We start from the raw sequence: 121896 nt of genomic DNA on the forward strand, positions 1-121896 counted from the left end.
CTGTTGGCAGTCACGTCTAATTAAGGTCCATTGTTAACACTGAAGGAGGTATGAAGGAGCTATAGCTGTGTGTTTACATCTGGTTTCACTTGTTAACAAACCGTTTCAAAGCGTGACACAGCAAAAAAGCTAATTCTGGCTTTTAATGGGTCTGACTACAAGACTGAAATAACAGCATGTTTTCCTTGTCTTTCCACTCTGCCAACAACGTCAATGCACAGACATGAGATGACTATTGATTTCTCACGTCACTCTCTGAACCATTTAACATAGCACATTAAAAAAACAGCAATAAAATTAATTGAAATGAAATTAAGAATAATAAAAATCCATGACATTTCAAAAAGTAGTTTGACTTAACAGTTCCAACTTAAGGTCCAACCAAAATTCACCACTATGTCAGTTTAAGCTAAACACAGTGTGTGCATACTGTCAAATAAATGAAAAAATACTCTATAACTGAAAAGCTCTGTCTAAGAGATCACTGTGTAATACAGCCAAACACACACACACACAAAAAAAAAACTCCAGCGGTTTTAAAGGAGGCAGAGATTGAAGTGTCTGTTTTTTCATCGGCCCAAAACCCCATTCCGCTTTTCCTCAACTCTGCCTATACTTGATTAAACGCCTCAAGCAATCTTTAGGGTAAAAACTTACTACAGCCAGAGGATATCCGAATGCAATTAAGCGAAAAAACTGTTTTCATCTCGAAGCGGCGCCTGTTTCCCCAAACATGTGAACCAGCTCAGAAGTGAAAGCTGAAAGCACGGAGCAGCAGACTACGGCACCGGAGCTTTGCCACGCTGTGGCTCACAGGAGGGATATGACCTCATGGAGGTGCGCGTGGGCGTTTGACAGCTGATATTAAAATACTGCTTCCACTTCTTATTATCCACTGATAATAAGACTTTGAATTATAGCTGAGCAAATGGAAGAAAGGAGGCCACTGTCTTTGTTTCCACGGCTGCGTGCACACATGTAAATCCATGCATGCATGTGGGTGTAGAAAGAATGCCCAGGTCTACACTATAGAAGCTTTCCACTGTGCCTCTGTGAACTGCTAATGCTTATGTTGAAAACTTGAATAATTCAAAAAGCCTGCTTCGTGTATGAAACACACTGTTCCATTTTCATTTTGCGCTTCCTGGCATGGACGAAACCCAAGATTTCCAGGTTTATTCCAGTTATGGATGATCAGGAATAGAAGGTGAGAGACAAGAAGACGAGGCACACTTCTTCTTTGCGGAGAGGTCCGAGCTTTTGCGTGGACGGGTCAAATTTTACATTCATCGCCATGAAGAAGTTGAGAGGCTGTGTAATAGGAAACGTTCACACATTGTGGATTTGGCAATTATTGTGATGAGAGAAATGTTGGCATGGAGAAGACTGAACTTTTTCAAATGGAGTGGGAGAATCAAGGTTGCTCAGCTGCCTTGGCTAATGGATGAGGATCCTGAAGAAGCTCTTTTTCAAAAGGTGGAGTGTGGCTTTATAGTGGAGAGAAAACAGCCCCCACCGCCTTCCCACCCCACAAACACACACAGCCTCTCGCACACAGCCTCGCACACAAACACACACGGCCATGAGCAAGGAGGACTGCACTGCATGAACACACACACCATATATCTCTAGAGGTAAGACAGAAATCCAAAGACCTGACAAGACAAGTCAAAGGGATCCGACGCCTTGAGGCAGCGGAGAGGAGAGGACGAGGAGAGGGAGCAGAGGATGAAGGATGAAGGGAGGGGAAATATTCATCGGGGATTGAAAGAGTGACACCGGACGAGATGAAAAGAGAAGGAGAGGCGGAAATCGGCGGAGGAAGAGGAGGCGGTGTGGGAGGAGAGATGCGCAATAACGAGAGGGGAGAGAAAGCGAGCGGAGAGTTGGAGCTATGAGGAATGAACAAGTGTGGGAGGAGTGGGAAAGGCACGAGCACAAAGTGTAAAAAAAGAGAGAGGAAAGAGCGGGAGTGGAGCTGCATTCGGAGGTACTGAGAGAGACTGAGGACAGGGCTCGGGAGCAGAAAGAGAGATGTGTTCTGTGTGCGCCCCGGATGAGAGCGAAACAGACAAGGAGATAAACTGTCAAGAGAAGCCAGTGAATCCAGAGCGACAGAGGAGGGAGCATGTATGCATTTAGATGTTAGTAGTGCATGTGCGGAAAGCCCGAGCGAGGCTAAAATATCTGGCGAGAGATGTCTGAAAGAGGGGGGAGAGAGGCAAAGAGGGACAAAGTGAGCGAGAGAGATGGTGGCGGTGATTCGTTGATGCTATCTGGGCGCGGGGAGATGTGTGTGACACAATCTCAAATTGGAAATCGCTGTTTCAATCTCGCCTCACTCCGTGGCTACCCGCTCCACTGATAACAAGAGCAGCCTAATTCTATTAAAAATATCCCGTGAGTGCAGTGGTGGCTGAGACGAAGACGGCGTGAGAGGAAGAGGAGACGGGGGGGGAGGAGGGTGAGTTGCAGACAAGAGGCCAAACGAGGGGAGGGGAGAAGGCTCACTGATTGGCGAAGCAAACCCGAAAGACAACAGTGAGCCTTAAAGCGTTTGCGAGCAGAGAAACTTTCGCCTGTCTTCCACCGTATCTCTTTAGCCCATCTGCCCATCATCTCTCTCAACCTCTCCATCTCAGCAAATAAGCCCCCTCCATCTATCTAACTACCCATCTGTCTATTTATCACTCTATCCATCTGCCAGCTCTTATCACTCCCCACAGGTGACTGTTCTCATTTAGGACGGCTCTCTCTGCCCCGCTCGTTCATTTTTTGACTCTTCAGATCCATTTGCTCGACTCGTTCTCCTGCGCCAAGTTAGCCAACCTCGTGATGGAAAGTCTGTCTGACAGCCGGCTGCTCTTTCATCTCGCTCTTCAAACTCCTCGGCCAACTGGAGCGCTCTGAGAAGTACTTTGTTTCCCAGGTTCGACTAAAGATAGAATTAAGTGGCCGGCTAATCACTAATCAGCCTGCGGATCAATCTGAATTCACAGGGGGCTGCGAGGGAATAGGTCGTGTTTAACTTGTCCTCAGCCAAGTAAGACTTTCAAAAGTCTTTGCCTCTGTTACAGTCGGCCGGCAGAGACCAAAGATTGTCAGCGAGACAAAGGATTTGATGGAGATGAGAAAAAACTAGACTCAGAGGGCCAGCCAAAGAGCACTCCGGGACAGTATCATCTTGCTTTGGCCGACTCAAAACATCATCACGACTCAAAACACCATCATTTTTGCTATTATTTCTTAGGCTGTGGGGACAAAGCAGAAATGAAAGCAAGAGAGAGAGTGAGAGAGAGAGAGAGGGAGGGAGAGGAAGTGTCAAGAGGCGAGTGTGTACATGCGGCCGGCCTATAATAAAAAAGTAAACAGCTATGATTCCAGCAGCCAGGCAATAAAATGTCAGGCTAATGAATTAATCAGACAGTCATTAGTTTCTATCTGCTGAGGTCCGAGCCACTTTTTTTCCCCTTCTCTCTGCCTTCACAGACAGAGAACGGAGCACGCAGGGAGTGAATGCTCATTCAGCTGTGAAAGAGACTGAGTGTGTGTGTGTGTGTGTGTGTGTGTGTGTGTGTGTGTGTCTGCATGCCTTGATGCTAAACTAGGGATTGCTGGCGTGCATGTGTGGGTGCGTGCATGCACCCATTACGCTTTGTAGCTTCTGTTGATGATCGCTTGTCATACCGATAAAGTCAGTCTGAAGGCCTAAATGTGAAATGGGGGTGGGGTGGTGGGGGGGGTTAGGGATCCGGGGTGAAGAGAGCACAAAGTCAAGGAGGAGGAGGCAGGGGGAGGGGGCAGACAGAGAGAGGGAAAGAATTAGGTGGACAGTTGGGAGACAGTCAAAGCTGAGAGATAAGAAACTTGGATTAGCGAAGAGAGAGCCGGAGAGTGAGAGATGAAGAGGTTGAGATATGGAGAAGGGCAGTTGTGTAATCTTGGGCTTTAAAATGAGTTGGCTACTCCTGTGGTCAGAGGAGGAGCTCTAAATTGAGATTATAACGGAGGGATTGCGGGAGGAGTAGACAGCGATACGGAGACACTAATAATGACAAAGATAAAGGGGCCCACGAGCCGAGGATCAAGACGATAGCTGTTTATGAATGTACACGCCGGCTGATACTTAATCCCCCCTCAAATATCAGCTCATATAGCTCAAGCGGAACAAACACAAGACACAAACTCACAGAAAATCTGCGTTTGTCAGATAAAAGTCCTCTCTGCAGCTGCCTTTGTGCGAAATCAGCCTCAGAGTTGTAACCTGTAATACTTACCTCAGTAAACAACGCACACTACACAGCCGGTTTCAATGATGTATGCAAATTGAATAGAATTGAGGAAAATGGGCTACAGATCCCAAAATAGCAAAACAAATAAGACAGAATAATGAATCTAAATTGTTATGGGTCCACAGCCACAGAGACGATTATTTAAACAAGAGAGCAGCCACTTAACACAGAGCATTCGAGGTCTGACCAATAATGGTTGTTTTAGCCGGAGCTCTCACAATCAATCAATAGACTAATAACCATGGATATGGAGTTGAGTGAAGCCATTTAAGTGAGTTCATTCAGGTAATGTTAGCAAGAGAGAGGCTAGCCACCTTTTAAAAGTGACGCGCATCAAACTTTTAAATATGATCTTTGAGGGTGCTCTCACACCTCCACCTGTTCAGTCAGCTCAGGCGAGTTCATTTAGGCTGGTGTGAAGGCTGTCAGTGACAATATGCTGGGGGATGAGGAACCAGGCTATGGTCAGTTTCACACCTGCAGTTCACCTTATTTGGTTCAAACTAAGGAAAAGAATTATACATTGTTTAGTTTTAGTTTTGGTCCGTTTCATGTTCGTGCTGACTTTTTACAGCGTAAGAGGCAACTAACAGTAAAAACTGAGCTTCTGTATGAGATAACAGGATAATAGCTACTGTGTGGTCACAATGCTTCACTCACTTTTTATTAGGAACTGCTAAAATACACTTTCCTCCGTCTGACTGACCAGGGAAAATACCTGCAGTCACGTCATTCCCACCCGTACGTGTCTACGTGTCCCTCTGGGAGATCGATATATTAACCACCATCGCCATCTACAAATGGATTTAACAGCAGTTTAGCTTTTGAATTTCATTTCACTCAGGCTGGTGTCAAAGCTGTCAATCAAAATCTGGTGCAAACTTACCAACTGGTCCAACACTTCCTGGAAAGGAGGCTTTCCGTGCCGGCTGGTGTTTGTGGCGTGAAAGCAAAGCAGGCAGACCGCAGGATTCGATGACAGCAGATACGTGATTTCAACATGAATTCAAAGGCTCCGTCCCTCTTCTTTAGAACGTGAGTGGATTGTCGCGACCCCACAGCAGCTTTGCCACCTGAAATTTCACAGCACGAGGCCTCTATTTCATTCTGTCCTGTTCTGCATGATCTTTAACGCATGGTCAAGTGGCCATCCTGACTGAAAATGCTCATGTGCACCGATTTCTTTACACCCTCTCTTACAGGTTTAGATGCACAAAAGAAGCAGCACTTGTGTCAAGGAGTTGACACCGTTGCTCTGCTCTTAGCAGCGAGGATTCTGCTGAGATTTCTCTTAATAAACACACATCAACATTAAATCTTACTGAAATAGCACATACTGTAAGGAGGAGGTTGGGATGGTGGAGGGCGCTTGCTTAGAGTATCAGCAGAGTAATGGTGGGAAGTGTTGGGTTGTAATTGCAGTGGTGTACACCTGGATGAATGTGATTGGACGGTGCTGGCCAAAAAGCTGATGAAAGAGCCGGTGATTGTCAAGCAGCTGATTCAAATCATCTAATGCAAGCGGGACTTCAGTGCTCTGCCTGAACGGATGAATGTTAAGAGCTCTGAGGAAGTGTTGAGCGTGAGGTGGTCTTTCACCAGCCTGAGCTCACAATCTAAACTAACAACAGAAAGCCAGGATTTAGTTCACGCTCACAACGCGTTTCCTCTTCCTGATGGATGGCCAGACCGGAGGCCAGTAAAGGACGGATGATTGGCATTTGTCATGGATTTGATCTATCTCGTCATCTCCACACCTGTCCACCCTGTCTGTGTGGTACAAAGAAAAAACTGATCAATACATCTGATCGATGGCTTCAAAGATTTAGCCTAAGCTCCGTTCCATTCTCAACAGGCTGTCATTCAACGCCGGCTGCCCAGACGCATCTTATTCCAACAGGAGACAGCTATTCACTTTCTGGCTTTCAACTGTCTGCGGAAAGTAAAGCACTCCCTGTCGTCCGTTCTGAAGGATTCTGACAAGAGGCAATGGTGTGTTTGCAGGGGGGGTGGGGGCGGGGGGTGAGCGCCAAGCATCGCAGCTCTGGATCGAGAGGGAAGAAAAGGCGGGGGGGTGGAGGTGGCACTGTGGAGAGGCCTGCCTGTGAAAACAGACACTTGCAGAGACTGCGCTCAGGAAATCATCAAACAGCAGTTGGTTAAGGGTCCCTCTTGTTCCACAGCAGTAAAGGGACCCTGATGATGTGACACCAGGCTGAGCTGATGAATGTGACTTTTGGCTCTGGTTATAGATAGTCCCATTTTGTTCGACACGGGCCGCCTTTCTTCCACTGGCAGCGAGCTGAATGGAGGCCTGGCATTTGAAAGGAAGCCGAGAGATTTGCTGGCGGATTAATCCTTTCATTAGGGAAAGTGAGAAGTTAATTGCGGCAACAGCTGCATCTCTCATGTTTACACGACTGACGGTTTAAACGCCGTCCCTTTAAACGGAAAAAAGCAATTATCAATAAATGCAGGGCAATCTTGCCATGATGAATTGAGCTCAAATTAGGCTTTCTTCTTCTCTGCACCGCACATTCGGGGCGCAAACAGCAGTGTTGGCTGGCAGCACGTGGTCCTTTCCAGAGCTGAATTGTCACACAACAAAGATAAAACACTTGACTTTCCGCGATGAAGAGTTCCCAGGGAGAATGATCAAAGGTGAGCCGGAGTCGTGATTTCTTGCTGATGAGGAAAGAGAGGAGGCGAGGAGAGAGCGCAGGGAGGCAGGGAAGAAGGGTGAAAAGGGCTCTAACTCACTTGTGCAAGCTGAGGGGGAAGAGGAGTCGGGTGTGTTGATACACTGCGGAACAACAACTTCAACAGAAGAAGAGCCTGCCAGAGAACTAGAAGTCAAATTATGCTGGCAATTGAGAAACTGAGACAGTGTGCGCGTCTGCATTCCAAAGTTTTACTTAAAAAATGAGGGTCGAGAGCGAGGAGCCCAAAACACAGAGAAAATTCAAAGGGAGTCAAGTCGGGGCTGTGGAGGAAGTGGGGCAAGCATGGAGGTTGAGAGATTGTGAGGGCGGAAGGCATAAAGAAACTGAATGACTGAAAACAAGGGCAGCGGGGAGTCCGACAGCGAGAGGGGAAGGATGGAGGACAAATGGGAGCAGCGCAGTGGTAGAGAGAGGAGAAAGAGGAACTGAGGCGCCGAGGAAGGCAGGGTAACATTCACCGTTAGAGCCGATCAATTTCCCGTCCCCTCAATAATAGATGTGACGAGCACGGTGGGCTGTTATCTGTCAGGCTTGACTGACCGAAATACAATCCCCACTGGGGCCGGGCCCACACACACAAGCGCACACCTAGACGCACACACACACGGTCAGAAAAGAAGGAAAGTCTGGTTTCAACACACACATTCTGGAAGCGTAACTCATGAGCTAACCTTGAAGCACATGGTTGCAAAAGAAAGAGAGAAAGGGAATTTAACTCAAAATGGAAATCGTTTGCGTTCCCAGAGGCCTTCGATGTCATCTCCATGGTCACACACTAACGCACCGATGTCACCGATGCTCTCATTCATCAACTGAAACTCTTGTCCGTTTCAAAAGCGAAGATAAAAAGCAGGTCCCATCGCCGCTCCTCTCCTCACGTCCTCATGTCCTTTTCATCTCTCGCCCTCCATCTTTCACGGACCCAATGTCATATCACCCACAAGGCACATGTCCGCGCCACACCAGCGCTGGCGCTTTCAACAATGTGAGAGGGCGCTGGTATCAACTCACACACACACACACACACACACACACACACACACTAGCGTCAGGTTACCTAACGCGCGAGAGACAAGCAGACAGTGGAAGGCAGGCATGTGGAAGAAGCCGTGACAGAGCACAACAGGAACAGGCTCTCACTCAGCCCATATCTGTCAGGACCCCCTCGCGTCGCTTTACCCAGATGTGTCACACCAGAACACACACACACACACACACACGCTCCCCACACATTTGCTTTATCTCCAGCTGTTCCCGCTGCAAGTGCTGTATGTGGAGGATGGGGGAGGCACTTCAGGCTCGTGACTGCGTGATCGGAGGAGTATCTGTTCATGCGCACTCTTTTGTCTTTGCTGACATTTGCCATATTGCGTGTGTCACAGCGTATCTGCACAGCTGCATGCAAAGAGAGGGTGACAAAAGTAGAACAGTGGAATATGTTACGTGTGTGGTGTTGGGACAACACAGGAACGAATCAACAATTGAAAACATGTCAGTCGGACGCATGCAAGACACATCAGGCACAGCGAAGAAGAGGAAGAGCGGGCTCGATGCATGCGCTGCATGGAATCCAATATTAGCAGGGACAATTGTCGTCATGTAGGTGGTCAGAGACGTTTCTACTGGCCGGCCGAGAACAAAAAAATTCAATTTGGGAAAGTGTTCAGACATAAATGGCAATAAAATTGATGAGCCAATATGTGGGAGTCAGCTGAACGTCAGCAGTGTAGTCATCTTCACAGTCTGTGATCATGGATGACAAACACTTGGACAGAAGGCAGGGTGGATGCTGCCACAGTGGAAAGCCTCGCAAGCGCAACCGCTGGCGACAGGTGAGGAAACACCTCGGCCACCAGCACACGATAACATGTAATCAGTATGTTCGGATGCCCCTTTGATTTATTTACTCGTGAATGGGGAGAGATGTCAAGCAGCTGCAGGAACAGCCTTTTTCCTGCTGTGCTGCACCTGAATTTATGCTTGCTGCAGGCTTTTAGAAGGATTCATGGTTCCAAACAGGGGTGAGCTGAGTTCTGCTGAAGAAGACCTGCCTGGTGGGGCTTGTGGTTCAAGAAGTCCAGCTGTGGGAAGTGGGAACTGAACCCGCAATTTTCTGAATATATGTGATTTCTTTAACAATACATATATTGTGTGAAAAAAGGCTTGATTTTGCTGCTCAAAACCAGCTTGAATGTGCCTCCTGAAATGTCACAGAGAATATAATGAATGCCGTCTGGGTAGCCAACGCCAGAAAATGTTTGGCCGTGAAAAGTGAAAATGGCTGTAATGGACTAATTACTCTACCATCAGCTGAGGTAGGGACAACTCACACTAGCTGGAGGCTGGAGGTAGAAATCAGGAGTGTACATCCCTTTTAACTGTTCCCAAATGCAATTTGCATTGTATGACCTTTGCAACAAGATTAAATATATTATTGGTATCCAGTGTGTGGTGATACATAGTCAACCCCTTTCCTGACAGAAATAGATCTGTCAGTGTGTATTAAGCATTACTTCAGCTGATGGTGGCTCTGAGTAATGATGATATTCAGCTGTTTTGCACAGCGTCATTAGCCTCAGCAACCCAGCACATCCATGCAGGTGTTTTCGCTTATTCCGTCTGATCAGATGAGATAGCTGAGGTCGCTAAACTCTGTGTGCTTCCTAAATTCTTCTGTTGCTATTTGTATGAATGTAGCTAAGCTGCTAGCTGGCTAGATAGGAGGAGGATGTCCCCGTTCTTGGTCGGCAGGCACCAGACACATCTGAATCCCTGAACCAGTCTGAACTGCGGGCTGTGATTCAGGCTCAGGAGATGACTGCACCCATTCTGTCCAAAACCAGGAGAGGAACCAGGTCTAAACTGCCAATTAAGCGGAAACACCTGCGCAGGTTTACAGCGGATGAATAGGGCCAATGGTGTAGATGTTCAAGGCCTTCACACAGGGCCTTTTTGCTTCTGTTCATTGATAGGCCAGGCCGTTTAATTTTTGTGTTCACTGCAATGCCATGTTTCCATGTTTCATGTCCTGCATGTGAAAATCATTCAGTCCTAGAGATTAAACCAAAACTTTATTTTTAGGGACTCCGCTGACAGCATCACAGTTCAAACAGAGCATTCGTTATTAGTGGATTAATATCTGTTCCTATCTGTGCTTGTCTGTCTGTTCTCACCCTGTGAAAGGCTGGCATCCTGCCCAGGCTGTTTCCTCCCTTCTGCCCGGTGCATGCTGGGATAGACTCTGGCGAACTTATGACCCTTGACAGGAATAAGTTGGCATGTTAATGAATGGTTGGAGCTATTGTAGTTATACTGTATATTGGTAAATTATCTCATGTTATTTGGAAATGGATCAGTTATGAATCTCCTAATGTAATAGTACATTGATACCTCTTGCAATACAAACATTCTACTTTTTACTTTTACAATTACAAAAATGTTGGAAAATTTAAAATAATTATAGAAAAATAATTAAACATTCAATGACAAGAAGCTCCTTTAAATTTTCAACCCCTCTTTCATGAACCATTTCCTTTTTTCAGTCCGACTACTGTGGCTTTTATTAATAGCCTTGCAGTATATATAAAAATAGCTGGAATCAGTGTACAGATACAACATGCTGGGGGGAAATATTATGATAATAAAAAGTTTCAAGGCATTTCTAGGCCAGGACCAAGAGAGGAAAACTGCTTCCCAAGAATCAAGTGCGACTCCCCAGTGAGCAGCACGCTTGGTGTGTAGCAGCCCTGCACGTACTAAAAAGGGGGGGGGGGAGTCCACTTGAAGGGAGACAAGTGACGTAACTGTGAAGCACAAACAACCTTTCTGACTAACACTGTGCGCAAGGCAACACGGAACAGATTCTCCATCCAACCCATGTGCTGTCAAGCTCAAAACATGATTCCAGCATTGTAGCGCTGTGAAGTCCCTGCCATGTAGGCCAAGCCAAAACAAATGTGATGTCAATGCAATAATGAACGAGCTTTGTGTTTGAGTGCGACCGTGATAATTAGTCTCAAGACGGTATGTTAGTAGAGAGAAGGCTCATAAAATATAGAGGCCATTTGGCGTGCACTCAAGAACAAATCTGTATTCTAAGAGCGTGGGCTGTTACACTAATGTTCTACATAGTTTAAATCTGGCAGAGGCACAGTCAGAAAACTTTGCTTGGAGGAAAGATGCTGACGGTTCCAGGCAGCGGGGTAGAAAAGATTACTGAGTCAGCGCACGTACGTGGATGCTCGCCCTCCCTCAGACGCACATAACACACATGCCGACATGCCACACACACTCCACTCACTGAAGAAAATTCCTCTTTGTTGACTCGATTGCCCGCGTGCCCGAGAGACCGCACGCATCACCATTCAAGGTTCCCGACAAAATTGGGGTCGTCGCTGAACAGCGCGGCAACTCAAGGTCGGGGAGATGATAATGATGTTTATGAAGTCTAAATCCACAAAATAAGATTCCCTCTGTATCTCCCCGAGTGCCTACCTGCCGAGCAAGCCTCCATTGTGGCCAGCAGTGAAAGGTCTGGTTCGCAATTTTAGCTAGAGGCCCCCGTCACATTGTGCGGTGGAGCTGGGGAAGGAGGCTGAGGAGGGCCTAAAAATGAAAGGGCTTATAGTGCACGTACAAGATACACAGTCCTACAGCTTCTTCATGCAGTGCATTATGAGATTATTGTCCCGACCCTCCAACACCAGCAGGGGATGCAGTGACATTTTGACGACACTAATCACCTCGTTCTGAACCTGCTCTGTTTGCTCAGGGAAGCGAGGAAATCTCCAGTGGCTGAGCGCCGGGAAAACACTGCAGCAAAAATAAAAGGCGCAGCAAAGATCTTTGCTGCCCGTTGGGTGGTCCAAATGCTCCTGGTGGGCTCTTTGGTTCAATATGCTAGCTGCTTGCTCAAATTGTTACACGGTGTGTTTTCACAGCTTCTGTTCAAACAACCCCCTCTCCTGCCATGACACCCCATTCCGCGAGACGGCAAATACATCTTGGCCATCTCCTCAGGAGCTGGCAAATAAAAAAGAAACAGAGACTTTGTATTTCTTTGAGCGTTTAAGGCTGTTTTTCCCCCTCTCGTCTTTTCATTTCTGTTGCATTAATTATGCATATAAAATGAGACTTTTTGATTAAAGCGTCAAAAACACAGCAGCGCAGTTTAAGCATGGATTTTTCTGGAAGGGAAACTAGCCAGGCCTAATTGGAGTGTGCTGTAATAGCAATCAAACACCAAAAATCTGTAACAATAAGGCTCGATTGGTGTTGCAAGCTCGCACAGCTGGGCCGCCGAACGCGCACACTGTGGTTGAAATGTACATTTAGTGATCAATGTCGATAGAGGAACGACGATGAATGCACATATTCAGTGGATTATATACAATGCTTTGGAAAAAATGTGTATCAGAGAATGAGAGGGGACTGACCACCGTTACCACAGAAGCACTCTCACACACTCCTCCCTACACACAGGCACAGCCTCGACCCCAAAGTGCTGCTGCTACACACCCAATTACAATTAAATTCTGTGCTTGGTGCTCCTCGGGGCCAGGGTATCGATGATTCATTTTGCGTTTTATCAAAGAAACAGGAGTGCCATTAAAAAGAGATCAGTCAGCCACCAGGCTTGAGGAGTCTGCTTCTAATTGGCCATTCATCAAAAAGCCTTCTCAAGTAGATCGCAGCGCTGAAATATCACGCATGACAACTGAACCGCACTACATTAATTACACCACTGATGAACCTCATGCTCTGCAGCTCGCCCCTTGTGATTCCAGAGAGTCTGGAAAACACACACACACACACCTGGACACATGTTCATATGCAGCAGAAGAGGAGAAGAAGAAGAAAAGGAAGCTCATGGTATTTATCAATGTAATCTGATGTTGAGATAAGCTTGAACAAACATTCCCTCTGCTTCTGTATTTTTAGCTTCAAAAAAAAAAAAACCCTCCCTGAGGTGCTGCCAATTCATGTGCTCAATTTCATCAGTCAACCTTTAAAAAGATGCTTTCAACCGATTCGTTTCGCAGCATGTCCAGCGTGTTTTCGCGGAGACAGAGCACTGGTTTAAAAAAACGTATTGTAGTCACTGTCTCTGGCTTGTCTTTGTTCAACTTAGCAGCCATCAGGACACACACAGATGAAGCGTTTTGAGCTCCGTCTCTCTCCCCTCACCACGTGCAGGGAATTCTCCCTTTCATCCATTTCCTGATGCACTCTAACTAGACAGTTTTCGGTCATGTCCCAGAATTATGCGTGCTAGCTTCCCTCACGCACGCGCGCGCACAGATACGAACAGCTGCACATCCGCTGACAATTCATCCATCTCTGAATCTCTCATTTTCTGGTTTGAGCATTTTGGTGCTTTTTTCCACCCTTCTGAGCTGCTGCATCAGCTGGGGCCGGGTTCATCACTAAGCAGTCGCCCAGAGGCCAAGAAACAGAGAGGCAACCGCTGTTAGTGTGGTTACAGAGCGACTACGGGGTTAAAACGGGCAGAAAAAGAGCCACATGTAGCCTGAGCTCGTTTGCATGTGTGCCTGCACGCGCACGTTTATCTGCGGTGTCTCCTTTAGGCACAGGACTGATGAGGAAGGAATCTTCAAAGTGACGGAGTGAACCCCAGATGGCGTTTGATGTGTGGATAATGATTTAGGTAAGGCTAAGCAACACTTTCTTCACATCCAAGCTCGACAGAAACCTGAAACTGTTGTGTAGACTTGAGTATGAAAACCAGAAATTGAGAGCTTTACGAGGCATGGGAAATGTAGCTCTGAAGTCTTGGATGTGCAGATTGTGCCTAAACCCGCCTGTCAGTGTAGCTGCTTTTCATACATCAAGCAGCAAGAGCCATGTAAGACGGCCACCTTGTGGGAATCAAACTCGTGCCCTTGCAGACTCTTGTGCATGTCCGTCCCTGCACAGGAGCTCTGGGCTACGCACTGCAGCTATCAGTTCATCATTGTCATACAGTAATTCAGTATGTAATGTGCCTCTCAGTCCCTAAGAAGCAGAGGAACAGACACACTGTCTACACGGAGCATGCTAAGCCCAGTCATTGTCCTGTAGGACCGGCTATTTAACACAGGAATAAGCCAATTATCTTCATGGAGTAGGCAAATTTACAATAGGATTTACTCAATTCCTACAGGACTCCTATGTCAGGGGTGGCAGCTTATACTGTAGGTTTCTTTCTATCGTGGCCACACACACACACACACACACACACACACACACACACACACGTCCGCTGCTGATGTGATACACGCAGTCGTGCAGATGCACATTACCACCAGCCCAAGCAAACACCTACACAGTCACTCTTACCTCAGGCACATGCAGCATTTTCCCAGAAATACTGGCAGCCGAGATAAAGATGAGCTACAGCGCAGTGATAAATAACACAAAGAAAATTGGTTACCTCCTGTACAAGCAAATATTTATGTTCAAAAGCAATTGTTCAGAAAAATAGCTAATTTCCTGAGTATGCTAAATTTAATTCCAAAATGCTGGTTACAGTCATTGGCACCTTTTGTTGCAGAGCTTATTAAAGTCTTCCTAAATTGTGTTAAACCATGGTGAAATTATTTAAGTGGCTACAGTTAGTGCTTTCAATTTCACGTGTGCTCATAAATTGAGAAACAGGGACAAGGAAATGAAAAGCCAATGAAAGCTGTCAAATTGAAAACTGTTTTAACGATTTGCACCAACACAAATCACCTCAATGTGAGGTCTGAATAGAGGAAATGTAAAGTAACACTGAATATTATGATTTCTGATTCTATGTGCTAAAGCGCTAAATTGCAGCCTCCTTCATTGTACTGCAGCTAAGTGAGATCTGACCCCCCCTTACAGATTCCACCTTCATTATCCTTGTACATGTACAGTAAGTAATGCAAGCCGGGCTGTGCGATGGATATGCCTGTTCTTTGATCTGTTCTTCACTTGTACACCTTAGTCCTCCCACCACCATGACTCACAGTTTATAGGATGAGCACACTTGTTTCTAGGGCAGACACCCCACACACACACACACACGCGCGCGCACACAAAAATTAGCCAAAATTCAACATTCTTGAAAAGCTTTGCGCTTAGCCTGAGCTATAACGGGAAGGGTTTTATCCGCTGTCCTGATGTAGAGGAGAGAAAGTCAATAAGTCAATCACTGTGTGTTTGAGTGCTGTCTGGTGGAGGCTTAAGGTTTAATTAGTGCATCACAAGCTGTTTTGAAAGACAAACATTGTCTTGACATGAATGGGTTTGAAGCACTACTGGGCCAGTTACTTGGAAAATGCAATCAATTATTCATTGCATAATTCACTTATTGAAAAAGTCATTACAGTGCGTTACTCCAAAGCAAAATCAACTGCGAAACATCCTCACATGAAATCTTCTGTATGTAACACGTGGGGAAACGGGACGTTGCAGTTTAACAGGAAGCAATCTTACTGACCATCACATGCTAATGTTAGCTTAGCCACGGCGACTGTCTAGAAGACATAACATGTCGGTAAGGGGTGTTTGGATGGCCGGGAGGAGCGTGCCTTCTCTTAGGGCCGAGGCTAACTGTGTCCTCACACTTGCCGAGCTAATGCGTCCCACAGCAGCCCGTCCTCTGAACGCAGTGAGAGGAAACTGATATCACCCCTCCATCAAACTCCCTGTGAGGCAGCTAAAAACTAATGGAGCATTACAGGAAGTGACTAATCAAATGACTGAATTTCAAATTGTAATCTCTTATACAACTTATCACTGAAAACATGCATTCAAACATGAAATGCATTACTGTCCAACGCTGGTTCGACATTCACTCCTCGCTGCTGATTATACTTTAGTGGGAATGTTCTTCTTCCTCACACATGCACTTGATGTTTGTGCACCTGACGTGTGCCAGCACTGAAATCCCTCCAGTTGCATTTGACAGAAACACAAAGAAATGCTCTATATTGTTATCCAGAACTCGATTCCTGGCTCAAATCCAACTTTTCGTGAGAAATAACTGGAGAAAAGGTTCATTTTAGCTCGCTGCTCCAATACTTCAGCCAGTGGCAGCAAGTCCGCAACCAACTCACACACATACAAGCAACAGCCGTGTAAGCTTTCTCGTTCTGACAACGTCTGACTCTCTTGCCCTCTTCCTCTCTCATTTCTACACAGTAGGGTATAAATGTAAATACACACACACACACACCGACACACACATTCAGCCCGGAGCAGCCTCCCGTCTTTCTGTATAACAATGTCTCCAGTGGAGTGAGCTGCCGCACTTTTTTCACTGGAGTCCTCCTTCATCCCACCCATCCAAACAGCCATCTACCACTGAGCTGGGAGTTGCCTCCACCAATCCAGCATCCCACTCTGAAATTCAGTCCACTCCGGCAGTAATGCAGACCCCCTGCTGACAGCAGAAAGAGAACGCGCCTCCATACTTTCAATTCCTGTCGAAGGGAGAAAATTGAGGAAAACCAGAATACCACGTGCCCGCGTGTGTGCATGTGCAATTTCTGGACTGCTTGAAGACAATGATTATGTATGACTTTTCTAAGTGGCGGATAAGCGCGTGCATCGTCTTCTGAATGCGTGCATGCATATATGCATCCCCACCTGCCCGCATTACCACGTGCACGAGAGTAAACACCGATGTTGGTCTGGGAACAATCAGACCGTGACAGACTCTGCAGCACCATCCCAGAGGCCTCCACAGAGGAAAAACACTGCACCGCTAGACATAGCCATTTTCTCTAAATGACCGCCCCCCCCTCCCATCACCACCACGGAGAGAATGGCTCTACGTCTCGACACAACTCTGCCCAGGCTGGGGTCAGCCTGTCCGGCTCTAACTTCAGTCTGGAGGCGATGGGGACACGGCACTGCACTGGGAGAGGCTGGGGACGTGGCACTGCACTGGGAGACGCTTGGGAAGTGGCACTGCACTGGGAGAGGCTGGGGACGCGGCACTGCACTGGGAGAGGCTGGGGAAGCGGCACTGCACTGGGAGAGGCTGGGGACGCAGTACTGCATTGGGGGGTAATGGGAAAAAGCATGAAGGGTGTTCAAGCTAAATCCCAGTACTTTTCCTGGGAGATGCCTGTTTGAAACCCTTGGCGAATTCCCCTTCTTAAAAAGTCAGCATCAGCAATCATGTGTCTTCACCTCCTTTGATGCACGATCACCATCAAAGGGCACCGAGGGAAGGTATAGCGCATCATCCCTCACGTCTATCCGGAGTTTAGAGGGAGCATCACGCATGGATGAAAAATTGCTCGTCAGTCACTTGCCTTGAGTAGGTAATTGGAGATGATACAGTCACTGCGGAGTCACAGGCTTTCCAGTCCCCCTTCAAAAGTCTGACACCAGAGGAAAGTTTTATACAGCTCATTTCCTTTTCCCCATGCCTGGAAAGCAAGAAGAGGGGAGTTACAAGCAGGATCTGAGGCGACGTTAGATCCTGGAAGCTCCTTGTTTCCTTCCCCATTTGAAACAATCGGAACGGGAATTCTGCCATTATATTATCTCTGCGCGCGAGGGCCCTAGGGAATGTTCATGTCTTGAGCACTAAGCATTCATTGCCTTGTTCTCCACGAGGATCCCTGGGAGGCCATGTTGTCTGATTCATTTCACTGAATTGTCAGCTAATGAATGGTACGCGTCCGCGGACTGCCACACACTCTGTCGGAAGAGAAAAGCCCCCATGGGTGTACATCTTGGGGGTTCTCCCATTCTCATTAGGAGGGAATCAAAAGGAAATACAGGCTCAATGATCGTTTACCATGCTCCCTGTGTGTGTTTCCCATAGGGCGGGTAGTGTGTGAAGCCATCATTTCTAGCCATAGAAGGGTGATCAGCATGTTTAGGAGCATCTCTAACATCTTCGGGGGGGCGTCATTGATGAAGTTTGATGGAGTCTTTAAAGAAAGACAGCCAATGGAGTGTCTGGGACGTAATTAGTAAGTATTCTGTCTTCCTAGCAAAACTTTACCAGGCACTCCAGGCAGGAGAAGCAACAAGGTTATGTAAGATTGGTGGGGGGGAAATGGTTAAAGAAAATCTTCATTCAAGACGTGAATTCTTCAAATCCCCGGCACATCCTTGAACCCTCTAATTTCTTTCTTGAACACATACACACCTTTCATATATGTCCTTGGTGTTTTTTTTTTTTTTCTGAGTATGATGGTGTTGCTCCATCCTCCCTACTCTCTCCCACCATCTATCCTGAACTCCTTCCTCTACTGTCGCCCATAATACACAGTAATGTCCGCTAACGGGATTTGGTGTGTCCCTCGCTTGTCACAACTACAACACCTCTCTTTCCAGCTCCTATTCTTCAGGCAGCTTTATCGCCAGCATAAGTCACTGACTCAGTGCGACCTGTTTGTTTCCACCACGTCCACCTCCACCCCTCCCTTTCCACTTCCTCCGACTCTCCTCTCATTTTCCAGGCTTTCTTCTAATCTCTCCTCATGTTGTGCCCCACCCCTACCTCTGTCCACCTTTCATCTACTACATCTTTCTCCATCTAACTTCCCCTCCTATCCTCCCTTGATGTCTCCCAACCTCCCCTCTCCCTTTCCTCCCCTCTGCCCTCCTTCACATCTCCCGATCGCTCTTAGGTCCCCATCTGCGTAAATGCAGGAGCTATCTGGTGTAAACAATTACTAACTGAATGCTGACACACCGATTGCTGCGCTCTCTCTCTTAACCACATTAGAAGAGGAGAGAGTGCATGCCCAATCACTAGTCCCCCTCGTCCTATTTTCTCTTCCCTAATAAAAAGAAAAAGAAACTTGCAACACCACAGCTGGTCCACAAAAAAATGCAGAAAAGTGCTCATCTAATCAAAGATACAGCTACGCACAGTGAAAGATACACAGAGATAAACATATGCACGTATCATAACGGACACACACACAAACAAATATAGACTCTTGGTGTTCACACACATTTAAGTGATTGTACCCATAAACCCTGGTGCCACAGTGATGTATAATACATGAGCTGTCCACATGCATAAACATGTCTCACACTGATCAGAGCCATTACAGTCGCTTAAGGCCCATAATGTGTGTGTGTGTGTGTGTGTGTGTGTGTGTGTGTGCGTGCGTGTGTATGTGTGTGTGTGTGGGAGCCATTCATGTTATCACATTGTTTTTTTTATGTATATGTTCATCATAAGAGCACAGATTTTCCACATGAGAATTGACCCAGCTGCGAAGATGACTGTATCAAAAAGCTGGCTGCGCTCTCCACAGCACCAACAAATTATATATAGATATGGCAGACCCACTTTTCTTGCTCTTACAAAAATATAGTACACAGCAGGCTACAATAATCGATATCACCTGAGAAGGCAGGTCATAAATCTAAGCAAATGTATTTCCCAGAAGGGCAATGGTGGCTCTCGCACAAACACAAACATTATTACGTTTGTGCACAGCGTATAAAAGGGGCATTTTGCACAAGCGCATCACCGACAGCCCTGGATGTGAGGCCAAATACTTATAATCACCGACTTATAGGGTCGCGTAATAAATGGACGCAATTAGGCCGGGGTTCTGAAGCGACTCGCAGCCGATCAACCTCATTAGAGACGCGCTGAACTACGGAGAAATTGCGCATACGGACGGCTTGCAGGTAAAATATTTGCCCCGGGGTGTCGGTGCTCGGTGTGTGACCGTCTGTCAGTCGCTGGCCCCCGCCGTCCTTCGGTAACTGCTGCGCGCAGACAGACAGGAGTGCGCACACGCACGCCGTCTGTTAGGACTCGGCTCGCACGCGTAAAAATATTGCGCCGGTCCAATTTGCACCAAAAGTGACAGCCCCGTCTCCTCACCTTGCGGTCGGAAGAAAACACGGACTACAAATCTGGAAGAATCGACTAATGGATCGATAAAGGAATCAATCAGTGTACACAACAGTTGCTGTATGGCGCTGAAATTCCCCACATAAAAGCACATACGAGCGTGCGCGGCGGACAGGTCCTCCGTCTCTTTGACAAGGCTCCCAATTAGGACCAGCCTACATGTTCAATGTCGTCTGTTGTCTAATATTTCTTAATATGTAACAACTGCACTCAAGTCACTAACTCACAGGTCATTTTACAGGAAGGTTTAAGGGATATACTTTTATAAAGGCACCAATCCCGCAAACCCTTCCCGGTCTTGCAAATACGCACGGAGTCCGGTCCGCCGTGAGAATAAACCACCAGCATCTATTTCACTGAAACAATTCGAGGGAGGCTCAAATTGACATTGAAGTATTTTAAGTGCCACGTACCGTGATTTCAGTTTTAAAAATGTGATCTCTGGTGAATGCCAAGCAGCGGTGCCAAAGAGCAGGCGGGCGGCGAGAAAAGCAATTCCCAAACAGCGAGCGAGGGGAATCTGGGTCTGATCTTCAGTCAGCCTGACCGCCGCAAAACAAATCATACACGCTCACAATGACAGGATTATCTGGCTTCAGTCACACGGACTCTGCATTTACCTCTAGATGTCGTACCTCGGTGTCACTGGCTCAAGTTTCTTTGTCCGTCGCCCGTTCTGCCCGTCAGCCGGTCACAAAACTGAGTCCAAGAAGGACAAACGCCGTTATCTCGCCTCTCTCTCTCTCTCTCTCTCTCTCTCTCTCTCTCTCCTCAATAATAACGTGACTCTTGAAAATCTCCCCGCACGTCCTCACTACCTCTAATTTCCCCGCTTTTGTCTCTTTTTCCTCCCTTGATCTCTTCATCCCCGCATCTCTCTCGGAAGTGATTATTATTATGTTGATCGTCACTCACAATCACCACCACCCCCTCAACCACCACCGCCGCCACGATCATCATCATCATCATCATGGCATCCAAAAATCAATACGCATTCTAATTAGCATAATATTCATGTTGCCACATGCATCCTGTGTAGGCTACTGTCTATGTAGTTATTTTCCAATAAAAAGTCAATACGAACACATTTTGACTGCAGTGACTTCATCATGTTAAAAAGTTCAGCACCACTTTCTAATAAGGCAGCCTTTATAAAGGGTTTAAATGTTGAAACTAATGTCTTAATCAACGGTTAACGACAATATACTAATGCTTTATAGAGCAGCTATAAGACATTAATAAGATAAGAAATAATTACTAATACATTTGGAAGTTTTAGGGTGCCATGCTTATTAGAATAATAACACATGGCTTTCTTATCTTCTCAATGGATAATAACTAATATTTCGATTTTTTTAATTATTCATTAACATTAATTAAGGTATTACTTACATCTTATAAACCTTTTATCAGTGGGAAAATGTAACTAAGTGCATTTACTTGAGTACTGTACCGATTTGAGGTCCACTTTATACTTCTACTGCACTGCATTCCATGGGGAGATGTTGTGTTTTTTACTCTACTACACTTTTATGACATCTTTAGTTACTTCACAAATGAAGATGTGTGCATTCAAAACATACAAAGAGCCTATAAAATACAATGTTTTGTTATAATTAAACTACCCAACTGGTTGGCTCCATTTTTAGAATTTTTACAAACCAACTAGTCAATCAATTAATGGAGAAAATAATCAGCAGATTATTTAGTAATGAAGATAATTATTAGTTAATTCCTGTACAGAGCAGTTAAAACTTGTAAAATCCTTCTTTAAAATAACGCATGAGTAATAACAATTGAATAAAATCTAAAGATATTATCAGTCAACGGGGACTTTTTTGTTTATTTTATTCACATATCTTAACTTATTTGTAACAGAGTATTTTTTTTTCCAGCCCACTTTCACGCCAAACACTTAAAATAGACTCACCCATCCACTACAGGATAATGTGCTGTTTTCATGCCTATAAGCAAAGGCAAAATGAGAGGGCCTGTATTTGAAACCCCCTACTATACTACAGTACATACTGATGTGGACAAAATATAGCATGTAGCATGCCCTGTGCAAACCCTGTGCAAAATGTCGTACTGATTTGACAAAAATCTCCAGCATGCACTGGGCCAGTCTATTTCGCCTACTGTGTCCCACAATGCAAAGTGTTGAAACAGTCACAACAATCAGCCAAACAACAAACAAACAACAGGAAGTTTTTTACAATTTCTCTATGATATTTCATCACTACACTCACTTCTGACCATTTCTGAGGCAAGAGATCAACAGTGTAGATTTTTGAGTATTGGCAGTTTTACAAAAATTGAGGATGAATTAAAAAAGTGCTCCAGCGTTTTTGGAGGTGAGAAATTCCGGGGGGGGGGATATAGCTAACCAGCCAGTCACCCTCACAGACCTCAGTTACCCCACAGTCCCACAGACCACCAGGCAGCACAGCAGACATGAGCATCAGTGGCAGAGGCAAGCCAGGCCCACAACTGAAAGATGTTTTTGATTTCCGTACCACTGTTATTCTTGTCATGGAGGAACGGAGGAAATGTTCACAATATGACCAATCCAGAAAGGGCATTAACACGGACAAAAATACCAATCAATAAGTTTCATGAAGAGGCACCAGATTTGAAGCAAAGACAACAAGGATAACAATGCTTCCAAAGCAACAGAAATACTGGAAGGATGAGCTCTGACTCACGTTACATTTGCAATTAAGTAAACAAAACTGCAGTGAATCTGTCAGAAACTTCTACCTATATCTCAGGTAAATGTTCATCTTTCAGATAACCGCGAAAATCCTTATTTAAAGAGCCTAAGGAGTATAACATGTCATCTGTCAAAAACAGACTTGCATGTCCATTGGACGCGTCGAGGACTTAACGCGGACAGAGCGTAGAAGTTACGCAGCCGGTGGAATTTAGGGGTTACAGTATATCATATATATCGTATCATATACTGACATCTTTTTAAAATAAATAGTTATTGTTTTATTTTCTGGTCAACCAAAACTTGTTAATAGCTTATGAATGATCTATAAAGCCAAAAAACCACATGGCATCTTTAACACCCGTTGCTCTATGGGCAAAAATCGTGCTTTTGTTGTAGGCTCATAACTTCATATAAATCTTGTCCATTTTGAATCATTACAGGTCCTTTTCAACAGGGGCACCATCATCATCATAAACACCATCATTATCAACAGTAAGCCATCACCTGATTACCGGGCGATGATAACATTATTATATTCATGTTAATCAGACCATCTTCATCATCGTCGTGGTCCTATTTCAAAAAGCTATTACCTCCGTCCTTATCACTTAAGAGCAAATTATACCTCACCATCTTCACACACATGCGGGGCGCACGCACACACACATTTCATTAGGCTGATCTATCCTCCTCAGTCATTACACGTGCTGTAAGTCCCCTATCTTCAGTCTACAGTGTACTTGTAGATTGACTCCACCAGAAGCCCTTTGAAGAAGGAGGGGGTGGGGGGTAGGAGGTGTATGTGTGACCATTGGAATAGTAAAAGAGAGGGACTGCTCCTTCTCTATTATAGCAACACAGTAGAACAGGGCCAGGCAGACGACAGAGCATGAAAGGACTGATTTATCCACCAAGGAGAGACTTTGTGTGAGTGTGTGTGTGTGTGTGAGGAAGACAGAAAGAAGAGAGGGAGCAGTGTGTACTTGCCTGTTTTGCTCTCTTTATTATTGAACGATAGAGCCGGTGTGCACATTATTAAACTGAACCTATACATCTGTGTGTGTCCATTTGTGCAGGCTTTGAATGCCTCTTCCTCTCTTGCCTGGGCCAGGGAGCTCTCCTGCCTGGATGTGCCGCACTTTGCTGCAGCCCGGAGAGTCGGTTTTGCCATACATGTGTTTGGCAAGCAGAGCGGGTTGGCCAGGCGGGCCAACCAGGCTGGATGCGCTGTACACAGTACCAGAAAATACGCTTTTAGGCTCTCAGGCACTGTGTAAAGAGACAACTTGTGCCACAGCAAGCTTGAGGCCTTATGGTGGTACAAATGCAGCTTTTGTGTCAGGCCAATTCTGTCTTTGCTCCGATGTTTATGATCCATCAACCATGTGTTACTCAGGTTTAAAGGGGTCAATTCACCCATATTAAAACATACTATTTTTCACCCTGACTTCTTGTGGTATCTAGCCATTCAGACTTTTTGCCCAGGTTTTGAGACACCCATGCCTGTAATTTCCACCACCACCCCAACACAATGGAGTGGAATTTAGTTTATAGTGCAAACAACCATGAAAAATGACATTTACAGAATGTAACACTCTTTCTAGAAATAGCACTAGAGTACAACATGCTCTGGATAATCCATAGACCTCACTGTGAACACTGTCCACACACCCCTTTCATTTAGACAAGGGTACACACGGTGAACTCTATAATATCAGCATTGTGTTAATAAGTCACTACATTAAGTGACAACAATTACTTGGTCAGAGTCAGATACCTGGTTGAAAGTTAAATGCTGTCAACATCCCTGAATTATGTAAATGAAAACACTAAAGGGCATTAAAATTCAGCACTTTACACTTTCAGACAGTTTATTTATGTGTCAGTTGAAGGATATGCACACATCACATACACATTATGTCTCACTTGTGATTTAGAGAGGCTACTGGCAAGTAAGTAAGAACTGGCAGGAGATGGTGAATACGAAAATGGATGGGAGAGGCACAGTCAGATGCCTCCATGTTGGCATTCCACCTTCAACATCACAGTTACGTTGCTCCAGGTTGCTCGTTGCAACTGACCAATCATGCTGTTTTGAAGTCAGTGCTTCAGAACAGCATGAAAAGCACATGGGAGAGGCACTTGGTTAACGTTTATAAGGGTCTATTTTTAAAAAAAAAAAAAAGAAAACTGAAAATATTGAGTGAATTATGTCTAAAAATAACAAGTCAGCAGTATAACAATAAGTTCCACATGGGACATGATACCCAGTCTCCAAGGGGAAAGTCCAGTGCTTGACCCAGTCATCCACCAAAACCTGCTCCCTGCGTTGACTTCGTATCTTGGTCAGCTGCGGTGATGGTCCTCGAACAACATTTACTATGATTCTGTAAGAACAGCACGGCGATATCAAATTAACCGATGGGAGAGACAGTACAAACACAGTCATTGGTGGAGCATGTCTCTGCGCCTCTTGGGCGCGATTATCCTCGGTAGAGCTGTCACGCTGGCTCTCGTCGTTTTCCCTCTGTGTGATTCACTGAAATCCATGTGGCATATTTTACAAAAACCATGACTTTGACTGACACGTGGGAAAGCCTCCTCCTGTTTGTTCAGATACCTGCAAACTTTCAACCATTTTGGCAGGTAGTCCGTCCCTCTGATGATCAACTCTTTTCTTCTTCTTCTTCTTCTTCTATTGGCGGGTGCTGTTTGCTACCTGCTTTACCGGAGGGGGATGTAGCAAACACATCAAAATATGCAGTTATGCCCCCAGTCAATCTTACTGCCAGCTTTTTTAAAAAATACATAAAGTAAAAGAGGTTAAAACAAAACTGTACAGGACAATATTTAAAGGAGAGGACCGACAGATCTGGGCAGGTCAATTTGCCCAAACATTCATGATCCCCAGAGGATGAATCCTAATGACTTTAGTGATCCCCTAACTTTTCCTTGAGAGCAATCAGCTTAATATTCAATTGATGGATACACACAAAATTTTGTACAGGCATTCATGTCTCTCAGACGCTATATCCTGGAGACAATATACCCTCCAACTTTACCTCCATCATTAGGACAAAATTTTTGCTGAACAACACTTAGGTTTATGACCAATGCCTGCAAAATTAATGACATTCCCATGACTACCAGATGTACTTTGTGTTTAGAGCTATTAGCAAATGTTAGCATGCATGGTAACGATGGTAAGCATTATACCTGCTAAACATCTGCATGTTGGTATTGTAACTGTGAGCATGTTAGCATGCTGATGTTTGGCTCTAAGCAGCTTATAGAGCTACATACTACGTTATATTTTCTGACGTTGTTCTCTCTTTGAGTTTTCTTCCTCTCTATAGCCATAGAGGCTATCGCTGATCATATGTAATGTCTCATGACCATCAAAAGCACATCCATGAACTGGGAGAGTGTTAATCGCTGTTGGAGTTGCAAAATCTTAGTATCAAAGACAATCATTTAGTGAGCTTTTTTTAACTCAAAAAGCTATCAGAGGAAGCTGGTGCGATGTTAAAATCTCAGTTGTTCTGTTTTTTGTGTCAGTTTGAACACAGCTCAATGCTTAGCTACTTTTCAGCCCCGCAGGGAACTAAAACAACCGTAAAAATCATACAAATCGTCACGTTCACACAAACACACACACATGCACACTTGATTTATTCACCCCCTCCATCCCATGACTCCTTCCAGACGCTTCATTTTTGTGCATGCCAGCGAGTGTGTATGTGCAGCGTATGCGTGTGCAGGCTGACAGCATGTGCCGTGTTTTGAAGGCCACTGTCATGTGAGGGGGAGGGGTCACTCCCCGCAGCAGCTACGGAGCTTTGATCCTGGTATCTTCCAGTCATCTATCAGTATATGAGATCCACAGGGAACAGAGAGACAGGCCGGGCTGGCATATGCACAGCATGTACGGAAAGCCAGTGATGGTATGCAGAGTGACTGGAAAAACAGCCTAGCTATGGATGCATCAGATAGGCGAGCAGGTGGGCAAATAGACAGAAAGCGTGCTCGCTGCAACAGGAGCATGCAGCTTTGCGTCATAGATAGACAGGCACGAGGACAGACAGGCAGAGTGACAGATAGCATGAGGATAACAGACGGCTGGACAGATGCGTGATGGTATTGCAGATCCACGGCGAGACACTGGCCAGGTATAGCGTTTAATAGCACGGCACTCAGACACACACAGACAGCTGCCACACGTTATAGTCCAAGTCGAGGAGACGGACAGATGCCCTTCTCTCAGCTGGAAAGATGCCGCGCCTCTGTGTGCACACACACACACACACAAACACACACTCCGCTCATCCTCCTCCCGTCTCCACCTGTCTGCTCCTCGCTGTCAGGGAGCCAGACAGGAGGTGATGTTTGTTCCCTCAGGCACTGTCATCTTCTCTTTTTCTCCCCTCCTCGCTCATGTTTCCTTCCCTCTCCTTTCCTCTCCTTCTCCCTCCTTTCCTTTAATTTCCATTTCCATGTGGCATTTACCTTTTGAAGTGGCGCCCTCAAAATAATGCCGCGGACAGACAGCACCGAGTGGATTGTGTATTTGTGTGTCTGTTGGTGGCGAGAGTCCAGGTATGAATATGACAAGGGCTTTGTGCCAGAGAGGGTGCATGAGGGATTGTGTGAATGCAAATGGCCGTATATGGATGCATTGTTATTTAGCATTTCTTTCCGCCTCCCCTTTTTCTCTGCCACTCATCCAAACTGGCAAAGATTATTTTAGCAAATTATATCAGCCTTTGAACGGCTGTTGACAATCAGTGAGGGAGAGAAAGATTGAGAAAAGAAGGGGAGAAGGAGGTGTAGGTGAAGACGCCGCTCTGCCACACTAAATCTGGACATCATCGTTCACAGAGGCCCCTTGGAAAATATTCATAGAATAGCATTACAGTGTGTCTCATATCTGCTGGTCACGTTTGCATATAGTAGGATTGTTGAGTCCAAATGGCAAGTGGGTTTTTTTTTGTTTATTTGCATGAAGGCAAACATTCACATGTTTTTATGCTTAGAATATGAGTGACATAATGTCGCACCAGAAATATTTGTCATTCGAACCAGTGAGAGCGATGTTCATCGCCAACATGAAGTGAGAGGCCTCCTGCCTTTGTACATTTCTCTTAAATTGTCAGAAAGGGCTTAAGCTTCAGAGCTTAAATTTGCATTCGTCTAGTGGCACCACAACAAGAAGAAACTGAATACACAACAGTGACATATTATCATCTTATTAAGTTGTTGTGGCTAGCACGTTAGCAAACAGTTGCTTCATTAAATACCAAGAGGACAGAGAGCAATACTAAGCAATACTTCACTCCATTTACAGCTCTGTCTTTTGGTATCCTGATTTGGGTTTAAAGCTGCAGAATGCACCGTGGCTGTATGGCCACCAGCTAGTCGCTGACTCACCTGCAGTTTGGCAGGTAGCGTACAGAGGGTTTATCAGAGCTTTTCCACTGAAAACAGCTGCCTGGTGCGTTCAGACACAGCAGTGATGAGCGCTGTGAGGGAGAACTGAAACAGGTGAGTCGTGGACTTCAGGAACAAAAACAGAAACGGATGCAAAACTGAATCGAAACCAGCCTGACGCTTAAGTAAACTTGAGTCAACTTTGTCTTTATCTGCTCTGATGTAAGCTGTTAATGTTAGCAGTTACTACCCACAGCGGCATCCTGACCAGCCTGACCTGACCTGTGTTACGTCCAAAGGAAATGGATATGTTATTACTTTTCTACATCATTTGCAGGTTTCGTTTGTTCAGGACCGACACATCCACTGTTTGTGAATATGTCTGTGAGCCAAGATGCAATTATATCAGAATTTAGAGTAATGATAGCAGCTCAGTGTTTGTTTTGGGGAATTCACACTCCAGTAACTCCAGCCCGTTAGATAGCATTACTTTTGTCAAACTCATGGCCATGTCTCCATATCCTCCAATCGTCTCTAGTAAAAGTGAAGCACACTGTATGAATCTAATAACAATAAAGCAAAGCCTAAATCTATAGGCACCATATAGGCACCATATTGCTTGTCCAAGTATGTTTTTACATAGAAAGCATCCAAAATATTTAAGGGTTAGAACGAATATAGGATTTTATTATAGCCTACATTGTTTGAACTTTGTCAAAAAGCCAAAATGTAACTTATAATTCCCAGTGATTGTGTTCATGTGTTAGTATGAGAAAGAAGTGCTATTCTGTGACACTGTTACACTGTTTCTCCTCCAGGGAAACAATAAGCTGATCACGTAACTTCAATAGAGCATAGCAGTTGATGAGGGCAGGACCTCTATTTGGATGTATGAAAAACAGGGTGTGTGATTACAGATGTCAAACGAATCTTTCAATTTGTTACAAAAATTTGAAGTCAAACAGAAATAGGTTTGTTGGGAGATTCAGAGAGATTTGGATTCAGTAAGAAGCTTTGATGCTTTATTCGGATTTGATCAAATGCTAGTGTACCCCAACCCTATCATCAGACACTTTGTGTCATCATGTATCAGAAAATCAAAATAGTGATTCATTCATTCTGGCTATTAACTACAGTGTTGAGTGATGTTTGGCTCCCTTTTTTCACAGCATGTGAATCACAGATATCTAACAAATGCCAAGTGCCGTCAGAGTGTTCAGGGTCATCTCAGGAATATTCAAATCCAACATTTATCTTCTAAATGGAAAATGATAGATTCATGAGAGCTAAATCACATGAAAATGAGATTTAATTTGCACATGAAGTTTTCGTATGTAGACTTTCATTTTGTAATTCAATGTAATTTCATTTTGTTCTTTGAATTTCACTATTCTGTTGAATAATTTACCTTCTTACTTAATTATCATGTAACCCTGGAATTAACAACCCCCTGAATACTAACTCTGTACTGTCATATCTTCCCACACTGTACAGAAGTTCATTCCAGGTGTCTCTTCTTGTACATTGCATTTGTATTGTATTATAATTGTGTGGCATTGTATTGTATTTGTATTGTAATACTATTGTACTTGTGTTTAAATTGTAATTCCATTGTAGTTGTATTAGTATTGTATGAATAAAACAATAAACTGCTCAGTCCAGCACTGCATGATGGGAAACGTGGGGCATCGCTCTAGCTTTCAGCAAACTTGGTGCAACAGAGGTGTGTGTGAGCATGTGTGTGTGTGTGTCTCTCTGTCCAGAGACGTGCTCTGACTAGGTTGCAAAATATAGATAAAAATATTCATGCAGTGCCTTTTTATTGTGCATGAACCTCGCATTCACGCTCGTATTGTTAAAAGCATAGACTTGAAGCGTAAAAAAACGCTTCAGGTTGCGCCCATGAGACGCAGCTGAAACTCGGGCCTGCGCGGCGCCGCTGCAGAGATTCAAATGAGAGCATTGCTGTTGCGAGACGTGGAAGTGGGAAAAACACACTTGATAAAGTTTGTCAGCAAAATCAAAAGCCAGTCAAAAGCATTCATAAGGTAAGATAACGTTGCAGAGACCAGGCTGTGCTCAGACTCTTGTACCAGCAGCGCTATTAATATAAACCAGAATATATAACGCTAGTCATAGTCAACAGTAACACATTACTCCACGCAGACAGCAATATTGTAAACTAATGTATTACTTTCAGCTGAAGGTAACTAGTAAGGATAAAAATGGACTAGTAATGTTCCATTTTTCCAGTAACTGGCCCAACGCTGACTGTATTGTATTTGCATCGCACTGTTTTTTACAACCTACACACTCCTACGCAACACTTAAACGCATATTTTTCAACAATAGCCCTACTCATCAGGATGAGCAGGGAAAATGTGTCAATTAAAGAAGACCTTGATGGGATTTATGCTACCTCACATACCACAGTTGAAGGCCCCATAAACCTCAAGTACACAGCATATTTATAAGTAGTCTAGGAATGCTTGCTCAGGACCATTTTGGTGAGATAGCGAACATCTGTTAAGACAAAACTTAAATGGCCCCTTTTTGTCTGAGCTGCAAGAAGCACACATGCAGTTTCAGGTCTTTTTTGCTTCGCACCCACAAATTGCACAAAAGTACCTTTCTTTTATAATGATATCTCAAATAGCAGGCCATTTTTTTTACATATGCATGTCATATTGCGTTAACTTTAATAGACTCATCAAAGAAAAGCACACACACACACTTATCTGAATCAGACCACAGGAAGTCAGCAGTGTCAAAATGAATTATACCTGGCTGTAACATTCTGTTGATGTTAAAGCAGGACAACAATCACTTACTTTGTGAATAAATTACATATTGATCGCTTGATGAATATTAACAGTGTCAGTGAGCATATTAAATTGCAGCGTGCACAGAGAGCAAATATGTCCACGCACCCAGATGCGCGGTGCCCACCAGCTGGATCTCAAATGCGAAATAACAGCACGAGAGTCAAACAGAGGCTGCGAGCAGAAGATGTTGCGAGCATCAGCAGCAGCTCCAGCAGAGCAAAAACACCAGGTACAACAGCCGGACCGCTGGCGAAATCAGCCTAATTTAAGTTGCTACAGCAAGCGTAACATTTTCCAACACCTTGAGGGCTACAGAGAGCTTTCTTCACTCGCCTTGTAAGTTGATTTTATGGCAGGTTAAATACCCTCTTTCATCGATCATGTGTGGAATGAATCTAATCCATCAAAATTCTTCTTTAGACTTAATCTCATGACTTCAGTCTGGCAACAATTTATTGCGTGCGGCCCGGACTGGAATTAAATGAGAAAAAAAAAATGCACATTCGCTCCAGGACTGATGCATCAGAGACCCTGCTGGCTGAGTTCATCTCCTCTCTATTCATTTCTAATTATTGCCTCTGATCAATTTTACATCGAATCAGTTCATGATCACATCAGTTTAGATAAACTATGTTTCAAGCTTGTTCAATTTTCCACCGAAATGAACAGAGGTAATGATTTTTTAATGCAGCGTTAACTAGTGTGAAACAACTGTTGGCATCAAGTGTTCCTCAGTCCTGTTGCTAGGCACATTTAAAGGTGTCATCCAATTGTTAAACCTCTGGTGAGAATAACGAAAGGTGATAATAACTGACAAACTTATATTCAAGCCATCACCTTGTCCAGGCAGAACATGTATACTCAAGGACCTGCTCGTTCTAAAAGAAAGCTTTTCTTACTCCAAGGTTTTTCAATGAGTCAATTCATCCGCTCTTGCTTTTGATCAGATACTTACTTTGCAGTTTCGTAAAGCAGCTTGTTTGACAAGATTGTTAGAAGTAAAAAAAGTCTAATGTTCCGAACATTACCATCACACAAGGCTACACTTCATAAGTAAGATGTGATCGCAGATCGTTGCATGAACTCCAGAAACCTAACTTTTAAACCAGGCATGTCAAACTCATTCCATAAAGGGCCGTGTGGCTGCAGGTTTTTGTTCCAACCAAGGCAGAGCACACCAGGCCAAGCAATCAACATCAAGGGATCACTTAGTTATCAGCTGAAGACTGAGATCAGCTGATTAATTGATAATTGATTCCAGCCAGGTGTGCTCCTCCTTGGTTGGAACAAAAACCTGCAGCCACACGGCCCTTTATGGAATCAGTTTGACATGCCTGTTTTAAACTGACCTTGTGTGTTATCATCTCAGGATTCGTTGCAATGCAATGCAAATATCTGCTGAAGCCTGGCATTGCCTTCACTTCCCTGCTTCTGGGCTCCTTCGAAGGCCACCTGTTCTGCATCTTCCAGCAGCTCCAGGCCAGTGGATGCGCAAAAGTCATGCCAGCGACTGCGGTTTCTGTTTCCTCTCTCCTGGCCAACTCACAACCAGCTCCCGTGGTGAAGAAGGCTTGACAGCCTGGCCTCCAGGACCGCTGCCCAAACAACAGGAGAGGTTCCCTGTCAAATGAGCGTGAGCCTGTGGAGATGCAGCTGCAGACTTCGGGGTCTGGTGAAGCTGAAAGAGTGAAGACGGTCAACTTTAACCTGGCTTTAGTTTATTTAAAGGTGCAGCATGCAACAATACATTTGAGAATTGAATATAGGATAATCTGGGTTGTGAGCAGGAATAAACAAGCTTCCACTACTGCTGCAGCATTTGAAGTGAAAAGCTGCACGATAAAGCTATTGTTGAAGAATTTCCATTTTTAACTGTTTTTGTTTTAAGCTTTAGCCAAGAAAAATGTCCTGCAGATGGAGTTTGCAATGTGTTGAAATAAAGTCTGTCAGTCAACAAATGTAAGTAAGTAAAGTAGACATCAAAAAACCTTTTTATAGGTTTTATTGGGTAACTAGATGTATTGTCCTCTGCAAATCACCAAAAGCAGGCGTAAGCAGCTTCCACAAACCATTAAATCATTTTCATTTTAATTCATTTTAATCTTCATGTTCCATGTAAAACCATACTCTCTGCATTGTTTTGTTTCCTGAACACAACTTTGTATGTTTCACATTTTTATAAAATGCTGGGGCTGTTTGTAATGTGATTGCAGTTCAAGAAACAGACCCAAATTATTTTGATTCATAATCCTAAATTTGCTAATTATGAAGAGTAATGCTGGAAAGGGCTCAAATACGATACTTAGCTTTAAAGACCAGGGTGTGCTTAAAACAAAGCAGTTCATACATTGTCTTTCAACTCCATCTGAGGGCAAAAGCTGTTCCAAATGACCACACTTAAAGGTAGGGGGAAAAATCTGCTGCCAAAGACAGGCTGAGACACCATCATCTTTTCAACGGGAATAAGAGTGTGCACACTTTCGTCGTCTTCTCTCAGAGGCATTCATGGTGTTGCAATCATTTGTACAAAGTGACAAGTATAGCTGTGTAAAAAATGAGAAAGTCTTGAGAGAAAAGATTAGACCCCTGCCTCCTGAGCTTGCTGGTTTCAGACTTTTACAGAAATTGTTGGACTTCTGATTCAGAAAGGTGAGGGGGGGGGGCTTTTCTGAGATGTTGTTCGATGAGCCAACAAACACTTTGCCTGAAGTATGCTGACACTGTAACAGCTATCACGTGGAGAATGGACAAAAGTGGGACATCATTGTAATTTTGTCTCCCAAAGGCTGTCATAAACAGGCCTGGCTCTAGAGAGCAGGGGGCCCTAGGGAGGATTTTCTTTGGGGACCCTCCTTACTTTGCCTGGAGCTGACAACATTAAATATATACATAGCTAGATCGACGTCCAGGGCCGCCCAAGTGACAGTTCTCCTCTCATTTCATTAACTTAGTGTGTTTTTATTTTAGCTCTATATGGGTGCATGCACTCTTTTTGCCTGTCCCTGCACAGTGGACACTAAACTCATTGAGTTTGCCCTGGTCTTTCCACCGGTTTTTGAATTGTTTGCGATTGCATCTGGGCAGAGTAAGCTGAGCACTCTGTGACACAACGGCCCTTCCCAGGGAGAAGCTGCGCTAAAAAGAGACCTAATAAACCAGTCCTCCCCTCGATCGTCACTGGGAATGTGACATCAGCAAGCCAATCTTCTGTGCATCAATGTCAATAAAAATGTGTGGTAAGTTTGACTGTGAAGACAGAAGAATGCAACACAAAAATCAGCTCTTTTACTGCAGAGAGAGCTGCTCTGCGGCACATAGGAGTGGTTGTGGTTGATGGAGTGTTCAGCTGATGACCTCTCAACTTGTTTAACCCAATCTTGAGAGTAACTGAATGATACTTGCATATGCACTGATAATTAGCAACTGTAAGTATGTAATCATTATTGTTAAGCTATACATTTCATTAAAATAGCAGTCACACTACATGAGGTTGGAGGTTGAGGAAATAAAATTTGTTGCAGGCTATTTGGCCTCGGCGGTGGAGAACGCTGTCTCGTATATTTGACATTTCCTTCTTATCTAAAATTTATATCATCAAAACATCTAAAACGTCTTCTGCCATAAAATAGTACTGCGTGACGCTCTGATAAATACATTATAAAGAAAAACAAGGGAAGTGAATACCTTTAGAAAGGCTCTTTCATCCCTAATAAATAAATGAACAGCTCTTCTGAATTTCAAACTGAATTTTGTAGAATTGTCTCACGATGCATTGTTAATGTGAGAAATGCCTGGAAACGTACCCAGTGTCTGAAAGTTTGTGATTTGAATGTGTGTGTGTGTGCGTCATCTTTCATCTTCAAGAGTACAGGCTCAATGTCAAGCTGCCAGCTGATAGAGGGCTTTTGTGCATTTCCCCTTTCTCCTGTGCTCTCCCCGTGTAGAGATCCTGCATCAGTGCGTCCCCGGAGGTAAATGACCACATCGGAATACCAAGACAACAAAGGCTACACCTGCATAAATATCACAAGAGTTATCAGGAAGAACAAAGCTGGAATACATCTGCATAATCACCTGGGAAAAAGCACGCAAGAAGTGACGCGCTCATGAACAACAAACACAACAAGAGCCAAGTGAGTGATAATCACAGTAATGATGATAATAACCAGCCAACCAAGCAGAGAGAAAATAAAGTTTGAACAAATTATATGCTGGTTAATTTTTCCCCCCACCCGGCAGGCGTAGAGAAGTGAGCTGGCAGCGGCTGAGCAGCTAACAATGATAAATTGTCCATACCTGCGATCATATTAACAATAATTATTGCATTAGTGTATTTCATCCAGTGATGAAAGTGGACTCCATGAGCTGAATACAAAGCTGTCCCATTGAAGGTGGGACGTGGAACAGGAGTCGTCGCCGTCCCTCCATGTAGAGTGATTTCCCAACATGTTCGCTCTCTCTTTCATCAGGGGCCGGTATTGTTTCGCCGCTGCTCTGGCTGACACAGTGTAATTTGCAGGTGGAGCCAGGCTTCCTGCCATCCACGATAAATTGGTCTCCATTTTCTGACATCTAGGCTTTTGGAAGTGTGATTTCTTTGATCTTTTCAGCCCTACCAGACATTTTCTGGTTTTCCATTTTACATCATCACCCGCTCTGCCTTCTTCTGTCTCTCTCTCTCTCTCTCTCTCTCTTTCTTCTTGTCCTGTCTGTCTCTCTTTTTGTCTCATCAAACTATCTGCCTCCCCTAGTTTCTCTTCAATCCTGTCACTTATCTTTTCTTTATCGCTTGTCTTACTTATCTCCCGCTTTCGTTTTCTTTTACTTTTCCTTTTTGCTGTGCCGCTGTCATTAACTGTAACACACCATGTCATGCCTTTGGTTGCATCATAACCGCTGCATGGTTTCACACGTGTCATATATGTGTCTATTTTTCCACGAACGAATATGAAAAATAATAAAGCCACCTACTCTATATAATGCCATGTATATACGTATGTGTGTTTAGGTCCTGACAAGCCTTATTTGTGTGTGTGTGTGTGTGTGTGTGTGTGTGTGTGTGTGTACTTGATTCCTTGTAAGAACCAATTTGAGTTTTAGAGCCTGGGAGTGAGGACAATTTTGAAAAGTGAGGACCTTCAAAGGGCTGTGTGAGGGTTAAGCCTTGGTTTTAAGGGTTAGGTTGTGTTGGTTTAGGTTAGGGCAAGGGGCTAGGGAATGAAATATGTCAGTGTGTGTCCTTACAAGGATAGAAAGGTTAGGGTTAGGGGTTAGGGGAGTGGTGTGTGTGCATACAGGGGTATTATTGTAGCAATAGCATTTGCACATGTGTGTGCAGAGTTGTTGAAGTGCATCTCAGTCTGTATGTGTGTACTGATTTGTGAATGTGTACACAGATTATACACCGACCACTACCGCTGAAGCTTAACATGTATCTCATTTGTTCATTCTGTCCATCCGTCCATTTTCCGCCGCTTATCCGGGATCAGTTCTCGGTGGCAACAGTCTAAGCTTGGCACACCAGACGTCCCTCTCCCCGAGACACTTTCCAGGTCCTCCTGCAGCTCTGCGCTTCCTGTGGATGTCTGAGCTCGTTACCCTACCTCTAAGGGTGAGCCTATTTCGATTGCATGTATCCACAATCTCATTCTTTCAGTCACGACCCGAAGCTCGTGCCCTTAGGTGAGGGCTGGAACTCGACCGCTAACCCGAAAGCTTTGCCTTCCCGCTCAGCTTCCACTTCACCACAGCGGTCTGGTACAACACAAACATGACTGCTGACTCTGAACCAATCCGCCTGTCGGTCTCACGCTCCATTTTATCCCCACCTGTGAACAAGACTTAGAGATATTTGAACTCTTTCACTTGGGGCAACGATTCTGTTTAACTGTTTACTCTGTGCACAAACAAAATTACAAAAATGTCATCGTCATGCCGGGCTGTGGCTTTTTATAGCACCCAAAGAGTAATTAATTCATCAAATAAACAACAAAACATCATGTTGACAGCAAAGACACATGCATAATTACTCATTAAATGGGAGCCTTCTCACGTTTACAGGAGTGAGGTGAAGTAATGCCTGTTACATTAGAACAATTCACACTCATTCATTAGGTCCAGGATCCCTCTCAGCCAAAGCGAGGCAGAGCGGTGGTGGCTGCAGCCAGCATATGCAACATGTATATGACGGTGGGCAGACGGTCTGGGCCGCTGCTCTGATGTCTTCAGTCTGTAGGTCGCCATGGCTCTGTGGATGTGGCGGACCCGATGGCCAGATGGGGAGCAGCTATTCTCACTTCTGTTCGTCGGTTCCATTTCACATTACACAAGTCAAAATGCAAATTTCAGCTGCAACTCCCATGAAAAATACATTTCCTGGGGAAGTGATGCAAAGAGTGTTGCTGTCAGAGAGTCTGCCTGAGTGTTATTACACCCTCATCTGGGCTTTGGCCTCTCTGTCCTTCCGCATCCACTCTTTTTCCCATCCTATGGGATGGCGGGCTCAGGCTCGACACAAAAACGCAGAGCTCTGTTTTGTTCTTGTCCTTTTAGTTTTCCCACTACACGTTTTTTGGCCGTCTTCCTTTTTGTTAGGGGTTTTGCTGTGGGATTGCCTGTTTAAATTAAATGCGTAAATCTGCTGAATCTTAGAAAATAAACATAAACCCGAGACAGGAAAGGCATGTAAAGGTGAAGATGTGTTTTTGCCACCTGGACATCAGCGGACACCCCACTGAGAGGACTGAATCTGGAGTGGCTTTTGTGGGGAACTTCTTTCCTGGTTTGACAGTCACATCAACACCTCCGGATGCATCCGCTAACCGTCAGCCTGGCCATGGCAGCTGTGATTTTCACACAAACCTAAACCTGACTCTGAAATAGAAGATTAAAAATGACATGAGATGACACTGAACACTGAGCCTTTCATTCCCAATCATGATGCTATCACCTGTTACCAATCAACCTGTTTACCTGTGGAAGGATCCAAACAGGTGTTTTTGGATCGTTCCTTATCTTTCCCAGTCTTTTGTTGCTCCTGTCACAACTTGTTTACAACGTGTTGCTGCATCAAATTCAGAATAAGCAGATATTTACAAAAATCAATGAAGTTGAAGAGGTCAAACATTGAATATATTGTCTTTGTGCTGTTCGCAGTTGAGTATTTGTCAAAAAAGGATAAACAACTGATCACAGTCTGATTTGTTTGTGTTTTGCACAGCATCCCAACTTACAATATATACAGTATCCAAGCATCTGCTGAACTATTTTTTCTATCTCGTCACTGGTGTGTGACTGCACTTATTGCTTGTGTCAGTGGGTCAGAATTAAAATCACAATTAGTTTTTGCTGGCCAAGTATGTGCACACTTACAAGGAATCTGACTCATTGCTCTCAATACATACACAGGATCTAACAGAGCAGTGTACGAACTAACAAGCAGTACAGCTATTTACACCGTTTTACTGTTGATTTCAGTAATAATGCTGCTAACAGTCTCTTGAACAAGAAGATGGATTAATCTTGGCGAACCAAAAGCTGTGTTGAAGCAAGTCACTTTTAAAAGAAGAGAGAACACAATCTTACTCACAGTACATGGTGTTATAATGTGGGAGGCTTACTATAATGTATGGCTTTGTTTGCCACCGCAATGTCTCAAAAATTCAAGTAAATAGTGCATTTGTTGGGGACTATTTTCAGCCATGTATTAATACACATTTGGTGCTCCAGTGAGTATTTCTGGCAGCAGCACAGAGTGTATGGGATTGGCTCGAAATAAACTACAGTGTGTGTGTGTTCATGGTAATGAAGAAACATGTCACACAGTGACTACATGGTGACTACACAGCCAACAGTTGTTAGTTGGACCAGTGTTTGGACGTAATGTAACTACTCGTTCAATGAGACGTAATGAGTGATGTTTGCAATTTTCAAGAAACATACATGGTGTGTGCATTCATATTTGAAAACAAGCCTTGTGTGTGTGTGTGTGTGTGTGTGTGTGTGTGTGTGTGTGTGTGTGTGTGTGTGTGTGTGTGTTTGTGACACGTGCGAGCATGCCAGAGTAACTTAACTGTCCGCTGGCACCTGAGTCTCAGCTGACCGACCCTGCTGCACACATAAACACTCCCACACAAACACAACACACTCACTCCTACTCCATTTACACATGCACGGATATTTCCCATGAAACTGCTTCCCCACACACACACACACACACACACACACGCATCCCTCCATCTCTCTCTCTCTCTCTCTCTCTCTCTCTCTCTCTCTCCAGCGCACCCTCCCTCTTCTTTTCATCTCCCTCGCTTTTCCTCCATCCACCAGATGGCTGACCCATCTGCTCCCCCTCTTTCCCTCACTCTCCACCTCCGTCTCTGTCTCTCCCCCACCGCTCTGTGCTTCATGTGGTCGAGATCCAAGTTCTGTACACACAGGACCCTCAGTTCCCTGCGCCGCCGCGCGCTCGCAGGGGCGACTCGCTCCCCTCTTGCACTGATTGCGCGTGTTTGCGCGCATCTGTTTGGTTGCCAGTTTCTGTGTGCGTGTGCCCACATTTTGAAGCCATTTCTGACGACGGCTCTTCTTGGGACTCCTTTCTGTTTCCTTGTGTGTGTGTGTGCACGTTTGTGTACACATCTGCTTAGGTAGCCGGATCGGTCTCTGTGCGCGTGTGCAGCACACCCACCATCTGTTAATGTATTTCTGCATTTGGGGGGTGTTTGTGTGATTATACACTAAAACGTGTTTTGCTTGAGAGTAAAGTGTCCATGTGATATTTGTGTCAGCGTTGCTTCATCTCTCAGCAGCCCATCTTTGCTTGGCCATTGCTGAAAGGAATAGTTCAACATTATGGGAAGTGCATTGATCTACTTTCTTGTCTAGAACAAGAAGAGATTAATGATGCCGCTTTATACGAATGAAGCTGCATTCAGCTGATGGTTAGCTTAGCATAAATGTGAAAAAACAAGACTGGATGTGTTCAAAGGTAACAGGTGGAGGTTACTGCTCCCAATAATCATCTGTATAATCACAACGTATTGTTTTTATTCTTGGATAGCTGTTCCCCCTGCTTTCAGTCTTGATGCTGAGCTCCTGATTGTAGCTTCATAATTATTTTGAGAGTGGTATCAATCTTTAATTCACTGCAAGGAAGTAAATAAGACAATTTGACAAAACAAAAAATTCTCCATTATTGAAATTTAGTTTTGTTTTTGTCGCTTTGATGATCCGTTCGCGAACATTGTGCCCATCAAGCTCGTAGCTGAGATGTGGAAGCGCAGCAACGTTGCTTAAAAGAAGACAATCAGACGAGTTCAGCCACGTCCTGAAACAAGCGTACCCAAAATGTTGGCAAAAATCTGTCGTTGCACAGGAAAGCTGTGAGCACAAATACGGTACGGTAGATTGAACCATGAGGTCAGCATGCAAAACTTTGATGGATGTTTGCAACAGACAATTTAGGTAACAATTTCACTGTCCAGCCTGGTTTTCTCTTCCAAAGAAATTTGGCGAACAAGGGGGCTTGTTTAAAACTGGCCTAATCATTTCCCTGCTCTCGTTCCTTGTCCCATCTGTCTTTTAAGCAATGCGGCTGCGTTGCCAGATTCTACAAATAAACTTAGTGAGACACTAGAAATAAACGTAGCGAGTACAACTTTATTATTATCAATTAGAACGACAAAAAAAGTATCCAAGTTGGAATAAACAGGACTTTTTGTTTAAGGCTTCCTCCATCAGAGGAAGGAGTGAGGAGCAGTGTACTGCTGCTTTGATGGCTCTGTGGTAGCTCTACCTGCCTCTACGTGTCTGAGTCACCGCGACCTTGCCTTTACAGATAGCTAATACCCCGCCGAGGCGTTTGACTGACAGGTGGGCACGCGGCAGCCTCATACAAGCGCAGAGATTGACGCGCAAACATGCAGACACACATATCCTAAGCTTGCATGTGAATGGACAGGCACAAACCCATGTAAGCGCACACACACACACACACACACACACACACACACACAAGCCATGAGACAAATTCAGGCGCAGAGGGAGATAAACAGCATAAGCCTGAGGAGGAGAGTGATTGCTTCAGACACATGTGGCAAGAGTCAACTAGGAGAATAACAGGGAGGGAAAAAATGGCAAAGCAGACAGTCTGACAGGCATGCTGGACAATCACACAGATGCACAGATGGGCAGAATGACAGACAGACAGACAAGCAGGCAAGCTGATATTTTGTTATGCAAGGCCCTACTGCCTTACCCTGATATGAATATCTAAGCACAAGTCAGGAAACAGCGCAAAAATGAAACACAAACAGAATTTTGACATTTTCAAAAAACCATGTACACCTACATAACCTTCACCGGCACCAAGCCTGCGTGTTTCAGATGTGGAGACAGTGATATTTGGTTTAGAGATCGAAGAGCTATGTGATCACAGCCTTCTGAGGAAGAGGAGAGGGAATAGAAAGTGCAGTGACGGGACACTTCAAGGATGTTCTGCTTGTTCAAATATTCAATAAAGAACGGGAAAAAATATGAAGTACATGCATAGGATAAGAATCATCCGCTCCCTGTGTACCTTTGCATTCGTGTGGATGGTACACACACTGTGTATTTGTGTGTGCATGTGTGTCTCATTTGGTATTAGGGACGCACCTGGTGGAAGCAGTCTGCGCCTGGACACCTCAGGTGTGTCGAGACAGTGCAGAGGATTGGGGGAGGGAGAGGAACAGGGAGGTCACGGGGGTTGCTACGGGCACCAGGCCAACTGTATTCAAGTGGAAGACCATCAGGAACCCGCGTGCCCCGACGGACAAGATGAAACCACACGGAAAATAGGGAACGCCGGCCTCGATGCCGTCCACTCGTACGCGAGCAGCATGAGCAGATGCTACCCTGCGCAAGCACACACTCATACAACATCCACCAGACGCAAACAAATTAGAGAAACCACCACAGGCGAAGACAAGTGAGCAAAATGCATCCCACATGTTAACAAGCATCATGATGCTCAACAGTGTACCCCGCGGTGGCCACCAACTCTCTCCGCTGCCTTGGCTGGTGCCTGGGGTCTTGGCAGCAGACGGCAGAGGAAAGAGGAAGAGGAGCAGGAGCAGTTGGGTTATGCAGCTTCACATGCCGGTCAGAGCGCCTGCCCTCTCCTGTCATCTGCTGCTTTAACCCTTCACTGATCCCTGTGTGTTTTAACCCCTCGTCGTCTGCGCCTGGCGAGCGCCGCAGATCCTCTCTCCAGAAATTCCCCACAGAGGCCATCAGAAGCAATTAGGCAAGATGAAAGCCTACGCCGGAGCGGGGGCCGCCAGATCACAGGCGGAGAGGAGAGATGATCAAGACTCAGGTGAGAAGCAGTGCAGGAAAACAAATTTAATTTAAGGCTGCAAATTATTGTGATATCATTTGCAGCTTGAGAGGAGGGACAGACAAGGAGAAGAGGAGTGAGCTCGCAGCTTCTTCAAGGGTGTTTTTTTCACCCTGGTTTCCTCTTAGTTCAACAGAGAGCTTGCGTTTATTTACAAGAATAAGAGGGTACAATAACATGCAAAAGGTTAAGATGAAGAAGGAGAGCAAAAAGAAGGCTTTCTATCTGTTTTAACAATGGATAATGGATGCAGTGTTGGAAAAAAATATATTTATGAAAGGAAGAAGTGTACAAAACCAAGTGTGCCACACTCAGAGGTGAGAAAAACACTTTAATGTTTTATGTTGTGGGACCGCGGCACCGCAGCTTACTGTGGAGGAGACACTGTATAAATACACCTGAGCAGTTTTACAAGGTTGTGTTGAAGAACAACAATGCGTGGCAGCAGCAAGACGCAGTAGTAAATATCCACAACAAGCATCAGTACTGGAAGACCCTCCCAAAGCAATAAGAAACCTCACTACTGAATAGTTAGATGAAGGGGATTGTAGTAACAAGCACTATAGGGATTACAGGCAAAGGCGAAGCAAAGACTAGGCTTACTCTGATATGTTTTAACAAGGGAAAAAAGGGAAGAAAATAGAGCCGGCTTGGAAGAAACAGTTGGGACGTGGAGGAAACAGTGTGTAGACACAGAATTTTAACATCTGGTAAAGATCACGCTATCCTCCAAAGGCAAAACCCACAATTAGATACTCTCAGATCAAATTTAATACTGCTAATCAGCCATGTTTAATGTTATTTTGTTGGGAGATGTTGCCAGAGCGAGGGCTTTTGCTTTCACACTCAAAACGCAACGTGCGTCTTTGCTGCACCGCAGTCTGTCGAGGCCACTGTCGGTGGAGTAATTGGCATCTCTGTGTCTTCTATGACGGGTTTTCACCTTTATAACAGTTACATGTCAGTGTAAAATGGTGTGTCTAGACAGGAGCCTGTTCTCTGATACTGAGGGGCCGACAGCCAATGTTTACCTTTGATGTTGCAGAGAGCGGGAGATTTTCTTGCTTCGGACACTTCCTGGCAGAAACAAGAAAAATACACCAGTAGAACAAATAAATAAAGCCAGAGATCAAAGGGCATGGCGAGCAGGCCTTTCTCTCGCAGCGGAGGTTTGGACTCGGCTCAGCGGGAGAAGCACAGGTGAAACTAATCGCATCAACGACGGCTCTGTTCCAGTGAGGCGTCCCGGTAAAGCCGCTGGCGGTGAGGCAGCGTGGACAACATCAGCACCCTGGCACTGGCACACCTGAATGGAATGCAGCTATTATCAATGTTATTAGTTACACCTGAGCTTTTCCCTGCTGCGGCGAGTCAAAATACCTTCAGACCCCTCTCAGAACGGACATGTTGACAGGCACGACAAATAGCATCCATGATAGTACCTTCCAGTCTCAGGCCAATTGTGTGTGTTGGCTCTCTCTCTGGTATACTGGCACAGTTAAATAAAGCTTTTAAACATGTTATTAGTTACACTTGGGCTTTGCCTGTTATGGCCACAGTGGAAAAAGTGTGCATAATTCTAAACATGTTTCAGGGTGGATTTTACCTCAAAGCTGCTGTAATCAATATTTTTACATTAACAGTGGCTCAGCTGTCTGTGTGCATGTGAAAGGGGTCACTTCTGGTGACAATCCAATAAAGAATTACAACTGCAGTGCAGAGTTTGTTTGTTTTTTTGGCATCTTTCAGCTAATAGTTTTGGTTTTATGGGCCACAACTCCACTGTTTTGGTTCACTCTCACCGCTCTCATCAGCACCGTTTCCAGCCACAGGCAGCTGCCCAGTGGAAAGGTCTGACAAACCCACTGTACATTATCTGCCCAGCACCAAATGGCAGACAGAGTTAGCCAGTAGCGGGTGAATATAGCAAAGCAGCCAAAGAGTCTGATATTTCCCTGAGGAGTTAGTGGAGAATAAAACAGACAGCAGAGTAAATATTGGACTTAGCAGGTAGCCAGAAACACGACTCTAAATAAATGTTAATGTTGCTCCGTATCTGCTGGATGTGTAAATAACCGACGTGTTTGCCATATTAAATTAAAAGCTGATATAAGTGTTGTGTTTCAAGCCTGTTTCTGCCGCTGCAGGTTTAAATGCGTGAGCGTCGTGTTGACGGACACGTTCGTCTCACGATGAAATGCGCTCCATTTCCTGGAGGAGCTGCTCACAACTTGAAAAAATGGAAACAAACTGCGGAAGATGCTCAGACAGCTCCAGGAGAATCACAGTGAGCAAACAACAAAACCACTAAAGCTTTGCTTTCTGGTAACTTGAACTGATTGATTGGTTTTCCCCACAAAGTGCAGAAACTGTAGTGCACATGCAGCTAACCACGTCCAAAGACTCACTTAATTAGCACTCCATCAGGTAAGAGCTCATCAGCACGGTCACCTGCTGAGGAGATCTTTTGGAATGAAATCCTGCAGACTCCTGGCTCTCCGTAGCATATGGTTAGCCGCCGCTGGTTCAGTACATATCACTGTGTGGTATCAGTCTGGAATGGGCGTCGTCCTGGCACTCACCCTCATTTCAAAGTCACCTTGGTTTGGAGCGGCACCCGATAAAGAGCTGTTGGACATGACGTGTGACCTGCAGGATGAGTAAAATAAAAGATTGTGCTTAAATTTGCTTCTGAAGGAACGCTTTTCACCGAGCTGTCATACTGTGGAAAACACAGCTGCAGCTAATAAAATGAATTCTGCATACTGCATTTATATCATCAGTGCAGTCTCTGTGCTTACTTGCTGACCCACCTACATGAGACTTACCTGTTGTTCATTTTAGAACATCCAGCTGTGTCATCTTTAAATAACAACGTAGAACTGCTATCATTACAAAATCATCTATGCAAAACATCTCAAGAAGTGTTGCCACAGCCATACTGCAGAAAAGTGGGTGCTGAATTGAGTGATTTTTGGGCTCGAAACACACAATGAAATGTTGCTCTTCTAAAGCAATATGCATGAGACTGTCTTAAGAGGAGATTTTGTCATATCTGCAGCGCTGTTGCGGGGAGATTTTGCTATACAAAGAGCCATTCAAGATTTTGCATGATGTCTTATGGGACAGCTTGTTCTCTCATCTGTTCTCACGCCTGACTTTCAGCCAGCAGTCTAGTCCCCATCCTCTTTCCAACTGTGGGCAAAGTCTTGCGATAAGAATCTTGTTTTCATGAGAAACCCCTCTAGTTATCAAGACTGAGCTTTAATGTTATAACGAGACACTCAAGATAATTAGCACCTTTTTCTCACTGTGGCAGCGCCGCATTGTTTTCTTGCAGTGTAATCCTTAATTTTACGCAGCAAGCATAGAGGGGAGGAGATGCGGCGACCTCACTTCTAACCACTGCTCACTGCTTTTTACAGTGCATTCTGGGGATTTACTCGATTGGACATCGAGTGCACTGGAGCGATTTTGTCTTCAGTGGGCAGTTCACCTTCTGAACTGAACAATGGACCACTTTAATTCTTGTGCGTATTATAGTTTCACTGGGGCTGTTTCTTCGCTAGAAAGTACTTCCAGTGGAAACTGTTCACCATGAGGGCTGCAGAATATTCAGTGTAACCAAGACAGAGTATTTTTTTTATTGCTTTTAGGAGCACAACCAAAATTTTTACGCTTTGTTGTAGCAGGGCGGCAGTATAGAATTCAGCAGGGTACGTCTCAGAACATCGGCAGATGAAGCCAGAACTACTGCATCTGCTTCCATAGATACCGTTAGAATTAAATGGGTTTTTGTGATTTGAGTGGACTGAAGAGGAACTCATATATTCAATTAAATGTTATGCTACCAATATCTACTCCATGTTTTTCCCCTTAACATCTAAACCCTCACTGACCCACCAGTGGGACATTTATAAGAGATTCATGCTGTGCAGCTGAGCACCTCAGAGCTTTATTTTTAATTCTAGCTGAGAGTTTTAAACTATGCCAGACATGTATGAAAAACCGGGGTAATGTGTATAAAATGATGCAAGACATTGTGAATATTTCCGTTTGATGGAATAGTGCAGCCATAACAACATGGGGTCTTGGGGTTTGGATATTTAACTCTGTAAATATCATATACAGCAGATTCAATAAGTTGGAACAAGCCAATACAGAATATATGATACTGTCAGCCAGTGTGGAATAAATTTATTTCTCCAGCCTTTCAGGGGAACTCCACCAAGTTTACACATCAGTGTGTTTCCGTGGAATACCACACATGATAAAAGTTGTATAAGGCCTTCAGAGGCTCCAGAGCAGGCATGTCCAAACTATTCCATAAAGGGCCTTGTAGCTGCAGGTTTTCTTTCCAACCGAGGAGGAGCACACCAGGCTGGACTCATTTAATCAGCTGATCTCAGTCTTCAGCTGATAATTAAGTGACCTCTTGATTGGTTGGAAGAAAACCTGCAGCCACACAGCTCTTTCAGGAATAGTTTGGAAATGCCTGCTCCAGAGGAAGCTGTGTGAAGTCGATAAATTTCCTCAAGTGATGTCACTTGAGTCAGACTAGAAGACTACCACTAAGTTTGAAAATGAAAAAAAAGCGTTGGCAATCAAGTTGCATAGTGAGTAAATGTAGGTGCCAGGAAGAAGAATGTGTAAGTAAAGAAGACAATATATCTGCTGGTTCTGCTGCATCAGTTTTGATCCTTTTTTTAAATTGCCCACCACGAGTCTGACAATACTATTTGACTGCACGCTGAATCAGTGGAGCACTCTTAAAGTGACTTAAGGGGAGCTAAAAGGGGATAAGTGGAGTTGAAAGGGGTGAAGCTCTGCTGTGCTGTTGCAAAGGAGAGGAGGAGGGGTAAACAGCCACCTCACAACATTAAGTTCCATATTGGAATAACATTACATTTCACATGAATGTACAGCCAGATGGGGAAGCATCAGGGGCGAGGAGGGGAGGGAAGAAATGGGACACAGCGTTAGAGTGAGCCTGCACCATTTGCATTTCAGCAAGAAATGCAGTGGAAGTAGCGAGAGTCGCTCGGAGTGGAGGCAAAGTGGAGTCAGCTGCAGTGCAGGTAATTCTGAATGTGTGAAACATGCGCCGTTAGGGATGAATAATAGAAGGTGGCTGTGGTTCAGGTAGCGTGCAGTGCTGGCACTCGCAGGGTAGAGCCTGGATCAAAAGGGAACTCTTATACCTGAGATCTAAAATAGACTGGTTAGGTGGAGGAAACATGAGCGGGTAATGCAAAAAGAATCACACACACCTTATTACTTACTTTTTTTCTCCACTGCAATGTGTCATACCCCTCCTGTCCAGTGAAAACTGTTTAAAAAACCCCTGTCACAAAGCTGAAGACAGGCTGTTTTTCTCTGAGCTCATGAGAAGCTGACTCCTCAGAGATATGCGGTTCTCACAGGACAGCGACGCCACAAACTTTATGATCTTACAGAATATGATGCATTGCTGTAGATTAAACGACCCAACAGGATATAAAGTAGTTCAAATTAGCTCAACCATAAACATCTACAGCAGTAAAGTGGAAGATACACATTAATGCAGCAGTAACATTAATCCAGAAACATCATATATAACAGTGAAACACTGAGAGGGACTATTTCATTGCCCAATGAGGACTTTAACTTTTGATCTATGTACATTCTGCTGATAATACTTACTTTTAATTAAGTAAGGTTTTGAAAGCAGGACTTTCACTTGCAGCGGAGTATTTCTGTGGAATTAGTATTTTACTTAAGGGTCTGAGCACTTCCTCCACCGCTGCTGTCGACACACATACACTCCCCCGCAATGAGTATCTGACTGTTCCTCAATGCATCTCAGTGTTTGCTCTTTCTTCTCACATCTACAACATTGACACCTGGAGCCACCTCGTTACATAAAGCACACATTAGTGCAATATTCTCCCCGTGACCTGTACGATAACACCAGGCGGTCACAAGGCTGAGAAGCAGGTGCCGTCCTATCATTGTGCCCACAGAGAAAGAGCCGAGGCTTCTGTCACTGCTGAGTGCTGCTGCATGAGCCGGCTGCAGAGAAAGGCCTTGGAGAGGCACTGGGGAGAGAGTGCACCATTCAACTGAATCATCAGGGCCATCAATGTAATGAGAGCCGATCGGTCCTGAGCAAAGAAAGGCAAGGAGAGGGAGAAAGGGAAAGAGGCAGTGGGTGTGGGGGGGTACTGGGGAAAGTAGAGGGAGGGAGGACACGGTGGTGAGCGGTGAGGCGGGGAGAAAGAGAAAATGGGAGAGAAGCAGATATAGAATATAGCAGGGGAGGATAAGGAAAAGTTGCTGATAGAGGGATAGACGGTAAACGGACTGCGGGCTGTGGCGGAAAGTGGGGAATGGCGGGAAATGCTTGAGGAGAGACAGTGGCTCAGCAAATAAACATTTATTTTTCCACCACGGTGCTTACATGAAAAGATGACGCTGAATAACACAAAGGAGGCCAACTGCTGGCCACTCAAGACTTTGGCACTCAAACTGTCAAGAAAAAAGGATCGCACAAAAGGGCAGGAGAAGAAAAGGTGACAAGATAGTGAGGGATCAAAAAAAAGAGAGGCGTTTAGTGAAAGAAAACATTTACCTTAATTTTGTGCTGCGACTAGGAACAGTATTGATCAGTGAGGGCGTCTCTAGCTTCAAAACGTTGCTGATAGCAGGTCCCTGCTATTTAATTAAACTCCATTTCCATGATTTAGTCCATTAGCTTCTCATTCTCATAACGCCATCAACTCTGTCATTTCCAGCGCAGTGACAACCTGGGCTATTGTTTGCGATCAGAGAAGCTGAACTTCCAAGAGGTCATTAGTCATTTCTGGCATTCGTCTCGGCTCCGGAAGAGAAAGTCATAAATTATTTCTCTCGCACATGATCCCGGTGCCAAAGCTGTGTGTCAATCATTTCCGAGTCACTCCCGGCCCCCTCGCGTCAGTTCCGTCACGTCCGGCCCGGCGGATCATCTATCAGTGGGCGATCGTCCGTTTGGACGGGTACCCTCTGTTATTACCCTCACGTCTTGGGTCCCCAGCTGAATTACAATTGCAGAGTCAGTGAAGAGCCAGGAAGCTGAAAGGGCTGAGTCCTGGTAACGAGCTCTGGGGTGGGTAATTAATGCCTCCATTTCCCCCGTTGGTATTGTCGGAGGGAGGCGGCATTGATCAGAGCGGGATCAGGCCGGAGGGAGGTGGGCGACAGGCCGAGGGCACCACAGGGGGGTCAAAACAAAATGTGGAACAGAAAAAAGGGATGGATGGATGGAGAGGTGAAAGAGTAGGGGGGCTTCAGGCATGGCAGAGTTGCTCCTCTTGAGATGGGTCTTCCGCTGGGGCTGGCTACTCTGTCAAAAAGCCTGCAGCTCTGACTGACACTTCAAACCAATAAAAAACACACTGTGGTTTTGTACACTTCTATCAGAATGGTAAAGCAGAGGCGTCCAGAGGGGAAATGATGTGGAATCCGAAGCAGCAGCACGTACAGGAGACGCCGCACACGCCACGGTCGTCAATGATTTATACAACATGAGGACCATCTCATTCCATAACTCAAAATTTCAAAAAATAAGATTGCAGAGGCAAAATGTAGCATATCAGCCACCGTGCAAGGTCAGCCCAAAGAAAAACACAACACCCCGTAATGGTGCGTCACCTAAACAAATCTGAGTGCTCACATAACCAGAACTTAAGTGCCACAAAAATAGCAAGAAGTCGGGAAAAAAAGCCGATTGATACTGAGAAACAGCAGAATACGCAATTCACTTTGCTCTGCCCTGAGGGGCTCAGTCACCACGTGTTAAAGGACGCAGCGCAATATATAAAAAAAAAGCCAGGAGCCACATGGGAGTAAGCGGAGTGACCGTGGCAGCCACCATCGCTCTTACTGCCACTTCTTTAGCTGTAGTCTCCCTGACCCTGTCTCTGTTTGCCTGGGAGGCAAGGCCTGGCCCTGCTGACGATAAAACAAACAGACAGGCCCCATTTATACAGTCAGGTGTCATGACAAGGGATAAACAGCCCACTGCTACGGGCCTCTTGAGGCACAGTCGGCACTAATAGCAGGGGCTATCATCATCCTCATCCTCACCATCGCCCTCATGATCATCATCATCAAGAGCAGCAATAGTGGCGTTGGCAGAAGCTTCCAGGTGCCTGCTGGGAAACGGACGAGCACTGACTCAGATTGGCCAGAACTCAAGGGCTGTACTGTTTACTTTGCCGGGCTGTATTCATTCGTGTCACTGAATTAATCGAGTCAAAAAAAAAAGGAAAAAAGAAAATGCAATTGGCAAAAAACATTGCTGGGGAAGAGGGGGTGTGAAGAAAAAAAGAACAGTCTCGAGTAGAGCGAGGCGGCCGTGGCAAGCACGCGGCGGGAATGACAAGAGCGCGGCTGTCATCGCGAGGGATGAAAAACAGCACCTCTCAAACGAGGCGAGGCAGCGGCTGCCTCTTGCGCCAGCGAGGAAGGGGATGCGCAGGGACCACAAACGCAATTATCTTCACGCCAGCTTTGTTGTTTGTCAGAACTGGCACGCATTTAAGGACTTGGGTGTACTGATTATATGACACCCGGAGAGCCTTCGGGGTGGACAAGAGGCAGCCGGCGGGGAGTCATTACCCAAGCCAAATAGACTTCTCATTTGTTTTTCCGTCGGGGTAAAGCATCAGCGGGAATAAACAATGGCTGATAGATACTCAATCACCAAAGGCGTGCACCCTTGCACTGGGTGTTTTTCCTTTTGAAGATCCAATTACAAAGTCCTAGCATCAAATCATGGGAAATAGCGACTCATAAGCGCGGTGCGTGCAAATCCAAAAGAGGTTGTCGGGGCACCCTTAGGACTGCGTTCAGATATGATCTGTCTGGAAATGAAATCACATATGACCACCTGACAGATGGCATAATGTGGGCACAGGGGTTATTTTCTAACAGTGTGAAAATCATGGCGCTGGCACCTCTCAGCATTGCCAGCTGGTCTTTTTCATAGCATTCCGTCTAATTTAGGTGAAAAAAAGGAAAGCTATTTTCTTCATTTTGTCATGCCTCCCCGGAGTGTCACCATCTCGCCCTGAGTGTAAAGCTTTGTGAAAATATTCTGAAAGCCGGCGCTTAATAGCAGCTATTCTGAAAATACCTGTTGACAACCTGCAATCTCTGTGCCAGACATAGACGACTGTCCGCACTGGCGACACACTGCCTACAGTCTGCTGGTCCAGAGCCAAGGTCGCACACATGCAAGGATGGCCGAGTCCGAACACGGTGAAAAGCCACGGGTGAGAAGTGTTTCTTCGCCGCCCGACCAGACGGGCCAAAAGGCCGGACAGAAACATCCACACCTGCAACTACAGGTTTAGAAAGCTGCAGCTTCAAATGAAGTCCTTTCCTCAAACCGACGGAAGAGTTCAGAATGCTTCAAAGGATGAGTTCACGCCAAGAGCACGTCGAGAGGTAAAAAGGTTCGCACGTGTTCCAAACGGCCACACACGGAAGGCAGGGTGAAAAGAGCCGTCACAAGAAAGAGCAAGACTGCCTGAATCACTCAAATGTGGATAACAGCCTCTCCTCAGAGCATTCGTGGTGTTGTACTCACACTTGTATACCGACATACAACAAGACTAACTAATTAGAGAGGTCTGTGCAGCCGTGTCGGCTGCCTGCGAGGCTGCGCCGTGGCACAGCGGTGCTTTGAACTAGCTGCTAACATCACCTAAGACGCTCACAAAGTTCGCACACCTGAACGATTTGCTGCGTGTTGTGTGCGAGCTCATCAGGCGTTGTTTCAGAAAGCTCCAAAAGTTGTTGGATTTGGAAAAGGTGCGTTTGAAGGGGGTTTCACAACCTATTTAACAATCTGACAAGTGCAGCATTGGAAGCATACTGAAGCCTTTAACCAAAGATAGATAAGAAATTAGTAACCTGTGCCTCTCTTCTCATTGTTCCATGATATATTTTTACACTAAGGTGACAGAGCTGTCAGGGCTCCTCGATTATGGAATAAGTTGCCGGCACCAGTACACATTTGAACACACTTTCTCATTCAGTGGTTTTCCTTATTTTCTATATTCTGAATTAACTGACCTTCATGTCTGAAAGAACGACTATTTCTCTTTACTGTGAGGTGAGCGCTTCTTGTCACAATATGAATTACTAGAGTAGTTAAATTTGGCTACTTACTGTATACCAGCACTACCTCTCCTCTCAGACGCATTAAGGAGGCAAGAAACTCCACTGATTAACTTTTGACAAGGCACAGCTGTTAATTGGAAACCAACCCAAGTGACTGCCTCATGAAGCTGGTTCAGACTACGCCAATAGCGTGCAAAGCTGTCACCATGAAACAGCGTCTATTTTGAAGAATCTAACACATATTTTGCTTTGTTTACAACAAAACGCCATGTGTTCTTTCATAGTTTTGATGTCTTCAGTACTAATCTACAATGTAGAAAATAAGGAAAAAAGTACTGTACACACACACACACACACATAAATGTATCTGGATTCAAATTTTTGCTTTTAACTTGGTTTTGTTGTGTCTTTATGTTTTGGTTTGTCTTATTCTGTGCTAAATAAAGAAAGCTGATTATTACTATGTGAAGCTAGGCTCCAGACCTGCAGCAAGCTGAAGAAATGTAGTCTAATGGGAGGGGAGGCATGGTGTCACATTAGACACGCCGTGTCTGCAACCCTATTTTCTCACCTACACCCACTTTCAATTGATTAAATCGTTCATCCATCGTACACAGTAGCTGTTTAGAGGGGATGTGCATGAGTAATGTGTTAGTTGCTTTTAAATAATGTGGTAAAAATGCCCTTCGAAAAAATAACCTGATTTATAGCTTCCTGGTACGATTTTCACCTTGTGCACACGTTCCATTATACTTCGCTCGAATAATATCTCATCAAGCAGTTGTGTACAGAAATTGCAGCCCTTAAAAGCTGGCTATTTTTATCAAGGCAAGGATTACTGCACTACACTTACATGACAATGCAGTATTTGGTATTTAACAGTGCTGGAGGGCCGTGCCTTTAACCACTACTCTGAGGATATAATTTCAAGTCATATTCAGAGAGTCAGTTTGCAAAAAAAAAAACCCTAACCCAGGAGGACGATTAAGGGGTTAAAGGAGTCTTCTCCTAAGTGTTAATGCTTTTAATGACGCATTTGCTCCATTTTAGCATATCCCCAAGGGTACATGCATAGTCACTCTGTCAGTTTCTGCTTCTCTTGATGGTGCAGTTCCCATCACTTAATTTACCAAGAGCAGCATCACAGATGAGTCCTCCTCATTTCCATTTATCGAAATCCCATTTCTATTCCATCTGCTAACTAGTCACCTGTGAAACTAGTTTTTAACCATGATTTGAAAGCGCACTGGCTTCAGATGTCTACCTCATCCCCTTTACTAGTGTTTATTCCCATCGATAAAAACCGCTGGAGGGGCACACACTGCCAGCGCAGGTCGTTACATTGTAAAACACCATGGCAGGGTGGCACACAACATTGCGCATTGAGAAGCTAAGTGTGTCGAGGAGGAATTAAAGAATAAATTTCCCCTTCCAATTAAAAGACGTATTTGTGCAACGTGAGCGGAGGAAGGGAACATTATCAATGAGGGGAAGAAAACACACTGTTACAACTCAGGAGGCACAATTACTGAGGCTTGTGGTATGCAATTAAATCGTGCTATTTAGACAGCGCTACTCCCTGCTAATAAACACTGAACATATAGAGGAGACAAAACAGGCTTCCGATGTACCTCCGAATCCCAACAGCTGGGGGAACAGATGACTAAAAAGTAAACACAAACAGTGGCAAAATGACTACATCAAAGGAAGATGAGGCAACGAGACAATACGTTCACATAAATTCTGAGAAATATAAGTATTCAAGATCTTGAGACCTAAAGGTAAAAATCAGCACTCTTGTAAAATAACAAAAACAATGCTGCTGAAAAAAGAACATCACAGGTTTTATTGAGAAAGATGTAGTTTTCCAGGGTATGATCCAAATGAAATGTATGTAGGGCAAGCACCACACTGCTCCCACACTGTATTAAAGCGTGTTTGAGTCATCGCCCCCCCCTCCCCTCTGCAGCCCCTCAGATCACACTCAGTGCAGGGTGAGTGGAGCTCACTGGCATTGTTAAAAATGTACAATATATAAAGCTTTAAGCTAGCAACAAGTCAAACTGGGTTACAGAAGTAATGTAAGTGGAAATCAATCTGCAGATGATCCTCTTTATTCATATGTCAACCCTACTAACATTTCACAACATCGTAACATTGGATATTAGAACAAACTCCTAAACTTCCCTATTCTCTCTCCACTCCCTTGTCCTCATGACTATGCCTGATCCTTGTACTGCTGGTGCAGCATGAGCACATCCTCCTGGGAGACCCTGGTCCAGCCCTCGCTGTGGACGTGGTACAGGTTGACCTGCCCTCCGCTGTAGGCGTCACGGTATGTGGCCTGGTAGATGGCGCGGCGGCCTAGCTCGCAGGCCTCCTCCACAGACAGGTCGTGGCGCAGGCCGCTGTCCATTACACCGTAGGCGTACATGGAGCCGGAGCCCACGGCAAATAGGTCGCCACACACCCGGTTCCCCTCTGAGTCGACGTAGTACAGCCCTGAGGACAAAGGACAAAAGGCATGTCAAAAGGATGGGAAGGAAGAAACCGTGTAAAAGGAGTAGTGCTGGACACAGAAGCATCCGCCGTTCTCCCGACTCAGGTGTTAAGCTTCGTCAGGGAATCTGAGATGGTGTATATCTAACACTCCCGCTCCCACACAAACAAACACACAAGCTTGTAAGCACACACGCGCCATGTCCTCCAGAGAGAGAATATGAACAGCTGCAACCTCTCCAAGTGAAGTAAGGCTGGCAGATATGAACAGCTGCATCCTCTTCAAGTAAAACGAAGCCGGCCACGGAACCTGCTGACAAGGCACGGGCCACATCGCTGTCTGCCCAGGGGCCCTGCTCTGGGCCTTATTGATCCCTGCAAACACGCCAAAAATTAACTATCGACCCGCAACCCGAGCTGCACAGGTAACGGCACCTCAAACCTCAAGGAGAACCAAAAAAAAACAAAAAAAAAACAACAACATTGCTCTCAGATCCTGTGGACATCAGACGTGAACAGCACATTCATATCCTTACACACATTTGCTTGTACATTTCACCGCCACACATACACACACTTGAATGACACATGGCGGCGCGGGCTCACCCCCATATCGAACCATACGTGGAATCCAACATGCACTACAGACCCACAATGCTCTGATGGACCTGTGAGGGACAGTTTGCTCCACACCACGCTTCGTGGACACATGCGAGACATTTTGTTCTGCACCATGACACACTTGCTAGGCCTGATCCCAGAGTGACGTGGAACGGGTGACTAGCACCAGCCTGTGAGCTCGCCCACAGCAAGCCTGCAGATGGTAAAAAGACAGCCTGCAAAAAGGCATGTTTTTCATCGCGCTTCACAAAGCGAAACCTGTGAAAATGATCCTCACACAGAGAAACGCAGGGACACATGCATATAAAATTGCCTAATATCCACCGCTATCGCTCATCTCCCACATTAAAAAGCACTTCAGAATGCCCCCAGATTGCACATCCTCGCTTGCAGAGTTCCTCAGCTAAACTAGTGACAGTCTATTAGGGATAGAGAGCCACTTGCTTTTCTGAAAAAAAAGGCTTACCAATGCTTTCAACTGACAAATTGCAGCTTCCTCAGCCTGTCGTTAGCTTGCCATGATAATCATCCAGTGCCTGCCTATGCACGGGGGTAATTTGCCATTCTGAGACCTGCCTGTTCCTCTTGAAAACTGTAAGGGACTCGTTAAAAACATAATAGGCAGGGAGAGAGAGTTGTAAAGGCAGCCTCTTGTGTTGAGTACCACAGTTGATGGAGGTGGGTGAGGACTCTTTAGGAGGTCCAAGTATAGAAGCAGAGCAGCACCAAAAAACACTTCCCACATCCATTCCTTTCCAAACACACCTGGGGTCTTTGTAGAGTTCAATGCGATAACGGTTAACGGTCTCTGCACCTCAAACACTGGTGCAGAAAAGCATGAAGGCGGTGACGAGTGCTCAGAAAACAAAAAAAAACAAAAAAAGGGGGAGGAGGGGGTGAAATTCATGAGGCCCACTTAAAGCGGAAGCAGGGGCATGGTGCCTGGATGGTGGAGTATTGCAGTGGTGGTGGCCAAGTGAGGCTCCTTCCACTCCATCGATCAACTGACAGGTGCTTAAGGAGCCTTCTTTAAACAGCAGCCTGTGTAGCTGGCTGGACTGACAGCTTTTAGAGGTAGGTAAGGAGCACAGAGCAATGAATGGGTGGCTAGCATCAAAGGGACCAGCGTCTGTCTGTCATCTGTCCTTCTTACTAGAATTCACCACTGGATCAGGAGTAAAAAGAGAACAGCAGTTGGAACAGTTGGGGGAAAAAAACTATTACATCACTCTCTCGGGAGCGGCTGTAAAACTGACACATGGGTCCTCTCTGACAAGGTCCCATATCGTACACTACTCTACTTTTTGTTACGAGAGCTGCATCCTGTTTAATCACCTATTACCTCATTATTACCCTTGTCCTTGTCGGGAGCAGCAGAAGGTGCTACGCCGAGTGTAGTCGCTTCCTCCGTCAAAAGCAAAGCCAATACAGAGTTATCAAGCTTTAACTATGCACTGATGAAGTGTCATAACATTTAACGTTATTATGTAGAGCCATATTTGTCAAGTTCCTCAACATAGCTTTTATTTGATTTATTGTGCACGCAGCTGAAGACATTCCATCAGGGGAATAAGTGCTCTTGACATGATTGTAGCCGGCTAATGAGCTTCCAACCTAATCGCGATTGATTTAATTTACATGACATTCACCTCTCCATTCAATCACTGGCGTTGTAGGGGCCATGGCAAAGCTCCCACACCTATTGAACTTATACAGGGATCATTATTTCCCCAATTGATTGCTCGGGATTTACCACGTGTCATTTACGTTTGTTGGCATACTGGCGAGCTGTCATTGTTCACACTGCCCTCAATGCTTTCCAGACAATGCCGGCATCGATCTCAGTGGGTGTACAGGCATTATGCATGCGACCCAATTGTCCGGGGCTGAGACCCAACGTCCATCATACCACCGCGCTCTCGCTGGCCCGCAGTCCCAGCCTCATCGATTTCCCATTACTGTGTCACTGTGGCGGCCTCTTTAAGCACACCTTCTGTGATGTACGGCCTCACACTGCGTGCATCCAAAAGCCACAGCTAAAAGTACGAAGAGGGGAAGAGCATGAGAGAGGCTGCAGTACCATCTAGTGGGGAGCATTGGGAACTACAAGTGTGTTTGTACTCTGCATAAACTGCCACTAAACCTCAGGAGCTCACACTTCTGTGCATACAACATCATTACATTTTATGGCTGAAAAGAAAAGCTCTAGGACATCCTGAGACATAACATAATATTTAAGTGTAGAGTCTGTTGTTTAATATCAAGAAAGAATAAGTGCTGACCCTGAGGTTATTAAAGTGGTTAGCTGTTCACCATCAGTGTGTTGAACAGCAAACCACTCCTGTTCAGCCTCAGTGTGGGACATAATGAATGCTATCTGATGATTTGCTCCACTAAAGTCTGCATCAGATCCGTCATCAGTAGCACACTGTGACATGTGATCTGTGTATTCAAATGAGAGGATTATTGTTTTATGGATACATTGCATGAGCTGTAACTCGAAATTGTGCAGGGTGTCATATTTTGGAACGTTAAGTGGGCAACTGATGCGTGCCCACTTAACGTACGTCAATCAGACCTGAATTGCACTGGCTGTAGAAACAGACATAGGGCAGATGTGCATATTATCAGAGAGTTGTTGTATTTACCTGGGCCTCTCTTGTCCCAGCCACACACCATGGTTCCCATGCTGAGTCCCATGCCCTTGTACTGGTACACCATGTTAGCAAGCAGCTTGGAGGCTGCTGCCACCGAGATGCGCTCCTTGTTGCGAAGCTCATAGATGCGGCACTGGCGGGCCAGCAGCCGCTCCCAGAAGCTACAGTCTGCAGCTCCTCCAGCCATGGTACCCAGCAGGTAGGGGTTGATCTCAATCACCTTCTTCACCGTCTGTGAGGCGATGTAGGAGCCCGCTGTGGCCCGAGAGTCTACCGCTACAATAACACCATGCTGGAACTGAGAGAGGCAACAGGAGGGGGACATCAATGAAGCACATTACAGCAGGAGGGAAATACGTGACAACAGAGCAGTCACTGATCAATCAGGTTGTCTACATGTTGAAAGATTCCCTCATAATTCATTTCATGACATTATAAACATATTCGTAAAATATAAATGACATATCTTGGTATACTGTGTCTGCAATGGCACAAATATGACACAGTAAAACCTATACTGGTCCCAACAACACTGACTTCTCTTACACCGTTCATTCCTCAGGTTCAGTGCAGGATCCGAACACTACAGACTGGAACATGATGAACCAGTTTGGAATACAGGCTCTTATTTTTTTTTAAACCACTGCTTCCTACACAATAGAACCACTTAGTATGAATGTAAGAATGTGCAGTTTAATTATCTATTAGGCTGAAATGTGCTGCTGCTCTGCAAAGGTCAGACAGATGCAATATATGGTTCAGCTTTGCCAGAAAGCTGCAGGATAAGAGAGAAGACTTTTGCTCTTCCCTCCAAAACCCTCTACCACTGAACTGACAGTCTCAACATCCTTATAGTGCTTAAGTGAAGACAATGGATTTGGTCAGTCAGACGGAGATGTCTGGTGGGGAGGTTTTCATCAACCAGGGGTTAAGGGATAAGGATACTGTTATTTTGTCTTTTCTTTTTATCAACCAATCCCCTGAAGAGACCAAAACCAACTGCAGGGATGTGTTTGAGTATTTACACTGCTGAGAGGAAAATGGTACAATGGCTGTTTTCACTGGAATGAAAAGATATGTCACCCAAATGCAATAGCATAGCTCTTTTATTTGTTCTTAATAGTTTCTGGACAACAATGAGGCCCTATGGCACAGAGGCAGAAACTATATCACTCTATTACAAAATCCTTTTAGTAGCATGAATTCATTGTTGGTTACGGTTTTATGACAGTTGTTGATAATATAATAACCATCTATTCTTTTTAAACGCATCATTAACAAACACATCTGGACTCACTTTAATCAGCTTTAAAGCTTTACTACGATCTCTGTAAGCAGGGTGCCTTAAATTTTTTAAAAACCACATTCCCTCTTTTAGTGACATTCTTCATTAATGCGTTAAGACCCCTACAACATCCAAGAAGCATTTTAGCAACAGTGTTTTTAATAGTTGTTTTTTTTAAGACTGATACCAATGTTTTCATCTTCTTAAATCTTAAAGTTTGACTATTCCTAGAGAAAACAAACATTTCATAGCTCTCCTTCAGAATTTTATGCCTAGCTCTGAAATAATATCAAGAATATCAGGAATGGAAACTCAACAGTTGGGAACAGCATTTATAGAAAGTAAAATAGTATAACTAAATGAACAAATAATAGATGTTAAAAAAAAAACTGGAATTAAAAATTGGACAGGCTGCTCTCCTTCCTACCATATATGTTGTAAAGAGCCTGCCACGACACTATAGCACTGAATACACTAACTTGCACTAAATGTACTTTTGTTTACTTTTTACCTGTCAGATCCTCTGGTATACAGTTAAATGATCTTTAAATGGCATAAATAGTTTGTTAGGGTTGAAAGAAAAGTGTCCCAAGCAAAACCTGATGAGTAAAATTAACAGTGATGCGTTATAATGTTACATCTCAACTGTGTGCCCAGGAGCTCTTAGCCTCCAAACAGGTGATATGTTTAACTTGAAAAAATTAAGACTTGTGGCTATCTCTTACTCTTATTTAGCAGTTATTCTACAATTCAAAGCACCTGTAGTACTAGAAGCATACAAACTAATATAACATTATGTAAAGTTCCTATTTAATGATTGATCGGCATAAACGTAAACGGACTTAGTTTGTGGTTTCACTAATCAAACCAGACAAACACCCGGCGTGGATGCTGCGCAGATGCTGTTTACAGATCTGGCACCTTGTTCCCCATTCATGTACTGATCAGGTGCAGATGGATCCACAGGACAGAAACTATAACTACAGACATATACGCAGTGAGCACGCCATTGCTGTCAAATCCACACACAGATAACCAGCTTATGTCGACTAAGTTTCTTCTGAAGCCAGAAATGGCGAATAGCATCATCAAAGGCTAACGTTACGTGCAATGATAAAGCGGTTTTTAGCCATGTTAGCACGCTAACGTTTGATGTAACGGTAGCATTATGCTAGCTCTAAAAATTCTGTTTACAGTCTGAATGATTTATCACACGTCTACTTTTGACAACTATAAACACGTATATATTTACATTGTCAGCTAGTTACAGTTAGCTAATCATATACTTACTTTAAATGCTAAGGTGGTGGTTCCATGGAGGAACTCTATTTTCCTCTCGACGCCATCCTCGTCCCCGGCAAACAGCGGGTTTTTAACGGAAAAACTGAGGCCGTCCCCTGGTGTACTGTCAAATCCCAGACCACTCTGTCTGGGTCCACATCCATAGGTAAAAGGTTGACAATTATCAAATGAAAAATCCGCACAATCACTGTTCAACACACTAGCAAGAGCCATCTTTGAAACTGTCTGATGAGCAAGCAACTTCCGCCGTGTAAGGATGCAAAAATTTATTGAGCCATAGTGGCAAAACCACACAGCGCCCCCTGTGTTTGTGGCGGACTGTAAAAATGTCTGCGTGAACTGCGACAACAAACCAAGGCAAGATTTCAAGTCTAAAGCAATTTGAATTTACTTACTTTGATGCTTGTACATGAATTATGAAGTAAAGATTTATTCTAGGTAGCTGACAGAAGTGAAGAAGGTGTCTGACTTTACTATTCGTAACATTTAGTCCTCCTGAACCCTATTCATGTATTTGTTCAGTCTTTTTCTTTCCTCCACTGTCTTCGCCTTCCTCTCCATGTCTCTATAATATTCCTCTTTCAAGTTCTCTCTCTCTCTTTGGCTCCATCCCTGGGCTGTGATGTGGAAGAGGTCCACATTGTTTCCTGAGTAGGCGTCCCTGTGAGTGGCTCTGAACACGGCCTCTCTTGCCAAGGAGATGGCCTCTTCTTTACTCAGGCTCCACCTCAGCCCTCTATCCAGGACTCCATAGGCATAAGGAGAGCCTGAGCCCACAGAGAAGACGTCCCCTTGCAGTTTGGCTCCATCGCTGCACACATAAATCAGCACAGGGCCACTGTTGGGGGATGCAGAATGTGTCATTGCAGTAACATCTTGGCTACTAACAGCAGCTGAGGAGCAATCATCAGTAATAAAGGATGAGTCCTCTGTGCTCTTTGCACAGTCAGTGTTACCCTCTCCCTTATCCCAGCCACACAGTGTAAGAGCCACACACACATCAGTCCCTTTAAAGGGATGCAGCATAAAGGAGAGGAGCTTGGCGGTGCCACGTATTGAAAGGCGACGTCTGTGCCGCAGTTGGTAGAGTCTGATCTCCCTGGCCAGAATTCGCTCCCACAGCATGCAGTCTGCACCGCTGCCAGAAGAGGTGACCACTAAATGGGAGTGAATGGGGGTAATCTTATGAACATCTGGACAAGCAACAAGCCCCCCGGCACTGGCACGTGTGTCTGCAGCTGCGATGACACCACCTTGAAAGACGAAACCCAAGGTTGTTGTTCCATGGGACAGAGGGAAGGGCCTGCGGACTGTCACTGAATGGGTGGCTGAGGAAAAGGGAAACGTAGGTCTGTGGTCGAAAGGGACAGAGTTTGGCAAAGCTGGTATTAAGAAATGCAGTGGGGTCCCACTGTTTCTTGCAGATTTATTTAGCCTCCTCAGTCCAAAGTTGTAATAGTCAGTCATATGAAAAGATGTATCTGCATCTTCGAAATAAGAAGCAGGAAACCACCTGCGATGCACAAGAGTGTCTTCAAAGCCACAAATATCTTCCAAAGCCATAACAGGTTGCAAAGCAGATATTTCTCGATTACTTGATCAGAAGACCGGTGCCTTTCTCCGAGATTGGCAGGCAAAAACTCAAACACAGTTCAAACCAGGGTCCATCTTTAGGAAAACTGGTCAGACAAAGCAATAAGCCTCGTAAATCCCACAATGGTTTGTATTGTTGACTGCTGCCATCGACTCTAATCCTCTCATTGACTTTCTAGTCTGAAACACCCACCTTTTTACCCTTTTATAGTTGTCCCACATATAATGCCTTGAAAAAAACATACTAACACACCCATACGCGTGTGCAAGCATTTGAGTTGACATAAGTGATATTTCATCCTACCTGCTGTGAAAGTAAGATCCAGAGAAGCTTCTTTCTGCAAACCTTACATGTTCTGCTGAGTAGCCGAGTCATCTTGCAAGCTGTGTGCAAGTTTATATATATCTTTCACATCATTTTCACTTTGTTGTTAAAGGAAAGCTACAACAACACTTTCCATAGCTGTGTCTTAAGTATGGCCCAAGGACACACTACAACAACAAAATTTGGAATAGAGGAACTGAAGTATTAATTTATCTGATGAAATACCAATAATAATTATTCTAATTGTTATACACTGCTCAAAAAAATAAAGGGAACACTTAAGCAACACAATGTAACTCCAAATCAGTCACAGTTCTGTGAAATCAAACTGTCCACTTAGGAAGCAACACTGATTGACAATCAATTTCACATGCTTTTGTGCAAAATGAATAGACAACAGGTTGAAATTATAGGCAATTAGCAAAACACCCCCAATAAAGGAGTGGTTCTGCAGGTGGTGACCACAGACCACTTCTCGGTTCCTATGCTTTCTGGCTGATTTTTTGGTCACTTTTGAATGCTGGCGGTGCTTTCACTCTAGTGGTAGCATGAGACGGAGTCTACAACCCACACAAGTGGCTCAGGTAGTGCAGCTCATCCAGGATGGCAAGAAGGTTTGCTGTGTCTGTCAGCGTAGTGTCCAGAGCATAGAGGCGCTACCAGGAGACAGGCCAGTACATCAGGAGATGTGGAGGAGTCCGTAGGAGGGCAACAACCCAGCAGTAGGACCGCTACCTCCGCCTTGGTGCAACAGGAGAAGCACTGCCAGAGCCCTGCAAAATGACCTCCAGCAGGCCACAAATGTGCATGTGTCTGCTCAAAGGGTCAGAAACAGACTCCATGAGGGTGGTATGAGGGCCCGACATCCACAGGTGGGGGTTGTGCTTACAACCCAACACTGTGCAGGATGTTTGGCATTTGCCAGAGAACACCAAGATTGGCAAATTCGCCACTGGCACCCTGTGCTCTTCACAGAGGAAAGCAGGTTCACACTGAGCACATGTGACAGACATGACAGAGTCTGGAGACTCTGTGGAGAACATTCTGCTGTCTGCAACATCCTCCAGCATGACCGGTTTGGCAGTGGGTCAGTAATGGTGTGGGGTGGCATTTCTTTAGGAACAGCCCTCCATGTGCTCGCCAGAGGTAGCCTGACTGCCATTAGGTAACGAGATGAGATCCTCAGACCCCTTGTAAGACCATATGCTGGTGCGGTTGGCCCTGGGTTCCTCCTAATGCAAGACAATGCTAGACCTCATGTGGCTGGAGTGTGTCAGCAGTTCCTGCAAGACAAAGGCACTGATGCTATGGACTGGCCTGCCCGTTCCCCAGACCTGAATCCAATTGAACACATCTGGGACATCATGTCTCGCTCCATCCACCAACGCCACGTTGCACCACAGACTGTTCAGGATTTGGAGGATCCGCTTTAGTCCAGGTCTGGGAGGAGATCCCTCAGGAGACCATCCCCCACCTCATCAGAGCATGCCCAGGCATTGTAGGGAGGTCATACAAGCATGTGGAGGCCCCACACACTACTGAGCCTCATTTTGACTTGTTTGAAGGACATTACATCAAAGTTGGATCAGCCTATAGTGTGCTTTTCCACTTTAATTTTGAATTTGACTCCAATTTCTGTGTGATTTTGTTGTCAGCACATTCAACTATGTAAAGAACAAAGTTTTTAATAAGAATATTTCATTCATTCAGATCGAGGATGTGTTATTTTAGTGTTCCCTTTATTTTTTGAGCAGTGTAATAGACAGTGGGATCGATCTTTATGGCTTTTACCTGATTTTACAACATAAAATATATTTATCTGACAAAACATTTCTCTAGAAAGACGAAAAACGTTGACATGAACGCTTGGACATGTCAACTGTTGAGTTCAACAATCAAGAACTAGGAACTCAGATGCACAGTTATCGCGGTAATTTAGAGACATGCCACCGAAGTACGCGTGAAGCCATTTTGGGTCTGAATCATCCTGCTAGCCAATGAATTTGCACGTCCTTGCAGATCCAAGATGGCGCCGGTTTCCTCGTAAACCAGAGCAAGAAGATTGTCCCATTCAATCGGTTAAAATCATGGCGTCTGCCAGTACAGGGAGCAGGGTGTCCTGCGGAAGAGATTTGAATTGCGTGCCAGAGGTAGCCGACACGTTAGCTGCGGTCGCCAAACTTGGGTGAGAAGAGTGCTGCACTGTGCAATTTCCTTTTTTAGTAGATGTGATCTGACAAGAGGGTCGCGCTGCTCTGCTAGCATGAAGTCGGTGCGTGATGCTTGCTAAGCTAGCCGGTGAATTACCAGCACGTGCGCAATCACAACGATGCTTGACACATTCAGTGTTTATGATACTCGTATTGGCTACTCTCCCTTTTTTCATTAAAAGTGAGAGCTGGCTGGGGAATAGCTAAGTAAATATGACTGTGTTTCACCTCTGCTTGACATTAGAAGTCACGGGAATGTTAAAATGATGTGCTTTCTTTCTCCGGTGTCCAGGTTTGACTTCCTGTGCATGCCCCTGTTCCACTCGAGGTTCAGGAGGGAGTTTGAGTCTGAGCCCGCTAAATCCCGACCCGGTGCCCAGACCCGTTCAGACCTGCTGCTGTGTGGAAGGGGTTAGTGTTTCTGCCCTGTCATGTTTCTGTCCTGTCAGGCGCTAGTAGTTATTAGATTACTTATCTTGCAGTCTACAAATGAGATAATTGTACCCTTGTATGCTGAACTAGGCCTACTGTGACATCATAGATGGATGGATGACTTAGTGTTTGATTATGATGGATCGAGTGTAAACCCATATGTTAAATTACATAGGTTATTATTATATAATATATATATTTAGTCTCTAAGGACTCTACATCTTAAAAATTAAAAAGCCTGAACCAGCAAACGTTTGACATTTTTGCTTGAAAAATGACTGAAACAGTTAGTCAGTTATCAAAATAGTTAGCTATTTATTTTCTTTCGATCAACAAATCAATTAATTGACTTATTACTGCAGCTCTAGTCCCTAAAATAACCTATTTGCACTAATGCAAGGTGTATTATTGGGTACCATCATCAATATTCAGTACATATACAGTGTACAGTATTGTAATACATATTACAGTTGGGTATGGTCTTTATTTTAGGTTCAGTTTCTAAATTGATTCTATTCTTATGAACTTTATTTTTTTTAAACAGCAGTTGAATATATCTGTAAAATGTAGCGCAACATGTCACACTTTGTTAGAGATAGGAGGTAAAGTCAGGACTTATTTGGTGTTTACACAGTCCATCTACCTTAATCTAGGTCTTGACGGGTGTTCAATGTCATTATGACGTAATGACATTAAGAATAAAAGAAAAAAAAAAGGAAAAAAAAGAAGAGCCAAGCTAGAAAACTGAATCATATGATCAAACAATCAATTTTACAGACAAGGTATGAACTATCACAGACAACCAACAAAGAAATCAGATCATGAATGACAACAGCTGTAAGGCATATTTCAAATATCAGTATATAGAAAAGGAACAATTCTTGTTAATTGATTTATTAATTATGTGTGACTTGGCTGCTGTAACACTGGCATTAAGTACTTACTTTTTTCAAACTACGATGCCAGTAAGACGGATGGATGTTATCATTGAGGGCCTTAATGACTGCAGGGATTGACAAGAGATGCCAATAACTATCCACTCTGCTTTGTCTAGATTGGAATACTCTTATTGTCGGGAAGCTCTCGCCATGGATCAATGCAGATTCAGAAATTGAGACAGAACGCAGAAACTCAGAGGCCGTAAGTTCCTCATTTATGACAATTTCTTTGGCATACACTTTCTTTGAGGCCATCGTGGATGTTGTTGCTGGAGATGTTTTTCTGATCTCAAGATTTTTTCCTCTGTTTCTGTCCAGGCTCTGGCACAGGAGCTTAACTTCTCAGCCTACCTGGGTCTGCCTGTCTTCATGATCCCTTTAAAGGGCCCCCATAATGCCAATCTAGCCCGCCTGCTGCTAAATCACATCCATACTGGACACCACACCTCAAATGTAAGACACAGCTTTAACAGACTCCGCATGCACGGACAGCTCAGTTAATCAGCTAACGGCTGCCGTCCTCTGTGTCTGATTTAGTTCTGGATACACGTCCCGCTGATGGCTTCAGAGGACGTGCGGGAAGATCTGATTGAGAATGAACCGAGCGCTGGTATCGATGACACAAGTGTTGATGAGAAGACCTGGAGCTGGTTAGTTTCACACCAGCCCACTTCCATTAATGTGCTGTCTGCATGTTAAAACAGCTATCATTGATTTCCTTTAAAATCGTGGCTCATTTTGTTTACTTGCCTCTGCTCTTTAAGGTGGCACTCATTCAGAACCCTTTGTGATTACAACAAGAGGATCTGTCTTGGTGAGAGAGCACACTGTGAAGCAAGAGCCTGGGGCAAAGTCAGTGCATTAAGAAACAATTATGGTCTTGTCTACTACTGAAAATGTACCTTTTTTTGTGTGTGTATTCCTGAAGCCATTGAAGTTGGAGCAGATATGCCGTCCGAAGCTGTGATCGATAAGTGGCTCGGGGAACCTATCAAAGCTGCCATACTTCCCACCAGCATCTTCCTAACTAATAAGAAGGGCTTCCCTGTTTTGTCAAAGGCCCATCAGCGTATAATCTTCTCTCTTTTCAAGGTACAACCCTGTTTCCAAAAAATGTTAAAACATGGTGTTAAACATAATTACAAACAGAATCCAATCATTTGCAAACTAAACGTATTCACTGACAACAGTTTTATTAAGTGTTCCCAAGCCCATGCAGTAATATTCTTTTATAAAATAATTTGTTTCACAAAGTGGTGAACCTCACCCCAACCTTCTACCAATGAACCTGTTGACTTGGAATGTTCCAACCAGTTGTTTTTGGAGCTTTTGTTGCTCCTGTCCTAACTCTTTTGAAAGGTGTTTCTGGCATCATTGGAATAAGCAGATATTTACAAAAATCAATGAAGTTGATGAGGTAAAACATTAAATATATTGTCTTTGGACTGTTTTCAATTGAGTATATGTCAAAAAGGATTAGCAAATGATCACATTTTGTATTAAGTTTTACACAGTGTGCCAATAGATTGAGCTGAAATTAATCATCAGCCAAATGCATTAGTGTGGATTTAAGAGAAAAACAATCTCTTTCCACAGTTGGAGGCCCAGTTCATCTTCACAGGAACCAGTCGCCACACTGAGAAGGACTTCCGATCCTACCTGCAGTACCTGGAATACCTCAACCAGAACCGGCCTGCACCCAATGCCTACGAGCTATTTGCCAAGGGCTATGAAGACTACCTGCAGTCCCCCCTCCAGGTAAGGACAAGCTCATTTGTGTTCACATATTTGAAATGTGTGTATGTGGTTTTTTACTTGTTTGTTTGAAGCTTCTAACAATGTAATTCATGTAATGTTTTCTTCCACCCTTCAGCCACTCATGGACAACCTGGAGTCTCAGACATATGAAGTGTTTGAGAAAGATCCTATTAAATATTCTCAGTACCAACAGGTAAGACCATCTGACGCAGCTTTAGCTGCACCTGTTAAAACTTTTCAGAGTACTAGAACACAACACAGCATAAATTAACAAGAGCAGAGAGAACAGTGTTTGTCAGATAATAATGCAAACACAGTGTATGGGTTGTGCTATTTCCAAAATTTCCACTGAGGGCACATAAACATTTTTAGAGCTGATAGTGAAGTGTTGATGTAATGCTCAGTGCTCAGTCCACATCCAACCTGCTCCAGTTTCTCCTTTCATCTGTTGATTTTTGCCCATTTTGCATAAAGCTATGTGAAATGGCGATTTGATGCTGTTTTTAGTTGTCCAGCTCACAAACAGATATCCTTCCATTTCAACAGATTGAAATTGTAGTCACTGTGTAGCCTCCTGGAAAGTGTATTAATAGAAGACCCATTGGTTCGATATCAGACTCGAGCCAAAAATAGCAATGGTAGAGTAGCTCTTGTCCATTCTTACACTGAGCTTTTAAAGTATTTCATTTGCTGTTCAGTCAGTGTTTGAATCTGTGACTGAACGGTTGAAGACCTTGCACGCCACTGACAGGTCTCTTTCTGTGTGAAGTTAGCTTTAGATGAGTTGTAGTGAGTCTGTAGGAGTTTGTTATGCAGCATATTGATACTTGTGCTTTGTCTTTGTGTCTACAGGCTGTATATAAATGTCTGCTTGACAGAGTTCCAGAGGAGCAGAAAGACACAAACGTTCAGTGAGTATCTCAAATCTGTATATGAACAATAATAAGAATGGAGTTTAATTCCAGAAATTGGTGTGGTATGAAAATCACAGTGTCTGGATAATGATTAATATCTGGAGAGTAATTTTTTACAAGCAAGACCCTCTGATAAAGCTCCGTATGATACCTCTAGTAGTAGAACAGGCTAATGTACTTAAGAGAAAGGTGAGATGAGTCAAGAAGTAGTGATTGCAGCAACCTCAGAAACATTGTTGTCTCTTTCTCACAGGGTGCTGATGGTTTTGGGAGCAGGTAGGGGTCCGCTGGTCAATGCCTCCCTACGTGCTGCTAGACAGGCAGACAGGAAGCTGAAGGTGTACGCTGTGGAGAAAAATCCTAATGCTGTAATCACGTGAGTGGACTAATACTCTTTATGTCAATGCTCATGTCTGTGAGCAAATACTTGCCAGTGAAGAGCTTTTTAACTGTCATCCTCTGAACACACCAGTGTTAGTCTGCCTGACTGGATCACAATGTCAGCAAGGCTGGATTTGGGACGTTTCAAGCCTGTCTGCTTAATGCACCCTGGTGTGATCGGATAAAGAAACTGGTAGTGAAAAGTCATGTATTTGTATTTGATGGCTCTCCAGTTACCCCACATGACCAAAAAAACCCCATCCCTTGCGAGGAGATGTTGTAACCCATTTAAACTATTTTACTATTTATTACTATAACAGTGTGCAGAGCGGAGCTGAAAATGTTTAAATACTGATGCTAATGCTGGTTGATACTTGTTCAGGCTGGAGAACTGGCGCTTTGAGGAGTGGGGTGATCAGGTGACAGTGGTGTCATGTGACATGCGGGAGTGGGTAGCACCTGAGAAAGCCGACATCATCGTCAGCGAGCTGCTCGGATCGTTTGGTGACAACGAACTTTCCCCTGAGTGCTTAGATGGAGCGCAGCACTTTCTCAAAGGTACTTCAGTGTGTGCTTTGTGTGAACTGTTTCATTTTATTCAACTATGCATGCAGACACTGTAGCTGCAGAGTCACTGAATGCAGAGCACCCTCAGTTGTTTGCCACATCCAACAGATCACAAAAGCAGTTGTCATCCTCTGTTGCCATGCTTCCTTGCATCTCAAGTCATTTTCTCTCTCCCCCCTTTTCCCCGTCACGTCACTCTCAGATGATGGAGTGAGCATCCCCTGTTCCTACACGTCCTTCCTGGCTCCTCTGTCCTCCTCAAAGCTTTACAATGAAGTACGAGGGTGCCGGGAACGTGACAAGGACCCAGAGTGCCATTTCGAGACGCCCTACGTAGTGCGCCTCCATAACTTCCACCAGTTGGCAGACCCCAAGCCGTGCTTCACCTTCACACACCCCTCTACAGGTAGAAACAAACCCTCTAAACTCATGTTGTATACAGAGAAGCAAGTACACTGTGACAGGATGTGTTTTGATTATGGTGATCACTCTTCCCTTCTTCTCTCAGATATGAACAATAACCGGTATCAGTGCCTCAGATTCTCCGTGGGTTGTAACTCGGTGCTCCACGGTTTTGCTGGCTACTTTGAGACCACGCTGTATAAAGATGTCACTCTCAGTAAGTCATCTTTCTAAAGAGGAAGTCCCCTTATGCTAAAATTTGATCAAAATATTAAAGTTTATATCATGTGTCTCTGGCAGGTATAAAACCAGATACACATTCACCTGGAATGTTCTCCTGGTTCCCCATCCTCTTCCCCCTCAAAGTAAGTTACACATTCAGTACCCAGTAAAATCCTTCTGCCTTCTAAATTTCACAATACACACCATTACATTCATATTAATCCTGCCTTCTTCCTCAAATTCTTCCTTCCAATAGCAACCCATCGCCATATCCCGGGACGATGATGTCACAGTGCGGTTCTGGCGCTGCAACAACGGGAAGAAGGTGTGGTACGAATGGGCCGTGACCGAGCCCTCCTGCTCTGCCATCCACAATCCAGCAGGACGCTCCTACACCATCGGCCTGTGAAGATGGCACATCACACCCGTCAACAGGCACACACACACGTTTCTGTAAGACTCAGTGGCAGTTAAAGTGGAGGTGACCCGTCTCTTTTTATAAACACAGTGGAAACCTGGACTTGTGGTGCAAAACCCCTAAAGTGTGGTCTAGCTTTTAAAATGACCAGTGGAAGGCACTTTCGAGCCGGCAGTGAAAAAGTTGATTGGATAAACCAGATTTTACAGTCTGTTTCGGCAGGCGTGGACTGTCCCCTGTACACAAAGTGTATTGTTGCTGTGGGATTGGCTCATAGAGATTTGGTCAAACATGTTGCCACTGGTTTATTTTTTAAGGTCTTTTTTCCCCCTATTGTTCTGAACAGGCATTGCAGACATACATACTCAATCCCCCTGGACCTTTGCCTTATCAAACTCACATTCCATACTGATACTTAAATACTGAAAATACACTTCTCAACACAAGTATGTCAGAGGAGGGTCTCACTGTTTGGGTCACATAGCATATTGTTTGGTGGCTGTCTCTTCCTACCTTTGTTTTTTTTTGTTTCTGTACGTTTGAACCATGTCAATAAAGACAACACTGTAATGTTCTTCATATGCTCTGTACTTTGACACCTTGATTCTCTGCAAGTTTTTGGGAATAAAATTGTAACCATTAGAAAAGTTTGAATAACTTCAGAATGACGGCAGAAGCAGTGTAAATATGACCCCAATTCCAAGAAATTTGGAAAACGGATACCTTGATAATCCTTTTTGACATATACTCAATTGAAAACAGCACAGGGAAATATATTCAATGTTTGACCTCATCAACTTCATTGATTTTTGTAAATATCTGCTTTTTCTGAATTTAATGCAGCAACAAGTTTCAAACAAGTTGGGACAGGAGCAACAAAAGACTGGGAAAGTTGTGGAATGCTCCAAAAACACCTGTTTGGATCATTCCACAAGTAAACAGGTTGATTATTAACAGGTGATAGTATCATGATTGGGTATGAAAGGAGCATCCTGGAAAGGCTCAGTTCACAAGCAGAGATGGAGTGAAGTTCACCACTTTGTGAACACATGATTGTATGAGGGATTTTTACACAGCATCCAAACTTTTGGAATCTGGTTGTAGTTAGTTTCAATGAGATGGCAGCCTATAGTGACTTAGTCATTGAGTACATGTCACCCTCTGATGGACCACAAGTAATCAATTTTGGTAGCATTCTCAGCTTGTCCTAAACTAATGGGTGCAAATCAATAAAGGTAGAACTGGCAGGCACACGGTTTATATTTATTGTTGTGTAAGTGGAAATTAATTATCTCAGGCTCTCTCTACCTCATTAGCACAGCTACGAGGCTCCTGTCATAACTTCTGTTGTGATGTGGCACTATATAATAAAATTGACTTAGTCATCAGGTCTAAAGTAGACACAATAATTCAGTGTACAACTGTGTTTCTGTCAGTGCAGCTGTCAGAATCAATTCAGCTCAAATAGATCCTGCAAAAGCACCTAAATATGCTCTTCAATCACAGCTGACAGTGATCTGCTCAATACAATGTAATGCCAACATGAGCATTTCTGCAGCCTAAAACACTCCACCTCCTTACACCCATCTGTTCAATGTCCTTCATTCCCCATGCCTTGCTTGAACATTACCATTACTTGGTCTACAAGTGTAGGCCCACAAACACGCCCTGTCTGGTCTTATCATGTTCCATACACTTGGTTGCACATATCTTTAAAGTTGCAGTTGCTTAGGATAGATGCACGCAACTGGAGTCACAAGAGGACTTAAATGTTTGGCCTGTCTGTGCAAGTTGTCCAGTGTCAAATAATTAGGAATTTCTTGTGCCTTTTTATATTGGACTATTGCAATAAATTGAAAAAATGCAGTAAACAGTATGCTCAGGCACTGTATAAAGCATTTCATATGCAAGTTTCAGAGTTTCTTCAGTTGACAATTTGAAAAGAAGAATTTCCATTGTAGAAGATGCAGGAGCGCAGGTGAATACCTACATCTTTAACAATAAAATCACTCCCAGTTAAACGTCCAAAAAAAAAAGGTATTATAAGGAAAAACAAATTGTAAGTAGGAATGTAAGCTTACACTTGCAAGTTTTCCACAAGCTATAATTTGACCTCATTTTACAAAGCAGCTAAAGGCAAAATCAATAACACTTACAGAACTATCAATGTAGCTTGCAGTATTTTGGCCACTGTAATGCGTTTATATGGCAAACCTACATCCAAAATGGATTTTATCAATAAAAAAAGGAAGTAATAAAGCAGGCGTCTTTATCCTCACTGTTAACAGTCAGGGTTGCATTAAACCAGTGTGTCTGGAGAAGTGTGTGCGCGCATGTACCTCCAGGTCCTTTTGTTAATGGGAGAGATGAAGCTCTGGGACCTTACTACAGGGGCGGGGCCTGAAGCGTGTTGACAATTTGGGCTGCGTTGATTGGTTGAAAATTACTAGCTTTTGTATTTATCGAGGCTGTCAGCTGGGAGTCTTTTTGTTATCCCGCACGGCACGGACCCCCGAGAGGACTAATGGCGAGCATGAAGTCCGTCACATAACAGGGCGCTTTCAGGGGGATTTCAAGTCACCGCGGCTGCTGAGCAGGTGGGTCGAGGTTTGAGTTTACACCTGAAACAAAGAGCATGAGGTCAGCGCTCGTGGCTTAATTGCAACTTCCGACAGTCTTGTTGGTCGCGCGGGTTGGTGCTGCCGCGAGATCTCTTTAACTCGGTCAGCTTGAACTTGACTATCTCAACATTTACCAGCTATTTTAAGCTCATTTTTGCTTCATAAAATGAAATTATTTCAAAGAGTGTTTGTGGTCACTAGAAAAGCTCCCAGACACAGTGCCCCCCCGGTCTGTCCACCGCGCCGCACTGTGTGTTATTAATGCTGGGTTTGCATGTTTAGCTTTAAGATGGACACCGCCGCCAGCGGCGTTTTTTCACATCTGACGGGCTGAAAAAGTGCTGGAAAACTACTCAGAAAATGTGTCTGCCTTAACACTTCATTTACATATTGGTAGGCTTGGTAGGGAGGCGTCGCCCTTGTCACCTGGACCACAAAAGACGTGGGACACGCTGGACGGGGCTTCAGGATGACCGAGGGTCCGAGGAAGCGGAGCGGCAGCGGCGGCGGCGACGGCCAGTCGGAGCCCCCAGACTCCAGGTCTGATGTGGGGGGAGATGCAGAGGGAAGCTCCGGGGTGGCCCTGAAGAAACAGATCGGCCTGGTCAGCGCCTGTGGCATCATAATCGGTAAGGAGGTCCGTGTGGGGTCTCCCCTCACACACCAACTGTAAGCACATTGCCCTCAGTCAGTGCTGCTTTATGTCAGTACTTCATGCTTTATTCCCACAAGCTTTGAACACAACATGTCCAGCAGGTAGTTCTGCAAGGCTACATATAGTATAATATTGTTTAAATGGTGGCAACAAAATAATCAAAACATCATAATTTTAAAAAGGAATGATTGCAAAGTAATATTTTCCAGTTGAAGCACATGTTGAAAGTATTTTCATGTGACTGAGCTGTCTTCCCTTACATGTGTAAAGAAAGTGTAGCTGGATCGAGCAGCACTGACTTAAAGAAATACAGGCTCTCTCTTTACACTCTAAGTGGAGGATCCGTGCAGACTGAAATCTGTCCCTGTCATGAATGTGGGGCATCCTCAGTGCACTCTGCAGCGTCATACATCTTGCATGTGCTCTTTCATCGTCACTGTCATGTTTCCAGGGAACGTTTGGCTGCTGTGGAACCTGCTGAGTCCCTGCCAGCCTCCCACACATGCAGAGCGGGAAAAAAAACGTCAATAAAAAGCAATCCCGCCAACGGGTGTCCACCTCTGTCGAGACTGCATTTGCGATCACCGTCTGAAAGGATGGTTTTAGCGTGTGTGCTGCATCTTTGACAAGAAGCAGCTGTACCCTGGTGCTCTGTGTTGCCCCCAGTAATGATGTATAGATTATTATGGAAAATCTTGCCCCAGCTTCCCAGCAAACAGGCTAGTTTAAGGCCTGTGTGGAGCCATGTTGAAAACTTTTGAGCAGATCAAACAGAGCCCAGATCTGCCATTGCATGGTGGGCATACACTGGGAGTCTACAGTGGTGGCCATCTGAAGAATGCTTCAGTCTATTTTCTGTTAACCAAATCACTATGATGCACAAATGTAAAAAATAACTAAACTTTAATGAACAAAATAAAGACTGATTTTGGGACTGTTTCTCGCCGAGCCAGACTTTAAGTGCAGTCTTTACGTCACTGTTGCGTAATTGCTTTTAGTCACAAGCTTATCAGCCCATAAAAGCAGAAAGTGACAATTGTTATGTGAAGAGTGAGGTATAATTTCATTGAAACTGCCTGTAGTGGCAAGCATCAGGGTAAGCAGAGTCATGAGTGGACTACGTGCTTCTAGTCATCTTTCCATTGAAAGCTTTACAGTGTTTTCAACACAGAAACAACCAGCGTTTGCCTGCAGACATTTGTTTTTCTTGGTGCCAAGAGTCACAGGATATGATTTAATTCTGCCATCTCCTCAGGCTCATTAAAAACGCCAGAACAAACATCTTCCCTGTTCTAAAAAAGAAAATATTAGCTTTATTATTATAAACTGCCTCTGTAGCTCTGCTTGGGTGTCAAAAGTAAAATTGAAATCTCTCTTGACTTCTCCGAGGCAAAGCAAAATTAAACTTAAACCAGCGCACAGTTTTCTCCAGAAAAGCTGCACAAAGCCCAACATGTGCGCTGCAGGAAATGGGGCATCACGTGACGGGAAATTGTATCTTTCCCTGCACAGCCTGCAATTAGCTCCAGCATCCTTGAGCTTGTTTTTCATGCTGTTTTCCCACCGTTGATGTGTACAATATCTGCAATGTGAGATCTGCATCCGAGCCTGTTTCTGGTTTGCTTCTTAATATGCCCTCTGTGTTTTAACTCACTCAGGCAACATCATTGGATCAGGGATTTTTGTGAGTCCTAAGGGGGTCCTGGAGAATGCTAGCTCAGTGGGTGTGTCCATCATCGTCTGGGTTACCACTGGTGTTATCACAGCCATCGGTGCCCTCTGCTATGCTGAGTTAGGCGTGACCATTCCCAAGTCAGGGGGAGACTACTCCTATGTCAAGGATGTCTTTGGAGGACTGGCTGGGTGAGAACAAATGCTTTTTGTCTGATAATCAGGTTGGGATTAAAGCCTGTGTGTCTGTGTGCTGCTAAATGAATGAAAGCAGTATATGGAGTGTACCAATGCTGACTAGGATCTCATTTTTCTATGGACACAAGCTTCAGAGTCCCAATCCTTTTTCAGAGATGTTAAAATCACATATTCTCCACAAAGCAACTTTAACAGGTGTTTGTGCTGACATGGATTCCTTTTTTTTACGCCGTTGAATCCTGTGTAGCAGTATGTCACATGATGCATGAAAGCAATCTTAAAATAAATTACACAGCAAGGTTGTAGCAAGCCTTTTGTAATTAATCAGAGTTTATGGTAAACCCCCGCTCCCAGCCCTCCTCCATAATCATGCTCACCGTATAATTAAAAAGCCTCTCCTAATGTAATTTTGTATTCCCAGCATCCCACAATGTCAATGACCCAGTTCCACTCATTTCTCTTGTCTTTAATAACAATGCTCCAGTGCATTGCTATAATGCACTTAGCTAATACGCTTAATTTCCTTTGTTATCCATTACATTTTGCTGTAACGAGGGGTAGCATTCTCACACACTGCTGTGCTTGTGTGTGGTGTGTATGCAGTTGTGTATGTGCATCTCTTTAACCACCTGTCCTTGTCCCACAGCTTTCTGCGTCTGTGGATTGCGGTGCTGGTCATCTACCCCACTAACCAGGCTGTGATCGCTCTCACCTTCTCCAACTACATCCTGCAGCCCCTCTTCCCTTCCTGCCTCCCCCCAGAGAATGCTTTACGCCTGCTGGCTGCCGTCTGCCTGCGTGAGTCATACAGTAAAACTCAAGTTTAAATGGCTGTTGGTCGAGGTCAGTGCAGAAGTCTCCTGGAACATACTGAACTTCAGGTGTAGTTTCAACCAGTCTGACGTTTTAACACGCTCACTTCTGTTCTTTCTCAGGACAACTCATTCCAACAGGCTTAAAAGTGCTGCAGCAATGAGCACATTCATTAAATGTATTGAAGTATGTGGCAGCAGTACGAGGCAAAACAGCTATTTTACAGCGATTCCTAAGTGATGGGTGTGATGCAGCCAAGTACTCTTTTGAAACATGTATTCTTCTTCATTAATGCAATAAATTAATGTTTAAAATTGTTTCTATGTTAAGTTCTTCACATTTCTCTTTCTAACTCTTCTTTTTTGCGGCCCTTTCAGTGTTGTTGACATGGGTGAACTGCCACAGCGTGCGCTGGGCCACATGTGTCCAAGATGTCTTCACCGCTGGCAAGCTTTTGGCCTTGGGCCTCATCATAATCATGGGTTTCGTCCAAATATGCAAAGGTAGTATTTGCTCCCTCTTTCTTGTCTTCTGGCAACATGTCTCAGTCTCTTTTATTCAGTCTTCTGTTGAACTGAAGAGTGATGTTTCAAGTATATCATATTCAGAGGTAAAGCCATAAGGCTGTCCAGTATTTCAGAAGAAATATGTAGTTTCTCACTTTATTTCTTGTGAATCATCTTCCTGACCCCCAATTCGGGATTCACCGTCTAAAGGCATCTTAAAGCTGAAGCTGTAGCGTTATAGCTACTATCATGATATAGTCCCCTTGTGCCTCTCATGGGATTTGTGATTCCAATGTGAAAAGGGGATTTCAGTCCCTCATAGCATTTCATCCCTTAATCCTGACACACACGTGCACACACACACACACAGGCCCAGCAAACAGACTCATTCATGTGACTTAGCCCCATCATGTTCCACTTTGTGCAGCCTAAAAGTTGGAGATGCAGGCTATTGACCCAGACCTTTGTGTTATCTGGTGTGGATTATTGCTGGCCATCTATGAGGACATTTGAGAATAATTAGTGGGCTAAAATTCTAAAACTGTTAAAAAGGTGCTGCTACTTGTACCTGTTTAATTGCAGTCACCATCAGTGAGATTTGTGCATAAGAGTACAACATCTCTAGATTTCAACAAAGTAAAAACTACTACTGAATATTAGTCATAACCAGAAGATGAAGAATCTGTGGAGATAAAATATATTGTAAACACATTTTAGATCTCTGAAACTGTAATAAAAGGTAGCAGCAAACTGTCTATAACATGGAATTCTTGTAACAGAAAGAAAGAACCATCTGAATTAAAATGAATGAAACTGCAGTGCCACCAGTGGTGCATCTGGTGCCCCCTGTTGCTCAGATTGTGGTAGTGAAAAGCAGTTCACAACAGCCGGACATCACTGAAATCTAACATTTGTCTGATGGTTCACAGGTCACTACTACTGGTTGGAGCCAGCGCACGCCTTTGAGACCTTCCGAGACTATGACGTTGGTCTGATAGCGCTGTCCTTCCTGCAAGGCTCTTTTGCTTATGGAGGCTGGAACTTCCTCAACTATGTCACAGAGGAGTTAGTTGACCCATACAGGTAACAAAACACAAAAAAAATGACAAAATACATTAAAGGATTTAAAAAAAAAGCTCAAATAAGATAAAATAAATGCATCTCAACAAAAGCTAAACAATAATGAGAAGTTATGAAACACATTCAGTGCTTAAAAAAACAGAAACATGAGATGCATCTGTCAATCAACTGCTCACAAGTACATGAAACTGCTAAAATAATGCATATTGAATACACTCAGCAGTCTAATACTATCCAATATGACTGTTCTGCCATAAAGTCTACTTTTCTCTTGCTTATAATATTCAGTGTTTGTTGACGCTGCCACAGAGGTGTTACTTCAATTTTGCTTTAGCATTGATGTTGTAGTTAGTCAGTGTTGTAGTGGACTGCATGATATTCAGAGGTGTTTCTAATATTCTTCATTCCTCAGGTATGATGGAAATGGGGAGGACAAAAAATGAGAAACATTTCAGTATAATGCAGTCAGCTAAAACACCACCTTAAACTATGACCTCAATAATGAACATCGTCATAACATTTCTGATCATGCTACCAATAGCTGAACGTGATAAGCTTCATAAATGGGAGAATTTATGGCAGAGGAAAGGAAAAAATAACAGACATAGACGATAATGCAGTCATTGATGTAGATGATTAACAAGAGGGACGCCGCCAGGAACTGGAGCCATATGAGAGGTCCACCCATTTACGTCTACAAATGCTTCTTGACTATGTATCCAAATATTCCACATGTTGAGTCAAAGCTTAGTGCGTTTTTTCTGTGGCAACATCAAAGCTCAGTCACAGGAATGGTTGATGCACCATGACCCACAATCTTGTCTTTCATCCTCCCAGGAATCTGCCACGTGCAATCTTCATCTCGATCCCCGTGGTCACCTTTGTCTACGTGTTTGCCAACGTGGCCTACGTCACAGCCATGAGCCCAAAGGAGCTGCTGGCCTCCAATGCTGTGGCAGTGGTAAGAAAACCCACAGTAATTAAAATCTGTGTGTCTGGTCAGAAGCTCAGCGTTTGACTCACTTTGAAATGGAGTAGTTGTGCTGTCCAGCAGCCGTTTAGAGGAACCACACTGATCTGACACATGCTGGTTTAGTCTGCCGGTCTGCTGCACTCTGTTTAGAAGTGTTCTGATTTGTCGCTGTTGTTTATGTGTTTGAATTGTGTACTTGTGTTTTCCTCCTCCTCTTCTCTCTCTCTCTGCTCCTAATATTTCTCCCAGACATTTGGAGAGAAATTGCTAGGAGTAATGTCATGGATCATGCCCATCTCTGTGGCACTCTCCACCTTCGGGGGGGTCAATGGCTCCCTCTTCACGTCGTCGCGGTCAGTTTGTCCTCTCCCTCCCCACGCTTCTCCCTCTCTTCTCATTCCAGCTCCTGTGGTTGCCGTGCTTTTTCTTTTTTTCCAGTTTTCTCTTGTTCCCGTGCTGATTTTTGTGCCTGTATCTTTAAATATGTTTGGGGAAACAGGGTAAGCGGGGTAAAAATGACCAGCTTGACTGGAGTAAAATGCTGTAGCAGTGTAGATGCTCATCTTTGCATTGGATTTCAGGGCCAGAATACAAAACTGAATTTCCTCCAGGTGCATATTTGACTGTGCTCACCTGATCCTGCTTGACCAATAACATATCCCAAGGTTCTAAGCCCATTGTACTCCTGTTTTGGTCCATATTTCACCCTACATGGTCACTTCTGCAGTCTGCCTTTGCACTGGTGTGTTTCCTGAGCTGTTCCCTCAGCTGTGCACACGGTGAGCGAGTACCAGCTGGCTCTGCTCTCAGGACTGAACTGTCTTTGCTTCTGTCTCTCAGGCTGTTTTTCGCCGGAGCGAGGGAAGGCCATCTCCCGCGTCTGCTGGCCATGATTCACATCACACGCAGCACTCCTATACCAGCCTTGCTGTTCACCGTGAGTCTGAACAAAAAAACACTGAATCTCCACTTTTTGTGTGATCTCTGTCCTCACCTCGTCCAGAAATGATGACTTTCCCCTCTCTCGCCACATTTAGCTGATCTCCACTCTGCTGATGCTATGCACCAGTGACATTTACACCCTAATAAACTACGTGGGTTTCATCAACTACCTCTTCTACGGCGTCACTGTCGCCGGGCAGATTGTGCTGCGCGTCAAAGAGCCCGACATGTATCGACCCATCAAGGTGAAGATAGACAGAACAACTTCATGTGGACATTTGGTGCCCAACATGCAGAAAATTGTGATTGCCATACCATAATAGCAACACAAATGTTTAAAGCCTCTTCAATTACCAGTGTGTTATCCATGTGCACTACACAATACTGTACATACAGTTTATTGGATGTCACGCTGTTTATACGAGGCTGCACATACAACTTATGGGCCAAACTTCTGTCTTATTCTGGTAGAACCATTTATCATAACCAATAATCTACTTTTAGGAATCCCTTTGAAACATGAATGACAATGACTCTGCTCTGACTGATCATCCAAAATGTCCACATGTGACTGCATTTTTCTTAACTTTAAACTGAATTTTAAGACAGTGTGCACAAGACTGTTGAATGGATATTTGAGGCTTTACAACACTGACTCCTCCTCCAGGTGAGCCTGGTATGGCCTGTGATCTACCTGCTGTTCTGGGCCTTCCTTCTGGTCTTTTCCCTCTACTCTGAGCCGTTGGTCTGCGGTATTGGTCTGGCCATCATGATGACAGGTGTCCCTGTGTATTTCCTGGGAGTCTACTGGGAGACCAAGCCACAGTGTTTTGATATTGCTATTGGTAAGGCAACATCCTGGTGTCTTACATAAACGATGTCAGGACTTGGAAAAGTGTTTCCGTGCATGAATTAACTTTAATCAAAATAATTTTCCGCTCTCTTCCATCCTCAACTGTATCCAGGTAAAATGACTCATCTATGCCAAAAGCTCTGTTCAGTGGTCTACCCGGTCATGGAGGAGAACCCCGAGCCCACTGGGCCTCAAAAGAACAATGGAGAGGGGCCTGCAAACGACTGAACATGTACTGAAACACAGATAATGTCTCACACTCTTGTTTGTGGTGGGGGACGACACTTGAGGTTAGCATACACATTCACTTGTTGTTATGTAGCACTGGACTTCTTATTTTTGACTGGCCTTAACCGTGACCACTATTGTTTCAGTGTCTGGTCTGGGAACAGGTGTTTGAGAAGAAATGTCACTAACTTTAATCCTATGAAACACAAAATTTTATGATTTTGTTTTTTCATCTTTATAACTTAAAACTTTGTTCTGGTGTTTGTTGTTTGTGAGTCTGTTAGGCAGTGGAAAAGTATTTTAATATGCAAAGTGTTGTATTGTTCAAGCGCTATGTGTTGTTTATATTATCATGTCACTATAGTCACACTAAATGAAAAATTTCCAGATGGTTTAATGGTTTTTATTCTCCATGGATTCGTAGTATCTTTTTGTGCCAAATTGTATTAATTATTTAATTCAAAATGTTCCCTTGTTAATACAGACAGAGGAGGCAGATTTGTATTTGAAAAGCAAATGTTTGTCCTGGCACTTAGATCTTCAGTTCTGATCAACACTGTGAAGGGTTGATTGATGGCTGATTATTGCACATTTAGTTGTGTGAAATATGAAAATATGATCTGTGAATTTGAAGCAATGCACCGTTCCTAACAATTAAAAAAACAAGTCGTCATTGCAATTCCTATACATGGACAGAAAGCTGATGATAGAAATTAATATATTTGATGAAATGTGTGGGTTTGCAATACATGTTTAGCATATGGTGACAATATACTTAATTTTGGTCTTATCATCTTGTGATTTTTCTCAGTTATTTTTATCACCTGGATTATGTTTTTGACAGGTTGGATACCCGTCAGAAATTGTATTGGGATGCCCGGTTGTCTTCATAATCTCTCTCACTATGTTTTATCATACTGCATATACTGCAGTGGTATCGTTCTTTCTGCTGCGCCTGCTCATTAATGTTTTATCTACCTGTTGGAACACCTGACGTAGAAGGGGCGGAGTCCACGCACAATGAGCGATCAAATTGCGGAAGTCTTGGGCAGCTATGACGAGCCGAGGTGATTCGAGATGTCACAGTATCATAATAAGACAGGAAAGTAGATGGATTCGTCTTCAAAATAAAATCCTTAATATCTGCGTACCTAAATATTTATTGAATTATATGAATATGTGAAGCCGTGGTAACATACCTGACCGCTGATAGGCTTTTTTTTAAGTATAGAACTATCAACTAGACTTCATGTAGAAAACTGAGAGGGTATACACAGTGAAGTGTTTTGTATTGGGCTGTCCTGTGTTCACTATTATGGTTCAGCAGCACAATTTGGAGGCTACTCTGTTTGGAACCTTTGTGATCTATAGGAATACACACACACAAACAATTTGATGTGTTCACAGGATGCAACTTGATCCGGCTATGGCAACTGGCAAATAACTGTACCTATGGTAGTCCACAAAGGTTATATTTGTACCAAACAGTTTTCCACACAAATCATATGACTTGTCTATCTGCTGATGACCATGGGACTTGAAAGTGCTGCAAAGAGCTACTGAGTGACTCTGAGCTAAGATAATTTTGACTCCTCTGAGACACTGCAGTAATTAGTCCTTTCCAGTATAGACTTGACCCGTCACAGCAGGCAAAGCACAGGTGTAATGAATGACATTAATTATTGATGAATGTATTCTTAAGTCCTTGGTGTTTCTGTACATCCAGGGGTTTTAGTGACCGGTAGAGGAGTGGCCGTGTAAAGTCAAATGTTTTTAGATACTCAGATACTTGAATGTTATTAGTAACACATGTGCTTTTGTACTATGCCAAGCCAAAATGTCTGCTGTGAGGCCTGTTATATTCCCATGTGAAACATTTCTCAGGAGGATGGACCGCTGCAGGGTAAATTTAGATCCTTGACCCCAATATTTCCTGGCTACGGCCCAAACTCTCTTCCGAATAAGCCATACCGGCAGCTACAACTGTATCCTGCAATGCCCTAGAACTGGCAAAACTTTAGTTAAATGTAATGTTATTAATTGTGCCTATGCAACCATGCTATGATATGTCACAAAATCAAATATAAAAATGCCCAATTGTTAAGTAATATGTCTTCCCGAGAGTGATACATCATATCGAGTGTAATGATCTGTCCTGCCAGTTTCCTTAAATTTTGTTTGAGTTCAACAGCAATCAAGATATCTTTTCCACAGTATTACAAAAGCAGTAGTTATCAAATGCGTTTTATTTTGAAAGTTGTGACAGGAAGTGGTGTGATTATTTTGGCTCCGCTGACGCTCTATGGACACGCTCAGTGTTTGGGTGCTCAGCCAACTGACCGCTGCCGTGTGTCGGAGGGGGTTCGGCTGAACCGGTTTACCTTGTCAAATACTGGCGAGACTCTGCACAGTGAAGAGGTACGTAGTTATTTTGGAGCTGAAGCCGTTCACATGAACAGTCTGAAATGCTAACTCAGCTAGCTCTTTAGCTCGACAGTCTCGCTGAGCAGGCTTGTGACAGCATCTGCAAGGTTAGCTCAGCTCGGTCAGTTGGCTAGCCCCTGCCTCGTTTCATGACCTGCATCATCGACTGGGGGAGTGTCATGCTAACGTGGGACTTAACTCGTTAAATAAAATGTATTTTTACAACGTCAGGAAGTAATATTGATGTAGATAACTGACAGTAACTTTCAATTTAGCTACCTCTGGGAGTAAATAGCGGTTAAACGAGTTTACCAGACTTGCTACCCAGACATGAAGTTGTTTGAACTGTTTCTGATATATACACACTTAAGTTATTTGTTTTAGTGAGAGCTCAGCTCGTCTGAAGGTGTGTGACAGTGTGGGAACAGCTCTGTCATGGCTTACACACTCCTGGAGAAACAGGAAGTGAAACCAGGCACAGTGTAACCCTGCACATTAAGTAGTTTGCTCTCTGTTAATGTTGTATTTTATACATGACACCCTATGCACACACACAAACACAAACCAATTCACAAATACACACACACACACACACACACAGCCATGTCTCCATCAGTACCCCTGCAGGAGATGATCCGGGCCATCAGGTCAGCAAGGACGCAGTGTGAGGAGCGGGGTGTCATCCAGAGGGAGTGTGCAGCCATCCGGGCACAGTTCAGACAATCTGACAATGGGGGGCGATCGCACAACCTGGCCAAGCTGCTCTACGTGCACATGCTGGGCTACCCCGCTCACTTTGGTCAGGTGAGGGGATTTTGCTAATGCCTGTCATGGGTTCGCCTGGGTTAATGGGGTGAGAAACCACCATGCAGCTGCAGGATCTGGGTTCAAATCATCGCTGAATAGTGGCCCAGTCCCAGTGTCAAACCACTATGTCCTAACCACTGATCCCTTATAGACATTATCTGTGTGCTCAGCAAAAACGTGAGTGCATGATGGGGCTCACAACAGGTAGAGAGAGAGACAACGTGTTGTGGAATCAAATATGATAATTTTAATAATATTATTCCTGTTGTTGCTATGTGCATGTAAACTTTCCCTGTCTTTAGAAGACTGTGGATTGTGTTTAATGCCCTCAAGCAAAGTCTGCTGCATAGTAAAAAAAAAAAAAAAACTGGGACTCACAACTCCGAGGCTGCTGCTCTGAAGATGAATCTGACTGCCACTTGGAGTTGGAAAAGAGCAGAAAATTTCCCCGAGGCCAGACCATCAGTAGGGTCAGTATGCCAAATAACTTTAAGAGGAGTTGTTGCTCTTCCTACTAGATGGAGTGTGTTCGGATGATAGCCAGCCCTCGCTACAGTGAGAAGCGTGTGGGGTATCTGGGCGCCATGATGCTGCTGGATGAGAAGCAGGATGCCAGCTTGCTCATCACCAACTCCATCAAGAAGTAAGGACTCCCGTGCTGCTGCATATGTTGAAAAGCTTAAAGCATTTAGTGGCTCCAGATGGAGCTGTGTGAAGTCTGATAAATTGCCTCATGTGATGTCGCTTGAGTCAGCATCAGTTGGAGCTGAAGACGACTAGTTTGAAAATGTTGAGAGAAAAATCTGAGGGTGTGGAGTTTAAGAAGAAGTGCGCTTACCAGACCTCTGTAGCCCACTGCTCATCTGCTTGATGCTAGCAGCTTGAAGAAACATTAGCCGCTAGTACTGCCGGAGTACTTGTTTAATAAACAATGAATAGATGGCTTATGATGCATTATGATATAGTTGTAAGCAAATATAATGATTTTTTGTGATTTGGTATTGTTTTTTAACAAATATGTCAACAATTATAATTCCTTATACAAAGCAAAGATAGCAGGTATATTACTATAAAGAACACAATAAAATATACCTGAAATTACATATGATTACACACAGGAACAAATCTTTCAGTGTGTTATAAAGCATATGATTACAGCTATGTTACAATATGTCATTAAGCATTTATTATGTTTTTATACACCAGTTATGGATGTTTCATATGAGAATCACAGATGTTGACACTAAACACTTAAAATGTCCTTATATCTGCTTACCACAGTATTAGTGTGCAGTAGCACAATAAAAAAACAATTATGTAGAGCTTGTGAATGGTAAATATGGGGGAAAGTTAAAATAACATGTTGTCAAGTTTCTGTCTTATATGTTTCATTCTGGAAGACCACTTATAAAAGATTGCAAAACACTGGTATTTTCCCTAAAATTACAATTGATAGCATTGGTGCTAGACAATAGATAATTATTCACAATGGACAGTAGTGCACTTAGACACACCAGACAAGATGGGGAGCAAAACATCAGAAAAAGGAATCAGAGCAAGTCACATAGTTACAGAGTGGAGGATATTCTCATGTGATTTCAGGAAAATGTGTCATTTGTGTGTTTTTCTCGATGTGTGTGTTTTCCAGTGATCTTTCTCACAGCAGCCAGCATGTGCAGTCTCTGGCTCTGTGCACGCTGGCCTGCATGGGTTCAGCTGAGATGTGCAGAGATCTGGCGCCAGAGATAGACCGGCTGCTCCGAGCCTCCAACTCCTACATAAAGAAGAAGGTGGGGACCGTTCAGCAAAATTAATATTGCTACCATTGTAATCACTATATAATAGCACTGTATAGAAGTACTAATTTAACTATATAATATTGTTTTTCCTTCTTTAAGAGGTAATCTTACTGAGATGCTGTAACCATTTTAGTATGAAGTGAAAAACAATAATTCAGATTTCATTTTCATATTTGATAATCAATGTTGGGCCTCTAAATAAGACAAACAACATGACTAAAACATGTTGCTCTCAAAGCTACTAGGCTATATGATTTATTGTTACTGGTTTTGGGGATAATGTGTTAAAGATATTTGGTCTGTTTTTGCACTTTAATCTGTATGATGTTATATTACTTGTTAGCCTTTGAGGCCTGTTTAAAAGCATTTGTTGCACACAGATTTCAATCCTTTGTCAGCAGTAAAACAAACAAACATCCCCCTGTCACCTGCTCACTAGTGGTGATGTAAAGGTGCTGATGACTTCCTCCACTGTCCCTCCAGGCTGCTCTGTGTGCTGTGCACATTGTAAGAAAAGTCCAGGAACTGGGGGAGCTTTTTGCACCTGCGGCTCGGTCCCTGCTTTCTGAGAAGAACCACGGTGAGCTGATCTACCTTCATGAAACGCAGTAGTAATATGATTACCGGTTCATTTTACTTTGCCAAGCTTTTCTCACAGGTCGCAATTTCCAGTGATTGTTAATGGGTTTGGCTGTGTTTGTAGGTGTGTTACACGGTGCTGTGGTGCTCATCACGGAGCTGTGTGAGCGGAGTCCAGAGACTCTGGAGCGGTTCAGAAAGGTACAGGTATCTGATAAGTTCTGCGTCTCGACACTCTCTGTCTCTGCTGTAATGTGTTTGTGCTGTGTGTATCTCAGGCAGTGCCGGATCTGGTTCAGATCATGAAAGGTCTGGTCATTTCGGGTTATTCTCCAGAGCACGACGTGGCAGGAATCAGTGATCCCTTCCTACAGGTCAGTGCACTGCAGCTCCACTCAGTTCCTCTCCAGTATCATTCAGCATGTGGCTGCACTGCATTACGCTGACTGTAGATCACACTGTAATAACAACAAGGACATCTGTTGTTATAAATCATCAAGTATAATTCTTAATTTCCCTGAATCTCTGACAACAATCAATAGATTTTACCTTATTTTATTTTGCCTCATCAAAACCAGGAACTTTTGAGTCAAATCAAAACGTGTGTTAATGTTTTTTCCTTCAGTTTCTTTCTCACTAACACACACAGATTTATCTTCTCATCCATCCTTCTATTTTTGCTGATTCGCTGCACCAGAATGAATTGTCGTCCATCTGTTCACTCTTCCTGGCTTCCATCCTTAGGTACGCATCTTGAGGTTGCTGAGGATCCTCGGTCACAACAGCGAGGCAGCCAGTGACGCTATGAACGACCTACTCGCTCAGGTCCAGTGTTCTCTTTCATTTGCACAATTAATAACTATTAAATTGAGTTTTTTCTTACTTTTATGATGCTTGTTATTATTTAGAAGTTACCTAGTGCTGTTACTTTATCTACTTCCCAGCTTTTCTTGATGAAGTTTCTGTAGGTGTGGCTCCTTTCTTATTTCAGACACCGCAAGTTTCGCTGCTCATGCTGACTACCCAGTCAGTCACCCAGTTTGTCTTAATCCAAATAAACTGGAACATGCATCACTTCCTGTGTACCAGGAAAGATTTACCTCAAACTGGTTAATGAATCACTTGATCGTAGAGAGATGCAGAAATTATCCTTTATTCAAAAAATGTCACAGACCTTTAAAATCTGTTGCTAATGTACGTTGTTGTATGACTAATGTACTGACCGATGACGTGTGGCTGACTTGCCATACAGGTGGCGACCAACACAGACAGCACCAAGACTGTGGGCAACGCTGTGCTGTATGAGACTGTTCTGACTGTGCTAGACATCAAGTCAGAGAGTGGACTCAGGGTGAGAGGCTAGCAGCTCTTCTCACTGTGTTTGGCTGCATTAATACACAAGAATAATGTGAGCCAGTTCACCAACAAATGCACATGTGCTTGACTTCACTTGTGCCGCAGGTTCTGGCTGTGAACATCCTGGGAAGATTCCTCCTAAACAACGACAGGAACATTCGGTTGGTGCTGTTTTCCTTTCCACTACGTCCCTTCCTCCACACATTCCTGTTTCTCGCTCTTGCTGTTCCCCCATCCTTCCCTCCTCCCTCTCTTAGTTCTCTGGGTCATTTTGCCATTTCCATTTCACGGGCAAACTCACAGCAGCCAGAGTGAGAGAGAGAGAAGCCTCCCATCAGGCTGTTATCAGCCTGAGCTCACTAATCACTTTCCCTGGAGCCATAGAGCCACACCAGAAGGTCACTGTCTATCTGTTAATGCTGATCTCTTCATTTTAGGCCTTGTCATTTTTCATCAGGCAGTTGCAGGCCTGTAGCAGGTTCCTTGGGGTTTTGTTATGTTCCCTTTCTTTGGGTTTGTCTCAGTAGGGGACATGTGGCCAGGCAGGCCTGTCTGGTTTTTACCTGTGGGGCCCCTGAATCTCTCTGTGGCTGTGTGACAGTAATAGAACTGGTTTATTCCTGTGGGCCCTGCTCAGCTAGATAACATCTCTCCTGTGCGCACATAAATAAATACTTCATCAGTTCATGAGGCATTCCAGGTGGAAAGATTAATTATTTATCTTGCCATGTCGAGGAAGTTTGTACAGCACTGTCAGTTCCTCTTGATTGTTAGCTGATGGTTAGAAATTATTATTTGTAAAACAAACAATTTATTAAATATGTTCTGTGACACTACACAATCTAGCTACTGGTAGTGTAGGTCTTAATGAATTCAGCTCAGTCACAGCACTTCATCATGATGCAGTATGAAGCTTAAAACATGACATCTTTATTTCTGGCTCTTCTGTATGCGTGTCTAGGTACATCGCCATGATCTCTCTTCAAAAGATTGTCGGGACAGACCACAACGCTGTGCAGCGCCACCGGGGAACCATCGTGGACTGCCTGAAGGACCAGGACGCTTCTGTCAAGCGGTAACTGTCACCTCTTCTCTGCTTGTCAGGCACAGCTGTTAGACCACAGATGTTCAGTAAACCTGACACTCTTGAGGTCACACCTTTCCCCCCTGCTTTACCCCCTGATGTGTGTTTTTGAGAGAGTCAAATTTATAAAAAGGTTCAGGGATCACTTCATTTTGAACAGGAAATCAATCATTTTTTTCTATATGTACTCTGAAAGTGTGTCATATTGTTTTTTATGTTTGGGACATTTTCTGGTGCCAAAAGTAATAATTTGAAGATAAAGATAAAAGATAAATACAGCATCATTTGGTTCCTCCTCTTGGTACAACGAGCAAGATGATATAAAAGGCTGTGTACAGGTGGTTTTGGACGGTGACAGGTTGCGTCTGCCGCTTAGCAGCGTTGATGTTCTGTACCAACGACCTCTGATCCGTCTGACACTAGAATCCACCACAGGCTGACACAATCTACTTCCTCTGAACTCATCACACAGTTGAATAGAGAGTGTGTTATAATAGAGCAATATGACCCGGTTGTTATAGCAACTTTTGCTAATGCCGGGATCAGACTACACAAATCTAGCCTGATTTTGTTGTGGCCGACCAATTACCAGCGTCATGACCGATCAAGAACGATGAACATCATGAAGGAAATACAGGTTTGATTTTAGGCTTTGTTGAAAAGAACATTTCAGGTATCATGATCTATCATAGGTTATTTACACAGTATATCACATAATCACCTGTCTTGTGATAATGTCACTATTGTGGACAAAATATCATGCTAGCATTATACTGTGAGCTACCTGGTGATTTCCAGCCATACTAATGAGGATAATAATGAAGCAATACTTAATTGATCCCTGTGGATATATTCTCCTTACACAGAGAATATACTTGACCTTATTTGATCTTTTCTGCAGAAAGGTCAAATAAAAATAGCCACCTGTGGGTACTAATAAGTCAGTGTGTTGCTAAAGGGCACATCAGCAGGGTGGATTTCATCTTGGACGAAAAGGACATGGACAAAATTCTGAATGTTGATGGATGTGAGACATCGAACATGTGAACGTTCATTTTCTGCAACATTAAGGCTACGTGTGCTCAGTTGAGAACACACCGACCTCAACACGGAATGGACTGTAGTCTAAATTTACATTTTTAATTTGGTGAATTGTAAGAGAAATGGCACCAGACTCCCACTTCCAGCAGAGCGTCATTTTAAATGTGCGTATACGCCGAATTACCAACACGAATTGTCTCTGGCCATCTCTCCAGCCGCGCGTTGGATCTCTCCTTGGCGCTGGTGTCGGCCTCCAACATCCGCTCCATGATGAAGGAGCTGCTCATCTTCCTCTCCTCCTGCCCCCCTGAGCTCAGGGCTCAAGCTGCCAGCGGCATATTCAACGCCGCAGAGAGGTGGGTGACACACTGCATTACGCACACATACACAGACCCCTGCATGCAAGCACACGCACATTCATGTGCAAGCGAGTACATTTCTGTTGTTCCAAGCTGGGACTGGATAATGTGAGCATTAATGCGATGCAGCTGTTTAAGTGTTAGGGCTGTAACAAAAAAGTCTCTGTGCTTAAAATATACAGTGTGTGTCTACATGTCTCACTGTGAGTCTGCCCCCTGTCCCTCTTAGTGGCACTGTGGCCATGAATAGCCTCCTCTGTTTCTGCTGTATATCTCTCTACCACTGGATGCACTTTGGTTGTGTGTGTGGTGTGTGTATGTGTGTGCGTAATGAGAAGATGCAGATGGATTTGTGTGCGTCTGGCTCACCCTCAAGCACCACTGAGCGTGTGTGTGTGTGTCTCTGTCTCTGTCAGGTATGCGCCCTCCCAGCGCTGGCATATTGACACCATCCTGCATGTCCTCACCACGGTAAATACAGACTGAGCCACTTCGCCCTGCTGCCTCTGACATGAGTTTCTCCCTCACAGCTCTTTTTAAGTTGTCCACTGCCATCATGAATGCTCTGTTCCTTAGCGTAGACACCAGGGGCCGCATGCATGAAGCCTGTGTATGCACTGAAATATTACATGCATATTTTCTAAATGATACATTTGACAAGAGATGGGATGTACCTCTTCTGTACAGACTTTCATACATGCAGCCCCAGGAGCTGAATAGGCCATTTATCCTGGACTCATGCTTTCCATTTTGCACTCTGTCGCATCCTTACTTTTTGTTTTGTGCTCCATCTAGGTAAGCGAATACATGGAAAGCTAATGCGTACACTAATCCTTTGCACTGTTCCCAAAAGGATGGGGTGTATAGAAGTGGGTGGAGATGTGGCTTAAATTAAAGCTTAATCCATGTCGGTGAATGTCCTTTTGTAATGTATGTGAACTGTGATGGAAACAGCCCCCAAGTGAGGTCATTGTGTCTGGAAGGAAATGTAGGGCGACCCAAATACTTGGGCCAGCTGTCTAGCTAATGGAGTTTGGTGTGTGTGTGTGTGAGTGTGAGTGTGTGCTTGTGTTTGACTCTGCTCTCCACTTTGCCAGGCAGGGGGCGACGTGAGAGATGAAACGGTTCCCAACTTGATCCAGCTTATCACCACCGCCTCAGAGCTGCACTGTTACACTGTCCACAAGCTCTACCGGGCTCTGCTCACTGACATCTCTCAGGTGTGTGTGTGGGTGTGGGTGTGTGTAGGCATTTCCTGTCTTAAAGGAGCGCTTCAGCGTTTCAGAGGGATTGGCTTGTTGGTCAGCTTACTCATTCAGTGAACCTGGATAATGAAATCTTCCATCTGTTGCTGCAGTTGGATCCTTTACTATAAGATATAGATGCTTATCATACATTTAACATATGATAAGGTGATTAGATTCATCATAGACAGAATAAGTCTTCTGTTAAATATAATTTTTTTGTAAGAAAAGTTACAAATTACAAATCAACAGTTCAGTATAGCTGCTTAAGTCTAGTTTATGTGTCTTAAAGTACAATGAACTAATCAAAACATGGCAAAATACAATTAACCACAGGAAATTAGTTTGTTGGAAAAACATACCTGACCTCATCTAATCATGCCCACCAAAGTTATATTTCAGAGGAGAAAAGCTATGAAGGCAACTTAAACCAGGGCCCTTGCAGCAGGCATTGGGAAAACCATTTAATCATAGCCTGTGCCACTTAAAATACAAAAAAGAGGAGCATAAGGCAACATGATCAGCCTTTAGTCGCTTCCATTCTGAGCGGAGCAGACATATAGATCTTCTTGGACACATGGCTCTTGATTAAGCGTGACTCTTTAAAACGTGAAGAGCCTGAAGTGAAGCTGATATTCCACACAACTTTCCTAGATCCTAAAGTCCACCAAGGGTTTTTGACAGAAATTGTCAGAGAGGGAAATCATGTCATTTCATTTTAGGATCATTTTGCGGCACAACATAATGTGCAAACCTCAAGAGGTGTTCATACATTTTTATTTTATTGTGTTTGTCAGCTGTGAAGCAGAGTGAGCTGGTTCGGTTCCACGGCAGAGAGAATAGCTACGCTTTCAGTTTGGAACTGGCTGATGCAACCAGGTTTATTTTTGGAACCGAGTCGGATGAGCAGCCATGTACTCATCTGCAGTGTGGTGCAGTTTCCCGTCTTCCTCCACAGAAGCTTCACTGAATTCAGGGAAAAAACTTGGCTCTGATGTTTCAAACAGCTATGCTGACCAGCAGGCCGGTCTCCCGAACATGTCAAATATCACCCTATGATTATGTGCCTACAGTTGTGTGAGTGTGATATTTGTATGTGCAGCAGCCCCTGGTGCAGGTGGCATGTTGGTGTATTGGAGAGTACGGAGACCTGCTGCTGAGGGGAGACTGTCAGGAGACTGAGCCCGTTCAGGTACACCGAGCACCAACACAGTATTATAGTGCAATACAATTAAATGTTATTGGTAGTGACTCAACCTGTTGCTAGTTCATGAAGGGTTTTATATTTGCGGTTCTAAATGCCTCCTGTCTAATGGGACACAAAGACACATTTGACATTTTCAGCCACGGTGGCAGCTGGTTTGGACATATTAGTGCGTCTGAGTAGATTTCTGCAATCGCAAATCCAAAGAAGAAGCAGTCACACATTTTGATTGACAATGCAGTGCATGTTGCATTGACACACTGCAGCGACAAGTGCTTGAATTAAAGCTCTGTGTCTTAATCATGCGGTAGTTGTGACGGAGCTAGAAGCTAAAATGTGTTTGTTTTGGTGCCATAAAAATGTGTTGGCAGCTTTCAGACCCTGTACCCTCTCGCTCAGGTCAGCGAGGACGATGTCCTGGACGCCTTGGAAACGGTTCTGCAGTCCCACATGTCGTCCCCGGCGACTAGAGGCTTTGCCCTCACCGCCACCATGAAACTGAGCACACGCATCACTGATAACGTGGAGTAAGAATCACTTCTGTCACTCCCAGCAAGCAGTGACCATATATCGTTAAAGCACTGTGACAGTATTTGGTTGATCTGTGGGTCACAACCGGTTAGTCAATGGTTACTGTCATGCCTGCATTGTTGACACGTCACTTCTGGCTAGTTTTTTTTGTTAAATATTCCTGATTAAGACAGTTTCTGAATAGTTGCAGTTGTTTCTCAATAGTCCCCTGACTGCTGCTCTTTGCCCTCGTCTCCCCTCCTCTGCCAGTCGCATCAGGAGCATCGTCAGCATCTACGGCAGCTGTATAGATGTGGAGCTCCAGCAGAGGGCAGTTGAATACAATGCTCTGTTCAAGAAATATGACCACATGAGGTATGCAACAGCGGGATGAAGAAGTCAGCTTTTCCTGTTCTTTATAAAATCATTTCTGTGTTTCTGTTTTTCCCTGTTTTAAAGCTGTGATTCCAACATGAAGGATTTTTACAGTTGATGGTAGAAACAAATGTTGTGGCCAATAAGCACTGAGATGCCCCCTCTCGCTTCAGGGCAGCAGTGCTGGAGAGGATGCCTGTGATTGAAAAGAACTCCCCGGGTCATACCAACGGAGAGTCAACAGGGGAGCCTGTCAGGGAGATCCAACCAGCCAAAGTCAAGCAGGGAGAGCTCCCCCAACAGCCTGCTAACCAGGTGCGTTACATTGACACAGATGCATGTTATACAACAGCAGCTCAGTCGAGAGTAGACTCATGACCTCTGTCTTTCCAGTGCTGTTTGACTGTCTGACCTCTTTTTGATGGTTTTCAAGATTTTATTGATCAACTGATGTCATTACTGCATTGTTTCAAGCATCGTCAGGGCAGGCCCCGAGCTGACTGTGAAGCATGTATGAACCACTGCTGTAATAAGGCTCAGCTCTGGTGAAACCCACAATAATCAGATATTGAGATGAAGATTCAATTGTAGACTTTTAAATTAATGCACAAAAGTTTGGTATTGATCTCTGTTCAGTGGTGTCTTCTTCTTTTTTGTAGTTATAGGAGTATGTTTATAGTGCTTAAAAAAGTGCTGGACAGATGTATTTTGGTCAGTGATCGTACGGGTGCATTCAAATGTTCACACAACTTGACTGTTAAGATTTGCATTAAACATGCCAAGTAGGGTGATCTGTTCCTGTTGAAGTTCAAAAAGGCAGCTCTGTCCTCCTGTCTGCGCTTTTCCTCAGGTGTGTGATCTGTTGGACCTGCTGGGAGGCTCGGAGGAGACTCTGCAGCCCAGCCCAGCAGTCGGAGGCACAGCGGCTGGCCTGACCACCAACACTGCCAGCACTGCTGGAGGAGACCTCCTGGATCTGCTAGGAGGGTTTGAGCCTGTCCCCCTCGCACCAGGTCTGACCCTCAGACACACACACACACACACACGCACACAAACACTAGTTTAGACTGAAAGAGGAACGGGACTAAAGCTGAATCAGGCCATCAGATAATCTCCCTAAATCTCTTCCAGTGTTGTGCTTTTCCTTCCATATTGGCTTTAAACTAATGCAACATTTCATCTGTTCTCCACAGCTCCCACAGTGCCGGTGTATGACAAAGACGGTGTGACTTTGACGCTAAGTTGTGAGAAACAGTCGGACTCAGGCCTGACAGTCACACTAACAGCCTCCAACTCCACTGATTCAGACATCAGCAGCTTCACCCTGCAGGCTGCAGTGCCCAAGGTTTGCCTCACTACCTGTGATGAAACACACAATTAACACATACTCTCTGTAGCAGGGGAGCTTTCTCTGTCTACATTGATTTTTGGCTGCCAAGGTGCACTAAAAAATAAATTTAGTGTACCACACAGATCACAGTCTGTGTCGGTTGCAGGATGTCACTGTTAGACCCTGTCATGTTCTCTGTGGTGGCCATCAGTGCAGTAAAAGGAGGCATGTGTTTTGGTGGTTTTAACTTCAAAGTTCCATTTGATCTTCCCCCAGAGTGTCCAGTTACACATGAAGGCTCCGAGTGGGGACTGCCTTCCTGCACGAGGCGCAGCTAAGGTGACCCAGATGGTAGTCCTCAACAACCCAAACAAGGTGGGTTTCAAGTCTGGTCTGATCCGGTGCGATCCATCCCTCTTTTATATCGGCACAGGAGAAGATAAAGCCCCCAAATCCAAGTCTGTGTAGTAAAAGTTAGATCAGCTTGAAGTACAACATTAGAATGAATCTTCACACTTCGTCTCCACGCTTTCACACAGCTCCCACAAACATTCAGCAAGAATACATCATAGCCGAGCATGTGCCAGGTTCAAATCTTGTGTTGTTGCTCCAGTTCCAGTTGAAGCAGAGCTGCTGATAGCTCCATCACGCAAAATCTATCTACAAACCTAAATCCTTCCTCCCCCTCCAGGTGAACCTGAAGATGAGGGTCCGTATATCTTACAGCAGCCAAGGATCAGCCTTTCAGGATACAGTCCAGATCGACTCCTTCCCTGGACTCAGTGCTGCCCACTGACAGCGGCCGTTCAGTCCAACGGGACTATGACAGCAGTCTGTGGATGAGTCAGCAGGCGTCGCCCCTCACTGACAGGAGGTTGTTTTTCTGCTGTCACACCCTCTGCACTACAGCCCAAGCTGCTGTTTCTTAAATTCCCGATTTTGTTGGTGTTTTTATGGCTGAAGAACACTGTTCTTTCACGGGAAATCACAGCTTCACACATGAACCCCCCCTCCTCTGGAATCCAAGCATAAATGTGACTGATGGCGAAAGCTTTGGAGTATGCCGGTATTATATGGAAGTACTAAAATATTCAGTTTTTCAGGGTTTTTTTGCAGTTGTTCAACTGTCCATAGAACTGTACAATCCAGGCTTTTAAGCTACCAAGCTGATTGTAGTTGATGTTCCACTCCATAGATATTTATTCATGTGGCACCTACCGGTCAGTGTGAGCCACCAAATCAGTTGTCCTGACAGGGCACTCATGTTTGCCTCCCTTTGAAATGATTTTCTTTATTAAATATTTGCCTTTAGTATCTTCACTTTGTTGAAAATCAGTTTAACATTTACGAATGACCCACTACTACTCTAAAATGTTCTTATCCAGTACACTTGTTTTACTGGGAAACTGAAGGACATGAATTTGAGACTGAAGGGTGTCGGATTTCAAACACAGCCTCATGTGTTGCATTCACTTGTCTTCTGTTGCTCCTAATTTTCATTCATTTCCTCATTGAGCTGAACAGTTTAGAGTATCTTGAGTATCCACCTCCTTATGAATTCCCTTGTGCCTTTCATCCTCTCAATAACTGACATAATCTCATGCACCAAAAACACAAGATTTAGTTCTGGAGCTCAAGAAATGGTTTTAAATGTAAGAGATGTAGTCATTAAAAAAAGTTTTTATCCCAGCAAATCAAGCAACACTTGACCAGTATCTCCTTGCCTGTTGTTTACAGATGCTCCTGAATTCTTTTTACTTCCTGCATCACTACACACAGTCTCCAGGAAATAAAAGGGCATGATACTGTCGAGTATATTTTACATATTAAGTATATGAGCACAATTATAAGAGTCTTTGGAAAATCTCTAATACAACCCTTTGTTGTAGAAGGACAAAAAAGCGGGCTGTAAAACACGTGTGTAAAAGCTTCATTTCATAACTCATTCCATATTCATTGACCTCTATTAAAAACAACTCTGGATGCTGGATGTCAGCAATGGTGCTCTAAATGGATTTCAGTGCAATCTCTTAACAGACTGTTTCAGAACACTACCTTAGCTAAAATGTAAAGACAAGACCAGGATGAGTATTCTGTCAGTTGAATAAACTGTCTGTAAATCTTCTGTTTCATGTCATTTTCTAATAAAAATCAGTTTTCAGAATCCTCAGCAGTGACTTGTTGTGGTGTGTGTGTGTGTTAAAGGACAACACTTACATCAATTTCAGCATTTATTCACAAGCAAATAGACCACTGTGTCCTCAAACTGTCTTCAGTAAGGTACGGGTGCCTGGTCAAACTCAAAGCCAATGTGGGTTTACAAAAAACATCTACAAAGGAAAATGTCCTTTTTTTCCTGTTGGTTCTTTTTTTTTGTTTGTTTGCGTCGACCCGAGAACGGGGGATTTCAGATTTCTGTGCTGTAACATGATTAAACTGTGACAGAGACCTAAAGCGTTGGCACTCAGTTGGCCCCATCAGAACAGCGACTCATACATGGAGATGCGTGCAGGGCCTGTGGAGCTTTTATCCGCCTCTTAGCGCCAACACAAGATGGAGCACTGAGCCTCCCTGGATCTTATAGTCTGCAGCTGTCTTCTCATCATTCCTGAGAGCAAAGGAAGACAGGAGAGAGCATGAGATGGTTTCAAGCAGGCTTGTGGAGAAATAAGAGCATCTGGCAGCTACTACAGAGTAACATTGTTCATGATGGAGGAGCTCACATCTGTTTTCCACTGTAGATCAGTCTCTGTTGCTGTGGGGGGATCCCTTCCTTCTCTTCCACCCTTTCTTTAATTCTCTCCACCTTTATTTACACAAAAACAAGACATGATAAAGCACGTTGAGAGTATATGGGCTAGTGTTTCATGTCTTATAGGAACAATTATATTTCACCTTATCTGTGGGCTCAATGTCGATCTCGATTTCTTTTCCAGTGAGAGTCTGAAACAAAGTTAACAAAATCAATGTCAGCTTTGTTTTCAGAAATGATACACACGGTCTGCAACAGGACTTTTCAATCAACACAAGGCACAAACACTGCAAACGTAAAGATATTCAGTTTACACGGATATAGGACAAACAACAGCTGTAAATCTACACACTGGAGAAACTGGACGCAGAGGATTTGTGCCATTTCTGCCTAATAATCGTCCCAAATAAGTGATCCATTATTTTCAGCTATTAAGTTAAACTCTCCAGCCCCAGTAACAGCGGAAACTAGAGTAAAGTGGTGCTCTCTGTAGGACACTGACCCACCTTGTGGGTTATCCTCTTGCGTCACGGAATCTCAAGGGTCACATATTTTACTGTAACATCGGAGAAGGAATTGGCTAACCTGCTTTGGAGTTTGCATTTAAGTTAGCAAGCTATCAAAAAAACAGCTACTGACCGGCGAAGAGTATTACCCAAAGAGCAGCATGTACATGGCTAATTAACAGCTCAATTTAATATTGAGCCAAAAAAGATAAAAATAAATGAAAGCTTTTTTTCACGCAGAGTGAGCTTTATGGACATCATAACAGGATAAATTACTGCTCTTTGGCCCAGAAATAAATTAGCGAACCGGTCAGTGATGTTAGCAGGCTAACCAACAACAGCAGCTATGAGCCGGCGGAGAAGTGGAAGAGAAGTAAAAACACTGGTCTTACCTTTACTTTGATCAGCATGTTGAATAAACAATATACTGCAATTTTAAACGATATGAACCGTTTACAGACCAAAACGCTCGATATATTAACGTATTACAGCCTACTTGTTCGGCTGACTTGAATTAACTTCCTGCGTACACTGCTAAACGCTCCGGACATGATGGCGTCAGGCCACACAGAAAAGTGGTTCCGCTTGGATAAAGTACAAATCGTCTATTTTTAAGCTCAGAGCAGCGTTCATGTGCACAAAACTCTTTATACCCGTCATATGAGAAATAGTAGCAATATCACGCTGTAAAAAATACTCCAGTAAGTAAAATTAAAAATTCACTCACGTAAAATAATTCAAGTATTAGCAGCAAATTAAAAGTACATTTTCACAGTGCTGCTATATCATTTGATCATTTTTACTGATGCGGTAACATTTAAGCATTTTAATGTTGTCATGTAATGCAACTGGTAATGGTGGAGCTACTTTTAGATATTACTTACTGTTGAGTAGTTTAATTTGAATGACTGGATTGCTTCATAAACTGATCAGGTTTTGAATGTAAAATAATCTGCGAAGTAATGAGCTGTCAAATAAATGCAGCAGAGTAAACGCAATATATTTACTTCTGAGTATCTTAATTTGTATGAAAAAATAAAATGAAAGCACAAATACATTAAAAACTACTTGAGTGTAGCGCTTCACTAAATGTTGTAATGTTCCACCCCTGCATGTGGAATTTGTCAAAATGAACACCGTATAACACATATGAAACGGTGAGAAGGCGCAAAAACACCCCATCTTAGGTAGAAATGCACCAAATGTGCTGCTCCCACACACATGTTGATCATTCAGCTAATTTGGCAGGAAGTCTACAAATTGTGTCAGTTCCAGTGTGCTCTGGATCATTCAGTCATGGTGACTCATCTCTACCTTGGTGTGATAATCTTGGCTGCGTTTGCAACGGCTATCGCTAATGCAGGTATTCTTTGCATGTCCTTGTACATCTGTGTTAACCTTACACACATTTTGAAAGTGCTTCGTATACAGCAAGTGGTCTCATGAGAATTTGCTTGCAGATATCAAAGTAGTCTGTGCAAAGGACTCGGTAAAAATCACATGGAGGATCAGTGCCGAGTTGGTGCCGCATGCAGCTCGCTTTTTCCTTGGAAGCTGCATGCCGTCTCAGTTGGATGTTCTACCCACCGGAGAGGGGGAAGCACACTTCAACTACCAATTTGCTGACTGCAAATTTAAAAGACTGGTAATGTAAATGTTGTATTTACCTGAAATACCTTTGAGCTTCTCCAGTTCTCCAATAACCTGTTTTTCGACAGATGAAAGGAAAACGTCTGCTGTATCAAAATGAACTGACTTACAGGCCGCATGCAAAGTCCAAACCAGCGGCCTTTGTGCATCCTATAGAGTGTGTTTATAAAAGGTAGAGTATCTTTTTTTTAAAAAATGACACTCCACTTTAAAGCTGAAACATGAGCTGAGAACTGTTCCTGTTCGGTTCCAGACCTGAAGGGTGGGTTCCCCCTTTCCTGAACCCTGGATCGGGTGTTTCTGAAGGTCGAGGCGGGCTGGTCTTCCACATGGCGCTCCTCAATGGTGAGTTTTCACCTCAAATACAACATGTGGATACTTAAGGGCACGGTTTAAGCCATTACGCTTTCCCCACAGAGCAATTAACAGGTGTGGCGAGGACAAATGTCGTCCCCCTTGGCTCGTTCATGCCGATATGGGCGGCAGTGGAGCAGAAGTCCCATCAACCCTTGCTGCTGCTCATGGAGCACTGTGTGGCAGCCACTACGCCAGAGCTGCAGCCCGGCAACCAAGTTTACCCCATCATCAGCAATAAGGGGTGGGGATCAGACACTGGTTAGTTTTTCCAATGGCTGTTTCAGAATAAAATCTTCGTGCGAATCTGAGATTTAAATTTCTTCAGGTGTCTTTTGGAGAGCATGAGAGGAAACTCTGTGTTCCTTCCCCGGTACCACTCGTCTGCTGTCATCCTTTACCTTCAGTCCTTCAAGTTTGATCTTGGAGAGGAGGTGAGAGGCTGAATGGCAGCTGCTATAAAGATTTTTTTTTCTTTTGTAACACATTTTGACTTAGTTTTGTCCTCCTCAGGTGTACATTCACTGTAAACTGGTTGCATGGGATCCTGAAGTTTTTGATGAAAGCAAGAAAGCCTGCCATTATGTAAAGGAAAATGGGAGGTAATCCTGGATTAAGGGAACATTTTGGAGAGTTGTTGGAAGCATGAAGCGTGAGCCAGGAGGCAGCTGGCTCGTTTTTCACAGGATGTTGCATGTTGTAACTTTCTTGGTGACTGCTCCTGGCTCCTGGCTGCTGGCTGCTGGTAGTGGCATATTTTTATTTTTGAACTTGGGGGAAAGCCAGGCTAGCTTCCAGTCTTGACACTCAACTAAGCTAATTTCCTCACAGCTGTAGCTCCAAACAAAGACACAATTGGTATTGGTTTCCTGTGCGCTTATGTAAAACTTCAACAACTTGTTTAATTTGACTGCACTACATTTCAAATATTATTTTACTTCACATTAATCTGACAGCTTGATAACTGTTTACAAAAGAGTTTCTTAAACACCATCTTAACTCAAAATGACCTGAGTGAGTTTAAAACATCAGAATATAAACTTCAACTGTATTTTTACTTGAATGTGTGAATATGGGTTTTTTAAATAGCAGAAAATCATGCCCTTATGCTTTTTTTTCTGTATATAATCGGTACTTTATTAACACCATGCTGATATGACACACACCATTGCTCCTTTCTTAGATGGGAACTACTCGACGACCCCTCTCGGAGCTCCATCTGTAGCTGCTGTGAATCAACCTGCAAGTCTCGCTCCAAAAGAGGAGTCGACTTGGGTATCTCTCTACAAGCTTGGCTGTTTTTTACTTTGTGCTTTTTCCTTCTAAGTCCTTCTAATTTTTATTTTTCCCCTTTTATCAGAATCCCACGGCTTTAGTCACAATTCTGTGTTGGGACCCCTGATCATCGTGGACCCGTCTGAGTCGAAGGCTCACGGCATACCGCAGGTGTCTGTTACTGCAGCTGACTCATGTGTAATGATAAGCCATGAAGGGTTGTTTTAAACACTGGACAAAGATTTAAAGTTCTCAACGTTTTCTTCACAGGACAGCCCAGTCTGAGCTGATGGAGGCTGTATGACTGTGCATAAGTCGGGTCAGTAGCAGATGGACTCAGCCTCCTGACTTACAAGATGTTGGGACATCAGCTTTACAAGATCTCAGCTTAAATTGTTTGCAGATTCAGTTGAAGCTGTGGTGGTAATTGCCAACATAATGCATCCATCTGAAACCCTCTGTACAAATAAACCTGTAAACTCCATTGAGATTTTACTGTTTTTATTGCATCTGGTAGCAGTGTCTTCATCCTGCTTATCCTGGCACAGAACGCCATCAGTAGCACTTGATAGCTGCTGCTTTTCGTCTTTAGTTCTCAATGAAGTCATCACAACTCGAGGGAATAAACAAAGAAAATACAAATATCCAGACTTTATATTAAAGCCTTATAGTTGCACATGTCTCAGTCTGAGCTGTAACCTGCTGCACGATTGCTTGTTGTCACAGCTTATAAACCCATAACCTGTCCTGGTTTATCACTAGTATTTACACTTTGCTGGCTATTTCAAGGCAACTGACTCGCAATAAACTTACAGTTAAAGGACCATCTGAATTATGTCTCCTCAGACGATCAGTTGTAATGTGGCCTTCAGGTCCTCAGAGCCATCTTTGTGGGTCATGTGATTTAGAGGACACAGCCATTTTTTCTGTAATGAACACCTCCCTGTTCAAGCTCAAGCTGCAAATCATAACTTAAGTCCTTGAATTCTGATCTTACTGATCATACACTGAGGCAGCACATCAAAACAGCACATCTCTGTATTGTCAGTTTCTTTCTGTGATTTCTTATGTGGAATAAAAATTGGGCCTCTAAAGTCTGCGGTTGAATGTACCATGGAGTATTCCTGAGTTTAAAATCAATGGAGAAAGGGCAAGTGTTTACATAGAAGGATGACTCTCTCTGTGTGGATACTCTAGATCTCTCAGTATTTGCAACTTAACCTGTATTTACTACCTGCAGCATGGTTGCAAGGATAGTAGTAAAGAAAAACGGTTTTGCTTCCTGTCCTTGCATATCTGTGGGTTTCTTATATACTATAACATAAATGATATGACAAACGCACATATTTAAATGTATAAGATGTGTCTTTTCGTGCCGCTGATCCAGCTACACCATATCAAAATGAAATGGGTCCGACGTGTGACATGATTAGTTGCTCTCTGTGCTTATTATAATTAGGTTGATGGCCGCTGCACCTGAGATTGTTGACACGCACCAGGTGAAAGAGGTTTTCTTGATGGATGTCTGCCAGTCAGGAATAAAACAACTCACAGGGTCAGTGGCAACTGTTGAGTCATGATGGCTTTCTTTTGGCAAGGTGCACTGCTGTTGAGCCTGGCAGCTGCCGTGTCGGTATATGCAGGTGATATTGCAGCGTTACGTCATCTTTAGCTGAAAACTGATGAGTAGAAACTTTGAAACTTGAGTTGTATTGTGCTCCTTACAGACATGAGACTGGACTGCAAGCCTGATTTTGTGACGCTGGTGTGGACGGAGAGCAGATCCCAGGCCGACACCTCACTCCTCCGTCTGGGTAACTGTTTCCCCACCAGCCTCTCGGCCAGGGAGGCTGTTTTCAGCGTGGATCTGGATGATTGTAACTTCAGGAGAACGGTGAGTCGCACACTTCTACCTGCAGGCTGTGAGTCAACTGTTTTCTGCAGCTTAACAGCCATTTGTCTCTCTCGTAGGTTACTGGAGATCATCTGATGTACACCAATGATCTAACCTATAGTTCCTCTCCCGGTTCTCACATCCCCCCCTTCACTCACCCAGTTGTCTGTGCATATGAGAGGTAGGTGTATGTCAACAATAGCTGTTAAGTACAAGTGAGCAAACTTGAGTTCTACGCATGCATGTGCCCTTGGCAGCTGTTGCTGTACTCAATCTGCTTCATCGTATGCAGGCCCAAAGACTGGTACCCTTTGATTTATGACCCAGTGTTTAATACGTACGGTCAAGGAGATCTAGTGTTCCACATTGGACTTATGAATGGTGAGTGTAAAACATGACCTCACTGGAACTAGCTGAATTCTCAGTGATACCTATAACTCATCTTCATTTACCCCCTACAGGTGACTTCTCAGGCCCTGCTGAATCAACTAGTTTCCCTCTGGGCTCCTTTATCCCTATCATGGCGAGTGTGGCGCAGAAGACCCATCAGCCCTTGCTGCTGCTTCTTGAGGAATGTGTTGCAGCCACCACACCAGAGCTGCAGCCTGAGAGCAGCATATACCCGATAATCGCCAATAAGGGGTACCCTTGTTACACTGGCAATAAGGACTGACTTCCTGAGCTTTCCTTTTCCAGAGACTGGAAGTAAAATGTGTGTTCTTCAACCATACAGATGTCTTGTGGACAGTAAGATATCACGCTCAAAATTCGAACCAAGGTCAAAATCATCTGAGATCCTGCTGTCCCTTCAAGCCTTTAGGTTTGCTCTTGGAGAAGAGGTACGTGAGCCTCATTCTGTAAATGCTGCATGCTCGTTTTTAACTGCAGGGCTTTATTGTGGAAACATCTGCACTGAAGACTTTATGCCATGCACCCTCACTTCTCCTAATCAACAGGTGTTTATCCACTGTAAACTTGTGGCTTGGGATCCTATTGGTCTTGACCATGCCCACAAGGCCTGCCACTACGACCAACAGCATGGGTAAAAATGTCACTTTTTATAAATGGCAGTATATCAGATTTTGATTTGGATAGTTTTTCCCAATGAGCTGGTCAGATGGGACAGTTAAGTGTTCTACACTAAACACTCAGTTTTAATCATTTGCATCATGTTGGATTCTGTATTCAGACCTTATCATGCAACAGCTGAAGTTGATGGAGATCTGAGAAGGTACGGTTACACTCCTATTCTGGTCTTCATAACTCAGGTGGGAGCTGCTGGATGACTCTGCTTATAGCAATCTGTGTGACTGCTGTGAATCCAGCTGCAAGTCCAGGAAGATGAGGAGTGTAGAATCAGGTATTTGTACAACTTCTGATGTATTAAACTGCTGTCATGGGACTGTCCTAAAACTTTTTTTTCTTCTTTAATATAAACAGGGAAGCATGGAATGGTACAAAATGCAGTCCTGGGGCCACTTACCATCACTGATGTGAATTCCTGAAGTACCATCAAGGTAGGCATGTTATGTTTGAATTGCACTATTATATTTGTCAACTACTAAACTTTTCCTTTCTCTCAAAAGGAACGGATCCATCTTTACAGACTGGTTCTTTCAATCTGAATTGGGGTTTTATTCTTGGTTTCTAAAGCTTCTTAAAGCTTACTGCCTGTCTCTTTACATTTCAGATGGTAATGTGGCCATTAAAGATGTATCCAAACCACTTGAATGCTCTCAAATATTTGACTTGATTTGAGTGTAATGATCTTAAAGGGGTGAACTCAGTGTTTTTGCTAAGAAACATGAGAAAAGCTTGCTTTTACTCAAATCAATGAAGAAACATGCATTGACTGGCTTGTCTAAATGCACGATTCAATGCTGACCTTCATGTTCATTGCACCATCAGGTCCTACATGTTTACATTCTAAAATGCCAGATCCTGTGTATGTAGTGCAGTTCATCACCCCATACCAGCATAAATGTGCTGTGACTAAATTTTTATTTTATTGATCCCAAGACTGGGAAATTATTCTCTGCATTTCACCCATCTCTGTTTGAAGAAACACACACACATGCAACATGCAGTGAAGCACACACAGGAGCAGTGGGCTGCAATCATATGCCCGGGGAGCATATTGGGGGGGGGGTTAAGTGCCTTGCTCAAGGGCACATCAGCCGGCTAATGGAGGGGGAGGGAATACTCCACTATATTTAGCCATAAGGTGAATATATCTTGATCTTGGCTTCATGTGCAGGTCATGACATGATGTTGTGCAACAAGTGTCCTTGGTGGTGTTTGTTTTAGACCAGTCCAAGTAAGATGGCAGGCGTTCAAAGACCTGTTAAATCAGTCAATGACCTCCTGTTCTATACAGATCAAGATCATATTTTAATCATGTTATCCATCTTTGAAGAGGAATGGTGGATGGCATAGATTGCACCAACAGTTTAATTATTTGTGTGTGTAGACTAGATTTAGCAGTGCTAAATTATTCCTAGTGCCAGACCCAATGTCAATATTTATATAAACATTACACAAGATGTCCCTCAGCTTTGCCAGTGAATCTACTACTTTGAATTTACTCTCTGTATGAAATATTTGGAAATAAAGTTGCCTTGGTTCAATGCAATTCAAGCAACACTTAATATTAAACTTTTTATTGCCACAACAAAATAGTATTTTGTGCACAACAGATTTGAGTGCAAATCTAACAACCATCTGTGAAACATTTCACTTGAGAACATTTTTTAACAAATAGGAAAACAACTTGTAAAAATACTATTTTGCCATTACAAGTGATTGGCCGCACGCACATACACATTCATACAACGTTAATTGCCTTGAGCGCGCATGTGCGGTGAAAACGCATCTACAACAAAAAAAACGGCTCTCGGCCGGGAGTCGGCTCCCATCGTTCACGTCCTAACGTCACTACCACGTACGTTACTCTGCAAATCAGAAGAGAGCGGGACCCGCGCGGAGGCGGGACTGCCGAGCCGAGCCGAGTGAATTAACTCCCGTCGGGAGGATAAAACTTCAACTAGCAGGACTTTTGAGCAAGGCGGCAGGTAATGTTGGAAGGATAACAACAATGAGAAAACATATTTTCTAACCAACATGCTATTAAAATTTTAAGCCCTTCTTACCCTCTAAGCCTTTTTTATATTCTCAGCCTTTGGGAATAAGTGCATTTTCCACAATTTAAGCTAGCTAGCTAGCAAACACGTTTATAGCCAGCACTAAAAGCTGTTAGCATTGTGGATGAGTAGCTTCGGCTTCTCTATAGACTGCTGTACCTCACTGCACTGTTGTGTATGTGTGTGCGTGGTTGAAAAACGACTTTGTGTGAATGTGACGAATTTACATTGTGTATCTTATGGGCAAAAAAAAGTGTCATACAAGCTTAACATTAAAATGTATCTGCATACTGGTACACTACAATAATAATAATAATTAATATGCCGCGATAAGTCTGGGCCAGCCTTTCACAGGATTTTCAAGCCCAGCTGCAGGTATTTGCTCCCTGGTAGTCTGAAGAGCGTTTGTGACATGGGGCATTGATGCTGGGTGATAAGATATGGCTTGCCACCAGTTCATTTCCACTTCATTCTAATGGTGTTGAGGCCAGGTCTTTGTACTGGCCAGCCTGGTTCCTCCACACTAAACTGGCAAAATAATTTCTTTATTGTCATGTTGAAACTGGAAAGGGCCTTTGTCAAATTGGAAGCACGCAATTGTCTAAAAGGTTATTGTATGATGCAATATTAAGATTTTCCATAATATGTTCTAAGAGGCCAATCCAAAACCATGAAAAAAAAAAACAACACTAAAAGCACACAAAAGTATGTGACCAGAGGTGTCCACATACTTATGGTCATATACAGTAATATTGAATGTTACAGAATCACATCTGTGTATTGTAATCTTGTTTGCAGAGAAGGAAAGCCACAGGCGTAAAAATGGACTGGTTCCATTGTAATCAGTGCTTCACAAGGAGGGGGTCGAAGTTTGCTGTGTCCAGCTGTGGCCACATCTGCTGCGAAGCATGCATTAAATCTCGTGAGGCAGTTCTATAGTGTCTGCTCTGCACCTTAAGTCAATTTGCTTCTACTTTTCAGCTATAAGCATTGCATATCATGGCTCTTGTCTCGTATGCATCTTGTGATTATGTCCTTTCCCACAGAGCAGTGCAGCGTGTGTGGGACCCATTGCAGTTATCTGCCCATCACAGATGAGGTTGGTGAGTTTGACATTTTTACTGCAGGTTACTCTCTGATGCCATAAACAAAGAATGGCCTTGTTTTACATAGCCAAGTTATTTAATTTACACAGATGTTCTATTTCAGATGAAGCCACAGGAAAAGGTGTTTTTCAAGGACCCTGTGAAGCTCATCCAATCACGGCTGGAGAACATTTCACAGGTCTGTCTCCTCTGTGCTGCATTCACCCCAAGCTCCCTTGTTGCTTCCCTTTTTAATTGCTTTCCTGGGATGTTAAATGCCAGAGCAGTCACTCAATTAATAACCGGTCAGTGAGTCATTCAACAAGAAGTTGCTTCAGTTAGAGTGATATTTGACAAGATTAAAAGCATCACTGTAGGATTACTCTAAGATCATTTGGGAATCACTGAGCCACAATCCCAAAGCCAGAATTGATTTACATGTTTTATTTTCACAAGAAGAATATTTTATTGTGAGATGTTCATGCTCCACAGATTGCCCTTTTTCAGCAGACACAGATGGAGAGAGTCACGGCGCACTTCAGGCATAAGTCTATTGAACTGGAAAGGCGTGTGAAGGAAGTCTCTGAGCAGGGTTACAGGTGATTGTTATATCTGTTATTGTTCCTCTGTGGCTGTGTAAGTAAAATCCCTGATTGCAACGCTATTCTTCCCTTGTCTGTTATCACAAGGCAACTGTCCGAGCTGAGGAGAGAGAACGCTGACTTAAAAAAGCAGCTTTCAGAGCTGAAAAGAGAGACTGCTGATTTGAGAAAGCCACTTTCTCAGAGGAGAGTAGGTGTTTCAAAAGTCTAATAGAGAAAAGCTTTATGTTGACAAATAAACCAGTGTTCATGTTCAATACCTAATTTAGTCTGCTCACTTTCTGCCACAGGTTTCTCCAGGACATTTTCAAATAGATGGGTAAAACCAGTTTTCAGTCATGATTAATAACAAACCAGAACAAAGGTTTTTAAAACAATTGAGTCATACCTTTTTAATCACATATACAGCACTCAAAGGATGTCCCTCCCTGTGGCCGTCGCCTCCCCAGGTAAACCCAATGACTTAAACTGAGCTGTTGCAGTTCATGTTTTTAAGTGGTGATGGCTCATTTCAGATTTTTTCATTCAAGTTGATGAGCGTGTTTTCCTTTACCAGTTACCCCCCGTTCAAGACCCACGAGGTATGTGTTGTAGCATGATCAACTGGATTTCATTCTTTATCCTTTATAAAAAGTTTCCAAAATATTTTGCTAGTTTAAACCATGTTGTCTTAGTCACTTTGGCTCAGCAGAGGTGCAGCGGTGGGCCAGAGACAGAGGTCCCAGTCTATCCTCCCTCACAGTAAGTTTTTGAGTTAGATTGGGTCCATGTAATAGTTTGAGAGCCTACTCTAAATGAATGTGATGATGACAGAAGCGGTATTTTCCATTAATTTGACAACACAAACATCTTAACTCGAGGTTAACTACTGTAAATAGCTTTTCCTGCAACTTTCCAAGAGAATTCACTTCACTGACTGGCTCAGTGGATGGAGTTTCTTCTGTTCTGTTCTTAATGAGAAGAAGCTAGCAAGTGGACCTTTAGTTTAGATTTACATGCTCAGTACAAAATACACATTTATAGAACAGGCTCACATTAGTATTCATTAAATATGTAATTGTGGACTTCTTATAAAGTGTTTCAGATATTTGGTTTAACTTTTGTTGCATAAACACTGACGTGTTTCTGCTTTTGTCAGACTCCTGGATCAGCTACCCCCATTTCTAGCCATAGTTCTCTTCATGAACACCTACACAGTAAGTGTGTTTGCAAACATGTTTTTGTAGCTCTGCCATAGTTTCTGTGAATAAAACGACACGACACTATACTAAATCAGCTCAGAAGTGAAGTGTATTCTATTATTAATCAAAATCCTTTCACCTCTGTTTTAAAAAGGAACACCGACTCCTACAAGGTAAGAAATGCTTTCAAATAACTTCTGCCAACACATTGTGTCACAATTCTAAATTTTCTGATGGGAAGCTTTTCTCATGTTACTATTAAGTCCATTTCTGTCATCCTCAGAACTCGTCGTCAGACTCCTAATGTTTTCCAGTTCCAGTTTATGAGTGGACTATCAATACAGTCGCCCAGGCGTTAATGAAATGGCCCCCCAGGGACATTTTTGTCAGTTAAGTTCATTAAGACCGTCACGTCTTTGTTGGAGATACAAATTTGTAATAAATGAATGTCTTGTACATTGCTGAGTGCAGGCACTTAATAACTGTTAATGTTGTACCATGTGGTTTCTCTGTTTAGGAAGTAACCTGCTACTTTAGCTTATTGGTCATTGGTTGATTCATCTATTGTTTCTGGCAGTACAATATGTGGCAGTAATTAATATTAGAATGATTTCTGCACATTAATTACACAGCCACTTGCTTTCTGCTCACAACACAGAATTTATGTTTGATCAGTCAGAAGCAGTTGGAGTCATTACTTCACACAAGAAACATTGCTTGCACACGATTATAAAGGCAAATCCTTTACTGGTTTCCAGTGACAATTGTGCCAGTGGGAACAGGAAAAAAATACATTGAAACATCTGCAAAGGAAGACACCAAGTGTTATTGACATTTCCTCACAGCATGACACTTGCATTAACTTTCCATTACTAATAGAATGACAAAATACAGTGATGCACACTGCGTTACCAACATTCTGGTCATCTAAACTTTTCTAATGAACTAAACTTCGACTCCATTTAAAGCCCACATCATCCCTGTAGGTAAACTAAGAAATACTACACAGTATGGAGTTTTTATGAACTGATTACCTGAATGTATAAGGTTTGTGCTATGATTCATAATTTGATTTGACAGAACTGTATTTTTTTTTCTTTGGATTCAAACCCTTTGCTACTTATGAAGTACATGTTATCTTATCCAGTTTGTTTATATTACAAACCATCAAGTCACACCCTAATCCTATTAAGACAAAAGAGAGGTAAAAATACTGACTGAATAAGGGCAAATCAAAACTGAAATAGGAAATTCTGACGTCTGTATGATGTGATTGCTGGTTTCTCAGTACTGTTAGCCTTTACTATATTAAAAAAGGTGCAGTTAAATGCAAATGACAAGCAAAGCATTCAAATAGTAAACCCAGTATTACAGCAGAGCCTCAAGAAGAGAATTGGGAAATGAGTTTCTGAAATGTGCTGTAGACAGTAATACAATTAGATGCATCATGCTTTTTTTCAAAAGGCATGAGCACTGACTTCAGTGTTAATGGATCAAGAATGACACTGTTAAGTTAGGAACTCATCATTCGTGAAAGAATTGGATTTAATGAACATAATGGCAGCAGGCTCTAAAACCAAAGTGCAAGATGTCAATTTAAAGTGTACATGTCCAGTGTGCTTTTCATGACAAGGAATTATTGGCTGTAAAGGAATGATTACACACAGTGATCAGTCAACAAACTCATTAACGTAGACATTTTTCTGGAGCAGTTACTCATCTGCTATAGTCAGGTACCAAAAGAACAACCAGTTTAAATTATACTGCTACAATAGCATAAATCTGTAGTCATGATGTCTAAACAAAAATAGTAGCTCAAAAACATAGCAAACCAGTGTACAAGTTACTGTCCTATTTACAGCAACACGGGCAGCACAATTATAATCCAAGTCCAAATATATTAGGATAAGCTGGAAATGCAGCATATATAAAAAAACAAACCTCATTTCGGGCTTGTACTGGGAAGACTGGAAGTGACAAACCTGCCTAATTAAAGCAATTTAAACCAAAGTAATAACTACGCTTGTTGGTGGAAAGGATGTGAGGATCACACTCCACCAACTTTTTATTAATGTTTTCTAAGTCTGGTTCCAGTGTCTTAATCAGTAACAATAAGTTCTTGGTCAGTCTCCCCAATGTCCTGAGAGGCAAACCAATCTCGCACCTGCTGGTAGCTCATTCTAGATTTCTTGCATAGAGAGTCGAGATCTTTTTCATGTAGCGAGCCCGTTGAAAGGTAATATGCTACTAATGGCTGGATATCAGTGGAATCTGCACTTGCTGCGTTTGCTTGAGATTTCCGTTTGCGGCCACCTCCAACCCGAGTAGATGTTGCAGAGCTACTTCCGTTAGTTAAACCACTGCTACTTTGCTGGGCTGCTACTTCTGCCAAGAACTGGTCACGGACTCCCTTCACCCAGCGCAGCTGGCCATTTTTAACAGCATACCGTGTGTCCCCAAACCACTGAATAACATCTGCACGAGGTAAACCTGTAAGCTTAACAAGTTCAGTGTAATCTTCACTCTTGGGCCACTGGCAGCGCAAAAAGTGCTGCTTTAACACATCCAACTGCTCCTTGGTCTTTCTTGGTCGCCCAGCAGGAGTGAGGGCAGGGGATATGGATGAGGAAACCCCTGAGATGCGCAAGGGAGTGTGTGAAGGACTGGCTTTGGCTGAGTGGGCTAACTTCTTTGATGTGCTGATGCTCTTTGAAAGGAGTTTATTGGGCGAGGCAGTCAGTGGTGGGCTGCCAGAAGGGGAAGAGTAGGGAGAGGTTTTTAATGTACTTGGTGGTTCCTGTGGAACATCTGGCTCAGTCTTGCAGGTCTTGGTCAGTTGCAGGGGTTGTTCTTCAGTTTGTTCCTCATCTTTAAAACTGTCCCCATCACCAGAAAGCTCCTCCATAACATCATACCCCTCTGTGTCAAGGACCCTTTCCCCAAATGCTTCCAGGCTGTTTGACAAAAAGGCCTGAAAGAAATGTGAATTCCTAATCCCATTGCTACGGGCTCCCTCGGGGCCCTTCACTCCATTTATTTGACGAGTCTTTTGAGTAGTAAGTGGAAGAGGTTGATCATGTTTACCTCCAACTGCTGTGTGCTGAGAGTAGTTCTGGGCTGCTGCCAGGCTTCCTCGGCCAACTCTAAGCTGGTACCGGCTGTCGCTGAACCATTTCCGAATGTCGTTACGGCTCAGCCCAGTTTCTTCCTGCAAACGTCTAAGCTCTGCCTCTGCAGGCCAGTTCTCTCTCAGAAAGCTCTTCCGGAGGGCAGCAAGCTGAGCTTTAGACTTTTTGTAGCGCCCATGACGGTGCTGTCGAGAAGATGACTCCGAAAGGTCAAGGGAGACATCGGCTGCGGTGCTTGCCGGCGTCTCCGTTGGTGAGCGGTAGAAGTATGAATCCTGAGGAGGCGGGAGGGTGGAACTGAAACACGGGGCAGTGGGTTTGGCTGGTTTATAGGAATCTGGTGACTCACATTTTGGTTTCTTCTTCTGGGGGGTGAAGCTGGAGAGAGCACCCTCTACTTTGTCGCTATCCTTCTCCTCAATTACCAGTTCCTCGTAACTTTTGCTCACGCTCTTCATTTTGGCTTCCTCGTTTGTTTCAGTAGAGTCGTCACAAAGCTCAGGCACTGCCAGCTTCCGCCGTGTCTCCTCTATCTCCTCTGAGGACCAGCTGATACCATATTTAATTCTCTGCACCATAAACCATACCTTAACTTTGTCCAGCGGCAAGGCACATACCCGAGCCAGAGTGCTAACCTCATGGGATGACGGGTATGGAAATAAGTTAAAGGCTTGGACCAGCTCTGGGATTGTGTCAAGTTCACGGGTTTGATCTGACTGCGTCCATACCAATTTAAGTCCCTCTGACACCAGAGGCAGGCACACAACAGAGTTGTGGTTAGTGGTGAAACTAGCCACACCACTTGCGTTGCTTTCAGCTGAGCTGGCAGAGTGGTGCAAATCCTTGGAGGAGCGTTTAAGTTCAAACGTTCCATCGCATTCCCGCTTTGTTACTTTCCCTTCAAAGGACTCCTCCATGCTTGCAAGTAGTCCGTTTCTGCCATTATGTTCACTGTAGGTCGCCATCTGGGATACCAAAATGGGCCTTTTTACCTAGAGAAGAAACAAAAACTGATTTAGTTGTTGATGTTGTTGTTTTTTCTGGATACAACTGGCAAACTGTTTTCACGGCACAGATAGGACCACCGTAAGGAAAAGGAAAGTTGCTTCTGAGGAGTACGGCCGAGATGTTTGATGTTTTAAGAACTTTCTGTTCTCATCCATTCTCAAAGTCAATTATCTGACAGCTGTTTCCCCTCCCCCCTACTTTGCACTCCTAATTCTGAACTCCCAATGAAACTAGTCGTATACTCTGTCCAGACTGGGACCCCCTCCCCCAAAGTGTGGTGGCTGACTTTTGTTTTGTGTGAGTGGGGGGATTGGTCGCAGAGGGTGGGAGTGCGGGGATCTATGAGAAATCCATCACAGTCTACTTTCTCACCCCTTTCGAGTCAGGCTTTGTTCCACGTCCAAGTTCTCAGTCCCCAGAGTTAAGCGTAGCCTCTTCACAAAGGCAGATACCACAAGGGAAACCTGAGGACGGCGAAAATGAGGTGCATTAGTCACACTCGAGTCTCAAGTCGAGGCACACCACACACTGAAACGGCATCAAATACTGCTGATGAAAAATGATTTGAAAAACCAAATGAATATAAACACAGTTTTGTTCATGAGCAACAAGTCTTACGCCAACACATACCACCATGGAGATGTCAGTCTGGTGGCTAGAGGGCTAAATGCAATGAAGTGTAATTCAGATACTTCGTAACCAGCATTTATTGACACTTCTTTCCATAATTAGGCAGTCATTACCTGCTTATACGAATCAGGTGCTTGTAACTACTAATTGGAAAGCGTCTTCCAACTCACTATGTGCTCTTCACTTAGGAGGATTTCTGTATTTGGGACAGCGGAGGAAACGTTGCGCATTCAGGAGCTTACGCAAAGGCCGACGATTTAGGTCGGTTGAGCCACGCAAGAAATTTTCAAGTGTACCAAAAACATTAGCAAACAATTCTGAAATCACTTTATTAGTCACTGGTGACACACCGGAGGCCGCCGGGGTGAGATCATGCGGTGGCCTCCCAACTGCTCGCTGTCGTGCTTCAATGCGCCCTCGCAGCTCACGTCTGGCATCTTTGTTTTAGTGCAACAAAACGCTGGAAAAGTTGCTCGGTGCGCCTGCAGCAGCAGCAGCAGCAGCGGTCCTGTGTCTCCCCCCTTTATGGCGTACTAACTAAAACCCTCCACACTGCACAGGCGCACTTCGCCGTCAGACACGCTTGAGTGAAACACAAAAATAAACTTACCGAAAATGCCTTAAACGGCCCTTTCTCCCCGAGGACCGCCCGAGCGAAGAGAAAACAAAAGAAACCCGGAGTTTCTCCTCTTCCACTCCGCTTTTTACGGCCGAAGTTTAGACGAAGACCGGCGAAACAATGCCGTCTGTCTGCCTGTTTGACCCTTGTCTTATTTATCAGGCACCTCGACGGATTACGGCCGGGATACAAAGATGCGAGGCGACCAAGTTTGTAGCCTTTCGCAGGAGTTGAGCCGCCGGCTCAGCGCTGCCGAACGGGGCTCAAATCTCTCAATCCGCGATCTTCAGGTCTGGATCCGAGTCGCTGTGACTTCGTCGCCTTCCGTCCATCCGTTGTTGCTTTTGTTCTTTAACTGAGAAGTGTTTTCCCTGTCCGGCCAGATCGAGGCGAGGCGGAGCTGAAGACCAGGAAGCCCAGTAGGCCCAACGGACTCTCCCACAGTGACGGCGGGGGTGGGTGTGCCAGTCTGGGAGAGCAGGCCGTGGATTGGAGGGAGGAGGCGCCTGTATAATAAATCCGTGGCAGTAGGCTAAACATTTTCACGTCAACCACCCACCAGTCCCCACCCCTCCATCCCTCCACCCCTCCCCAACCAGGCCCGCAAACATCTGATGTGATTAGCAAAGGGAATCATCATCCTGTTACATCTGAACACTGAATTCATCCACGTCCTGCTGTCCCAGCTGACAGCAGTGAATAACCGGAGCTGCACTTTCAGACCTCCCTGATGGCCTCCTCCAGGACCCCTGGAGCCAACTCACAGAGCATCCACCCACTGAGGACACTGTGTTTACTTAAAATGTGGCCATTATAGCAGCATGGGCGAAGAGACATTCTGCATTTAAAAAATGAACACATTGTGGTTTGTACATTTCAGACCCAGTGGGCTTTATTTAAATTCAGCTGCCTTTGTGACAACAAATAACTAAACAAAGAAAATGCTTTTCGCTGACAGTAAAGTCTTTGAAATAGCATTTTAAACCTTCAAGTTGATGAATAACGCTTCCAGAAAATAAACTGAACAGCTAACTGAGAATTTGAGTGAATAAACAGATTGTAAAAATCCAAATAATTAAAATCCTTTTAATTTGTGCTGGGGGGCGATTTCCAATAATATCACCACAATTTTGACATAGAGAGGTTTAGACTTACAAATACGATCCAACAACTTATAAATACTGAGGCAGCTCTTAGATTCCTCTTTGTTTTGTAAACAAGATGGAAGTGTGCGATCAAGTGTTCCAGCGCTTCTGCGTGCCCTCGAGCAATACGCTGAACTCATATCAGCTGATGTTCTGCAACTAGAAAGCAGTGATTTACTATACTAAAGTCAGCGGTAGCAATTATAATCAATTATTGATGCTAAATAATAGGATGACATCAACAAGATGTATATACAAATCTTTCTGGAAGCGATTCTGCATCTATGAAGATGCATTTCTTTATTTAAGCAGTTGTTACATAAGCATTGGTAGTGTTGTGTGTATACACACATTGGATAGATATATAACAAATACGAAAAAATAATCATGTTTCTAAAATGTGTCCTATTTTTCTGTAGATAATTAGATTCTGTATACTGCTTCAGAAAGTGCACATGTAGTAATAATAAAGTCATTTTCACATGGCGTGGCTTCACCCACAGCTGACTTTAGTGTTTTTAAACAAAATGTTAAATACAGAAAACATGCTAGAGCATCCTTCATGGTTACCTTGTTTACCTCAGTATTCATAGAACGGCATTCATTAAGTACTCAAGAAGCAATGGATGTATTAGAGTAACTTAACCAATACTCCTTCAATAAACAGCATTGTCTTAATTGCTCTGTCATCTTTAAGCCATCAGTAATGGACTTCATCTGAAACCACCGATATGACAGCTACAGGTTTAGCGAGACTTTGGACCATGTAGTTTAAACAGTCTGTTACTGCCGCCTGGGTACTGATAAAGGAAGCGCTCAGAAGCGGTTGCTTGCCAGGGTGAGCATAAAGCGTGGCAGGCGGAGGAATGAAGGAACAACAGCTGACAGCCAGGAGAGATACGGGACCTGAGTCAGGAGGAATTTAAGGGAGGTGTAGTCAGCTACACTCCGTCCTGGAAAGAAACAGACAAACAAAATGTTAGAATTATGTGATTCAAATCTAAAAGAAAACCTCAGTAGAAAAGGCTGATACAAACTCACCATCAATATCTTGTATCCCATAGCGTCTTGCCAGATCACAGGTCATGAGTACTTTTCCAGTCAGCGACATCAGATTTTTATCTGTCGGGCAGAGAGAGAAAGTATGCTGAGTTTGCAAATGAACAAGACTCTACATTATCAGTTGAACCAGCAAATTCTTAGCAATAAAATCAGTTTCTGAAAGCATGTCGCAATGCACAGCATGTGCACATCAAATATGTGAGCAGAGTTACTCAAGTGCTGCCTTCTGTAAAGCCTCTGCATTTCACTCCATTCAACAATCTGAGGTGAACACCATCTCACGCAGTACAATCCCACCTGTCGCCAGGTTGACGATGCACTTCCCACTCAGTTCTGTGGATTCTCCGCTGGCAAAGACATCTTTAAACTGAGGAAAAGAAAATCCAGAGATGAAGCAAAAAAAAAAGTGAGGGAGCTAACAAGAGTGAGGAGTTGCTGTTCGGGAAGAGGGTACCTTCCAATTTACACCATGTACTGTGTCTTTCTCAAGAATCAACTGAGACACCAACTCTGTTTGCACCGCTCCCGGCCACAAGCTGACAGAAGTCACTCCCCTGCTTTTCAGCTCAACAGCCATGTCCGCTGCCAGTCTGTCGCACTGGAAACAAACCACAAAACAAAACAGGTTTTGATTACACTGAGCTAATTATACAGCACGAGCACTCACGTTTAATGAGATTTGGGCCTTAACAACATATGGTTTAATGAGAAGACAACTTACTGCGGCTTTTCCGACACCATATGGCACATTGAAGAGGTACCGCAACCCCCCCATTGATGAAATGGTGACTATCAAACCCCGACCTTGAGCCACCATCAGGCGGGATGCATAAACTGAGAAGAAATAGTGGCCCCTGCCAGAGAAATAAAAACAGAAATAAGTCAAATCATCAGTTTAAAATACCTCTGATAAAGTTACTACAGTAACCATATCACGCTGTGTTTCACATCACTGTCCCGGTTTCTTGTTTTGTATTCTGAAAGAGCTACTGCTTCCTCCTGAAAACTAACTTCAAAGGAAAAAAAACAAGTTGAATTACATCTGTCACCAAGCACGAGAAGATGATTAAGCAGCAGCCGATGACTCAGTTGACCTATTAGACACCACTAAGCACGAAAACACATACCTGAGACCTGTGTTGTTGATGGAATCCCAAATAGACGGATCAATCTCCCAGAACTTGCTCCCCATGCTCTCAAAGATGGCCTGGAATGAACAAATCACCCACAAGTCATTCTACTTTTATATGTGCAAGCTGAGCAGTGTTTCATGACAGTGCGGCGTACCTACCTGTACTCCAGCATAGGCGTTGTTAACCAGGATATCCAGCCTGCCATCCTGCTCACGTTTGATCTGCTCAAACAGCCCCTCAATGTCTTTGTCTTTTGTCGAATCACAGATAACCGGCACACAGTTTCCACCCCTCTCCTTAACCTGTGTTGAGAACAAACATGTCAGCTTTAAACCACAGACACAAGTCCTGACAGAAAGTCCGCCTCTGCAATACTACAGAGCAGTCCACATGTCAGGTGCAGCGTTTTCCGAGTCCTGCCCCACACATCGACTGCAGGGAGGAAGTGGCAATGAACATTGGTTCTGTCACTCTACCTAACACTGTAACTGTGTGACGCTCAGAGGTTCACCTGTGCGGCGGTTTGTTTCAGAGACTTCTCCTGGCGTCCTGTGATGTAGACGGTGGCTCCGGCCTCAGACAGCTGCAGAGCTATTCCCCTGCCAATACCTCTGGAGGCACCTGTCACCACACACACCCAGCCAGACAAGGACATTTTCTGCAGGGGGAGGAAACACCAGCACACACAACAGCAGGTAAACTACAAGTATGAAAAATGAATAGAAGTCTGTGTTGGTTAAATGTGATCAGAGGTCAAATGAAAATGGGAAATAATAAACTGAACGGGCAACATGGTTGCATAAATGAGGCTGTCATCTCCACCCACTGTCCAAAGTTCATCTGAACTGGGTTTTTTAGTTTTTCCCATTGCACAACTACATAAGGTCCAGTCACTGTTACTCAACATTATGTATGTGCAGCTGACAGATGACGCTGATTTAATAATAAGAGTGATCAGTAAGTTATCAGTGATCGGTTTAATGACAACCAAAGAAAAGGAGTGCAAACTTTGCCCAAAGGTCGTGATTGTAAAGGCATTTTCACTCTGTAACAGGACATAGCTACATGCTACAGCAGGGGAATACAGCATCAAACACCACACAGTAAAAGTCTGCCTTTGATTTTGGTAAATGTTTTGACGCCAACAGAAACATCTGTTCAGTTTCTCACAGAATGAGACAAAGATGTTCTTATGTAACAAAATATCTTCACTCAAAACAAACTTTCCTGCCACAAGGTCATGTTTGTGCGGTTCTTACGATATATTATCTCATCTATTTTTTAACAACTTTTTTTTTTTTTCATTTGACCGACAATTTTACTGTTACTAGACTCAACGAGAAAGAGTCAAAGACTTTTCGGAGACACTGACGACTCGTTTTCATGACTTGATTCAGTTATAGCTCGTGTTCATCGGGGGCGAGACTCTTTTGCCGGATTGTGAAATGAACTTTAAAATAAATATAATTCACCCAGTTGCAATAACGAAAGCAACAATACCTCATTCCACAGAAAGCGCTGGATCTGGCTCCGACGATGAGGCGTATCGGTAGCAACAATGACAGGTCTGCTGCACGGGGCTGTTATGATGTCATGCAGTATAACGCCTCGACCTACAATAACTGCACCAATGTGAGCAAGGCACCATGTCTATCGTAATATCGCGAGAACACACCAGACGACGCAGAGAGTGGAGGTTTGCTGAGGATTCACTCGCGGCAACTTCCTGCTTCGCTTGAATTCCGGTAGACTAACGTGAGCGCCTCACACTCACCCCAAATATTGTGGTTTCGCAGTGGATGACGATAGTTGAACCTTATTTCTAACTTGATCTTTAATCGCCGCCATTTTTAATAACTTAGTGAGCTATAATGACGTTTTAAGCGTGAACTAATTCTTTAAAGGCTGAAAAATCATTACAGGTGCCGTGTTTGACTCATTCGCTATCCTGCTTGTACAGCAACAGCCCGATATATACACATCTGTAGGCCGCTGCAGTTTAGTTAACAGTTTAGTTAACAGTTTACTCGACCGCAGGCCAGAATCAGTGAGCCATCTTGCTGCTGAGTGTTGGAAGCGATCTTTGGTTTAATGCACAACAATTCACACATGATGGCGCTGTTGTCTTCCTAACAATACATGTAGCCTGTGTTACAATAGTGTGTTGGATTTTTCTTTTTTAAATAACTCCAAGTATTCAACATGTGTTTGGGGTGTTTTTTTTTGGCAGTGTACATGAAAAATATTCAGTTCCTATTCACAGTGTATCTAAAGAGGATTATCTTTATTTAATGGTAGAGCACTGACACAGGGTTTTTTATGTGACAGTCCTAACAGTGTTTTCTATTTTACAAAGAATACAAACATGTGTGACATCAATGTTGATTAATTGATTTTATAACAAGCTAACAATGCTCCAGATTATATTTTGAAGGCATATTGGCTCACAGTAGAATAGTAGTAGTAGTAGTAATGAATAATGATGGTTTTGGCTTGTTTTGATTGTTTCATTTTTTGTGCACTTGATGGGGAACAGAAGCGATGGGGTTGGTTCTGCCATTTAGTGGCGTTAAAGTGCTGTAATATTACCATGAAAGAAAATTTCTAATATGTTTAATGGTTAATAACAACTGTGTTGAGGTCTGTGTGCACTCTTCATACTGCTGTGGTGATGTTCCTTCATTTTTTTCCTGTTGTATAGTATGTGTAGCCAGTATCTCCCATGTCATTTTTCCCAGTGTATCTGTTGGCACATTAGTGTGGGGATTATCGCCTTGCTGGGGCATCAGTAATTTGCATGAAAAGTGGGGCTACTGGTTGGAAAAGGTTTCTTTAGACTAAAAATTTCTTTTTTGGCACGGATGGAAAAGATTCAGTCAATCATTATCAACAAATGAACTTTACGGGAAGGTTGCTGACACTGCAAACAGATTTTTAATTTCAAGCCAAAGAAAACAAATGTAATGCTAATTCCTGATAGTATGCTCTATTTTGCATCATGACCTCGACACAGATGCAGAATTCAGATTATGCACTCGACCACTCGTTTTTCTGATTCCACATTAAGTGATTTAAGAAAAAGATTCTTTTTTGACTTCATCAGTCTGAAAATACATATTGTGACGGCTGTCTGGCCCCCCCTCCTTTCGTCATGGCCTAAGAGCTGGGTCGTG

General features: G+C 43.8%; 11 protein-coding genes across 12 annotated transcripts; 6 read left to right on the forward strand and 5 right to left on the reverse strand.

The window, feature by feature from the left end:
• Positions 1 to 54203: 54203 nt before the first annotated feature.
• Positions 54204 to 61158, reverse strand: psmb5 (proteasome 20S subunit beta 5). The gene is made up of 4 exons (XM_041948911.1): positions 61143 to 61158; positions 60736 to 61049; positions 58152 to 58458; positions 54204 to 54885 (listed from the first exon to the last, which is right to left on the reverse strand). Exons 1-4 carry the CDS (start codon positions 61156 to 61158, stop codon positions 54602 to 54604), a joined length of 921 nt encoding a protein of 306 aa, XP_041804845.1. The 3' UTR covers positions 54204 to 54601.
• Positions 61159 to 61233: 75 nt separating this feature from the next.
• psmb11a (proteasome 20S subunit beta 11a) lies at positions 61234 to 62716 on the reverse strand. Its single transcript, XM_041948912.1, has 3 exons — positions 62692 to 62716; positions 61711 to 62075; positions 61234 to 61587 (listed from the first exon to the last, which is right to left on the reverse strand). Exons 1-3 carry the CDS (start codon positions 62714 to 62716, stop codon positions 61234 to 61236), a joined length of 744 nt encoding a protein of 247 aa, XP_041804846.1.
• Positions 62717 to 64729: 2013 nt separating this feature from the next.
• On the forward strand, positions 64730 to 71523 carry prmt5 (protein arginine methyltransferase 5). Its single transcript, XM_041949263.1, has 16 exons — positions 64730 to 64850; positions 65168 to 65286; positions 66362 to 66447; positions 66564 to 66698; positions 66783 to 66895; positions 67010 to 67059; positions 67174 to 67337; positions 67842 to 68003; positions 68119 to 68196; positions 68856 to 68914; positions 69171 to 69293; positions 69681 to 69856; positions 70068 to 70271; positions 70374 to 70484; positions 70568 to 70632; positions 70746 to 71523. The coding sequence occupies exons 1-16, from the start codon at positions 64753 to 64755 to the stop codon at positions 70896 to 70898; spliced, it is 1896 nt and encodes a 631-aa protein (XP_041805197.1). The 5' UTR covers positions 64730 to 64752; the 3' UTR covers positions 70899 to 71523.
• A 1896-nt stretch (positions 71524 to 73419) lies between these two features.
• On the forward strand, positions 73420 to 82200 carry slc7a8b (solute carrier family 7 member 8b). Its single transcript, XM_041949533.1, has 12 exons — positions 73420 to 73504; positions 73926 to 74157; positions 75842 to 76046; positions 76699 to 76850; positions 77243 to 77368; positions 78301 to 78454; positions 79289 to 79412; positions 79674 to 79777; positions 80265 to 80361; positions 80462 to 80611; positions 81034 to 81211; positions 81332 to 82200. The coding sequence occupies exons 2-12, from the start codon at positions 73998 to 74000 to the stop codon at positions 81445 to 81447; spliced, it is 1566 nt and encodes a 521-aa protein (XP_041805467.1). The 5' UTR covers positions 73420 to 73504; positions 73926 to 73997; the 3' UTR covers positions 81448 to 82200.
• Positions 82201 to 83878: 1678 nt separating this feature from the next.
• ap1g2 (adaptor related protein complex 1 subunit gamma 2) lies at positions 83879 to 97717 on the forward strand. 2 transcript variants are annotated; one of them, XM_041949529.1, is made up of 21 exons: positions 83879 to 84675; positions 85197 to 85321; positions 86327 to 86468; positions 86961 to 87057; positions 87181 to 87257; positions 87335 to 87430; positions 87801 to 87881; positions 88309 to 88407; positions 88518 to 88573; positions 89374 to 89487; positions 90753 to 90893; positions 91313 to 91367; positions 91994 to 92116; positions 93243 to 93332; positions 93744 to 93871; positions 94125 to 94229; positions 94403 to 94544; positions 95080 to 95242; positions 95423 to 95574; positions 95836 to 95934; positions 96251 to 97717. In XM_041949529.1, the coding sequence occupies exons 1-21, from the start codon at positions 84415 to 84417 to the stop codon at positions 96353 to 96355; spliced, it is 2451 nt and encodes an 816-aa protein (XP_041805463.1). In that variant the 5' UTR covers positions 83879 to 84414; the 3' UTR covers positions 96356 to 97717. The 2 variants fall into 2 exon arrangements, with proteins under 2 accessions (XP_041805463.1, XP_041805466.1); XM_041949532.1 differs by having other exon boundaries at positions 93246 to 93332.
• Positions 97718 to 97762: 45 nt separating this feature from the next.
• Positions 97763 to 99353, reverse strand: nedd8l (NEDD8 ubiquitin like modifier, like). Its single transcript, XM_041949534.1, has 4 exons — positions 99210 to 99353; positions 98455 to 98502; positions 98283 to 98365; positions 97763 to 98167 (listed from the first exon to the last, which is right to left on the reverse strand). The coding sequence occupies exons 1-4, from the start codon at positions 99225 to 99227 to the stop codon at positions 98086 to 98088; spliced, it is 231 nt and encodes a 76-aa protein (XP_041805468.1). The 5' UTR covers positions 99228 to 99353; the 3' UTR covers positions 97763 to 98085.
• A 760-nt stretch (positions 99354 to 100113) lies between these two features.
• Positions 100114 to 102400, forward strand: LOC121614826. The gene is made up of 10 exons (XM_041948913.1): positions 100114 to 100180; positions 100278 to 100462; positions 100536 to 100639; positions 100721 to 100812; positions 100885 to 101065; positions 101150 to 101255; positions 101335 to 101423; positions 102005 to 102096; positions 102182 to 102263; positions 102367 to 102400. The coding sequence occupies exons 1-10, from the start codon at positions 100114 to 100116 to the stop codon at positions 102398 to 102400; spliced, it is 1032 nt and encodes a 343-aa protein (XP_041804847.1).
• A 1272-nt stretch (positions 102401 to 103672) lies between these two features.
• Positions 103673 to 105495, forward strand: LOC121615366. The gene is made up of 9 exons (XM_041949700.1): positions 103673 to 103739; positions 103824 to 103990; positions 104068 to 104171; positions 104283 to 104371; positions 104452 to 104632; positions 104724 to 104829; positions 104947 to 105032; positions 105259 to 105350; positions 105431 to 105495. Exons 1-9 carry the CDS (start codon positions 103673 to 103675, stop codon positions 105493 to 105495), a joined length of 957 nt encoding a protein of 318 aa, XP_041805634.1.
• Positions 105496 to 107952: 2457 nt separating this feature from the next.
• On the forward strand, positions 107953 to 110357 carry LOC121615630 (RING finger protein 212B-like). The gene is made up of 12 exons (XM_041950019.1): positions 107953 to 108052; positions 108177 to 108229; positions 108340 to 108414; positions 108708 to 108814; positions 108905 to 109007; positions 109108 to 109136; positions 109226 to 109266; positions 109374 to 109398; positions 109492 to 109558; positions 109956 to 110013; positions 110153 to 110171; positions 110282 to 110357. Exons 1-12 carry the CDS (start codon positions 107953 to 107955, stop codon positions 110355 to 110357), a joined length of 753 nt encoding a protein of 250 aa, XP_041805953.1.
• A 332-nt stretch (positions 110358 to 110689) lies between these two features.
• Positions 110690 to 115788, reverse strand: homeza (homeobox and leucine zipper encoding a). Its single transcript, XM_041949900.1, has 3 exons — positions 115375 to 115788; positions 114507 to 114598; positions 110690 to 114118 (listed from the first exon to the last, which is right to left on the reverse strand). Exon 3 carries the CDS (start codon positions 114089 to 114091, stop codon positions 112097 to 112099), a length of 1995 nt encoding a protein of 664 aa, XP_041805834.1. The 5' UTR covers positions 114092 to 114118; positions 114507 to 114598; positions 115375 to 115788; the 3' UTR covers positions 110690 to 112096.
• A 486-nt stretch (positions 115789 to 116274) lies between these two features.
• dhrs1 (dehydrogenase/reductase (SDR family) member 1) lies at positions 116275 to 120324 on the reverse strand. The gene is made up of 9 exons (XM_041949901.1): positions 120224 to 120324; positions 119235 to 119381; positions 118882 to 119025; positions 118718 to 118797; positions 118312 to 118444; positions 118045 to 118188; positions 117888 to 117957; positions 117570 to 117650; positions 116275 to 117481 (listed from the first exon to the last, which is right to left on the reverse strand). Exons 2-9 carry the CDS (start codon positions 119376 to 119378, stop codon positions 117345 to 117347), a joined length of 933 nt encoding a protein of 310 aa, XP_041805835.1. The 5' UTR covers positions 119379 to 119381; positions 120224 to 120324; the 3' UTR covers positions 116275 to 117344.
• Positions 120325 to 121896: the final 1572 nt, after the last annotated feature.

Source organism: Chelmon rostratus, chromosome 12 (assembly GCF_017976325.1).
Source record: "Chelmon rostratus isolate fCheRos1 chromosome 12, fCheRos1.pri, whole genome shotgun sequence".
Taxonomy (NCBI): domain Eukaryota; kingdom Metazoa; phylum Chordata; class Actinopteri; order Chaetodontiformes; family Chaetodontidae; genus Chelmon; species Chelmon rostratus.

Excerpts from the sequence above, each read along its gene's own strand:
- psmb5 (XM_041948911.1), bottom strand. Across the intron at positions 58,459-60,735 it reads CCACCACCTTAGCATTTAAA|TTCCAGCATGGTGTTATTGT; the intron begins GTAAGTATATGA and ends TGCCTCTCTCAG. Across the intron at positions 54,886-58,151 it reads CTGGGACAAGAGAGGCCCAG|GGCTGTACTACGTCGACTCA; the intron begins GTAAATACAACA and ends CTTTGTCCTCAG.
- psmb11a (XM_041948912.1), bottom strand. The coding sequence starts at position 62,716 with ATGACTCGGCTACTCAGCAGAACAT. Across the intron at positions 62,076-62,691 it reads TCGGCTACTCAGCAGAACAT|CCACCCATTCAGTGACAGTC; the intron begins GTAAGGTTTGCA and ends CCTTTTCCTCAG. Across the intron at positions 61,588-61,710 it reads CACTGTGTGGCTGGGATAAG|AGTGGCCCTGTGCTGATTTA; the intron begins GGAGAGGGTAAC and ends GCATCCCCCAAC.
- prmt5 (XM_041949263.1), top strand. The coding sequence starts at position 64,753 with ATGGCGTCTGCCAGTACAGGGAGCAGGGTGTCCTGCGGAAGAGATTTG. Across the intron at positions 66,448-66,563 it reads AACGCAGAAACTCAGAGGCC|GCTCTGGCACAGGAGCTTAA; the intron begins GTAAGTTCCTCA and ends GTTTCTGTCCAG. Across the intron at positions 67,338-67,841 it reads TAATCTTCTCTCTTTTCAAG|TTGGAGGCCCAGTTCATCTT; the intron begins GTACAACCCTGT and ends CTCTTTCCACAG.
- slc7a8b (XM_041949533.1), top strand. The coding sequence starts at position 73,998 with ATGACCGAGGGTCCGAGGAAGCGGAGCGGCAGCGGCGGCGGCGACGGC. Across the intron at positions 77,369-78,300 it reads TTTCGTCCAAATATGCAAAG|GTCACTACTACTGGTTGGAG; the intron begins GTAGTATTTGCT and ends GATGGTTCACAG. Across the intron at positions 80,612-81,033 it reads ACATGTATCGACCCATCAAG|GTGAGCCTGGTATGGCCTGT; the intron begins GTGAAGATAGAC and ends CTCCTCCTCCAG.
- ap1g2 (XM_041949529.1), top strand. The coding sequence starts at position 84,415 with ATGCACACACACAAACACAAACCAATTCACAAATACACACACACACAC. Across the intron at positions 85,322-86,326 it reads ATCACCAACTCCATCAAGAA|TGATCTTTCTCACAGCAGCC; the intron begins GTAAGGACTCCC and ends TGTGTTTTCCAG. Across the intron at positions 87,882-88,308 it reads TGAACGACCTACTCGCTCAG|GTGGCGACCAACACAGACAG; the intron begins GTCCAGTGTTCT and ends CTTGCCATACAG.
- nedd8l (XM_041949534.1), bottom strand. Across the intron at positions 98,366-98,454 it reads ACATTGAGCCCACAGATAAG|GTGGAGAGAATTAAAGAAAG; the intron begins GTGAAATATAAT and ends GTGTAAATAAAG. Across the intron at positions 98,168-98,282 it reads ATCTACAGTGGAAAACAGAT|GAATGATGAGAAGACAGCTG; the intron begins GTGAGCTCCTCC and ends CTTTGCTCTCAG.
- LOC121614826 (XM_041948913.1), top strand. The coding sequence starts at position 100,114 with ATGGTGACTCATCTCTACCTTGGTGTGATAATCTTGGCTGCGTTTGCA. Across the intron at positions 100,181-100,277 it reads AACGGCTATCGCTAATGCAG|ATATCAAAGTAGTCTGTGCA; the intron begins GTATTCTTTGCA and ends ATTTGCTTGCAG. Across the intron at positions 100,640-100,720 it reads ATAGAGTGTGTTTATAAAAG|ACCTGAAGGGTGGGTTCCCC; the intron begins GTAGAGTATCTT and ends GTTCGGTTCCAG.
- LOC121615366 (XM_041949700.1), top strand. The coding sequence starts at position 103,673 with ATGATGGCTTTCTTTTGGCAAGGTGCACTGCTGTTGAGCCTGGCAGCT. Across the intron at positions 103,991-104,067 it reads ATTGTAACTTCAGGAGAACG|GTTACTGGAGATCATCTGAT; the intron begins GTGAGTCGCACA and ends TCTCTCTCGTAG. Across the intron at positions 104,830-104,946 it reads GGTTTGCTCTTGGAGAAGAG|GTGTTTATCCACTGTAAACT; the intron begins GTACGTGAGCCT and ends CCTAATCAACAG.
- LOC121615630 (XM_041950019.1), top strand. The coding sequence starts at position 107,953 with ATGGACTGGTTCCATTGTAATCAGTGCTTCACAAGGAGGGGGTCGAAG. Across the intron at positions 108,230-108,339 it reads ATCTGCCCATCACAGATGAG|ATGAAGCCACAGGAAAAGGT; the intron begins GTTGGTGAGTTT and ends GTTCTATTTCAG. Across the intron at positions 108,815-108,904 it reads GTCTCTGAGCAGGGTTACAG|GCAACTGTCCGAGCTGAGGA; the intron begins GTGATTGTTATA and ends TGTTATCACAAG.
- homeza (XM_041949900.1), bottom strand. The coding sequence starts at position 114,091 with ATGGCGACCTACAGTGAACATAATGGCAGAAACGGACTACTTGCAAGC.
- dhrs1 (XM_041949901.1), bottom strand. The coding sequence starts at position 119,378 with ATGTCCTTGTCTGGCTGGGTGTGTGTGGTGACAGGTGCCTCCAGAGGT. Across the intron at positions 118,445-118,717 it reads ATCAACAACACAGGTCTCAG|GGGCCACTATTTCTTCTCAG; the intron begins GTATGTGTTTTC and ends TTTCTCTGGCAG. Across the intron at positions 117,651-117,887 it reads CATCGTCAACCTGGCGACAG|ATAAAAATCTGATGTCGCTG; the intron begins GTGGGATTGTAC and ends TCTGCCCGACAG.